At 40.6% G+C, this 118,847-nt stretch overlaps 3 protein-coding genes and 1 pseudogene across 6 annotated transcripts in view; all 4 read right to left on the bottom strand.

Moving 5' to 3' along the window:
- Nucleotides 1-22,461: 22,461 nt before the first annotated feature.
- Nucleotides 22,462-31,600, bottom strand: C2H3orf52 (chromosome 2 C3orf52 homolog). Of its 3 annotated transcripts, XR_008436009.1 has the most exons (8): nucleotides 31,343-31,600; nucleotides 29,698-29,775; nucleotides 28,336-28,459; nucleotides 27,642-27,775; nucleotides 26,815-26,885; nucleotides 25,195-25,385; nucleotides 24,162-24,255; nucleotides 22,462-23,608 (listed from the first exon to the last, which is right to left on the bottom strand). XR_008436009.1 is itself a non-coding variant. In XM_053971989.1 (7 exons), coding segments are annotated over exons 1-7 (780 nt in total). In that variant the 5' UTR covers nucleotides 31,523-31,600; the 3' UTR covers nucleotides 22,462-24,253. The 3 variants fall into 3 exon arrangements, 2 of the variants coding, with proteins under 2 accessions (XP_053827964.1, XP_053827965.1); XM_053971989.1 differs by having other exon boundaries at nucleotides 22,462-24,255; XM_053971990.1 differs by lacking the exon at nucleotides 29,698-29,775 and having other exon boundaries at nucleotides 22,462-24,255.
- A 1,158-nt stretch (nucleotides 31,601-32,758) lies between these two features.
- On the bottom strand, nucleotides 32,759-56,322 carry LOC128803136 (suppressor of tumorigenicity 14 protein-like; annotated as a pseudogene).
- A 1,699-nt stretch (nucleotides 56,323-58,021) lies between these two features.
- On the bottom strand, nucleotides 58,022-91,815 carry TMPRSS7 (transmembrane serine protease 7). Its single transcript, XM_053971984.1, has 18 exons — nucleotides 91,765-91,815; nucleotides 87,881-88,076; nucleotides 87,027-87,157; nucleotides 84,732-84,799; nucleotides 83,540-83,733; nucleotides 82,661-82,699; nucleotides 78,829-79,057; nucleotides 77,367-77,497; nucleotides 76,067-76,179; nucleotides 74,387-74,493; nucleotides 68,272-68,408; nucleotides 66,404-66,511; nucleotides 65,691-65,801; nucleotides 64,218-64,334; nucleotides 62,073-62,250; nucleotides 61,631-61,899; nucleotides 60,362-60,498; nucleotides 58,022-58,216 (listed from the first exon to the last, which is right to left on the bottom strand). The coding sequence occupies exons 1-18, from the start codon at nucleotides 91,813-91,815 to the stop codon at nucleotides 58,046-58,048; spliced, it is 2,487 nt and encodes an 828-aa protein (XP_053827959.1). The 3' UTR covers nucleotides 58,022-58,045.
- Nucleotides 91,816-113,243: 21,428 nt separating this feature from the next.
- TAGLN3 (transgelin 3) overlaps nucleotides 113,244-118,847 on the bottom strand; it is an 11,828-nt gene continuing 6,224 nt past the window's right edge. For both annotated transcript variants that reach the window (XM_053970001.1, XM_053970000.1), the window contains 2 exons: nucleotides 117,319-117,421; nucleotides 113,244-113,797 (listed from right to left, as the gene is read on the bottom strand). In XM_053970001.1, the coding sequence (XP_053825976.1) occupies nucleotides 113,656-113,797; nucleotides 117,319-117,421 (245 nt within the window). In that variant the 3' untranslated portion in view covers nucleotides 113,244-113,655. The remainder of the gene's footprint in view (nucleotides 113,798-117,318; nucleotides 117,422-118,847) is intronic.

The following is a 118,847-nucleotide window of genomic DNA, read 5'->3' on the forward strand; positions in this document are numbered from 1 at the left end:
TGTGCCTTTTTGCTTTGTTATTGTTATGCCTGTGTTCCTCTTTCTGTGTGGGTTGTGGTCACTGCTGAAACCAGCCAAGCGCTCAGCCCATGGGTGCCTCTCCTGTGGAACAGTGGGGCAGCCATACTATGAGACCTCATTTGCTAATCAAACTCCTACTGGTAAAGTGTGTTTCAAGTTTTGTTGCCTTCTGCTGAGAAGGCAGGCGACCTGGTTTCAAGACACAGCATGGTAACCTGGCTTCGCCCGGGTCACTCAGGCCATCGACATGCACAGACACCAGTGTGGTGGATGGTCAAAATAGTGTTTATTACCTTATTTCGTGTGGTTAAATAGTCAAAGGGCCCTACTACGTCAAAAGGGGGACGGTGGGTCCGGCTAGGGTTAGTAGGGAGTGGAGGACTACTGGTGTTAGGAGGTGCTACATGTCTCAGGGGAAGGGTCTTACTTTCCGTTACATCCCGAAATCTTCTGTTCGCCTGTCCCTATCTACCACATCTCCCCCCATCCTTTTCACTAATAAATGAGGTAGCTATAAACCTAGGCACTAAGGTGAAGTACAAAGCTATAACTTGATAAGGGAAAAGGGGTTTTGGTAAACTTGAGTAATCTTCGCAAGGCAAGTTTGGAACATTTTTGCGACTGGCAGTGTTCCCCGTTTTTGGTTTACAGCATTTGTTGCTGGCTTATAAACAGAATGTTGGCTCGTTCCAGGCGGGCCTGAACGAATGAGACCAGCTTGTTTAGCAGGCATGGTCCGAAAGTAAGAGCTAAAAGTAGTATTGCCAGTGGACCTATCAGGGTGGAAATTAAAGTGGTGAGCCATGGTGATCGATTGAACCAGGATTCGAACCAGCTCTGTTGGGTCTCCCTGTCTTTCTTTCTCTGAGTCAATCTATCTCGGAGTTCTGCCATGGAGTCTTTAACGAGTCCCGTGTGGTCTGCATAGCAGCAGCATTCTTCCTTCAAGGCAGCACACAGTCCTCCTTGTTGCATGAACAAGAGGTCCAGTCCTCGCCTGTTCTGCAAGACCACTTCCGAAAGCGAGAAGACTGATTTCTCTAGAAAGGAGATGGATTTCTCGATTCTCTGCAAGTCCTCATTGATGGTCATTTGCAGCTGAGCAAGCCTTTGGTGTCGGGTCGCAAGGGCTGAGACACCCGTGGCTGTGCCAGCTGCTCCCAGGCTGAGTAGCATTGCGATAGTTGCACCTGTTATTATTTCTCTTTTGTGGAGTTGGCTGGGTTCCTCAAAAAGGTGGTATACCTCTTCATCTGAGTGGTACAGGACCCTAGGAGCAATCAGAACTTGGACACAGAAGTTGATAGCGTCATTGAATTTGGCAAGGAACACACAAGGACTCACCCCAGATCGCTGACAAACCCACATCCCAGATGCGGATGGGACCACCCACTTATGGATCTTTCTGTTGGGCTTGACAACTTTGGTGCAGAAGTTGCCTTTCTGCTTTGCTAAGGCTGCATTGCCAAAACATTTGCCCTGGCCTATGACTTGACTCAGGGTGATTCCTCTGCGGGGAGTGTCCCATCTGCACTGGTGGGGGGCATTGGCTGTGGAGTAACTGAAGGGGGTGTTTAAAGCAGCTCCTTCATAGAAAGGAGGTTTAATATCGTAACAAAGCCAGCAGGAATCAGTTAGGTTCGGGTTAGATTTGTTCAAGGATAGAAAGGTAGCTTCTAGCATGCGAAAGATTGGGTTTGAGTCTGACTTGGCTAAGCGGCCTATCTGGAAGGCATCCGCATGGTCGGTCGGGATATCAGTGGCCTTTGTGGGTAAGGTTTTGGGATGGGTTATGTTTTCCCCTTTCAGCACGTCTTTAATAACTTTATTGGGTCCTACTGGTCGGGGTGCTGGCGGTTGGAGCCTGATAATTCGTACATTCACCCACTCTTTTGGCCCTTTGAGGACTACTGTCCATGTTCTGCCTGTGGCCCAACTAGGGTGATCTGGCTGCAAAACTGTTATGTTATTGTCCTGGTTTAGGACAAATTAGGGGAAAACATCTCCAAAGGAGCCCCTTATAGGAAACCAAACCCTCTGCAACTTCCCCCCACCACCGGGTTCGGGAGGAATTTCTTCAGAGGGGAAGTGGAAAAAACTTGTTTATTAAGGAACAACAAAAAACACTCCCCAGCACAAGAGAAATAGCCCGAGATGACCACAGATGTTTTCACCAGTCCAAGGGGGTTGAGCTGTATCTCTCTTCGCCGCAGAGGGTACGAAGCTTCTCTCGCAGACCCCGGGGGAGCTCCTGCCCGGAGTAGATCCGATATCTTCGGGGGGGGGGAGGGGGAAAGGGAACAACGGAAACCGGGGAAAAAGGAAAAAAATGGCAAAAAAGCAAGCGAGCGAAAAGCAAAGAAAAAAAGAGAGGAAAACAGAGCCAGCAAAGCAGGCAGCCAGCAGCAAGCAAAAGCAGCAAGCAAGCCAAGCAGCAAGCCAGCAGCCAGCAGCCAGCCGGGGGGGGGGAAGGAAGACAAAACAAATTGAGAACAGGGAACAGAAACCACGATTGGGATAATGAGCATGAAAATGTCCTGTCCCCACGACAGTTATAGTCTGTGCATTTCCAATATTTGGGCTGTGTATAAAAGTTCCTATAGACCCCTTCCGCAATGGCGGGTTTTTTACAGCTGGTAGGTGCCCAGGTGAACTGTAAAAATTTATCGGGCTCCTGCGGTTGCCACCCTTCTCCTGATGGCCTGGCATCTGTAACAATGGTTTCACAGCCCCAGTATCCGCAATATCCCCACCCCGGGTAATTGCAGTACTTTTTCCCTGGGTTGGAGGCTGGGCACCAGTAGGATAGGTACATGTACATGATGTGTGGGTGATGGGGTTGTAATTTTGGTCGTCCTGGTCGTCACTTGAAAGATGTTGCATGACCCACCTGAATGGTTGATGGGGGTAATGGTCCGGGTCGGCTCGCCCTCTGGCAACAAGCCCCAACAGCAAAATCATGCAAAAACACCGTTGATGTTTGGGTCTCAGCGGTGCGGGACTCTTGGGTGCTGTCTGGCGTTTTGGTGGTTCGTCGTTTTCTTCTGGAGCAGGGGTGTACGTGTTACGGGGACGCCCCACGAGCATGTCCTGCAAACAGAAACTCACAGTTTTCATTAGTCTCATTCTGAAGGTCAGGCTTGATTGACTTAAGTGGGCACCACTTGATTTTGCCCTCTTTTTTGACCGCCGCATACCCTCGCCCCGTGAACACTAGTCTCCAGCCCCGTTCCCATCTTTGACGTCCAGCACTGCGCATGGCTGCCCTTCGGGGATGGCTGAGGTCGTGGGCAGCAGTGTCTGAACTGGACCCATAGGTTGGATTGTCTTGTTCACTTCCCTCAGGTCGTGGACGAGACGATAACCTTCTCCAGACCTTTTGGGGATTACAAATACAGGGGTGTTCCACGGGCTGGTGGAGGGTTCTATGTGACCCTTTTGCAGCTTGCGGTTGACCAGTTCCAGCAAGGCTGCCATTTGAGGCTTTGACAGGGGCCACTGCTCGACCCATACGGGGTCTGATGATTTCCAAGTCAGTTTGATCGGCAGCGGTGGGTGTATGGCAGTGGCCCTCATGATAAATTTGTGATCCTGACTCCTAACATAGCAAGGATGTCCCTTCCTATCAAGGGTGGAGAGTTTTGCAAAATGTAGGGGTAGATTGCCACTGTCTGTTCCGGTCCCTTTTTCGTGTGAAGTGTTATAGCCACCAACTGGGTGCTTTTCCATGCCCAGGATGGCCCTCCCACTCCGTTCACCGGGAGGACTTCTTTACATTGACAATGCTGAGGCCAAAGTGCTTGGGGAAAAACCGAGGAGTCTGATCCCGTGTCCGCCCAAAACTGAAGCCCTATGACGTGGGGATCCTGACTGCTATAAAGGCGGCATCTCCCCCACACCATCAGGGGCTCCTTCCCTATTTTCATAGCCAGGGCCACCCAGGGGTCCCGCTCTGGGGCGTTCCCTGCTGGCCCTGTGGCACAGGCGTGGCTTGTGGCGGTGGTGGATACGAAGGTGCTGCTGGCGGTGCTGCGAAACTCTGCAATTGTGTCGCTGGTGGGGGTGCGAAGCTGGCTGCCTCCTGTGGGGACATGGGGTATGAGGGCCCCCTGCCCCACTGGGGGTTGACATAGATGGGCCAATTTGCATTCGTAGCGGGAGAAGGCTGAGTGTGGCCTGCATGCCCCCTCCCCTTCCCGTTTCCCTGGGGCCGGGACCTGCAGTCCTTAGCGAAGTGCCCCTTCTTCCCACAGCTCCAACAGGGCCCTCTTGGGCGTGCTTGGGGTGGGGGCACCGCCGCGGACTGTTGTGCCGGCTGGGGACAGCTCACTGCGATGTGGCCTGCCTGACCACATTTGAAGCATGCCATTGCACTGGTTAGGGTGTGGACGGCTGCTTGAATGGGTGTCAGGTGCTCTTCTCTTACGACATGTCTGATCATGTCGGCCAGGCTGGCTCCGGCTGGCAGGGAGTGCAAAATGTCCTTGGTGACGGAGTTGCATTGCTGGCGCAAGCAGTCTGCTACCACAGGGCCCTTTGGCTCTGCGGGCAGAGTAGAGGAGTCTACTGCTGTTTGCAGGCGGTCTACGAACTCATGAAGCTTTCACTCTCTGCCTGCCTTATGGTGGACCACGGTGATGGCTTGACCACTACTAGAGAGGCGGCACGAATAGCCTCCCTGGCGGTTCGAGTGGTGGCCCTGACTTCCTCGGCCCGCATTTGTGTGGCTTGTTGCTGAGGTGTAATCATCTCGTCATGTTTTCCCATCAGCCTGGATAAACTCGAGCTGTGCAGTGGTTGCCCCGCCCCAGAAGCTTGGGCTAGCTCTTTTGTACAATTATCTTCCCATTCCTGCTTAAACACCATCATTCCCACACCGCCAAGTATCATGCGACCTATTTGTTTGATATCAACGGGGAGCAAGTCGTCATTGCCAAAAAGGCTGTCCATGAGGGTGGAGACCATGGCTGAGTTAATCCCTTTCTCTGAAATCGCTTTGACAATTGCCTGTATGTCTTTGAGGTTTACCGGAGTATATATCCATTGTTGGTTCTCCTCTGACCCAGTGATCCTCACCGGGAAGGCTTGAACTGTGGCCGAGGGGGCCCATTCAGCACAAGCTATTTTTATTTTTCCCCAGTCGGTGAACTGGGCTGGTTCGTGTTGTGATTGCCTTTCGGTGTGGCTTAAGGCTTTATTTGTTTTTGTTTTTAACCACGTTAGCTCCGCTCTCTCAGTTTCTGAGTCCCAGTCGGCTTCCGTCAGCTCTCCCGAGCTGGCAGAGCTGCTGTTGCTGGACTCGGAGCCGGAAGTCGAATGCCAGCGCGCTTCCGGGCTTCGGTGCCTTTTTGTGCGGCTCCGGCCCTGCCCCTCCCTTCGGGGGTGGTGCTGCTCCCACAGCCTGGGCTTGCCCTGTCGCCCGCAGGGGGAGGTTTCTCCCTTAAATGGTAGCAGCATTGAGCGCGGCTCCCGATTGGGCATGGGCTCTCTGCGGCTCTCCTCCTCCTCTTTTCCCCGCGGATGTGCATTAGCAAAAACCCGCGACTCCGGGCTCTTCCCGCCGAAAGCATCTGCGCCCCGCCCATCTCCTTGGTCGCCGGCGCCATGTTCGGTTGGGTAGGGCGGGGGCGCTGCCCGTGTTTCCTCCCGAGCCGCGTTTTCTGCATCTCTGGCTTCCCTCGTCAGTTCCTCCCAAAAGGACTGTGTGCGCTGCCGCGCCCCCGGAGCCGAATCGCTGATTGGCGGTGAAGGGACGGATGGGGAACCCGCGGGTTTTTGGGAGGGTTCCGCGGGGGGGTTTGGACTCTGGCTCGGGGAGGGGGGGAACGTGCCCGGCCCCCCCGGATCCCCGCTCTCGGGCAAACCGCTTTCAGGGCCGGTTTGCGTTGCCGCCCCTATCCCCAATTTGGGTGTAGCTAATAAACATGTGCGCGCGGCGCTCCATGTTTCCTGTTCCTCAAGCGCTCTGCGTAGGGCCTGTTCAACTCTACCCCATGCCTTGAGGCTTTTGCGACTGCCTGAGGATTTGGTGTCCTCGGCCAGCGCAGCCGTGCATTTCTCCCACACCTCCGGATGTAATATTTCCACGGGACGTTCAATCGCCCCAAGCTCTAGGAGTCTTGCAATAGCAATATAAAAATCTTTGAGCCTGCACTTAATTCCCCACTGCTTATGAACTGAACTCACGACCTTCGCGATGGCCTCCATGATGATCGCTGGTCCGGGGACGTCTCCCCCGCCGAGAGTCGGTCCCGCCGCTCCGGCCGCTGTTTCTCATCCAGGCGATACTCGCTACCCGAGAGATTTTCTCTCCCGGGTTTTGGCACTACTTTGTTGCCTTCTGCTGAGAAGGCAGGCGACCTGGTTTCAAGACACGGTAATCTGGCTTTGCCCGGGTCACTCGGGCCATCGACATGCACAGACACCAGTGTGGTGGATGGTCAAAATGGCGTTTATTACCTTATCTCGTGTGGTTAAATAGTCAAGGGGCCTTACTACGTCAAAAGGGGGATGGTGGCTCCGGCTAGGGTTAGTAGGGAGTGGAGGACTACTGGTGTTAGGAGGTGCTACATGTCTCAGGGGTGATTGGTTACATATCGCAGGATGAGGGGGGAAGAGTCTTGCTTTCCGTTACATCCCGAAATCTTCCATTCACCTGTCCCTATCTACCACAAAGTTTCTGATTTCTGATGAGTGGCTTACATTTTTTGCAAATTCTTACTACTCCAAATGACTATGATTGCAAATAAAATGTTTTCTCTCAGTTGAATGGCTGCACAAATTATTATGCAAATCAGTTGCAAGCCAGCAGGCCCAAACCATAAAGTGACACAAAAAATTCTCAAGCATGCTTTCACATTTATGATTCCTTTTCTCCTTAGTCGTAACTAATCTGAAAACAGAAACAGCTCAAGTATCAGTATTACTCTAAAGAAACATTTTGGATGTGCTTTTATGTAGGTTCAAGAATTCATTCCCATAAGTCTGAAAAATGCATTTGCTTCATACTATTGTCTTTTTCCTTTCCTTGAGTTACTTGCATAGTTACACTTTCCTGCAAAGTTTCTGGAAGAGCATTCTGGTCTGATCAAAATGTGAGATCACTACTTAGCAATCAAAATCAAAAGGAACCGCACTTGATTTTAAGAAGAATTGCAACCCAACTGGTAAATATTCTTGTCAGATTTAACCAACTTATTTTCTCTCAGAAACACTCTGATCTTCCAGAACCCTTAAAAACTGTGTGCTGTTAGAGGAAACACTTTTCAATGAAGAGCAAACTTTCAGTCTTAGCAAAGGACAGAGGTGGCCCTGCCAGTGGGAAAAATGTGTTTGCTTTAATTTGTTATCCCTGGTGAGAAAGAGCTGTGTATGCTGGCTGCTCCCTCCAAGCTCTGCTTTTCCTCTGACAGCTCCTGGTGCCACAGGGAACCTAAGCCTCCCTAACAGCCTTCATAAGTCAGTGTTTGCATGCACATCCAACTGCTGTAGCATCTCTGTCGGACCACTCCCCTTTCTCCAGGGACCAGACAACATCAGCAGTTGATTAATTGCTTTAAACACATAATTTTACTCATAATGTGAGATCCATTAACCCAACCACTTATTTGAAATTTATGAATGTATCTTTAAGTGCATGAATGGCTGTTGTGTTCATCTTTGCATAGACTTTTGGTAGATTACAGACCTTCTCCTTCCTTGCCAGTCAGATGCCATGCTCTCCAGCTCCAGTCACACTATGTCCTCATTTCTGAGAACTGCACACCATGTCTGAGCTTCAGTCACATTCCAAAGACAGCGAAAGCTTGGGGATAAATTAGGCAGAAGTAGTTCTGCAGCTACTGCTTGAAAAGCACAGCAATTTTTATTATTTTCTTACTTTCTGTTTCACCAGGATGTTCTCTTTAGTTCTGACTAAATTAAAAAAGGGACATACAAGAATTGCACAGTCACGAAATGCTAGCATTTCCCCACAGACCAAGTGACTAATGCCATTTATAATTCACATAGTTGAACTTCCAGAAAATGTTGCCAAGGGAAGTCACTCAGGCACAATTATAGTTTAAAGCATAGATTTGTCAACTACCAGGCTAAACCACTGTTTTTTCAGCCATCCAAGCCCAGGTTAACAACTGGACATCTGCCTACCTTGTCAGAAGGATCCAGTACCACCTCTCAAGAAATTGTCTGTAAAGAGAACAAAACAGGTGGAGAGGGTTTCATCGATTTCTGAATCACAGTGACTTTTGGAGGTTGGTTCCTCAGCTCTAGTTGTAGGTTGGGAAACAGCTTGTCGAATGCAATTGAACAGATCTAGAATTTTATAACATGTTTCAGTAATGCCTGCATATGGCAAATAACTCTACATCTCAGGTGAGTTAGGAGAGCTGCAGTACACTGAGGTAAGGACAGTAGCAGCATCTACCAAAGTTTGCTCCAGCCTCTGGCATAGCATCAGGGCAGGCTGTGGCAGTTCAAAGCCAAGGGATGCTGCAGGACCTGTGGTGCTCATTTGGGCAGGGTTACAGACAAATTGTTGTGTTTGCGTACATGTTTCAGTTCAGAGCACACAAGGGTAGCTTGTACACAGACACAGCTGTTTATCCTTGTCATGTTTGAATTGGAGGTATGTGATTGCCCCAAACTGGACTCCCTTCGTCTTCTAATACCCTGCTGTCAGCTGCACGTTACAGCTTCTGTTGCTGAAATCTGGTGTTGGACTGCTTAGCAAAGTACAAAACAGAAACAAAGGAGAGGGCTGCTTAGCAGAGACCTAGCCTGTGGTGGTGTACCTCAATCTGCAAAATCACACGTTCCCAGGGGACAGCACTTGTTCTTAGAGTGTTCTGTTAACTGCCTGACACTTCTTGCCTCTGAGGTTTGATGAAATGGCTTCAGACACCTGAAGTCTTAAAGAGAATTTTTTTTTTCTGGAAATGTACAGCAATTACAATGTGTCAACTAAAACTTGCTTCCTCCCCAGTCAACAAGACCTGCAAATTATATTTCTGGTTCTTCTGTTTTTCTTCCTTGTAGTTTGGGAGAAAGAAAAAGGAATAAAAGTAAAATAATTTTTTTAACAAGGACAAAAAGGAGACAAAGAAGCACAAAAAGACTGCACTGGAAAGCTTCAGTAGCAAATGCTATGCTTCATTGTGGTTTGAAGTGTTTGGTTTTTACCATTTAGTTTGTCACAGCATTTCTCAGAAGAGCAAGATAGCTAAGCATGTGGTTTCCTCTTGTCAAAACCACCATAAATTGCTATTTCAGACTACAGAACCTAGAGGGAGTCCATTCTGCAATACTTCAGTCACTTTGTGGAGGCCACCAGCTCTTCCCAGCACCCCACAAAGATACATCACTCATCCATTCCACCTCTCTTCCTCTCCCACCCCCACTTGCTAATGTTTGCCTACAGTGGAGGCTTTGGGGTGGTTTTTGGTTTTTTTAGGTGCACAGCATCCGAGTGCTTCATCCACTTACAGTGAGATAACGAACTGCTTTGGTCACTGAGTTTCATTCTGTAAAACAGCCAGTACAAAAAACAATTCAGCCAGCAAGGAAACCACACCAAAACTGGCTACCAAAGGGTGCAGAGATCCAGTGGAAGGATGGGAAACTGTATACCAAAAATAAGGTAGGTCCAATACCATTTTACATTTATTTAAACAATAGAACTAAGAGAGTGATTCCAAAGCAAATGATACCTGCAATGAATCAGCCTCAAGGGATCATGCAAGGCACCATGGGGAGCTTCTTGATTAACAAAACATAATTTAGCAAGCAAATTAAAATAAACAATATAGTTCTTAGTATGTCAAAGAGTATTGCCTCAGGATGATGTTTACGGAGGTGACATCATCTGTAAGCTCCCAGCACTGAAAGTCTGCTGAAGGCAGGAAGGGAGTCCATCCTGGTGAGGAACAAAAGGAACAGAGAATACTTGTCATCTCCTCCAAGTTTCCAGGCAGGAAAACTACACTTAGAGGAGATTCTCCTTGCTATCTCTTATCCATTGGTACCATATCTCATAAAGACAAGCTTTTTTATACACTATATGGAAATAGACTAAATTGTACAATATATTTAAATGCTGTACATGAAATATGTGAGTATCCTATAGTTACATACAACAGTGGTTAGGAATAGATTGTCTCCTAAGGAATTATAAAGACAGAGGAGGATGATCAACAGGAACCACCTAGGACAGGTGGAAAATTCTTTTCCTTTGTCTTCTTGGTAGGTCAAAGAAAAGGTCATGCAACCTCTGAGTACTGCAGTCTGACTGCTTACTTGGTCTTAAGGAGTTCAGACAAGGCACTCCATTGCCAAAATTCAACATTCCTCTTGTTTGCAAAGAGAACACATCTCTCACATCTCTGCAGGTCTGTGGCCAGATGTCTAAGTTGTGACCACTATACCTGGCCGTAAGGAAAAGGGCAGAGGTCCCCAAAGCATGAAGCTCTGCTCTTCAGTAGCAGTTTGAGTAAAGGCAAACAAAATCTGTGTGAAACTGGTGGGTCCTCACCTGTGGCAGCAAGAAGCAGTGATGAGCTGGTGTGCCTTAAGGGCCTTGGGTCCAGGCTCTCAGCTCCCAGGTTTGCTGAATCCCCACTGCTTTAAGTGGTCCTGTCATCCTTACATGCAGGACTTGTGTTGCTTTTGAAATAATTCCTGACTGCTTTTTAGGAGCAGGAATAAGAACAGAATTCTTTATAAGAACATTGCAAGCAAGGTTTTTGTAAGGCAGATTTTTTTTCTGCTAGCTTGATGGGGCTGTGAAACCTATGTCCCCCATCAGAGGGCAGGGGGCACTGCCATAAAAGACATCACTGGCATGGTGCTGTGCCCCAGTCTGTGCTCATGCAGCTCCACACCCTGTTTTGTTCACTTTCAAAAACTCCAACAAGTCACTGTCAGGAGAAGTCATTCAGGGAGAGCATTGACCAGCTGCCCTTGCATGACTGAGAGCAGCTACAAATCACCTCGCTCTAGCTGCTGCCGACAAGCCGTGCCAGCTTGGGGTGATTTTTATGTAGCACATCTCTCCTCATTCGTAGCTGCCCCACTGCTGACAAAGCTGCAATTTTTGGTCCTTCAGAAAAATCATAGACCTCACAGAAGTTCAGAGGGATGGAGAGATGATGAGGTTTTTTTTTTTTTTTTTCTTTTTTTTTTTTTTCCAGAGAAACAGTCATTCCTATGCAGTGACTCTGGTGCTGCAGAGGTCAAGTCTTGGCCACTGCTGCTCTCCAGGCAGTGTGAGAGGCAGAGACTGAGGCTCAGCTAGGAAAGGCTCCTATGCTTCACAGCACAGGGCCAGCTCAGAGTCAGGCTAAAGGGAAAGCTCAAGTTACAACACAAAGTTTTTATTTATCTCATAACAGGCAGCCCATCCACATAAAATTCCTAAGGAATGAGGCTCATGCATTTATATAATCCAGCTGTCAGCATCTCTCCTGAGTCACTAACTACATGTGGAAAAAAATCAAAGTAAATGGGCACCTACAGGTGAGGGAGTATCTATAAGTCTTGGGAAAATTGGCAGCCAGTTGGAAGAAATATCCCAAAATTATCAGAGAGGCAGGCAAAGTTCATCAGATGAATTAGTCCACATGTAGGTGAGGACCAGCTGTGTCTGGTGGGGTCCAAGGGAAGAGGCCCCAGAGTCAAATACAGGGGTGGCAGGAATTAAAATGTACTGAAGTGATGGGGCATTGGGCTTTCTTTGCCAAGCAGCCACAGAGTAAGGATGGTGGTTTTAATTTGGTTGCATATGGGGAATTTTGAGAGTTTGGCAGTTTTGTGTCAGAGGTGGTGAGTTTAAAGTGTCAGGTAAGAATTGGATATTTTTCGAGGAAGGTCCAGCTCTTTCTGGACTAATAACCTCTTGTTGTGGGACACCAAGTTAGAGACAACAGCTGCAGCAGGTGCCCCCTGAAGCCCTCCCTCCTGAAGGCTGATGATATCATGCCCCACAGCAGGTCAGAGGAACTTCATATTTCTGGAATCAGCATCAGCTCTTATTAAGATGGTTCTGTGGGTGTCTGTATGACGTTACCAGCAGCATCCCACTACCTCTGCCCAGGAAGTGCCCCTTCAGGGATAGAAAGGGGTATCCACTGCCCTGTCTCTCGGCCCTTTGGCAGCTGGTTTGAAGTAAATTCAGACTGAAGGCAATCTTAGTTTCAGGTGTGCAAAGCAGGCAACACAAACTTGAGCTCTTAACAGCAGCTGCTGGGAGAAAATAATGCAGACCATTTATCTGTTACTCTGCTGCTTCCTCTGTAATTCATTTCTTGACTCTTTCCTTCTTCCTGTACATCCCCATGTCTGCCATTTCATCCCTTCTGTTTGAAGTGTTTGCTTTTTAGAGACATTTCTGTATTTGGTTTGACCACTTCCTGAGCACGACAGCCCTGTAATGTAGTTCATGCAGCTTCTCTGCAAAGAGCTAAGTGAAACTATGGAAAGAAAGAAAAGGAAATCTGCCTTTGTTCTCATTTTAATAACAGTCACATTTGTCCTCTCTCATGACTGCTGGTCAGAACTATTTCCCAGCATTTTTACTAATAAAGCTATACTTATAATTGCCCCAAAAAACCTCAGCCCAATAAGAGCCAACACTTCAGAATCCCTCTCCACCCACAGGCAAGCTGGGCTCCCTTTCTCTAACTGCTGGGGACCTGCCTCAAAGAGTCAGCACGTCTGTAGCATGAATGCTGAGAAAGGCTTTCAATTCTCAGACCATACAATGTATATTCCCTGCAGGATTACGCATGACTGACTAAATAAGAATTTATCTAAAGTTATGCATCAGTTTACAGATCTAATTTGCTATAGAAACATATGCTATTTATCTTCTGACAATCCAGGGGAAGAGCTAGCCAAACCAAACAGCTTTTTCATGTGAGCAAGGGACTAAAAAATCAGAAACCAACTGAATATAAACAAGAATAAGTGGAATAAATAGACAGCAGAAACAAAAATACTTATATCAAACTCACAATATCTGACAGCTACAACAGGCTTCTAATGTGAGTTATGTATGATAAATACACATATACATATTTTATTTTAAATGTAGCTCATAGGACTTCTATTGAATTGTATGAAATGGTCACACTGGTGTCTCCAACTTACCTAGAGAATTTTATATCCAGCATAGGCAAAACTCTATATATAATGCAAAGAAAACCAAGCAAGTAACCTGGAATGAGGTAGTATTATAGCTTTATTTTTATACCCAGCTGTAATGAAAGCTATCTATGTTCTCCAACTAAACAGAAAATTGGGAAGTTCACTGATATTTGCAAAACTTTCTGCTATTCTTATAAGAGCACCAGGGACATCTGCAGAAATAAATTATTCCAGGTGAGTTGCAGAACTTAGGTAGTTTATAAAAAGATGAGACCTAAGAGCACACATTTAGCAAGGAAGGTATCAATAGCAAAAAAGAATAGTGGCATTGCCTGTTTTCCTCAGTCCTGGAAAAGAAAAAAAAACACGCAGATAAGCAATTAGAGACTGATTCATAATGTACCTCCACCAGCATGCTGTGTGTAATCCCTAAATTCTTATGACTTAGCAGCTTTACATCCCTTAGCATATTCATATTATATACATAAATCTAGCATATAAATATTAGCACTACATTGCAAAATATTTGTTAATTATTGGCCTTTTACAAGGGTAAATTTGTAAACTATAAGCAACAGTGCACTCCCAAGAAAGCCTAGCTCTTATTACCAAGAAACTTTCTAACAGCAACCTGAACACAATGTAAAGGCTCCTAAATTTGCCAAATAATTTCAGTACTTAAACCTGCAAGTAAAGTCATCTGCTTGAACCAGCAAGGATTATTTCAACTACTAGAGGTCAGATCCACGAGCCTTGCACTCACCTCCATGTGTTTGCCCTGTTATACTGTCGTTATGTTTTTCTTCCTTTTGCTTTTTCCCAAGACATGCTAGAGGTCAGATTGATGTAGATCATTTGTGGGAGCATGAGACTGGTTCTTTCCTATCTCTTCACAGTATTTGCTGCTGATTCACCCACCTAGAGCTATTTAATATGGACAATCCCAGTGTAGTGGTTTTGGTTCATTAATGTGAGATTTCTCGGTTAATGCACTAGAGAGTGTGGTGGGATCAGTGTTGGCTAATCACCAGTGCACTCACTTCCTGTTGTGAGGTAGGATTAGGAGAAAGGCAAAGTAGGCTCAAAACTTTAAAAGGGTATAAAGAAAGATTTATTAACAGTAACTAAAGTAATAAGAATCAGAACAAAACTTTTAGAATACTTCCTCCCAAAACCTTTTCTTTCCCACTGACAATGTAAAGAAACAAAACCTAAAATTTCAGTCACTTTAGTACTTCTAGAATAGTCTTCAGTTCACTTAGGGAGAGAAGTCCTTCTTGTTAATGTTATGGAGACTTCTCCACAAGAAAAAAGCCAGTTCTCTCGTGGCTCTCAATTTCCTCATGAATAGCAGCTGCCCAGGGAAATCTGCAATCATGAAGTCCTTCCTATTTTCTACAAGCTTTTCCCACAGCTGTGTTTATGGGCCATGTCTAATTATGGGGTACTGTTTTAAAGATGAGCTGCTCAAAGGCCAAAGTTCTCATTATCTATCTCTAAAATCATCTTTATCTCTGGGAACAGAGATTTTCTTCTTCTGGGGGCACAGGACCACTCTTCCCTCCTTCTCTGTTTAAACTCAGAGGATCACAGCTACTTTAACATTTGCTTACTTTAGCACGGAGGCCTTTGCTCAATATCAAATTGAACCTTTCATCTTCCCATGGCTTTCATGTGTTACAGGGAAACAGAGTCTTTTCTCTATAGCTCTACAAGAGGAATTTAGCTTATTATCTTATTACCTATCCCCAGACCAGAAAGAAAAGAAAGCTTTCCCGGGATTTTTCATCTTTAACATATATTTTTCACAGAAGCGTATACAGCTTCTCTGTAGTTCTACAGACTATCACACAGAAGTTTTTACATCACTTCCAGAAATGCCTCCCATACAAAACCACCACACCCAGAAAGGCTGGTTGCTCATCCAATCCGCAAACTTTAGTGCTGCACTGCCAGGGTGCCCAGGGAACAAAGGCTGTCTTTCCCAGGAACAGCTAAATGCTGTAGCACCTGCCAACAGCTGCCATCCCTGGACCTATGATTTGTGCCTCTCCTACCTTGTGGCAGCCCCTACTTCTGCAACCCCCAGAGCAGGGCTGGGTGCCTGCCAGGGGCTTCCTCTTGGGGAGCAGAGAAGCTGCATAAAGTGCCTGGTCCAAACAGCTGGAGAAGGCATCTACCTACAGGTTTAGTGGGCCCCTGGCTGGCAGCGGGACGTGAGCCCATGAAGCCCCAGATCTGCCTGCTCACCTTTATTTCCATGCCCTAGGTGGAAAGTGCCCGTCTCCCTCCAGAGAGAAAGATACTCCCACAAGCAAAGTAAGTAAAGAAGTTGTTTCAGCCCCTTGGGGGTGGTGTGGCATGGCATGAATGGGGACATGGGGGAGCTCTGCATCACTGCAGAGGCAGCTGGCAGGCACAGCCATGGGAAGCAGTCACGGCAAGGCATTTTGCTTCCCAGCGGAGGGAAACCTCCTTGCATCCAGTGAGGGATATACCTGCCCTCTGATATCCCACTGTGCTGGGTTACTCGGGGGCTCTTTGATCTTTTTTGTTTCCAGAGAAGGCAGCAGGAGTGGGCAGCCATCCCCTCCAGCTATGGAGCCCCAGGTGCATTAGCCGCTGCCTTGCAGCTGCCTCCTGCAATGGGACCCTTGGCCCTTGGTCACTGCCAAACCTGCAGGCCTGCAAGCGCAGTGGGAGAACCTCTGCTGTGCCCCTGCTTCTTCCCTTGCAAAGGAGGTGGAGGCTGCTGCAGTCACTGGGGCTGCCAGCACAGCACAGCCTACATCTGCTCACAATCACAGCCCGTTCCCCATACACAAGCACTGCCTAGGACTTTCTCTGAACACGCGTCAGAGGTGTTTTCCTAACAAAATAGTTTCTTCATATTGAATTGGCAAATAGGGAAGACTATGATAGCCAGGATTACATGTGCTCATGTGAATCAGGAGGTCTTGGTTTAGATTCAGGCTGCTGCCTTTTCCCTTTTGTGAGTAAAGCCATTCATGTAGCAAAGGTATAATACTTTCACCAGTTTCACAAGTTGCAGTATTAGCAAAAACCCGCTTTTTGTTAGTCATCTACATTGGCAATTTCATAGTAGTGTTAAGGCAGCACAATAATGTTTGAAAACACCATAAATTCTCTAAGATGGCAGCATTAATGTAATGTTGAGAGATTGATGTCTCTCCTGTCAGGTTGCAAAACAAGTAGGCTTAAAAAGCCCTGTTATCTTAAGCAAAAGTGAAAGTTCAGCTCTGGAATTTTACAGGAGTAACGTGTTCAATACACCTCATATTAAGAATCAGCCAGACTGATAAAGACAAGGCTAGGAGAAAGCAGGATATAAAATGATAGACCTCTGCCACTTAGATGTTTATGGGACAGAGGGACAAATTTCCAGAAAAGCCCCAGACTTCCAAACCTGTGCACACAGACACACAGTGCATGTGGCACATCAGGCAGTGCCTCTGTGCCCCAGCACTAGTCAGCGATCCCAGAATTAAGGCTGCACGGGTCATAAAGCTAAAACACAGTCAGACAGCAAGAACTTTCATTTCTAAGACAGACATGTAAAACTGATTTCAATTACTTAAATGAAACAAAAAGAAAAACCCAAGAAGATTGCACATCTAGGTTTAATTCGGGTCAGTGAGCAGTGCTGTGTGACACAAGTGTGTATAAATTAGAAACAAGATAAATCTCAAAAAGCCATCAGATTTATTTAACCCTTTTCCCTACTATTGTCACGCAAGTTCATGCTTTTGCACAGCCTATGTTCAGTCTGCGACTGAGTAAATTCTGTGCTGATGAAAATGCTTGTCTAGTGCTGCTACACCAGAGAATGACAATCACATGTCTTTTCTTCCTCTTTCCTCAGCACAGACCTGCGGCTATCCACCAGGTACCATCAAGGTAAAGACTAAAACTGATTTTCCCTCCCTCCATCCCTACTCTCTGGGGCAACTGAGTCCAAAACATCCACATATTAGAAGGACAAAGTGTCCATCATGTTCCTGCAGAAGAAAGAAAAGCCCATAATCAGACTATTTGCTTAGGATGCAGAAAAACACCAGTTTAAGCCCAGGTACAAAATAAGTATATGCACATAAAACTGTAACACTGAGATGCAGCCCCACTCTTGAGCAGCCAGTGGCCAGACTGCAGCACACACTCATAATTTCTGAGGCTGAATGTAATGTTGTCTGGCCCAAATCAGACAATACAGGAGGCTGAACATTGTGATGGTGTCTCAGTGAATGTCCTCAGCCACTGCACAACTTACAGCTGAGGGGGTGCTTCTCTCTCCTCCTCCTTCCCATCTCCACTCAGCTTTTTCATGGCCAGTCTCTTGAATGTTTCCCAAAAGAGTTTCAGTTTTACTGGCATGTTTCCCAAAAGCGTTTCAGTTTCGGCGTGACATTTTCTAAAAGTCATTTAAATGGACTATTGCCAAGCAGGTTTAAGTAGTAAAGAAATCTTCAGTTGAAAAACAAAAGGAGATTTAATACTTTGAGGCTTAAACGGTTTTGGTTAATCTTTGCACTATAAAAAAATAGCAGATGTATCAACAAATGGCTAAGTCTCTGTTGGAAAAGAATAAGGTTTCCCCTTCCAGTGCCTCACTGCCTCTAGAAGGAAGAAAAAAAAAAGAGAAAAAACATCCACAAAACCAAACATGCCCTTTTCAGGCTGCACATTTGGTTTCTGATAAATCAGAATAGAGTGAATGGCTACATTGCAACGCAGGAAAGACTGGTAAGATAAACACATTGCCTGTTCATTTTACCTCCCTGCTTTGGGGTTAGCTTTAGGAATTCTGGCAATGCACCCCAGAATAATTTAAGAGGAAACTCTGTAACTTGGTGTGTGCCCTGCTTCTCTGCCCCAGGGATGGGGTAACAGCCACTTCTCAACTGTTGCACTTCAGAGTCTTGTGTGGTCTGTGTTTGTGTGTATTAATATGCTGAGCTCTGAGAGGCAGGAGCTGAGTATCTGTGGTTTGCTGCCTCTGCTTTGTAAATAGTGCATTTTAGCAGAAGGTATATGAAGTTTCCTCTTGAGTCGCTGATTATGAGCAATGACCAGAAGCCCTATGTACTGCAGAAAGAAGTGCTGCCATTTAGCAGCCTGGGTTGGCTTGGTTTAGTGGTTTGTGGTTTTTTGTTTTTGTGTTGTTTTGTTTTGTTTTTTTTTTTTTTTTTTTTTTTTTTTTTTTTTGTTGTTGTTGTTTTGTTTTTGTTGTTTTTTTTTTTTTTGTGGTTTTTTGTTTTTTTTTTTAACAAAGATGACATCAGTAAAGCAAAAGTTGGTGCCCAGCAGATAAGTGGGTGTTTAGCAGAAAATTTTGAAGAAAGTGGGCAAGATGACAGAAAAGGGTGTGATGAAGTGAGCTCATCATTTGTGCCTGTGAGCGTGGGATGGACTGTGGGGGAAGACGAGGGGGTGAAACTGTAATGGGGAACCTGCCAAGTAGCTGTCTCGTTTTGAGAATTTTTGGTGTCCCAAGGAAAAGCCCCAGGGCGTGGTTTGAAAACAGTCCTCCAAGGGATGTTAGTGTAATAGGAAAGAAGCCCCTTCTGAGTGTTAATCTTGGCCTGTGAATAATGAAAGTTTTCACACTTGCTCCATTGGTATGTGGGAAAAATCACTCCACCTCTGCACTTCAGCCTCCCTACTGATAAGAGAAGGCTGCTGAAAACAGCCTTTCAAAACATGATGACTGGAAGGATTCTGGAAAATGTGACTCAGAGCAAGTCGTGGTTAGGCCTATGTGTTTGAAGGGACAAGAGATGCTCCAGACTACGCTCAGTGGATTGAGAGCCACACACTCATGAAAATTAAGAGCCTACCTGCTCTCATTTCAGAGGTACATTAAGAGAAATACTGCTATCCTTCAATCTTTGCAATCATGTCTCGGGGAGGAGAGAGCCATGCTCTTGATGATAAGCAAGTCTATGCTGATTGTTCTGCTCCTTAAAATTTCTGGAGTTTCTACATCTCAAAACTTTAAAAACCTCGAATCAAAAATTAGAATTTATTTTCACTGAAGTGTTCTCAAGGTCAGGAGATATTCCACACAAAGCAGAATCTAAACAGATAATATAATTTGCATAAACTTGGAAAATCCAAGGCAAATTCTGCAGGAATTTTTTTTTACATTATCCTTCTCCTAGGCTTGAATAATAAAAGCTAACCCTTTGGAGTTTTTAACCCATGAAACAGAGACCTCTGTTCCACTTACAGAATGTGGAAGCTACAAATATCACCACAAACCCAGCAACACTCACTCAAAATACTGCCATTACTGCAGACAAGAGAGGAGACCACTATAAAGCCAGTAGTTAATCACTGGCTTCAGTACCCAGTGCACTCAAATCAAGAACATAAAGGCAAACAAATTTTTAACTTCTGGCTCCAAGTACCTAATCAGTACACATTGTCCCTTTAGATTTAATGAGTCATCCTGCTAACTATTTAATGCACAATCACCCACAACCCATTAGCAAACACCTTCAGGAGGCAAAAGGAAGGACAAGTCTAAACAGAGTTGGGAAGGCATTTGCCCACACAATCTTACCTCCTCCTTCACTAATCTTACCTCCTCCTTCACTTCTTTCTCTTCCCTCTCTTCTCAAGGACAACATCAGGTGAGGGATGCTGCAGAAGGGATTAGCCCTCACTTAATCTCTGAAGGCCAGGGCCCCTTCCAGGACAGTGCATCTCCTGGACAGCCACACACACACATGCACTTGGGGTCTTAACTACCTCCCATACCCTACAGTCTCTGCAGCTTTCTGTGACTCCTTTCTTCCTCTGTTTTATTATGCTTTTTATTCTGCAAGTCACCCTGACCCCCCCCCTTCCTTCAGTTCTTTCCCTAAACACCCCATATTAAGTCTTGTTCAAATCCCAAATGCTCTCGCTTCACATGCATCAATAAAATGTCCCATGAAGCTTTCCCTTCTTGCCCTTCAGCTCCCATTTCCTGCTTGGGTGGATGTCAGAGGGATGATCTGCCACAGGAATGATCTCTCTCGGGACAGCCCCGGCGCAGGCGGGGCTCGGGCTGATGCAGGCTGCCCGGCTCCATTGGCGCTGGTGTGCTCCCTCATGTGGTGATGAGCTTCCGCTGTGTCAGCACCGCTAAGCGGGGCCGTGGATTGTTGGGCTCTCTAGGTGTACAGCCACAGCCCGGACAACTGGGAAATGACTTTGGATTTACAAACCTAACACTGCATGTATTTGTCAACTGCACGACTACAGGCTATACCAGACCTGCTCACGTTTCCAAACTTCTTCAGGGTATAACCATACTGAAGCTTCGCTCTTTCTCTCTCTCCCCTTCTCCCCCTCAGGAACACGTTGTCAAAAAAGATTCTACGAATTCCAGCGAGCTGTGGTACTCGACTGTCAGCCATGATGTAAAACACGAAATCTCTGTTATTGACAGCAATAGTCAGACAGAATATGCACTTATCAGTATGCCTGAGAGGAAGGCAAATGTCACCAGCCCAGAAGAGCATAGTGAATATGATGATGTCCTGGTAACTTAGAAGGTATTCTTTTGCCTGAGTGTGTACAGCCATGATGACCATCCCACCTCTGCTGTTGGGTCTTCAAACAAATATCTCTCTCTTGTTACCAAGCTTACTCATTAGGCTATGTCTACCAGTCATTTACTATGAGACAAACCTGTCCATGAATAGCTGATCAGAGAAAGAAACATGGACTGGGCACAGGACTTGACAATTAAACCAGGGGAATCAGTAGCACCTGCCATCATACGACAGTGATCCTCCACAGAAAATTAGGAGCTACAATATTTGAAGCAACCGAGGCTGTACATTTTCCTGGACATTTAAAATACTTCTTTTTTTAAAGGGTCCTTAAAGAATGACTGCTATAAATCTCAAAAATGCAATAATAACATGGTCTTTCTGTTTGTTTGGGGAATGTTTCATGTTTTAAATGAAAGCATAAACCTTGTGTTAGATGCACTTACTCTTGTCCAAAATTTCTCTGACATGCTTGATTTGTACCATTATACAATGCACAATTTTTATAAAGAACTAATTTCTCAAATTCCCCTCTCCCCCTTCTACTGTAATTCTACTTAGTGTGAAGTCTTAAAGTTGAAATTAAATAAAAAGCCCCAAAACAATAAACTGCATGCAAAACAAATATTACACCCATGAGAATACAGTTGATACTGATGCTGCCCAGGTGATAACCACCTCTCAGTGGCAGAAGTCCAGGTGCTGCTTCCATGACACAATGCTTCCACAGCTCACTCCTTCTGGAGTCTCCAGTTTGGATTTCTGCAATGCTAGATTATCACCTCCTCGCAGCCCAGCACCCCCCTGCAAGCAGCATTTCTGGACATGTGCAAAGGACTGAAACGAGGTATTCAGCTGGTATTTACCAGAGCTCACAAAGTGGTTATGTGCCTGTGTTCTTGCTTAAGCATGTTTTTTCACTCCCTCCATTTTTGTAACAAAACAGTCTGGAAGAAAACACTGAACAGTTTTTTCAGATTTTAAGTTTTCCTTTGTATGTGATTGCTGGCTGCAGCCCTGGCTTTATGGTTCAGCGCCTTTGTGACTCCCACCTGCCATTTCCATGCTGGGGATAGTCCCATGGGCAAGTGCATGGAGCAGTGGATGGACACACTGCCAGCATGTGCACATATCACTGCTGTAGCAGGCAGCTGAATCTGCCCAAAACTCATACTGGCTGCTGTAGCTACACAGATGACACCTGCCATAGGATTTTAAAGGGCTGATTGTACACTCCACAAGCTGCTTTTTAACAATGTCTCAGTAGTCTCAGCCATTAAAGTATTATCCTTATTCCTTCTATTAAAATTGATATTGATCATTCACACAAAATATCTGACTTGATGTAATAATGTGTTTTCACACTGCTGTGTCCCTAAAGGACTGAGTCATAATTAATTCATTTTTTAATTTTCTTTTACATGATCGATTTACCTCACAGATATATAACCAGAAACCACTTTTTTTGGACACTTCCTTCAATGAGAGTTCAAAACCTGACTGGATGCAGTCAGGTTGAATATCTGCATCTTACTACAGCTCCACCTCGTTGAATATCACATCTTACTACAGCTCCACCTCGTTGTGAGGTTCTGGGGTAAAGGTACGGACACAGAGGAAGATGGCTGGGAAAAAAATGAATGCTTGACTCCTTTCTCAACTCTTAATGCCCATGTGGGTATCACCAGAAAGAAGTTTAATCATTACATTACTTTTCTGTTCCTAGAATCAAGATATGGAAGTGTTCAAGGAAAGGATCAGGTGTCTCGGTGAGAGCAGTAAGACTGAACAGCATCTCAACAGCAATTCAGTTCTTTGCTGCTGGTACTTTCATAGCCTGCTGCTTTTGGGACAAGCCATATAAACCATGAAGTTTATCCTTCCCCAGCGTAAGAATCAAAAGGAATCTCTCTTCTACCTGTATGCTGCATAGACTATTATAGCAAGAGAAATTATAGTTCCTGTATCTTACAAACCAAGAGGGAATCAGAATAAGCTGCAGACATGAGAGTCATACAAACTACTGATTTGGTCCAGAACCTTTCCCAAACTCAGTTTAAACACATGCAGCAACAACAACAACTATGGGTCTGAGCATACAGCTCTGTCAGACATGCTTCATATAGCTCAGCATTTAGAATTCCAATGGCTATTTTCCAACTCACATGGCTGAAAGACTAGAGCTGCTAAAGAATGAAAACAGTCATGTTAAGAGTAAAAATAAATAATTTAATGCACAATAACATCGTCAGATTACTCCTTAAATAAACTAGTAATATTAGAGAAAACAATTTTCCTTTACATATTTCTTACAATACAAAATGCTTCTTAAAATAAAAGGTCTATGCAACAGTACTAATATTTATAGGACTATAAATAAATGACAAGATACACTTCACTCACATGGTAGTGAATATGTTCAATTCTGCATAAAGTTAATTTTTATGCTATAGCTTAATTTTTATGCTATAGCTAGTTACTGTCTGTAACTTTTATGCCACACTGGCCTACATCTTCTGCTTCAGCACCTTCCTCTTGGCACTGATTCATCTCATCTGGTCTCTCATCAACAAGAACATCTATTTACTGCCTTATAAAGGCAAATACCTTACATCTGTTCATTTTTATCACCAGTGCTGGGCAGGAACTAAAATTAAGGATATTGACTAGTCTTCAGTTTTACAAAAACAGATCAAGTATCTGTCTATTCACTAGTAGTAGTAGCTAACTGTAAAAGCACACTGATAATTCGACCCTTTAAATCTTCCTGTGACATTCAGCTGTGTTAGTGAACAAGACATGTCTCTTCATGCTGTTGCTTTCTTCTTTCATATTTCACATTGAAGAAGAGAAAAACAGAGCAAAGAACACCTTATCCAAGGAGACTGTAGGAAGAATAAGGAAATTATGAGAGCTAAAGCATTCTTAAGAAGCTAGTGCAAAGGCCTTGCATGTAATTAAAGAATACAAACACATTATACACAGACATATACATAAATATTTTTAGGTTTTCAGGCTAAATATTTTTAGGCTGTTTTACAAGGAAAGAGCAACAAGTAAGTGTGGCATATGAAGTTTGGAGGGAAAAAAATAACAGATATGAGTTTGAGTAGAAGTGAGCATTGAGGATGAAGCTGTACAGATAATTTTGCATAAGCCAAGAGAAAAAGAAAGGAGCCATGTGCAAGACTGCTTTTAAAGCTCATGCAGAGCATTCAGATTTAATCATAAGGCAAGACAAAGCCGAGCTTTCAAAGCCAGCAGAGCATGCATAAAATACATTATTTTCTCAAGGGTGAAATGGATTATTGAGATATAGAAGAAGGAGGTTGTGGTGCTATAGCAATACAACCCTGTCATAAATATACCACATTTTCCATTTACAGTATTTCACCAAAGGCAGTATTTCTAGGACAACAATTTTAGAAGCGTTTCTACCTAATGAATAGTTCCTGCCATGGGATTACTTATAGATAGGGAATCCCATCTCTTCTAGGTGGTGATGAAGATGAGGAATCTTTCCATAATTTCTCTGAAAGTTAAAGCAGTACAACATTAATATTAAAATGAAGCTTTAAATAGTTATTTCAACATATTCTTTCCTGTCTCCTTTTACACTACTTTTTCTGAGAATCCTGTCAATATATAAGGAAAAAAAATGCTTCTAAAAATTGAAACTCATGAGCCGTTGATCTCTTGTCCCTTGGTAAGCGTCCCAAGAAAAACCAATATAAGTTAATTGCAAACCTTACTTACCTACACTGCAATGCTGAATTGTTAGCCTAGGATTATTCTAAAAGCACATAGGTGTGACTCAATAAATTGGCGCTGGGGGGAGGCAACTCCATGCATTGTTTTCAGTATAGCTTCAAAGCTCATGGGACTTTTATATGGGCATTTCTATCAGGACAAATATAAATGCATTGGAATCACTACCTAGTTGCTGGTAGTCATTGGAATCACTGCCTAGAAAACCTGGAAGAATGAACATTTGTTTCCTTTAAAGGTATTTTCTGTGCATAATAAACTTTCCAAAAATCTACAGAAAGACAAAAATCAGGAGTCTTTTTCATCCCTTGGATTAAAATGTGTTTTGTTAGCATTCAAAACCAAATGTACAATAAGGAGAAACATTTTAAATCATTTGTGCACATTATGGTGCACATATATATGAGGAGAATTTTTCTGTATAGATAAAATGCAGTATTAGATCAGAAAAGTTTGGTTAGAGTCCACAGCTAACCAGTCTCATCACTATTTCCTTTCTCATCAGAGGACCAAACAGTGAGTCCCAGGTTTTAAGTTAAGCATATCAAGACTTTCTGAAAGCTATTTTGAAATTGTCTTAATACTGTTATGCAAATTGTGTATACTAATGAATCTCAATATCTTTCTAGAAGTATTTCCCTCCTTTCCCACAGATACTTCTGCTTTTTGTAAAGAAACAGTTTCTTTAATGTACAGCACTTACATGTGAGAGAAGTTGGGTAGAGCTTTAACCTGTCACATTCAGGTGTCCCAGGATTAAGAGTATCTTCATCATAAATATTTTGACGTAAAATGTTCCTTATAAAATCTGGGTTCATACTGTTTTTCATAAATTCCTCTGTTGATGGTGGTACAGAAAACACTAGCTGATAAATTACAGTGGAGCTTTCATTACTGAAAAACAAAGTCAAGGATGAATGTCTTCAAGTTTCAACAGGATCTTTTTTTTTTTTGAAAGACTGACTTTTCATATCAGTGTTGGAATGAAATTTTTAAAACAAACCATTTCCCCAAGAAAAGCATTATGAAAGAAAACTGCCAAAGATGCCAGTTTCTGCCTCCCCCTCCCTTCTCAGAACAGCTCTTGAAACTGGGTACATACTTAAAGCCAGCCAGAGACACATTTTCAAATGCACGTGGGGCAATTGGACACGTGTTCTGATGGGATGTGGTTTTCAGCACTGATGCTTCACAAGGAGCTACTGATAAGAGGTGTTGAAGAGGTGTTGAAAGAGGTGTTGCAATATGCTGCGCGGCATAGTTTCGCTAGGAATCTGTAGGAAGGTTTATTTTCCTGCCAGCAGTACCCGGGACCACGCAGCTGTGCTCCTGACTCAGGTCTGGAGTGGATTACACAAACCAGTGAGCTGGAGACCATCTCTGGAGATTTCATTTTTTGTCGTCTACCGAAACTGACTACAATTCAACAGCTACCTTTTGTACTCAGAGAATTCAAAACATTTTCAAAAAATATTGAATGGGGAAAAATAAAAGGAAAGAAAGAGAGGAAGACAGCAAGAGAGAGACATCAAAGAGGCAGAGAGAGAGTGTTATTAGCTGATCAATATATGTGCAGAACTACAGCTTTGTACTTGATGGTCTAAATCATAGTTAGTACCCACAAGGCCAAGGAGCTACAGTTCACTGTTGAACAAAGCTGGCATGCCCAACGCTGGCAGGGCAAGGGAGAGTATTCCTCGAGGGTGCAAAGTACCCTCATGACTGCCCCTTGCCACGTGTATATTCCTCTGTCATTGCTATCTCAAAGGACCTGGGACTTTGCAAAACTACTTCCCTTGATTTTGTCCTGTCTTTCTAATTTCTTTTGTAAAAGTTCTTTTTCAGAAGTCCTTGGGAAAGCTCTCTGTCTTCCCTTGTCTTCCTGCTATTTCTTCATGACAGGGGACTTGTATATTCCTCTTGCCTTTATCTCTTTTTGGAACAAAATTATTCTCTCCTCCCCATGAACCTTGTTTTATTTATTTAAGATTATTTAAACTACATCAATCTGAAGCGTCTCCAGCAATTAATTTTCCTTTTAATAAATATCCTTGAATATGTTTATTAAGGGCTGCAATTGGAACCAAAGATAACAGAGATGATACTTCACAGCAACAATATGTTCTTGTCATTATAGAATTTTAGCAGCATTTACCATTTACACCAGATGATCCTTTGACCAGTTTTCACTGCCTATACACATAATTTTCCCTAACAACCTGTTTTTCACAGATTTAAATATTGTACGTACTTACATAAGCACATGTATGTCTCATCAAACGCCTGTAATTTTCAGAAAACTCTGGTGACAAAAATTGCTTACCTGAAAGAAATCACCTGAGCTGACCTAAAGTAACGTCCTAAAGCTGGAGATGAGCTGTAGACCTCTGTTAGCTGAGAGAGAAAAAAAAAAGCACAGCAAATCTTTCTTTCAAAGTGCTTTAAGGAGCACAAAAACAGGTGCTGAAGGTCAAATAAGAGCAAATATCTGCCCTGGAAAAGGTAGAGAGTCATTTAAATTTGACAGACAAGTTAATTGTACATTTAAGTGATTGCTACTCAAGGTGAACTAAAAGCATGTGCTCATGTTGCCATGTGCAACTAATGCTGTTAGGTTTGAGATCTAATTAATACCAAAAGGCTCTTCTAACTCTTACTTTGTGGGGGGGGAGGGTTTCTGTCCTGATATTGCCTTCCCACTATGTCCAAATGATCACTGCCATGTATGCTGAGCATATTTCAGCTGTAAGTCAGAGCTGTGCTGGCTCAGCAGAAATCACAGCTATAAACCCAGGCTGTAATAATGTACTCATAAGAGAATGCAGCACATAGGATGTTTAGCCCTTATTATGCTTAGATGACTTTCACAGGCCTCTCCTAAATTATTCAATGATTCTACAAAAAAGAAGACAGTGTCTTAACAAATGGTCAAATTTATGGGAAAAAAATCAATACTTTCTTGTGCTTAAAAGCAGACAATTCTTTTTTTTTTTTCCTAGATTGCAACTTTAAAAAGTACAACACATTTTATTTGTGGACTTGCAAATGACTGAGTTGCTACGCAGAGAAACAGAAACTTCTTAAAAGGCAAAACACTGAAACTATGTTCTAAACAGAATCAACTTTGCCAAGAATCAGATAAACACTTACCCTCTTGGTAATGTCCTTGGAGGAGAAGTGTGGGAGAACACACATTAACTCCAATGTTCCTGAAAAACTGTGAAAATTTCCATTGCTTAGTAATTCATTAGGATCCCAGTAGTCATCCTCATCTGTGTAAACATCTAATAATCAAAAGGAGATAGGGGAGAAAAAAGTTTCAGATAGCTGAAGTATTGAAAAACAACCCTCTTGGCTTTCTCCAGGGTGGCTTTCTGATAGATTTCTTAGGTAAGGACTGACTGGGAAAGACAGAAAGAAAGTGCAAGTCATCTGAAAAAAGTGACAGCACCTGGAGGTCAATCAACCACCTCCATTTGCAAAAGTCATCTGCTCTGGGAGTCTGACAGGCAATGACACCATGGGACCTAAGTCATCCACGGCACTTGTTCCAACATTAAAAACATTATTTCCATCCTCATATTGAAATCTCTTCTTGTGATATTTTCTCACTTAGCTACAAAATTGAATTGCCACCTGATCAGGATACAAGTTGCTTGCTGCCTGCTAAGATAAAAGCATTCACAACAACTACTGAACTACAACACCACCCTCTGCAGTCAGTATCCCCATTCCTTCAGCAGTTTACTGAAGGACATTAAAGGATATTACTGTTGCATTTGTGTTCTATTAGAGTGTACGTATTGCATGTTTGTATTACTATAATCAAGAGCGAGATACTTACTAGAATAAAGAATTAGGCTGATGAGAATGACCAGGAAGATCACTAGAAATATCATAGATATAACCATCCATAGTTTACACTTCCAGAAAATTACATTCCTGCATGATTTCCAGGGATATCTCTCCTAGGTATAAAAGAGAAGGGCATATTGATTAATCAAATAAGGCAGGAAAAAAACACTGAAGCATGTCTCTACTGTCACATTTAGAAACAATAATCCCACAAAGATGGGAGAGCCTCATTGGTAAGCAATGCCCTACATCAGGGGTTCCCAGCCTTGACTACTGCTGCAGGAGAAAATGCAGACCTAGAGAAGGTAAAGGACATTCATTTGAGAGAGATCATTCCCCTTTGTACAGAATTTCCAACTTCTGAGTGGCCCATAAAGCTAAAGTACTGCAAAGGTGATTTCTTGGCTCCACTTTTTTTTTTTTTTTTTTTTTTTTTTAACTACGTGAATTAAATTTGCATATTTCACAAGCTCTCCTTATAATGTTTGTTATCTCTCCCAGCTAAAAGGGCATCTCTGGAGGAATTTCCAAAATCGTTCACCTCTGCAGCATTGATGATGTCAACCTGCAAAGCTTCTGGGTACCAGCATCCAATGCAAAGGCAATGCTATTCAATAGATACTATTGTGTTAAACCCTCAGTAAAATAATTGAGACTTTTATAGCCGACTTACTTTTTCTTCAGAAGATTGCAAACTTGAAGGCTATTGAGTTAATTTAACAGAGATTTTAATGCAAATCTCACCTGTTCTATGAGGTCAAAAGAAAACTTCACTCAAAGCAATTGTGCATGTATGTACATTCTTATGGGAGAGAAAGGACAATACCTTGCCTGTGATTTAATTTTTAATAAGATTGAAAACCATGACAGAAATTAGTCTTTTAATGAGTTAATCCAGTAGGATGAATATAAAAAAAAAAAAAGGGGGGGGGGGGGGAAGAAGAAGCAAGCTTAGGTAATGGCAAAACAGATAACTTTATCTGTTTTGTTCCACAGCCAGAAGAATCAGAAGACTAAAGCAAGGCTTGAATTCATAAGCAGACCATGCTGTCTTTTTAATTACTCCTCTCCCTCCCTCTCCAGCCACCATAAAGGTAGTAGTAAACTCTATGTCCTTTTTGTCATCAGTGCTGTAGGTTGTCTGGGCCACACACGTGCAGACTGGCAGGAACCAGCTGCTGATGGAGGCACTAATCCAGGTTTCCGTCTTTTACTTTTTGAACTTTCTAAGAACACAGAACAAGAGAAAGGCTTTCACTGAATTTAACTGAATTGAGCAGCCGGCTAAAAGCTTTTATGTGGGTGGCAGGAGAACAGGGAGAGAAAACAGACACACAGAGAAAGAGCTTACAAGAGAGATTCCTCCAGGAGCACAAGCAGAAAAAGGAAAACACTCTCTGTAGACACCTCTGCACAGACCTTTGCTCTGCTGGAGAATGAAAGGCAAACACTGAGTATGGTTTTGTTTACAACATGCTTTCAGCTGTGATCACACTTTTTTTTAGTAAGATTTAAAAAATATTTTAGAAATATGATTTTCAATTTAATACTTTACACTAGCATATCTTTTGTATTTTAAAAAAATTTTAAAGCCAGTAACTACTGCCTAGAGTGCAACTATGAAATCAGCCATAGCCTCATCAGATGAGACAGGCAGCTGTCAAGCCCAAGTTTTGATTGAGCCACCACATGTTTAGACTATCACAAAACACAACTCTTAATCACACATAGCAAACTGGCTTGATCCCAAGAAAACATTCAGCTCCACAACTAGTCCAACACCTTCCGAACTTTGCCCATAGGCCGTGTGGAAGCAACAGCAGCCGAGGAAGTCTCTCCCCGATAGGCAGGGCAGCTCTGATTAACCTGCCAGCTGAGCAGAAAGCAGAGCATGGTGACTTCCAGCAGTCTGTGCTGGACGGGAAGCCACTTGCTATAATCAGCATAGAGCTCAAATGAAAACTCGGTTCTGGAAAGGAGAAGGATAAGCCCAAGGGTGAGGTTTCTCGAGATAGTCCAGCAGATATAGCTGACCCCTGCCTCTCCTCCCCTCTCTGCTGTTCTTCTTTGCACTTCCTGGAATGTGTCTGGCCCTGCAGCGAGCTGATTCAGCTTTCCAGACCACGGGAGAAGTAACTGACCCCGACACAAGCAAACAAAGCAGGCTTTTGCCTATCAGCGGAATGGATCAGTCCCAGAGGTGAGCAGCGGGGTCCCCCAAGGAAGCAGTGCCGTTCCCCGGAGCGGGAAGGGACGGGCGGTGCCTCAGGCAGCCAGCTCCCGGGGGGGTCAGCCGTGCTCGCAGAAAAGCGGGAAACACCTTCGCTCCGCAGAAGGTGGACAAATACTCCTGCAGTAAATCGTGTAATTGATATTAAATATTAAATATTAAATATTAAATATTAAATATTGATAGTAAATCGTGTGAAATTGATATTCCTCTGCCAGAATTAGTCTGTTCCGTAGCTTTAAACTAGGGACTAGGAGCTACCTCCTGTAGGATTCACGTGCTGATCTTAACTGAGGTTTTGGAGCATTCTATTAATACAAATTCATAATAGTTAGCAACTGAAAATGACTCAGAGATAAAGAGAATCCAGCATGCTCTGTTCGAGGACATCTTATTTTTGTTTGGCAGCACTGTTTCCTGGTTAATTTCTATAGAAATAAAGCATGGTTTTAAAACTTATTTCAATTTTTCTCTTTTCTGGTTTTGAGACCAATCCCACTGATTAGAAGAGAAAACAAAACTCAGAGAACCAATTACAGTTTCACTTCCTAAATTAAAGCTTAAAATCCCACTCTCATATTAGAACACTTCATTGGTAAGAAAAAAAAATACATTTAACGGTTTTTAGTCTCTTTCCCTCTACCTCAAACAAAAAATTAAATCACCCCTACAAAATGTTCCTTCAAGCGTCATTTCTCTTGCTGTGTAGTATTTGGGAAAATACATCCCCCACCGGAAGGATCAAATGACCAAATGAAATTCCTACCTTTCTCGTCTGAGCATTTAGAGGCTTGTCATGATCAGTCTCCCTTTCATCCACATTATGTTCCTGTAATTCAATAATCTCATGCTCCTGAGCAGAGCTCTGCCTTTTCATTGCTTCTGTCTCTGAAGAGGGTCTTCTGTGAGGACCTCTGTCTCTGAAGTGTGCACGGAGCCAACTCATTTCCTTCTTGTTTCAGCTGCAGTTATGGTCAGTAGTAGCTCTGACACGAGGCTGGAAACAGGAAGAGTGGGGATAGTTTTCATAGGAGAGGTCTCAAAATACTGTTAAATTAGGGGAATTCCTTGGAAGAACAATTAAAGTCAGCTGCCCTAACTGCAGAGAAAGGGAAGACGGAGGAAGTATCGATTTGCATAGCCGTGAGAACTCTGACTCTCAGCTGTGCAATACTAGGTTTTCCAGTTTGCCTACCTGCCTGTACCAGCCCTTGGCAAGCAAGTGACTAAACCTTCAGCAATGCTGGGACAATTTTGAAAGGAACCAGAGTGTTTTCTCTGCTGCTGTCAGCCAAAACAATAAAATGTTATTACTGTTATCCGTTCAGCTGAACAGATGTGGTGCTGAACAGCACAAATGGAGTAGAAGTTCATAGAGCATGTTGTTTGCTTGGGCTGGGACTCTGTCAACACTTGTGATTCTAGTCTCCCTCTATAGTCAATAAAAAAAATGAACACTACTGACCTTTGTGCTGTAAATTGTTCTCCCGCTAGGTATTATACTGCCTAAAATCATATCTAGTATTAAAGAACCATTTATGTCCTTTAACATTATCCAACCTAAACCTGAGAAGCTGCTTTCAGGTAAAAAAACCCCAAAAAAACACAGATAAAGAGAAGAGAAAGATGGCCTTCAGTTTCAACCTGTGCTCTACAGGACATGAAACAACTGTGGTGATTTGGTCTGCACTAGCTTCCTACACAAACTCTCATGTGCACTTGGAGTCACTCACAACAGCTTACTGTAGCCAGGGGCTGATTATGACCCCAGCCTCCTCAATACCCTTGATCCTACCTCCTCTTATTTCTCCTGTTCACACTCCATCCCCATGTTTCTCCTTCCTTCCCACAGAGCATCTCTCTCCCCTCTGACTCAAAAGGCCCGAGCAGACAGCAGGTAACCACACCCTTCCTCACTCTTGTCCCAGCACAGGGAGTATCATGCATTAGGAACCAAACACAGACTCTCTCCCGGACCCCCTTTCCTGCTACCACTCACAGCATCGCTCCTTTTTCTTGCCAAAGCTCAGGGTCCTCTTCCCTCACCCCACCACTCCAATTTTCTCTTTGTGCCACTCACCTCGGTTCTGTTGCCTGAAGCACACCCAGGGTTTGCATTCCTGATGTCACGTCACACCCATCCAGGCAAAGGCACTCCATGAAAGTGAGCATGTCTTAGGTTTATTCCACAATTATAAAGAAATACAAATTGTATACCCCACACCTTTTGGCTCTCAGAATCTTTAAAACTCTGGAGGACTGAAGGTGAAACTGAGCAGTTATCAAGATCTGAATATGTATCTGGATCCACAAAATCTTATGTAGGACATCTTACACTAAAAAAGTCTTTATCTTGTTCTCACTACTCCTGCTGGATATCAGGTTCATTTATTTAATTTCTACTCACAACAGACCTTCCTACTGGATTATCTGAAACCAAAACTGTTCCTCTAAGACAAAGAGTTAATGATTATACAGATCTCACCATGCTAAGGCCAAAGTCCTTATTTTATTTTATATATTTATGAAGAAGCTGCTTGAAGGCTTTCTTTCATCTGGGGAATCTAACTTCCACACTTGGTGCATTTCTTCCATGTGAAATTCTGACCCTTCAGCTTTTCAAAAACAGGAAAGTCCAAGGCACCAATTCAGTTCTGATTACACCTGGAGTTTAGAGTTTCAGAGGCACATCCAAAAAAATAAAACATAGCTCCTTGCAGTTTTAGCACATGTTTATTAAAAAGGAAGATGTGAATAACTGAGTAGCCACTAAAGAAACAACCCTCCTAACATACAGGCTTTGAATATAGTGCTGTGCTGCAAGTGCTGTGCTTTGAATATAGTGCTTGTGCTGTATGAGCTGGGGCAAGATGCCCAACAGGAGAGAGGAAGGAAACACAATTGCAGTGTTAGAAAGAGGAATCTCACTGCATGCAGATTACAGTGTTTTCAATGTTTCACCCACACGCTGCCAAGGTAGGTCTTACATGAAAAAAAGATCACATACTTACATACTGCAGAGTAAGTGTGCTGTGTGGACAGCAAGAAAAGGTGTACAAACTGCCAGCTTCATTTTTAAATATATATATTAAAGGTTAAAGCTAAACACTTCCAAATACTGAGCACAGCTTAAAGACCATCTAAATGGTCTTAAGGCCATCTAGACAATTATTTTATTAAGCTAAGTACTGGTATTCTGAAGTCTCATAAACAGCTTTGGAAACCTTAAATTGGCTAGATTTGGAGTAATAACTTCATCGGGAGATTAAAATTATAAAACCTAGATTTACTACCAGGGTTAAAGGAATGTTGCTGTCATTTCTTATTTTACTTTCTTTGAGCCCAAGGATGCATCCAACCACATAAATCCATTTTCCTTCTATGTCCACTTCAATTTAGTGTGGCCTTGTGGGCACAGCCCAGAAAGATACACCAAAAAAAAAAAAATTTCCTGAGCCTGAAACTCTGCTTACTGTGGACCAAGGACAGGATGAAAACCAATCCTAACATACCAGGAACATGCTAAAAAGTCACAATGGATGCAAGAGCCAGAGCTGGAGAAATACACCTGTAACATATTGCAAATATTAAACCCTACAGTTAGTTCAAATTCTAAAGAGAATTTAAGAAAGCATTATAGTTTCCTTTTGTTTAATGAATTACAACTCATTCATTCATTCCTTCCTTTTATTTAGACATCATCCCAAAGAACCTAAATTATACTTACCCAGTTATTTAATGAAAATTTCTTGCATCCTAGCATTTTTGAATTATATATCTGGTATTTTTAAGAAAACACAGTAGAGATTCCAAAAGTTACAGCCCAGAAAGCAAAAGTCATGCAGTTGTGCATAGCTAGAAAGAATTAATCTCAACTTTGTACACAATACACTATTTATATTTTTGAGAACTATGAAATAATTATTTATGTTTATAATCCTGTAACATCCCTAAAGAGTTGAATATATATGGCATGTGGCCATTTTTATCCAGATATGCATATGTGGGAACAAATATAGATAACAAAGGACAAGGAAGGAGAGGAGAAGGGTTACGAATGAGCTATGGCTGGATTTTTGTTACAAGTTATAATCCATTTTATTTTGTTTTTAAGGCAGTGCTGTTTCTGCAAATAGGCATAAGAAAGATGAATGCATAAGGAATCTGAAGTTCCTCTGAGGCTGAACAGTTATTGCTAGATGAACCACAAATGATAGTTTCTTAATTAAAAAAGTGTATTCTTTCACCAAGGAACAGTCAATGGCGTTTTCATGTTGTATCATCAAATTGACTACAGCAGGAAGCAGCTTTCACAAAGAGGTGATCTGCATTTTCTCCTTGGCTCATCAGTTTGTATTCTGACTGATCCAGTCATACAGTGCTGTCACCTTGGTGTACACACCAGGACGATTGCGCCGAGCACACCCTTCACCCCAGCTCACGATGCCAGCAAGGTACCATCTATTGCCCTTCTCTGTGCAGGCCAAGGGACCTCCAGAATCTCCCTAAGATGAAGGAAGTCCAGCCATTAGTGCACACACACAGAGCACTGTAACAAAAAACCAGGTTATTTAAGAACAGTAAACACCTGCTCCTCTTTTTCTCAAGTTAAAACTTAATATTAATTAAAACTAACGTCTGGATATAATGTACCCAGCCAGATGTCATATTTATTCAATTATTTTAGCTTATGGATGTAGCGCACTTATCAGTATCAAGCCAATGGCAAGAAGCAGTTTATAAAATTACTCCTTGATAATGTCCCATTACAGGATTCATACAATAATTCACCACAGCCCAAATAGGGAGAGAAGAAGACAGGGATGGAAATAGGGAATTCTACGACAATTTGAAATCTACTATAAATTGTTCACAGGTTGAAGGCAGATCTCTTCTACTGTGTGTTAAATAGGAACAGAAAGATATCACACACACCAAATCAAAAAAAGCCAACAAATCAAAACAAACCCAAAACCCACAAACAAACCAGGCACAATTAAGTATTATCAGCAGTTTTATAATCAAGACTGAGTTTACAGTAGACTACTTTGTAGAGGCAGAAGAAGGAACAAAGACTAAGGAATGTGCAAATAAGAACTGGCTTCTCAAATGCAACATGCAGGTTTGCCCAGCAATGCAGAAAAATAAAAATTCCCATTCAATTCAGTTCACAGGATCAAAGTGCATTTGGGCTCATCAATGGTTTTTTTGCCTTTCATTACTTTAACCTTCCGTGAGCTAGTCTGTTGACAGAGCTCTGGGCAACTACAATGCAGCTCCTCTCTGCAGCTGTTCCTAATGCACACAAGGCAGTCAGCTGTGGGTACTCTCCGCTCAGTCAGAGAGAAAGAGAAAGGTTTTCTAACCAGGCAACAGCCTGGGAAACAGTTGGGAAAGAATGTAAATAATTCTCTAATCTACCTTGTTATTCACATTGTTTATAGGTATGTTCTGCCACTGTGCGTTATTCACTGCCCACCAATGGTGTGGGATGTTTTTACTCTAAGACCAATGAAATTAGTCTTCTCAATGTTCTCTCTGTATAGAGCGGTACATTTGAAATAAAGGGGAGAGTTCATTTTCTTAGCCTTCTGATCTGGAGTTCTTTGCTCCCGTCCTGCTCAACAGCATCAGTCAGCAGCCTCCAAATTGACCCTGGGGTTTGTTTGAGGCCCCAGCTGGAGCCAAAACATGTAAGAGGTCAGAGAAAGCCACATACTGAGAAAAGAGTAATAACAGAAAACTTTCATCACTCAGCCAAACCAAATTATCTATTATGGTGGTACAAAATTATCTACAGATAAGAGAAGAAGTCAGAGTTCTTCCTTTCTCTCAGGCTGCTGTCATATTAGAAATGTTGATAATCCAGGAGACTGATGTCAAAGTGACTTCAGAAAGGAGGCTGTATAGTCCAGCCAATTACTTAGCCAGTTCTGAAAGACCAAAGGGTACGTTGTATACCAGTGGGGAGAGGAAGGATCCTAAACAGAGGGACCAAGATCAAAGAACATCCTAGAGTGATAAGAAAACAGTCTGAAAGGGTAAATATTTTATTTCTCATGTATCAGGTCCTCTAAAGATGAAAGGTATTTGGAAGCTTCACGTAACTTGTGCAACATATGCACTGCTTACATATACACTAAGGAGTAAAACAGAAAAGGACCCTCACAAGTCTGAAAGCATAGTAAAGGGGGTTTAGGGTGCTATGGGGCTTTCCTGAACTCCCAGTGTCATTCTTCTCTAGCACTGTACAGGAAACACATACTATATACTACATCATATACTAGTGATACATTGCATAATATATATACTAGTGACAGATGCTACCCAGACTAAGAACTTAAAGACCCAAAGGGCCAACATGCTAGAACTCAGACACAGCGTATCATGCTGGCCAGTATAATATACAGCTGAATTGGTTAAAAATGCCCATCTGAAAATTCAAGGGCTTTACTTAAGCAACATATTTTTTGGAGGAACACCACTCCTCTAACATATTTTAGCAAAACAATTCCAAGGTCAAAGTTTGCAGACAAACTCTACAGAATAATAATAATAATAATAATAAAAAATTTAATTAGGTCCTTGACACTGCAAGAAAATTCTACAAATAGTCTATTGTGTTAAAGAATTTTGACCCATCATGAGCTACAATGTTGCAAAAATTATCCTATTGCATTAAAAAAATAAAATACTACACAAAAATTGTACCAAATTGCCTCTAATTTGGTCTAATACTCAGTAACAAATTTCTATCCCCTTTACATGGTAACTGGTATTAAAAACATGTTTGTAAAGTTGATATTCATCATCAGAAGTTTGAATACCAATGAAGTACACAACTAGTGTACTACGAGAAAGATGGCAGAGTCAGGACAGGTGAAGCATGACCAAAAAGCAGTTTCTGATTGTGGGTAAACAAGCTGGGGTTTATAATTTATACTACTGTGATGTAGTCACAACTTGTAATTATACACATGAATAAATGTTTGAAATGAAAAAGCACCATTGCAGCTGCAGTTCCAAAACCTTTTCCTTTCATGTTTTTTTGCAACTGTAACAATACATTACTTGTCATACTTTTACAGTATTTTAGCAATTCCACACCCAGCTATTAAGAAAAGATAAAAAGAAATTAATACAAATAGCATAATTCACAGGTGGACCTTTTATCACAGATGATTCCTTTTATCTTTATATTTTTGTTCTCTTGTATGAAATATAACTGTTGAAGATAAGAAAGAATTCTTCTCGACACATTTTACCCCTTGCGTTTGCAAAATTATATTGAGAGAGAGAGTCAGATTATGATGAATTTTATTCCTTATTTTGGTGGGCTTTTAGTTGCCATGTTAAATTAACCATAAACTCACGCTCACTAAAAAAAAAACAACAAACCCAAAACCAAAAACTAAACAACAACAACAACAACAACAACAAAACCCAAACAAACAAACAAACAAACAACAACAAAAAAAACCCGCACTACAGAAACAACCTAAAACTCTGAAGAGTTTTCAATGAAAGTAAACATTCCTTTGTAGTTTTCCCACCCATTCCAGATTACCTGGCATGCATCGACACCACCATTACGGTTCCCAGCACACAGCATACGTGAAGTAATAAGATCATCATAGAGCTTGTTGCAAACAGTTTGGTTAATCATTCTCACTCGAGCTTCCTGCAGTGTTTTGGCAAGATGACCCTAGGAAAAAATAAAAAGGGTATTGCAGAGGTTAAGGTGGCACAAATTTCTTATAGAGATACCAATTATCAAAAGATAATTGCTTCTCACTCAAAATCTACCCAGCTAATGACAGCAGAGTAATTCTCTTCCCTTCAAATGGTGTTTGCTGTTTTTCAAATTTTTGAAAGCTGTTGCTCACACTACCCTATAGACATAGATGTTCCAATGGACCACCTTTCCATTTCCCTAGCCTTTATCCTTATGACCTTATTCTGCCAGAAAGTTGTAAAAATGCCATGCAAATTGTAAGATAAGACTGCACACAGGGGGACTAAATTTGAAAACCATTTCAAATTATGCCTGAAGCTTTTTGTTATTATTTAAACCACAGCTGTGCTCCAAACAACATCCAAGTCCTACAAAATGCAATTTCTATATTTTTTTCCACCCTCTCAGTTCTAGGGAAGAAACTGAGGAGTAAAGCTGAGTGTGGAAAAACATATTTTTTTAAAAACCCCAAAGAACAGTCTGTAACTCACAAATGATGCTAAGACTTTAATTCTGTACTATGGTATTGACATAAGGTGCCCTTGTGAGCTAAATATCCTGACACCTCTGATGTGCTGAAATGTTGCCCAAGCCCAGGTTTCAAGCTGTTTAATGCTGAAAAAGGGCAAGGATCCCACAGGCTCCCCTGCCACCCCTCTTTGAATGTGTTTTTTTTCTGCTTTCCCACTGCAGCTCGCTGCTCCAAGCTACACAGAGGCAGAACTCTTTATAAGGCCTTTGATTAAGACAGAGAAAATGAAAGATCCTCCACAATCTTTGCAATTGCAATTATTGCTGCTTATGGCTCCATGCTGGCAATCAGAAACAAATTCTTTCTCTGCAATAGTTGCAATAGTTACTGACCTCTTTTCTTGCAAGGTTCTATTAATCAGATTAAATGAGTCATGAACATAAAAATGGGCACATTTTTGTAAATCTATAATAATTTGCTTTTCAGTGATCTGTGATACCTGAGTATGCATTTTGTCACTTATCACCTGCTATCCAAGCAACCATTCAGAATTCACAGCCTGTAGCTAAGGAGATCTTTTCTGTCTTTTTATAGACACACTGAGTAAACTACATAGGGGTTTTTTTTTGCTTACAAGTACAAAAAATTCCATTGTTAAGAGTTTAAAACTAAGCCAAACTTGCAAAAAGCATATGCAGGAAATGAACATACTATTTTCTTTTATGGCTCCCCAGCCAGTTATGTAGCAGACAGTTCCATAAAGAAACACTCTAGAGGTGCTGGGTAAACAAATGGGCTGTACCAGCTCACTGAAGAGCACAGGTGTCTCCATTTCCAACAGGGCAATGTCATAGTCTGAGATAGATTGGTCATACTGTGGGTGGACAATAATCCTTATGATTGATCTCATAGCTATGCGATTGCTCTTTCCATTATAGTATGTGAGCCCATATATGCTCTCCATCCCATTGGAAGAGAGTATCTGTAAAGTGGTTTTAGAACATCCCATTGGAAAGCAATGCAATGTTAGCTCACTCCGTTTAACTACTTTTCAGTATTTGAGGACATTCATCAAAACTAAAGTACATGGAGTAGAATATGACTTCAGAAGATAGATGCACTCTAGTCTCTGTCTGCTAAAACACTAAGCAATGTTTTTACTTGCTATTATGAAATGAATTAATTTCCTGGATCTATAAGACCAATTCCTTGCTATGCATCATGCTTGTGACAGAGAGACTTGTGCTGTACTCTCTGACCTTGGGTTACCTTCTGGTCACTGTTTCTGGCATCTTTTGGATGTTCCATATCTTCTCTGACATGCAGTGCCTAATTTAGGTACAGCACTCTAGCTGGTACTAGAGTACTATAGATCACCCACTGGTGATTTTCAAATTCTTGTATCACATCCTAGTGTGACACCAGACACACTTAAAAAAAAAAAACCCAAAAAACAAAACCCAGAACAAAGACAACCAACCAAGAAAACATCAAATACAGACAAAACTCACAAAGAGTATTTTGTGACTTTGACTCACAAGTCAGCTTTTGAGCAACAATTATCCTCCCAGCCATTTTTTTGCAAAAAAAGCAATTTAGGCAGTCCACATGTCTGTTTAATTATCTCCATTCAGATCTTCACAGAATCACAGAATATTCTGAGTTGAAAGGGACCCACAACAATCAGCTTCACAGTTCAACTCCTGGCCCTGCACAGCACCACCCCCAAGAGTCACACCCTGTGCCTGAGATCATTATCCAAACGCTTCTTGAGCCCTAGCAGCCTTGGGGGTGTGACCACTTCCCTGGGAAGCCTGTTCCAGTGACCAACCACCCTCTGGGTGAAGAAACTTTTCCTAATATCAAACCTAATCTTCCCCAGACACAACTTCAGACCATTCCCTTGGGAATGTCACTGGTCACCAGAGAGCAGAAATCAGAGAGCTGCCCCTCCTGCTCCCCTCACCAGGAAGCTGTACCTGCAATGAGGTCTCCCCTCAGTCGCCTCTCCTCCAGGCTGAACAGAGCACGTGACATCAGCTGCTCCTCCTACAGCTTCCCCTCAAGGCCCTTCACCAACTTTGTTACCCCCTGTGGACACTTTCTAATAGTTTATTTTTTATATTGTGGTGCCCAAAACTGCCCCCAGGACTCGAGGTGAGGCTGCTCCAGTGCAGAGCCGAGCAGAGCAGGACAATCCCCTCCCTTGCCTGACTGGCAATGCTGGGCCTGATGCCCCCAAGTACATGGATGTCCTCCTGGCTGTCAGGGCACTGCTGACTCATATTCTTGTTTTGATTTTTCTCTCTATATATTCTACAGCCTTTCAGGACCACTTACAAATACATTCCTCTTAAATACATCCACCTTTCTATTGTGTAACACTTTTCCTATTTTGTAAGCATCTACCCCAATCCATAATTTAGATAATGAACAAAAATTATGTGACATTCCGTAACAATATTGGCAGAATGACATTAAAAATATCCTTCCTCTTTGGCAATGAGTCTTGACCAGTCATTCTATGGAAACAGTTTCCTGTATTTTTTTCTCCCCACATTTTCTTTCTGATAAGCTTGTCACATAAAACAGTGTCAAAGTACAATTTATCTATTTATCCTCTCACAGCAGGGAACTAAAGCAAAATTTTAAATTCCATGCTGGTTTTAATACTCTTTTCACTATTTACAAATAGCTTACTTTGGCTACTTCTTGTGTATTTTTTTCCCTTGGTTAACTTATAAAGATTGGTATAAAATTCCCTCTTGATTTTTCTGTTCTCCCACTCTTTAAAGAGACACATTACACAGCCTCTTTTCCACACTTTTACATCTTCACCCACATGCTTCATGTGATCTTAAAGAATGCCAGCAGTAGTTTAGAGATAATTTCAACTAATCTCTCAACTTTGTGGAAGAAACTCTTTATAGAAAACAACAAAGAAGAAATAATTGCTCTACCCCAATCCAATTCATCACTACCATGTGGGCAGCCTTTCCAGCATTCAAACTGATTTCTTGAAGGAATGCACATTCTCTCTGCATATCTAAGAACAAGCTAGAAAAATAAGAAATCAATGACACTGGCAATATTGATACACGCTAAATGAAATAATGCAGGACTCTAACATGAAACAATATTAAAATTATTAAAAATCAAAGTTTGTGTCATTTGTAAAATAATTTTAATATTAAAAAATAAATATCTTACTTGGCACAATCTGTCAAAGATTTTTATCAAGCAGTCTGAATTAAATGAGTCACCTAAATAGCCTTAGTAAATTGAATTCACATTAATTGCCTCTACTCTAAGGGTTGAAAGTCATTCACCACAGATACATAACTACTGATAGGAAGCATTTCTTTAATTTGTTAAGGGAATGTATTTATTACAGGACCATCTAAGGAAAAAGAAAATAAAAACAAAACTAGGCATTCTTTTTAGTATTACAAATACATATTTCCTGATATTAAAATTTTGTAGAAATTAATCTCTGTGTTACTACACTCAATGTCTGATGTGAATAAGTGCTTTATCAAACACTTCCCAAAACTCGCAGTATCATATGCAACAGCCCTTGACGAAGAATTTCTTTCACATTCAAATAAACTACTAGTATAGATGGTAAGTTGTTTCTTTATAATATATAAAAAATCTTTGTTCTCTTTGACTCTTTTAGATGTGCAAGAAAAAAAAAGTCTCCGAAAGACTAAGTAGCTCAAACCACTCCTCTTTCTGCCCAAGTGAAGTAAAATGAAATTTTCTCCCATTTAGCACCATGGGCAAATTAAGAGCTACATCAGATAGAAGGACCAAATCCATTTGTCCCACAGTTGTCTGATCAGTTCCAATCTGGAGTAAATTAGTCCTCTTCACTGCCTTGCATGTGATGTCAGTGGGAGGAAAGCACACACCACCCAGCCAGCACAAGCTCAAAGGAGCAGTGTCTACATTTTCTTGTCACCTCTCTGAAGTTATCTAACTGATGGCCGGCATTTGCTTTCCAGGTTACCTCAGAGCAGAGCCTGTGATATTTAATAGCTGTGCTTTGATATGCACCCAACAATGGGGGAAAAACTAACCTCAGGTGGGTGACTGCAGGCACTTAAGATGTGGGAAAACATGAATTTAGTTTTTTCCTTCTCCTATTACTACTGCTGCAGGCAAGGTTGATATAGGCCAGCACTCCCAATCCATGCTGGTATCTCAGACAGCATTCCCCAAACTACTGCATCAACTTGATACTGACGCATGACAGCCATTCCACTCCTCCTGATGAGTCTTTATACAGAGCCTCCTGATTGTGACTAAGAACTGATTAAATAACTTTGAGCCATCTTCCTTCTGCCTCAGTGCTAGGAACAGAGCACACAGATACACGCAATAAAGACTGGATTTTCTCTGTTAAAAAAGGTGTTCCTAGGCTTAGACTCTTAACTATTTTTGAGGCAGAAACCAGAGTAACCACAGAACTAAGAACAGTTGGTAACTTTTTCTGGTAGAAAGAGACCCACATTGGTGGAAGAAGAAGTCCTTGAAAATTTGTGTCTTATAGAATGACTGACCACAAAACATGCCACTTATTTAGAGTGAAAGGCATGAAACAAAAATCTTTACCAGAAACCTTGATACTTAAATGCTTCTATGTCAACAATGAACAGAACTACATTCTGACAAGCAAGCTGAGGTTTTGAAAAGGCTTCTCAAAATGAACTGATCTTGTGAAATCATAGAGAACTTTAGCTAGCTAGATATTAATTGGGTAAAATACCCCAGGTTTAAAAAATCCGAGATTGCATCTTTTCTAAGAAATGTCACAAGTAAATATGTGTATCTCCTGAAAATTCCTGTTCCACCATCTGGAAGACCCTCAGAATCTAACATTGACCTAGAGGTACATAGACCGGGGAGTTAGGAAATGCCCATAAAAAACCCAGACATATTTCTGCAACATCTTCTAGCAAGTGGTCCTCTTTGACTGCCAGTAAAACTTCAATAGTTTGTCTAAACCTGGAAACTGATCTAGATCACATTGAGTTGTGATTTTAAAGAGAAGATTAAGTATTCATGGCTAACTTTGGTTGGCAAAAGAGTCATGCTTAGAGGCCCTCTGCAATTCTATTTTCATGTTGCAACTTGGCTATTTTAAGGTGTCAGCAAAGTGCCATATAATAGATCTACAGAAACTGAGAAATTTTACTCCCCATTTTACAGAATTGTTGATAAAAGTTAGAAAATAAGTACTAGCTTCTAAATCCATCTTATATCTAAATTTGTACCTCTATTTGGTCAACCAAAGACATAACATTTTACATGTTGACCTCCTGCAATAAGGTCAAGAAAATAAGTAGGTTCAGTTGTATACGATTGGTCTGTCAAGCAGGGTTTCTCAAAGGTTTCTCCTTAAAAATTAAATTATGTACTTAACAACTTACGGTCTGTGTGACTGAAAGCCTTGTATTCAATATAAAACCTTCTGTGGGTGACCAGCTCATCAGAATGGAAGTTGATTGCAACAGAATAGCCATATTCTCTGTTTCTGTTGTTTTCTGAAAGAGCTTTACAGTACCTAGCAAGGCAAAAGTGAGAAATATTAATTTCTAACCAAACTGACCACTACTATCCAGCTATGTCTCCTTTTACTGGGTGGTAGCGATGTCAAAAAGCTTTAAGATCAGCTGTATTTTGGTGTTAAAAACTGCCCAACAGAAGTTTTAGAAAGCCTATTTATGAATTTCTCCCACTCAGTAACTTTTTTGGGATTAGAAGTCTTTGAAACAAAATACAGCAAGATGATCAATATCAGGGTCTACCTTCTAAACACAAACTGCTTCAAGCATGCTTGATTTCAGATTGCCCATTTAGGTTTGCAAACCCAAACGTTCCATATCTAGGAAAGGATTAAGTCATTCAGCCAAATCCAACAGCTGTTGCTTGTTTCAATACGCTCCTTCCAAGAGACAAATTTCTCTGAACAGTGTTATTTTTAGTGTTTGTGTAACAATTGCAATGACTGAAGAGCAAGTGGTAAAGAAAATGAAACTTCTGATTACACAGACTCTTCACCCACATCAAGACCACAGCCAGGAATTTACAGTTCAGCTGCAGCTGCATAAAATCCTGTCATTTTCTACGTTACTGCTCTAAGGGGAACAAGGGAAAAAGTAAATACCTGTAAGTAAAAACCAGGAGGCTTAAATGTGCAGAACTTCAAACTGCAAATCAATATGCCAGAAAAGAATGTATTTACTCACCTAACTCCATCAATTTCTACCCAGTCTTTATCACATTTACTGGACCCTGGAGACTTCTCTTGAATTTGTATTACAAGAATTTTTATTGAGAGTTTGTATCCAGGCAATGGTGCCTAAAAATCAAAAGAGAAAAACCCTGACATGCATTAACAAAATGAAAACAGCCTTTGCTTCCAAGTTGTTCTACCTATTACTGGATTGAAAGTACTGCATTTTTATTATTGAAATTAGCACCTCTGAAGAACCAAAAACCGTTGCTAATTTAAACATCTATAGGAGTCTTTTTAGACCCAAATTTGGCTAGACTGTGCCTGATGAAGGAGTGTAAGCCTTTCTGCAGCCAGCATAAAGCACTATATCTGAGGTTCATGCTAGGTTTGTAATGCTATGTGTTCCTCTTCTGCACAGAGGTGAGAGTTTTGTGCTATAAGCTGCTAATAATACTGTGAAAGGTAAAGAATTATCAAGTTATATACATGAAAAGTCTTCTTTACCAGGGAAACTAAAAGAGTAGTTAAATGCTGAATGGAACAATAGACTGACACATTAGGTGTGGGAGGGGTTCCTGCTCTCCCTTGGGAGGCAGCAACAGTTTAGAAAAGGTTGCCAATTACCTGCTGCCCTCCACCCCAGAAGAGCTGTCCGTCAATGCTTGGCACTCTCCCCAGTTCCAGAAAGTTCAGTTATTCTGTTACCCCCATTGGCTCCTGTTAGAATACCACTCCTCCTCTGTACCCCGATTAGTTCTCTGTATGTCACCCCACTCTGTCTCCCCCCCCTTTACCCGTTACCCATTGGTTGCTTTGTACCCTAACCACTCCTACTCCTTTGCCCTTAATACCTAGCCCCGCTTTCCCTCGGGGCTCCCGGGGCTGGCTCCCTTCCAGAGAGCTTGTGTCCCCTCGTCTTCCCCCTCCTGTTCCTGCGACTCTCCTGCGAAATAAAGCCTCTAGGAACAAAGTTACTCCGGAGCCCTCTCGTCCTTACGGTGGAGCTATCCAAGTTCCCGCCACATCCTCCCCGCGGACCGGTCCTCCGAGGGTTTTCCCCCGGACTGGCTGGGCACCCAGGTGAAGCCCGGAGGACTTGTAATTTAATACAATTAGGCAGTTGGCAGAAATCATGAGCAGATTTCAAGTCTTGCCAAAGGACTTGCTTGAAATTCAGAGGTGAATTTCTGAGCCAGAGAAGGTCCCGGCTCTGCAGAATTCAGGGAAATACACTGTGGTATCCATCATGTGAGGCATGATTTACGTGACCATTTTTTTCTTTTTGACATAGAAAAAAAGCTCTGATTATTATTAGTTTTATCTGGCTGCTGGGATTTGTCATCTTACACATTAATTTGTTACTGTCACAAATAATGCTTGAACTTCCAGAAGTTGGCAATATTTCCCTCCCATAGTTGGCACCTGTACATAGAACAGGAAGGAAATGCATGCCTGAGAAGAAGTCAGGCTCAGTGGTCTCACTAGGTTTTCTCTGTTTCATTCACATCAAAAGCCATTTCTCCCAATTTTGTGTCTACATAAGATAAAGAAAAGTCATCAGTACTCAGAAGCGTTCCCAGCACATACCTTGATGATCCAGGTGCAGTCAATGTTTGGTGGGTAGTAACTTGGGTAATAAGGGGAACTCAGTGTACCATTCCAGGAAATGTAATGACCACCACATACTAGGAGAGAAATACATCAGCAAGGAACACAATTATCTCAACTGCACGAAAGTGCAGAGTCTACTTCACTTGCTAGGACCCTTCTCTATGTACAGAGTTAGAAAAATACACTGTGACAGTATTCAACTCACATTTTTCCTGTATTAACTGAAAATCACTTAACTTCCACCTCCACATAAAACTGAATTTCTCTCTTTTTTGGATCAAATTACAACTAAGTGTAAGTACAAAGAAACCTCTGACTGAAGTTTTTCTTTTTTAAAAAAGCATTTTTTCATGGTAAGTGAAAGAAGCAACCAGATGTGGATGCAACAAACCTCCCCCTTCCAATTTATTTCTGACTTTTCTGTAGGCATTTTCAAAATTAAAAAGCAATTAGCCTAGTGAAGTGAAAACTGATTAATTTCATGTAAACAAGGAAGTTTGTGTATCAGTTCTCAGTTTGAAAATGCTGTATTTGAACAGTTCCTTTGAAGTTTTATTTTCTACCAAGGACTCTCTTAGATATCCAGTCCTTAGTGCTTTTGGTTCCCTTTAGGTAACATGAATGCAAATATGAATATAACAGAAAATAAGATAATTTTAAAATTTAAAAAATCTTGTAGCAAAACCTGGGTTAAATGTAATTTGAAATGCCCATCTTCAGAACAATAAAGCCATTTTAATTAGTAATGTGCATGGATACGTATTTGGATAAGCAGCATGCAGAAAGACATAAGCTGAAATGTGGCAGCTTTAGAGGAGTTTGTCCTCAGTGATTTGGTCCACAAGTTAAAAATTAGTCACTTGCTTCATTGTCAAAACTCTTTCACTTATACCTTATCAAATAACTGTAGCTAAACTTGACCCTGTGAAGCCCCTTTATCTCTTCTAAAATTAATACTACAGTTTAGCATTACTCAAAATATTTCACTACACAGCAGTCATATAAAACCCATAGTACCTCATGGGTTTGGAATGTACGTCTTAGGTTTGGAACACACTTTTGTTATTCATTTAACTACACTGAATAATATATTCAGAAAAAGAACAAAGATAAATTAGAAGTGTTTGCTCTTGTTTTCCATGTTCTTTAAACACATGTTCTACGATCTGTGGATACATTGCCAAAACTGACAAAAGTAGCTGCTCTGTCACTGGGGCTATCTAGCTTTGCCCAGACAGATAGTACATGTAGCTGTCTGTCTGTCTGTTCCCCTGCCACTGCTTGGTGTTACCCATGCAGTGACTGGCAAGTAAGGCTTGAGTAGTTATCAGGAAGACAAAGTCTCCCAGACCAAAGGATGTTCTGTCTTTGTTCAGTTGTCAGTCTTTTGTAAAGTGGATCAGAATGATAATCCCTGCTTAATCCCATGCCAACATTCACTCCCCCAGATATACTCAAGGCAATATGAACTTTTTTAGAGGCAAAACCAGTAATAAGTGTGCTTCCATCAGATGCTACATACTGATTTTAGGAACAGCTTGAAAGTGAGCTTTTAATATGTTGCTTTCTCCTTGTTGGTCCAGAGAGAAGGTAAGCAACATCACATTACTTGATGAAGTCAAATGCACAACAGAAGGAGTCCAGGCCCCAGGCCCACACCATCTGGACGATTACAAAAAAAAAAAGAGTTAAAAAAAGTAATCCCAAAACATTTCCCAGATTCCTGTCATCTTTGCTGGGAAACTGGGCAGAAGTAACACTGATCTGGGCATCTGTGTTCCAGAAGCATTCCCTTGGCTACCACTTCCCTTTTATTTCTCCACCCAGCTGATAGTACATGGGATGCTAGGGCTTCCCAGCATTGAGGCTAGTCACTCTGCATATACATCACCATTTTCTTGCTTAACAAGTGCCCTGGAGTTTTCATACCTATAGAAGCATCAGAAAGGCAGTGCCAGATTATGTTACTTCAGTGGTGATAGTGGCACTGAGAAGCAGAGGTTAGGAATGAAAAGGCAGCAAGTGCCAGTGCAGCAGTGTTGAGCAGCATCTGTGCAACAGATAAACCCAAAACATTTTCAATCTATCCATGTTCAGCCTGGTTTTGTGTCACAAAAGATATCACACCCCATGCTTGGCAACTATTACTTCCTGTTGTTCTTTTAGTTGTAATGTGAGATGCTCTTTCTGGCATCTGTAATTCACTCTTAAGCTTATTCCGTTTTGCAACCCACATCATATTTGGGACATTTTTCATTTATGTATAGTTCGATGATCCTTGTGGGTCACTTCCAACTCAGAATATTCTGTCATATATGTGGACCTATACGTTAAAAATTTCCAACAGGTTTCTCTTTTTCTATGCACAGCAAATTAAAGCAATTAAGATTAGACCTCACAGTAACAGATTATTTCCATCACAGTCCTGCATCAAGTTCTTTGATGTCACTGAGATCCAGATTGGCAGAATCAAAATCAATTTTTTTAACCTTGAATTGAAAGTAGTTGTCTTCTGCTTTAGCAGGCTATTCCTTTCATGTGTTTGAAGTGAGGCTGATTTATTAAAGAAATATGGATATTGGTCTAGCACCGATATCCAACTGTGATAGACAAAAACTCTCTAACAGTTTAAAGTTAGAAAGTGTATGTTTATTGCGACGCCGGGCAGTGTGCGGGGTAGCTCCCAAATACACACCACACCTTTCAAATGATTCCAGTCCTTTTATCCACACAAGAATTGAATACCCAAAATACAAATACATATTCATCATTTTGGTACATCCCATTCCTTGCTTCGTATGCTAATCATTTCAAAAGCTATTAAGCATGCGTAGTTTGTTCCTTGAAATGGGTCAGTGGTCCCTTTCATGAGGAGGGGTCCCAAAATGAGGAAGTAAATGAAGTCTTCCTCATTTTGACCTTTCTACCTTTTCAATGCAAATATGACAAATGAACCTTGGTAGAACTCCCATTCCTTGTTTTCAATCGGTTTCAGAACAGAGGAGGCCCACAATTGTCTTATGTTCCTAAAAGCTATTTGTCAGTTTCTATATTCTTCATTATAAACCCCGCTAACTAATCATTGTGTTGACAAGCAATCATTTATTAGTTAACTACTAACTCTTAACTTCATCAAGCCCTACTTACAAAATCCCTTTATTTTAATTAACTCTAGTAAGGCTTATCTCTTAACTAAAATCTTAGCTCCTCTAAAATCTCTAAATCTCTTAAATTTTATGTTTCAAGGCACTAGTGAATGAATCTCTGTTTTGCCTCTCCTGCAGAAATTATTAAATCCTTTTTATCATAATAGCTGACAAAACATTTATAAAATAACAATATAAGTCCTTTCCACATTGCTATGTGGAAATATTTCAGCATCTTCCTCAACCCAGTTGACAGCCTGGCTTATCTTCTCTCTGTGCCTTCTGTCACGGTATCATCAGAAAAGCAAGGCAAGCTATGAGAAGAGTTGTCCACGTGAGATGCTTACTCTCACACCACACCTCACCATCTCAGCTTGAACAGGCTTTAGGATTTTTCACTGAACAGATGTGTTACTGCAGTTTACAGAAACTGGAGAGAATCAGTTTAGTTACCATATGTGACCCTAGACCTCAACATCAGGGAATAATGGCTACCATAGTTACTGGCTGTCACAGATATTGGACATACTGTTATTATTAGTTCTACTGTGTGGGTCTTAAGTATGTCACTAGGCTGCTTTTGACCCAAGCACAAAACTAATGGACATATGCAAAGCAACGCATTTTCTAGGGTGGCAGTAAAAGTAACCAAAAAAGTCAGTTATTTTTGAGGTACCATCAGGCTTTTAACATAATTTCAGTTATCAAATTCTGTTTTGGTTCTTTAATAGACAGACATCAATGAACATTCTTGAATTTCATCTTACAGTTTACTGCATCAATGTTCTCTGAATATGTTATATCAGACACCTGTGTTGATCTTGCTGTCTTCCAGGTGTTTTCATACTCATGGCCAGCTCTACATTTATGGCTCCTAAAAAGCTGAGCCAGTGGTAATAATGCACAATGGAGTAACAGTCACAGCAATAATCCATAATAAGTAGCAGAACAGATGTAGACCCACATCAGAAATGGGATTCTCTTGAATGTTAAGCTACAGTTTGAGTGTAACTCCATACAAAACTTCTTACTAAACTGTTAAGCTACAGCCTGAGAGTAACTCCTGACAAAAACCTTGTGTCCATTCCGTGCCAACAATGGCAATCTGTTATGTCTTGTTGCATAGAGAGCAATTAGTACATTAATAGAGCTGAAGAGGACTACCTACTCAATTAAGTTAAAGCACTCCTAAACAAGAGCATTTCAGATTCCTAGCTGAATCTTCATGCCCACCTAACCCCTTCCTGAACGTTCCTAAAAATTAAGTAAAGTTCCCCTCTTGAAACCATCCATCCTCAGATCCTACAGCTTGTTTATTTATTTGGTTAAGGAAGACAGATTCCTTGTGCGCAGACATGAAATTTGACTCTGAAAAGTAGGAGCAGTTTAGCCACTAAAATACCATCTGAACTCACTTATTCAAATAGACTACACAATGACGCTGAGGATGGAGCCTTCCAGCCTCCCATTATGAACAGGAATTCAGCTGTGACTGGACTGCCATAAATCATACATTTTCTGAAAGTAATAGAATATAATACTCTAAAATAAAGTCTCTATATTTTTGAGTTGTGAGAGTAATTTTATGGAAAGGAACCCATTAGAATTAGTCATAGTGCAGAATAAAACCCACAGAAATTTGTAACAGGTTTCCCAGGGAAGGGGTCATGGCACCAAGCCTGTCAGAGTTCAAGGAACATCTGCACAATGCTCTTAATCAGATGGTTTGGTTTTAGGTAGTCCTCTGAGGAACAGGGAGTTGGACTTGAAAACCCTTATCAGTCCCTTTCAACTGTTTTAGAAGATCTTTTTATTATGCTATCCAAGACTTTTAATTAAGTTGTATTTCAAATCTCACATTTTGTCTATGTGGTACAATTTCAAAGAGCTTCTGTACAGCTCAGTAAAGCATCTTTGCTCTGTATCTTACCTGTTAATGATCTTGTTCTGCAGTGGAAGAAGGAAATCATATGCTGACAAGTGGTGTGATGCACAGCTCTCTGGAGTGACACCACTCTAAGTGATAACTACCAGTCTCACCACGTAATTAGAAGGAACTCTCAGTCTCCATTGATAAAAAGACTTTTTGGGATTCATCAGAGTTAGAGTTCTGTTGTTACCTGGCTTGGCATACAGGTCAAAGGATACTGCTACAAAAAAGAGTGTAGATCAGTATGGAGAAACTGTTAGATTGAAAGATAAGTTCTTGGGTAAGATTTCAGTCAAGGTAGAAACAATCACCCACCCACATTTCTTGACTCCTATATTCTCTTTTTTGTTCTTAATTTACAGCTCTGTTCCCTTTTCCCTATCAGACTGCATCACCTTCTCCTGCTCTGGCCAAGGGAATACAAAGCCTCACCATCACGAGCAGGAGTTGATTCAGCTGCAATTACTACAATATCTGCCTCACACCTACTGCTTCCTTTGCCATTTTCTCTTCCTTCTCTGTGCAATGAGAACACAAAGTACATGAAGACAAATCTCGAGATGCACTTGATATGAAGAAATCAGGGAAAGTGAATTAAAGCTCTACATTATCTGACTGATCACTAACAACATATAACCAATATTGTCTAATCGCAAGCCAAATTATGTACATTTTTTAGAGGTTTTGTTGGGTGTTTTTTTGCTTGCTTGTTTTTTTTTTTTTTTTTAATTTTTTTTTAAGAAATGGCAAAAATAGGAGCCACAGCTCATTGCAATTCGATGGGAACTATTAAATTTCAACCATTCTAGTTGGAACATCAGAATAAAAGCCGTAAGGTATTTTCATCCAGCCTTCATTTGAAACACAAGACATGGAGATTCCATAGCCTAGTTTAGTTCATAAGCCCTACAGATATAAGAATAACTCAAAAAATGCCATTTTTCTATCACAGGATTTCACTCCCTGTCAAAGTGGTATCACTTAGGATTGAAACACAATTACCTGATCTTAGCATCATATCATATTCTGTGGAATCTGAAACTGAAATGTAATAATTATCAGCTACACAAGGCAAAGACACGAAGTGGAGAAAGAAAAATAGACAGAATAGGTATTAAATGACAGGTACATTGTTACCAAAAAGCTCCATTGTAACAAGATAAAAATCTTCCTCCCCAGAACTGAACAAGGGGACTGCTTGTTTACTACAGATTTCTTTTTGTTCCACTGGGGTTAATTTTTTAAGAGAAGCAACCATATCTTGTGGTGCCCAGAATGTATTCCAGAAGTAAGCTTGTAGCCCAGATTCTCCTTCACTATGAAAGCAAAAAAAAAATCACTATAAATACAGTCTAATTACTATTTTGGACATGGTTTTCACTGGTCTGCATTTTTAGCTGGCACAGTTTCATAGCCAGCTGAACTTCTGTGCCCCAATAGTTGCTGCTAAACATGGTGACAAAAAGATCTCTTGTTTAACAATTATTTTTGTTGTATTTTTATACAGTAGAACTATTTTTGACATATGCAGCTTAACCAACTACACACTGAGACTGAAAACCACACCTTGAAATCCTTCAATAGTTTCTATGAAATTGGATGTTACCATCCCTGCTGTATAATTATACACTTTTAAGATCATATAACAGCTCCAGACACATTGCAATTAACTTTTTAATGGAAGCTAGAACCATACAACAGCACAATTTTATGCTGGTACTTTGATACATCATTTCACACAATTTTTGTTGAAATAAAAAATCCTTGATTCTTTATCACGGATAAAGAATACAAGTTATTACTTGTATTCATACAAGTTTTTACTTCAGTGATTCCACCACAATCCTTTTGAAATTGCCTGTGCACTGACCCTTCAGGGTTTTCAGAAACTACCAGGATTGTAATAACCTGCTGCTCAATGGATTTACATTTCTTACAAGGAGCTCAAATAGTGTTTTGCCCCAAATTACACATTTAAGGATTTGTTTTCAGACGTTAAAAAAGAACTTCATTTGAATGGACAAAACCAAAATAAGATCCTGCTGAATTGTTATTTCAAAAATTAAAAGTAGATTAGTAGACAACAAAACAACCCATATACTCAGGAACAATTAATCAGACTTCATTTCTCTCACCAATTCTACAGGGCAGGACAGAAGTCACACTATTAGCTTAGATCATATACTTAAATGCATTTCTGCATTTTTAATTATCTTACAGAGCTGTGCATTTTTTTTTCTAGATTGCAAATTTAAAATGCATTAAAGAAAAAGAGGAAAACACAGCTGAATATCTCAAATTTCTACCATATGCTGAAACAGCACCTACCTGAAAGCAGCCACTACAGACTTCAAGTAGTACTTCCCCAAGAAGGAAGATTCATATGTTTCTGCCAACTGACAATGAAATAGTAGTAAAAGAAAATATAAAATTATATTTTAATGCCAACATAATCTCTAATACTATAACGTGCTTGTCTTTTCATTCTTTCCTCTTCCTCACCTTCCTCTCCCACATTACAAGCACAGTCCATAATTTTCACAAAATGTATCAAATAAGGATAATAAATGTGCATTAAATACCACTAAAAATTTGCTTTATCACATCACATTTCAAGGCCATTGAGACAGTTCTTGAAAATTAGTTGTGAAGAAAGTCTTTATGAATACATTTATGTTTTTGTTTCAGTCTTTAAACTTCCAGTGTTATCAACTTGCATTGGCTGTTCACAAAGCACCTTTGAGACACCAGATTAGTTCTTTTGGGAAATACAAGCTAACAGAGAACAGCTTTGTCTTCAAAACTGCTGTCCACACGTACCTAGGAAACAGTACTGATCTCACAAATAGAAACTCATAAGAAGGGCAAGAAAGCAAGCACTGTTGTGAGTGATAAGGAAAATTTAAAAAGTGAAGTATTGAATTGGAAGTAAAATTAAAAAGAAAAAGGAAAATGTAGAAGGAAGAGAGTTTGAATAAACTAAAATAAAACCCACTCTCCTATTTCCTTCAAGACAAGTAATTTGTCCATAATCCTGAAACTTTATTACCTAGAAAATATTGACCTTACTCTAAGACACACAGCTCCATCTGTCTAGCTGCACTTCTAAATCTGAAAACTGCCAAGGCTTTTCCTAGCTTTAAACTTACTATTTCCATGGGAAATAAAAAATTGCTAACCTGAGTCCTCTCCTCATTCCCAACTGCTTCTATATAAATACTTACAAAATATTGGTCTACTTATGTGGAAACTTACATAATTTTGTATTGCCTTTGCTTGCAGGATGAACTTCTGTGATGTTGGATCATTGAGGTCATTTGTATAAGTCAAATTAGGAATTTCTACACTTCCACCAATATAAATAAAGGAAAAAGCTGGAGCTGAGAGAAAAAAAGAAAAAAAAAGATAAAAAATTAACACACATAATAATGTTACAGAGCAAGACACTTGCAGAAGTATGTGCTTGTCCTTGGCATTTGCAGGTATTAGCTCTTATGAGAAACATGCAGTAATAACTAGAGCACCGAGTCAGTCCCATTGACAGAGTAATGCCCAGCAGGAAAAGAAAGGAAGGAGAATAAAGACTTAGGCAGGTGTTCCTACTAGGAAGCTTTCATTGTTAAGCTTCCAATTTTTTTGCAGTACTCTCCTCCTGAAGAGGCATGGCTTTAATGGCTGTGTGTTGACATTTGGGAAAGTACATAAACAATTTAGGTACCCATTCTGTTTTTAAAAAAAGTGAAGAGAAAATAGACAAATAATTCCTATAGGTTCCTGCAAAAGATAACACTTAATACCAGTAATTATGGTATTCAGGAGCAGTGACAAAAAATTAATTAGTGATAAGATACATACTTTCAATATTCTCGTACAACTACTCACTGCTAATTACTGTGCATTTTGTTGCTTTAGCAAAGACATCAAGGAGAAGGGAAAGTCAGTGGTTTATATACACACATGATGTACTCAGCTGCTTAGTGCAGAGCTTTTCACAGTGCGAAGCATCCATCCCACCCACACCATGCTGGGGAGTAACACTTACAGAGTGAGTAGTGCACGAGTAGCACAATTACTGCAACTGTTTAAGAAACTGTAGGTAATATTCCTAGAAAATATCTCCTCCAGAAACACGACTTCATCCGTTTGAAGAAACGATCCATCCTACCTTCTTGGTAGGATGGGCAGTCGCAAACACACAGACTTTCCTAGAGAAAGACCATGGATGGCATCAGTTAGTAAGAAAAAAAAGAAGAGCTGTTGTATATTTTGGTGTATTTACTCTCATAGTTTTAAAGAGATTAAAACTGAGATCTTTCATTTTATCAGCTATGTCACACATGAAACCCTCATCTCTCTGGGCTATTTCCTTCTTGTATGTGTTTCAAACTGTGAAAGTGGGGTGTGGGGGGGGAGCTTTTATCATTTCTGTTAAAAGCAATTTATGAAGAACGGGGGTCAGTGCACACAGGAGTAGACAGAGACAATTTATTTACTGTGTTCCTACTACAAAGCTTAGCTGGTGGCTCTTACCGGCCCTGCAGCCCGTTCAGAATCCGGAGCTGGAATGCTGTACACAGAAATCCGTCCGGGGTTAAAAGCCGGCAGCATGATGCTGTGACAAATGCCTTTTGACAAAGCTAGCAACAACACCCTAAATGAACCCTGTTTCTAAAACAGAATAGGTGCTCTCCCCACTGCACACACCGGGCTTCTCTTATTTCACCTTTACCATACTGCCAGAATCGGGAGCCAGCTGATCTGCAGTCAAAGAAGATGGGCAGGAAAATTACGATCACTGTAACTCTTTGTTCACCTGACTGGCTAAGTAAGATATGAATCCCATCATTTGAAAGTAGATCACTTCTTTCAGAAATACAACAGTAGGGAAATAATTTCTGACACAATGCAAAGGGTATGCAACAAATTTACAGATAAAAGGTCCCAGGACAATACAAATGAGGCAACTTCTAATAAACACCCTGGGGGATTTATAGAAATATCTGTAAGAAAGAAGTGCTCAGTTCCACATATCACCTTAGTTTTCCAGCTTCAAGACAGTACCACAGAATAATTGTGGCAAATAAATTGCAAACCAATTTATGTTCACATTTCCCGTTTGAAAGGAAAAGCAGCTTTAAATCAGCAAACCATCAAGTTCAGCATATTCTGCATGCAAAATAAGAAAATCAAGGATGCGTGTGGGAAAATAACATATTTGTTACATGTTGAAAGAGAGAGAGAGCACAAATAACAGAATCTTGAAAAGCAAAAGGAGATGAAGAAATCTCAGCCTCAGAAAAATAATACAAAGGGAACAAACAAATCCGAACAGTTCACACAGAGATTGCAAAAGGGATGAACTGGAAGGCAATCCTCACAGCTCAGAAATTCAAACTACAGCTGCAGACAGATGGCTTTGTTCAAGTCCTCTGTTTTTCAACAGCCTGTCTCTGCTACATATACAGAACCTGCTGACTGACACTTTGCTCCTTCTTTAATGGAAAATAGAAAAAAAAACACAGAAAAAAGCCTAGAGGAAACAAACCCACTTTTGCATAAAAATTATATCATGACCTTTTAGAAATACCAGTTTTATTTTGTCAAGGACAAGATCACTGCAATAACACACATCACCATGTTTATTCATTTTGATAAGGTTGCCTGAAGCTCAAGAATTCAAATTCTTAGGTGGATGAACTTGAAAATAAAGAAATGAAAGCAAGAAATAAAAGTTAGTAGCTCCATATCATGCAGTTAATTAAAATGAAAGCAGAAGGAATAAGCATGCAACAAATCACTTATAGCAGCAGAATTTCTGATCTTCAAAAATTAGGGCCCTATGGATTTGAAAGGATCGAGTTAACTTTTTACAGTGTCTCCTCTCCCTTTCTCCCTGTCAGCTATCATTGGTGGAAGAGGCAGGGAAAGTAGTATTTGCCAGAGTGCAAACAGCTCACTGCTACTTCTGTATTGGCTGCAGACATCTCAGAAGAAATGATGAGTAAGCCTTAAGCTCTCTGTTTACACAATCAATTGTATCTTCAGCTTCCTGACAGGTGAGTGCACCTGCGCTTAGTTGGTGCCTTGAAAATTAAGTTTATTATTGCACCTCCCCCCATGTCTCCAGACATCTGTGTGGAACAACCACCACAAGGAACAGCCTCCTCCTTTTTCACCAAAGCTTGAAACACTGGTATTTATTACCCCCATATGTGAATTCCAGAATCAGCAAGAGACTTGCAAAGAAATTCCACAACTGAACAGTTTCTCCAAATATGATTTTAATGAAGATGACCAGGACATGTTTCATTCCAAGAAAACAGCTTTCAAGTTACAAGACTGAAGGCACATATTTGTGTATCCATGGTGCAAAATTTGACACTCTTGTGTAGACACCTGGGAAATTTGGTCTTCCACATCCATATCCCCAGCTCACAATGCCAGTCAAAAACCATTTTCCATCTCCATTGCTTTGACATGACAGTGGTCCACCAGAATCACCCTAAAAATAATGCATCGAGTTATATGTGTTTACAGTATGAATTATGGAAGCTGGGGAAAATTCCACAGGAGATATTTTACGTAATTCCAGTGGTTATATTTTCATATTCACATAGTTCAAACAATTGATAGGGTTTTTTTTTTCAAGTAGATGGCATTGCACAATTTTACCAAGGTTTGCTTTTTCACAAGAGAGAAGGTAATTCTCACTCTTTAAAGATGCTAATAAAGATAATACTTTGCATGGACTATATTTGAAATTAACTTTTTTTTCGTAACTTCACACTTACAGCTAAACCCCAAATCTGCTACTTAACATGTATGTACATTCATAGGTTACACACTAAAACTCAAAAATAGTAAGCTTTTAAAAATATTTAAAAATAAAATAAGATAAATACAATAAAGTATTTAATAATTGCATGATGTATTTCAAATTTAAGGTGAATAGAAACAGATGGAATCCCTTAATTGTTTTGTGTTGGGGTTTTTCTTGATTTTTTTTTAAGAAGGAAAAAGAGCCTAAGGATTGTCCTCTAGTAGATACTAGTCAGCTTATAATATTTAGGGGCCCATAATGTCTTTGTAATTAGAGCAGTTAAAATGAAGTCTGTTCTAGACTTCAGAATTTATTACAGGATCTCATAATGCTGTAATACAGGACAAAGGAACTAGGACTCTTCCTTTACAGGGTGTTCTTTTAGAAATACATTGGCAGAGCATTAGGTATTTGCACCATATATTTCAAATGGTGATTTGCCACCAAATGCAAATTTTCCATTTGGGGAAACCAAGCTGATACTTCCCTGTAAGGCTCTGCTGTACACACAGCATCTCTGAAAAAGACACCCAGTGGCAAATTAAACTTTATGAAAATATTGGGTGCAAGAAACAACTTCTAAAAGCAAAAGGTGCATTTGGCAAAATTCAGATGTTTTGCAAGAGAAGTGCCTTCTTTCTAGACAAATATTTTGTTAGAGCTAGAAAACTATTTTGCCTTCACTTTATAGGTTCTTGGGATATGCAGGTTGGAAGAGACCTCTTCCAAGGTGTTTAGGTGCCACCCACTCCTCAAAGTAGGATTATAATGAATTGACTCAAAAAAGGTTAAGAATTTAGAAGACTTTTTTTCCTTCTATGACAAATAAGACTTCATATTTAGAGAGTAAAATTTGCAAGTCTTTTCTTTCATTCCTAGGATAAAAGTGGAACACCAGCACTTTTCACAAAACAGGAATACCACAATTTGATTAGCTCTAACAACTGCCAGACACAGAAACAAATCACTTGCCTCTACAAAAATGAAGCCAAAATGATGTATTTCCCTGGCTATATCTTGAGCAGCCATAAACAAACAAATTTTCCAGTTACTGAAAATTATACTTAATATCAGTGGCCTCACTAACCTCTAAAAAACAGCTGGAGCATTATACTCCCTCAGCCATTGAAGGCTCACTCATTTTTATGTACATCAGTGAAAGCTAGAATATCTTGAAGATTCCAGATCCCCATAATAAAAAAATGGTTTTATTATTATTTCAGCAGTAAATGTACTACTGTTTTAGCAGTAAATGTGTATGGTTTATGTAAGTTCAATATAATATAATATGGCATATAAGATCTGTAATATTCAGTGTCATATAGATAGATGCTGCATATCATGGGGTTTTACTACTATTCACTAGAAGTAAATTCAGCACTTTACATTTTTCTTTCAGCTTTTCCAGATCAGAAATATCGTACATTTGCAAATTTATGCCTAATTGTCTGCATCTCATCACACAGTCCTGTAGTTCCAAGTTGGAGGGGAGGAATCTTGAAAAGACACAAGCTAGTTTCTTAGTTTTTCTCTTCAGCTGAGAGCTTATTATGATGAAAATTGCCTGATTTCAACTTGTTATTGGGGCTTGCAATTTGATTGGCTCTTGACCTGCAACTGAAATTTAGTGATGTTATTCATGCACATAAAGCAGCAGAACTCTGAAATCACCCACAGAAGCGATTTGCTGACAGACAATTCTTATATTGCTCTATTTCAGAACTGAAACATATTGACCACAAAGTGGTCTGCCAGTCAACTTTATACCTCCTCATGCAGCAATGAAAGACCAGATAAGCTCTTTGCAAAGTTTGCTGAGGTACATACTTTACACCCATCTCTTTCCCCAGACAATAGTCCAGCACAAAACATCCTGGCCGTGATAATCCCGTATGTGGAATGACATAGTGTCTGGTCAATAATTTCTACCTCTGCTTTCTGAAGTACTGCTGAACCTTCATTGTCTGGAAAACAAATTCAGAGCAGGGTGATTCAACAGACCTTAGCATTTTACTCATCTATTGAAATATAAAATAAGAAGTCTTCAGAAAATATCCACAGATACTTTAGACCATTGAGTTATTCCAGATTCCAAAAAACTAACTGCAACAGAGCAGGAAGCCTCTTCGAACTATCAGGCAATTGTGTGATTTGATCTGGGTCCTTCAGCCACACCAAATACAATGGCATAATCACTAGGATTGGCCAAAAAGTTTTTTTTTTTTTTTCTAAAACATCTCAAGACTTCTTAATTTGCTCTCTTTTTATTTCAAAAAGGAAACAGAATTTTACAAAGATATTTAGATCATCACATGATAGATTTGCAGTGAGGGCAGCATATCTGAAGAAGTGAAATTCAAGATTAAGATTATGAGTCAGTTTCAGAATGCGAATTCTCACAGCATAAAGAACCAATTTCCACATTTGCTTGTTTCTGTCTGTAAAATTTGGTGAAACACCTCTTTTTCATAAGATATATATTTTTATAATAATCAAATTAACCTAAAGTTTACCCTCCTTTCAATACAGCAGGCCCAATCTCATCACCAGGTGATCCTTTCAAAATCTGGTTATAGCCAAAAAGCCCTCACCCACATATTCAAACATGCCAGCACTGGTTTACATCATGAAACTTTATTTTAGGATTTGATAAAGCTAGTGTGTAATAAAGTATGAAATCACTTTGAAATGAAAAGATTGATTTGGCACTTGTATTATAGAAGATGACAAAGGGAATAGAGGGAAACAGGAAAAAAATACAGCTCCCTGTAGGTTTTTGGTTTTTTTTTTTTTTTTGAGGCATTACATTTATCTTTCAAATAACCAGCATTTTAATTTTACATATGACTAACCAGCAGCCCAAAGAGAGAAACCACACCATGTGTCCCACACCTCCAAGGGGAACAGAGGGGAAAGACAACACTGTGATATTTTGGGGTAAGTGTAGCTCCCTACACTAACAACACAATATGGAAGACATTCAGATCCATGGGACCAGCAGCCAAGTTTCCTGATTATTTGAAGGTACATGCACACTCCCCCAGCTGTGAAGGCTCCTGGGAATAAAATCAGCTCAATGAAAGGGATAAAACTCACCTGCTTCCTGCTTTTGGCCCCAACCTGTTATCCAGCACTTGTCCCCACTGTGGACTTTATGGGAAGAGGGAGGGAGGCAGATGGGCTGGATGAGGTGGCCCATGGTGTCTGGCCAGGGCATGCTCAGCTGCAGCAGCGCAATGTCGTAGTCGTAGTTCCTGCTGTTGTAGTACTCGTGCACTATGATCCGCCGCACCGCAGACACAAACTTGGCATGGCCCTGCATCTGCATGCCCAGGTGGGCACGCCATGCTCTGGGGTCAGCCAGCCTGGGTGGGAGCAAACAAAGAGTTGTATCTTAAAAAAGTACCTCAAAACACCCACTGACAGCAGGGCTGGGAAAGCAGAGCACAGCACCTCCATGCAGTTCAAACTCTGGAACCTAAAGGCACTTGTGGATTCTGGCCATGTTTGGGACAGATATAGAGGGAAGACTGCTTACTTGCTCCCTTGGAAGCAGTGGGCTGCAGACACAAGCCATTCTTTTGATATCACTGATGCTCCACAGTAAGCAGCTCCCACAAAATGAAGGCTGACCTGCCAGGGCCATTCACCTTCCTCAGTGTTTGAGCCACCCACAATCCGAGAGATGAGGTTGCTGATCTTGCTACTGCCACAGCCTGCAAGAGATATTTCAGGTTGTAATCCCCATCTCCAGTACTTTCCTTTAATGAGAGGGCTTCCCACATATGGCATGAAAGAATATTGCATTTTGAAATATTTTGAAATCTATTTCATTCCCCTGCTATAATCACAAAACTTCTCTCTTTGGCTACTCTATCGATTAAATCAGAGATGACTCCATAAAAAGGCACCAGTCTGGAAATTTTACTAAGTCCCTTTTCTAGCTCTGCTACAGAAATTAGCCTCTAAATATTTCTCATGTCAGAAATGTCAAAGGATCCATTGATTTAATAAGCATCACAATGAATATATACAAATAGGCACACCCTTATCTCTTTTTGGTACTGCCAACCCTGACCTGAAAGGATACCACGAACAAAGAAGTTCAATGTCATCAGAACACTTACTTCTTGCCAAAACAGTGGGAATGATACAAGAAAAATGTATGTGGAGATTGGACATTTATTTGACAAACAAGGTGGTACAATCATTATTTTGTATGGAAATAACTGACTGACAATATATATTACTAACAGGTGAAATAGTCATGTCTCAGCACAAAAATCTGAATTCTTAATTTGAAAAGCAAGGAAGAAAGATGCTTCTATAGATCCTCCTGTCCATCCCTAGTGCTTGCACATGAAGTTTCTGCTCAGGAGTTTTAGTCCCACACTCCCACACATAGGTGTTAGTATTTCTGGACCCTTTCCTAAACACATCCAGAAAGTCGAATACAGCTTTAATGTTTCCAAATAAAAACAGACATATGGCTAGTCTCTTAAGACATCCTACTGGATTCAAGGCAAATGCTGACAGTTTTGACATACAGGCAGCATGCCAGAGACAGCTGAGGGCCAGGCAAAATCCTAAAAAGGTTTGGTTTGGAAAGGGAGTTTAAAGATCATCTAGTTGCAACCCCCCCTGCCATGGGCAGGGACACCTTCCCATTAAATCAGGTTGCTCAGGGTTCTATGCAGCCTGGCCTTGAACAATTCCAGGGATGAGGCATTGACAGCTTCTCTGGGCAACCTCTGCCAGGGCCTCACCACTCTCACAGTGGAGAATTTCTTCCTTTTACCTAATTTAAATCTACCCTTTTTTATTATAAAGCCATTCCTCCTTGTTCTATCATTACATGCCATTGTTAAAAGTCCCTCTCCAGTTCTCCTGTAGGCCCCTTTAGGTACTGGAAGGTGCTAAGAGCCTTCTTCCTAAAGCTGTCTCTTCTCCAGGCTAAACAACCCCAGCTGTCTCAGCCTGTCTTCACAGGAGAGGTGCTCCAGCCTGCAGATATCTTCCTGAACGTCCTTTGGACTTGTTCCAACACATCCATGTTATGAACTATACTGGGGACTGTTGAGTTTAAGCAACTAATCCTAACCTCACTTTTATTTCTACTGCAGTGACAATCATCTATTTGCTTTACACCAAAACAAACTGAAAAGGTTGTACAGAGATTACTTTAGGAAGATTTAAGGCTAGACCCCAACTTGGTACTATGAAGTATTGGGGGTCTTCACCATCTAGAAGAGTCAGAGAAGTGAAAAGTTCGTGGTGTTTTTCTCATTGCAGCTATATCACTCCTGAAGTCCAAATATGGTCTGACTTCAATGAAGTGCCTGACATTGCTGCAGACAACAAAGTTGCTGCCTCCCCAGCTAACCAAGTTCACTCTGTAATTAACCTTGCTGCCCTAATCCTCAGCACAGCTGCAATAAGCAGTACAGCTTTCTAAGGCCCCCCATAACTGTAAGCCCACCCTCCCACAGGAACTTGGCAAGTTCTGCAACCAGATCTGAGGTAAACTGATAGCTGATCATTACCCAACTATCACAGGGAGAATGCAATAAAAATTCAGTACCTGCAGCCCGACTTGTACCCACTCCAAAACAGGAAGAAATAAAGGTCTTTATTGTGCAAAAAGTTCAAAGTTCAGAAAGATGAATATTTGAGAGAAACTTACTGCAGCTGCTTTCATCACTTCCATCAACACAGTCCACAGTCCCATCACACCTTGCATATTGTTTCCTAATGCAAATGTCATTCCTGCACTTGAATGTGCGGTTGGTACAGGGAATACCTGAAATAGTTGCGAGGAAAAAAAACCCAAAACATTGGCTCAGCTTAGCACATGAAGACATGTCTGAACAGATAGATGTACATGTATTAATAGATAGGAAGTAATATGACAAAAAAAGCACTTTGGTGGGAACGGCTTAACCTCTAAACAGAATGAACTATTCAAATAGAACTGCATCTGTACTTGGGTGTGCATTTACCTGGCCAAGTCCCAACAAAGATTTCTTCCCATCCTTTCCCACAGCACTAACACACAGATATAACAGTGAAAATTAGATGTAGAGAGTAAGGATAGCAAGAGAAAACATCCAGTACTCTGGAAAAGACCTCTCCTCTGTATTTCAGTATTAAATGTGAAATGAAAGATTGCAGTGAAAACAGCCTTATTAACTGTATCCAGTAGAACAGCAACCCCCAAAACTCAGCATTTTCCTGTTTCCCTGTTTTGCAGAAACAGATGTTCATGAGGTTATTAAAAAGAAATAGTTTAAAATCTGTAACTGCTTTGTCCTGGCTTGTAAGATAAGCATATATTCTATTTGCCATCTGTCAGAGGTGGGGCAGGTATCTTCTGTTAAGTTGGGCAGTTTTCTTATCTCTTCCAAGAACAATGTCTCCCTCCGGGTAGCTATCTCATGTTAATGGGCCATTGAATGGCTCACTGCATGACTGAGAAAGTTACATCATCCCGTTGTGAGATGCTCCACCCAGAGGGAGGAGCCAAGCATCCCTACCTGCATAAAATCAGCATTTTTTAGACATCAGAGCAGCCTCTTTGCTGGATTCCCAAAGGAGCAGCTGCTTCTCCACTGGATTCCCAGAGGAAGACCAGGCCCATCTACTCTATCACCAGACCTTCAGAGAAAACTACACCCTTCTATGGGATCATCGCTTCAGCAGCATTTCATCTGCCATTCCAGGAGGAGCACCCACCATTTAACTGGACTATCACCAACACCCTGACTCCTCAGGGTGTCAGGTTTCTGACTCTATCAGTAGTTTTGTTTGTACTAATTACATTTTTTTTAAATTTTGTTTTTTCCTAGTAAAGAACTGTTATTCCCATTCCCATATCTTTGCCTGAGAGTCTTTTTATTTTGAAATGGTGGTAATTCAGAGGGAGGGGGTTTACCTTTTCCATTTCACGGGAGGCTCTTGCCTTCCTTCACAGACTCCTGTCTTTTCAAACCAAGACAGGCTTGTTTATGAGTGTATCAGAAGAATTGAACTCAATTATATAGCCTAAGCGAGATTTGACAGTGCCTCTTAACCTTTTGAATGCAGCATCCAGAATTCAAGTCAGGAATAAACACATGACAAAAGAGAGGACAAAAGTTATTCAGGAGAGCAGCCTTACTGTGGGTGCAGTTCTGCTCATCTTTTCCGTTCTCACAATCACTTACTCCGTTGCAGGCAAGCAAGTTGCCCTGTATTGCAAAGCTGGAGTTACAGTTCCACTCAGGGACAACTTTAAAAATATAAGCCAAATCAGGTACAGAAACATTCGTTTAAATGCTAACACATCCCTTTCTGATTATGTCTGGATACAACATTCATTCCTTCAAGGATGGGCAATACAAGGCAATACATTCCAATACAAGGATGGGCATCAGTGTCACGTTAGGCATGGAGAAAATAGAGCACAAAGGAGTTCAGTGAGCACCCCAGGTGGAGATCCTTAGTATCCCTCTCATCTACTCTATGAATCCCTCCTTTGTCATTTCCCCACAAAAACAAAATAACTCAAGTCAAAATGGGACAGAACTTCATTAATAATTGCCAGCTTTTATCACATACTTAAATATATCCTACTACAGATATTATTGCGCATCTAAATTTCTTCCTCATGATCTCCAGTGCCATACCTTCTTTATTCTTGGTTTTGTCCCTTGCCAATTAACTAAGAATTAAGCATTCCAGAGACTGACATAGTCTGTACCCAGATGTACAAAGGAAGCTGAAAATATCTTTTGTTATTCCCATTAAAAAATTTCACCTTGTTTCAGCTGCCTTCTAGAGAATATATTCACTGTGTTTTCCAGTCAAGATCTCTAATAAGTGAATACAAACCACAAGAAAGTTCATCACTTTCATCAAAGCAGTTGTTTATGCCATCACAGCGCTGCATCTGCTGGATGCATAAGCCGGTAGAACACTTGAAATGTCCAGGTGGACATGCTGGAGGTTAAAAAGGAAAAAAAACAAAAAACAAAACAACAAAAAAACTGTTATATATGTAATTCGTGCAGTTGGGGGGTGCATGTAATAAACTGTAGTTATAAATGTTATACACTGTAGCCATAAAATGTTTTAGAGTTGCTGGAAAAACCAGGGCGAAGGGAATTCGCAGATTAAGTTGCTGGGCACCTAATTAACATTCAAAAAGCCCTAGCAGCAATAACAAGCGGGCCATCAAGTCACACCCAAGCTAAACCCAGACAGATGGTGCCAAAGCTGAGACCCAGACCCAACCCCAGGAGCAGAGACAAAGAGATGAAGTCCCAGAGATAAGCAACTATTGTCCCCTTCTGGACAATATCCGTGAGTAGATGAGCAGCTGCCAGGAAGACATCAGTGGCGGCGTCTCCTCCATGAGAGAGGACTGCATGAATATGCAGTAGCTTATTGCCAAGGGCAAAATAAAACGTATAAAAACCCTCTGCCGAAATGCAATGGTGCACAAACTCGAAGGAGGCGCTGACTCTGTCGGTTTGCACCCAGAGCTGCTCTGTAGACTGTGGGCGAATCCCGACCGAGCTGTGGTAGGGGCGAATTAGAACTATAAATTATTACGTGATCACAAATAAATTTAGTTATTAATTATTAATTCAGATTGGCTTGTCTCTATTTACAACAAAACCAAGCAACCAAACCTCAAAATTTCCTTTTCACAAATATTGCCAGCTTGTTTCAATTCATAGTCACTAAGCTGCTCCAAGGAACGATAACATTGATCTAAATTTAATAGTCTGTATACATTGCCAGCACTTAAATTGAATTCAAATGGGAATTAAAGAAGAGGAAAAAATGTCTCTAAATTTCCAATTCAGCTGTTCCTGGAATATGTACCACAGGCTCTCTAGGGCTGTAACAAATAAGCCAGTGTTTTATGGCAAAACACAAGACTGCTTAGAAGGCCATCTTTATTTTAAAGAATAATCTCACTTCCAATAACCAAAATTTGCAGTACTTTGCAACTTTGGTAAATAACCTGCATTGAAGTGGTGTATGAACTACATAATTCTACCTTATAAACAAATAATCAAATTTCTCCTCTTTTTACATACTCTACATATATACACTGAATAAAGTATCTCTAATGTGACAAGTAACTATGTCTAGAAACTACTGCTTCTCTACTACCTTAAAAAGAATATATAAAGACTAACACAGGTGAAAAAGTACCAGTAAACAAGTTGTATGTTTCAGGACTGGAAAAAAAAAACTCAGGCTCTCAGAGTTTATAAATATTTTGAGCTATTTCTTCAGCTCAGATTTCAGATTTGCACACACTATATATAAATACATGGAAACACTGGAATAAGCAGGTGGTTATTTGGTACTCTTTTCATTATCTGTAAGCCTTATAGCAATAGAAACATTGCAGACAAAATGCTGAGGATTAAAACAAACAGGAACAGCAGACTTAACTGACTGCACCATGGTTATAGCCACGCAGGAAGCTTTGAGGACTGTACAGAAGAGAACAGTGTGCATGCAGGAAAGCAGAGCACATGCCCACAAACCTTAGATGCACAGCCTAGAAAAGGTTCTTTGTTTGCTAGTCATCTGACTTAGTGAGATTAGAAAAGAAAATGAACTGAAACCCAACAGGTAATTTCCTGCATAAACTTAATTAAGTCCTACTGGACCCAAAAAATGCTGCTTCACAGATCTGAAATGCAAAGAAGGGTTGAAAGAGATAAAATCCATCTTACGCTGGCCAATGTCATAGCTGCCGTACTCCACCAGCAGGGGCTTCTCAGAGACCTTCGAACTGCACTGCAGCTCCACACTGACAGCAGAACTTGTAATGTGGAACACTGTTTGGTGATCGATGTAGTAACCACAGTACCTGAAAGTGTCCAGGAGAGTTCTAGAGCAGCCTTGACAGGAAAACTGCCTTACATACAGTTTAAATGTCAACATCACTGAAATTCAGAAATACAGTCAGCTGCCATACTTTAATTAAGAACCAAAACCAAAAATATTTCTCAGTAGTTACCCAGCCTTCACCCACCATTAACATTGTGGAAATTTACTTCTGAATGTCACACCTTCAAATAAATAGTCCTAAAAAGAATGCCTTGGGTGCACATCTACTTTAAATTGCTATTTTGGCAGACAGGTTCCTTGGACTTCTGCCTAGGTACAACTTGATTCAGAGAAACCTAAATGCTTCCTGATGCCAGCAAATATTTAATCCATCCATTGTTAATGAATTTCCAATGTTCCTTTCATCAAATATGCCAGTCTCTACCGGGGGGTTGGGGGTGGGCAACAAAAAACCTAGATTAAAAAAAAACAAAGTAGAAAAAACAAACCCCAAAGCAAAAAAACCCCACAACCAAACAAAGCCTCTTTGACAAGGGAAAGGTTGCTGGATCATTATTTAAAAAATGGAGACAGTTTTAAATGTAGTAAATCAGTGAACATCAACAGTACAGGTTGTTCTAGAAGTGGAAATAAATACTCTCTCCTCTGCTCAACAAAAATGCAACACTTAAAAGAAAAACATCTGGCTTTAATATTCCTGCCAAAATCAAAGTACATACGAATCTTTAGATTTAAGAGCACAGGTGGCTGTATTGATTTTTAGCAGACTTGGCACACACACTTGTTTGACAGCAGTATAAGGTCACTCACTGACAACAGAATGAACACAAAGAACAGAAGAAAAAAATGGATTGTTGTATTGTTAAATGCAGCAGTAGACTATCAGCCAGAAGTAAATATTTCCCTTGTATGTTTTTCCACATCAAGCATTGCACCAGGACTACTCTTCATGTCAGTGAATGGAGAAAAATTGGTCAGTGATTTCCATGTGAACAGATGTTGCCTCAGTGTCCTGAGCATCCCAGTGAGGTCTGCCGAAGGGAATGCACACACTCATTCATATGTTTTCATGTACGCCCTATTTCACTGTACTAAAATCTAACATCCTGTTAACAGATCTAGGAGATTCTGTCCGAGCAATGTGAAAAATAAAGGAAGAAAACAATTTAAAAAAACAAGACTTCTCTTTGACATCTTGAAAGCAGATGCAAAAATCTGAGTTAATTTTACGGCTTCTTACTATAGGAAAATTAATTGTAAAAGAAGTCCCAAACAAAGAAGCAAACAAACAAACCCTCAAAACAAAAACAAACAAAAAAACTCCAAAAAACCAAAACAAAATCAAAAAACAAACCCACCAAAAAACAACAAAAAAGAACACCACCAAACAACAACAAAAACCACAAAAAAAAAAAAAAAAAAAAAACAAAAAACAAAACCTCAAAAAAACCCCCACAAACTACTGTCTTGGGTTAAAATGTAAGGTGTAACCAAAACTATGTATTTCTACTACCACCCACATGAACTGTTAAAATGAGAGGAGCAGCATTTCTTTACCTTCTCCATGACTCAGCCCTGATAACTCCCTCGGGGATGCAGTCTCTGAGGGGGCCATCTCTGCTAATGGACCATCAAGGACTCTCCAGAATGACTCACAGAATTACATTATCCCATTATGGAATTCCCTGCCCTGGGGGATGTACCAAACAGTCCTGGCTGTATATAATTTGGGGTTTGAGACACCACAATGATACCCAGAGGACAAGAGCTCTTGACAACCACCGCTGGATCTCCAGAGAAAGATGAGACCTTTTCACAGGATCACTGCTTTGACAAGACCGTAGCCATCCTCCAATGGGACTGCAGCCACCATTTAATCGGACTGCTACTGCCACCCTGACCAACAGGGTGTCAGGTCATATTCTGACTTTCTCTGTTTAAGACAGTGTTTCTATACTATTGCCTTTATTGTAATTTTCCTATGATATTGTAGCTCTGACTTGGAAGCTCTTGCAAAATATTTGTGTGGAGTTAATTCCTCCTGCTGGTTTGCCTTCAAACCAGTACACCCACCAAATCTATCAGTGTTGAGTGCAGTCTTCCTACAACAGGAAGTCTAATTGTCACTAATTTTAGTGTTTGTCACCAATGCTCCCAACCTAAACCAGCCTGTTAAAGTGCACAGCAAAATGCTGTTTACCAATCTGATTCCCTTCAACTAGCTCACAGACATTTTCTACATTTCTTCTTCTGTCAATAACTTACACAGTCTTCCTTCCAACAAAACGTAGCAATATAAAAAAACCCAAACAAATAAAAAACCACAAACAAACAAATAAAAGTTGAAGTCTGCATTGACCCCTTCTCAGACATATAAAACAAACTCATCTCACCAGAAACAGAGGAAATTACTGCCCATCTGTGGTGTTGTGGTTTGACATGGAAGTGAATTTTTTTCCCAGGAAGTTGGGTCAAACCAATCAGTGGTCAGGTTTGGATATTGGCACCTGGAGTGACCACTGAAAGTATGGACACGCCTCTGAGAACACAGGGGGTTAAAAGCAAGAACTCCCAGGAGAACTGTCTCTTTGGTTCCGGTCGTCAGAGAGTGCAGACTCTCCCCTGCCCAGCCGTGGGCTGGGTGGGGGAGGGGAAGCCATGCGGCCTTGTCCAGGTAGGCCGAGGGGCGGAAGGTCTGGAAGCGAGCCAGCTCCTGCAGACGGAAGGGTGGAGAGAAGTGGAGATGCCTTTGTCCCCTCCCCCCACAGAGAGAAAGAGACAGAGAGCCTGATGGCACCTGGAGATTTGCCGGCAGAGGAGATGCAGAAAGGCGGGGGATGATGCCCAGCATGGGAGACGGGAATGCTGAGCAGAGATTTCAGCCGTCCAGGGAGTCTGAACTTTTAACCCTTTCCAGGAAATGAGGGCTTTGTAAAATATTACTCCTCCTTGATTTGTAGTGGAAGAGAGACAGTCCAGGACCTGAGATGTTAGAAGAAGAATTATTTAGGTGGGAGGAGATGATGAAGTAGCTTTTGACTGGACTTTTCTTGTTAGCCATAGACTGAACCAAATTCTCCTGCAATAGAGACTGCATTTTAGGGGGATGCAGTGGTGACCCAAGGAGACCTGCTTCAGCAACTAACAGCAACTAACAGGAATGGCAAGAACAGAGGAAAGCTGAGGAGGGAATGGTGATGCCCTCTGTCTTCAGGAAGAAGATGATCTCTGTTCCTGGACTCTTGGCCCCAGGGGAAAATGGGGGGGACTGTAGTCCCAAGATAAGAAGCTGAACTGTTGTATCTTTGGGTCCGTGGCAAAGCATCCTTAAAGGAGCCCTATGAGCAGTCTGTCCATGCACGGTGGTGAGAGCACTGTGACATGGAAAGGCGAGTGTCACACTGGCAGATTTTCTCGGGCAGTTGCCATGTGTAACATGGAAACACAGGAGGTGGCAACTGTGTTTCCTAGGGGGTCTGTGGTGCAAGAGAGACTTCTCTCTCCCTTGATAGATTGAGTATTGATTATCTGAAGGGTGGTAATTTGATCAGGAATCCCAGGTGATGTTTCATGGTGGGTGTTTTTGAAAATGGGAGGAGGAGGGGTGTGTTTTAAAAGGTCTTCATCCTGGATTGAGTCCGTGTGTCTTCTGTAGTAGTAGTTTAATAAAGTTTTTTTTTTCCTTTGTTATTAAGCTTGGGCCTGTTCTGCTCTGTTCCTGATAACATCACACAGCATTTATTTGGGCAGGTGTATTTTCATGGGGGCGCTGGCATTGCGCCAGTGTCAAACCATGACATGTGGAAAAGCTGAAACAGGTACACAGTGAGAAATGCCATATGCTCATGAGATTTGTATAACAAAGCTACAGGCCCTCAGGAGCCTTTTGCTGGTGTTTTACTGGTCATATATCCAGGTCCAGGGCAAATGGAAGTTGCAAAGCAGCATCTATAACTCTGTGCCATTGCTCCAGAGAGAAACTGATTAAGGGGATCCTGTCCCATATGATGAAGTGAGTAGGATAGTTTTTCAGAGGTTGAGCGGATACATGCATGCTGTAGCAGAAACAATGGGATATTGCACTAACAGTTTTAAGACAAATAAAGCACCTCTGTGTTCACATAAACCTCTAGTGGTCTGCTCATAGGACACTCATTGGTATTCCTGCCTCTGAGAAACTCTGAGAAGTTCATCAGCTGTAACTTCTTTGACAAGGCAGTGAAGCATTGTATGTCCACTGGAAGAAAGACAAGGAAGAACTGCATGGTTGTGTTCAGTATCTCTGGTTAGAGAAAGCTTCTTATAGGTCTGATGGAGCCTTATCTGCACCACCTGCTTAATTGCAGTGTTTACTGATATCAGGATCCCAAAAGTTCTTCAACTATTTTTACCTAAGATAACAGAATAAACATCCCATAGGCTGCAACTGCAAGAAGTTGAAAAATGGGGGTCCCCTGCCTGTACAGGCAGGGGACCATTAAAAATTAATTTTCATTAATTTCATTAAAAATTAAATTTTCATTAAAAATTTAATTAATTTCATTAAAAATTAAAATTTGGAAAAACAAAAAAAGAAAATAAAACATCACCATGTTTCATGCTTGAAGTAATATTTTTTCCCCTTCAAAAGTAAATGTAGAACAGAAAACCAGAAGTTCAAAAGCCTTATTTTCAATGAAAAACACACTCTTTCAAAGGAAAGTTTGTCTTGGTCTACTACTATAGCCAACAACTTGCAACAGAGAGCAGGAGCATGCGCTCTTGTGCAATACTTCAAAAGTAACCTTGAGTGCACTTCAAAGAATCATTCCATGGACATTTGATTCTGTGGAACGCATAATGGACAGATTTATCAAAAAACTGCTCATATTCTTTCAGGATTCTCTGTCAGAGAATTCCTTAGTATGATCCTAGTATCATTTTTTCCTCCAGATTTTGCCCTTGTTTTTTATCTCAGCCATCCCAAATATCACAAATCTTTCAATTTCTGTCATAAAAAAAAACACCAAAAAACGACACAAACACACTACATATAGTGTGTTTTGACTGGTGTTTTTATGCACTCCTCTAGTCCAGCAACCAATTCCCATCAAGGCACAGTTGTAGGAGATTCAAACTGAATTTTCACTCTATAAATAGAACGTGCTATTGAAGAACAGATGAAGTTTTTTCTTCTCTCTGTAATTCTTTCAGTTGTACTCTTAAGGGCCTAATTCACTTAGTTCCAGTAGTGAGTTCAGAAACTCAGTTTCAAGACTAATCTTACTGAGGTTTCCATTTGAACGAAATTTTAGGAAAAAAAATGGGATGTTTTAAATCTAGCCTTGCCTCATCAGCCAGCATTCCAAAGATGACTTCAAAACTGAGGAAAGCATGGACGGACAATATGCTGGGAAAGCACCAGTATCTTAATTTAAAAACAGCAGCAATATTTTAATAAAAAATACTTCAGAGAGAGAGTGGTTCCTTGAAAGCCACTTTGTGCAGTTTCTCTATCAAGAGACTGGAATGAGGAAGCAGTTACAGTTCTATTCCCAGTCATCTCATTGCAATGGCTTTCACCAAGAAGTTAATTCGATTTCACTGTTCTCTTGAGCAACCATAGAATTAAGTTACACTTAAAAGGGCTTTAAACAGACCTTGCTTAATGGCCCCAGAAAACACAGAATTATTTTAGGGTTCACAGGACATCAATCTTCATCCAACTCTTTCCATTTCTCTCTCTCTCTCTCTCTCCAGAGAGTACCAAAGACTCTTGTCTTCATCTTTCTGGTACTTTTCAGTAGGAAAAAAAAAAAAAAAATAAACCCACAAAAAAACCACACACACACACACATATTTTATAAGGATTGTTACATCATCAGCTAAAATGAAAGAATGGTAGGACACCCCAGTGAATTATTTCTGTTCTTGTGGAAGCTTTCTGAGTGAGCTGCAGTAGTAATGGGATGGTTTATTTTGGTACCATTACATTAATAATCCATGCAGAGTACTTACATGCGTTCATTAATTTTCCACCATCCTCGCTCACAGCCTTTAATATTCTTTTCACTAATGGTATAGTTATGGAACTTCAGAGCTATACCAAGGCCTTTCTGTGGAGTCTGTTGTGAGCAAGAAAGACAGTGCAAGCAGTCTTCTTTTTCCTTTTGTGGGTACAGAACACAAAAGTCTATGAACATATTTCAGGAATTACAGAGCTTGGCATTGCCACACCCTGGGAGCTGTGCTGGCTTCACCAGCTCAACAGCCAGCACTTTACACACTTGCCAGCTATTCAGTCCTGAGTCAAGGGTTGGCACAGCCCCACCACAGCTGCAGGCTTTCTCCTCCTCTAGCCAATAGCCTTCTCATCTTCAGAGACCACTGGCCATAGAAAGGAGCTTTTGTATCACACTCGAACACATCCAAATGTACTGGTGTAGGGACACAGAGCCCCAGAAGATTTTTAGAGTTAAGATACTGCCTGAAATACTTGTGTCACCTTTGTAATGCTAGGAGTTTCTAACACATTATTATAGTCTTCTGCTAGCACCTGCTCAGCCATGCATTCTTTAGTATTTTAGACAACATTTCTAGACCCAGCAAAATCACGAGTGTTCATACTTTATTGGAAACTCCTTCCATAAAAGGAACAGAACCTTTTTTGCAAGGAAAGGCAGGGTTCATTTAAAAATAAGGGCTGGTTCAGGGCAAAAAAAACAGAAATGAGAAGTTTTCTCCCTCTCTCTTACAGAAGATATAACTTGGGAAATGAGCAAAGTTTCAATATTGCACAAAATTACAATATTGAAAATGAAACTGGTTTGAGCAATAAACCTTTCTATCAGAAGTCCAGAGTGAACTGAAGACAGTAAATTTAGCCCCCCCCCAAAATTGCCTTATCATTCTAGAAGAGGAAGAGGCTGCAGGTTATGGCTAGCTGGACTTAATTTATTATTGCTGTGATTCATTGGGAGCAGTCACTAGCTTAACAAGTCATGAGTACCATAAGCAGAAAGATGGGTAAAAAGTGGACTTTATAATATCCATTGCTACATTCTATAGAGAGGAAAACACTAAAGGGCAAACCCTGAGACCTTATTTCAGCAGCACTAATAAGGAAGCACTCAAGTCAGAGAAAACAGAAGTACTTTAAAACAATGTCAACTTTCAGCAATTTGCTTCCAGGAGAGTACATGAAAAGATGCAGAAAAAGTATACCAAATAAAAAACCAGCACAGGATTGTGCTGATAGGACAGACCATTCTGAAGACAAATTAAATGTATTAGGCATATGAAAAGATACCACAGAAGTGGCAGTAATAACTAGATTAGGTTTTTTGTGCATACTTTTCATCCAGATTTTTGGGGGTGGGAAGAGAAGAGTTAAAAACAGTCAAGTCTTACATTGCCTGCCATGAAGTAATTCTGCAGGCTAAACATCAAAACGTATCTTAACTCTTCACCTTTGTAATAGGACAGCTTAGGTATGATGTTCTCTTCCTTAAAAACAAGTGCACAGAAAGAGAAAAAACTGATACAAAACATCTGAGCCAGCTATTCAGCAATGCCATTTCTATAAACTACTACATCTGTGAGGATGCAGGTTACTGCCAACTCAATAACTTCTGCCTTACTTAAGCTCTATGTGGCCAAAACACACAACAGTGCCTAAGAGAGAAAGAATCATGCTACCTGGAAGTTCCATGCACACAGGCATTTTGGAGGATAATAGCTTGGGTAATATGGACTTGTGATTCTCCCTTCATAGCCCGTTACCTCTTTTGTCACTATTGCTTTTCCACACCCTAGGGAAAAAAAAAAAGGCAACAATTGGCAAACCTTGTTCTGTAAAGCTATTCAGTGGGCTAAAGCATCCAAATTTATCAGAAGTCTGTCACTGTGAAGCTGGGCAGGTCAGGAATTATATTTAGCTGGATTCGAGTTGTAAATGTGATGCACACAGAAGACAAAGGATGTAAAGATCCAGGGATGAGTGCTGGTCTCTGCAGGACCAGAAAACACTGTGAAGTTTATCTATGTTATTTCACTGAAGACAGTTTTTCAAACAAGAATATCAATACATCTACACTGCAGTACTACACAGGGACCTCTAGTCTTAGAATGCAGCCAGTTAGAAGTTAAATGGACAACATACTAAACTAATCAGCCTCCTGGAAACCAAAACTTTCTTGGATGATGGATCAATGGTTTTACAGAATTCATTAAAGACAAACTCACACATACAGAGAAACAAACAAAGAAAACCCAGACTTGAACTTAAGAAAACAAACCAACCAACCCACAAAGAATAGAACCTGAAGTTAATTATTATGGAGAATTTATCACATGCTTTCATGATGGCATATTAATGCTTAATTACTGTTGACATGAAAAGTATGCAGCATCTTTTTGAGCAGCTTGAATTTCCTTGCACTGAGTTGTGTGAGATCTTTCTCCCCGTGCCACTAGCATGATATTCCTTGCACTGTTTGTTATTATGATCTCACCATTTCTTAAAGATTAAAGCAATAAAATCATGAACTTGATGCACAAAGGTTACGGACTCTTTTGTGTTCCTGAGGAGGCAGGGACCGATAGCAAATGCAGACAAAGCAACTGAACCTTTATCTTCTGAAAGCAGTTTTTAGTGCTAACATCCTTGCACTTTTAACATCATCCCGGAGTCCCAAGGCAGAAGGGAGATCACTGCTACGCCTGAAATAACAGCCCCATCTATTGGCACACTGCAGTCCTTGCCAATTGAATTCAGGGCTGCTTTCAGCCTTTTCCCTTCATAGTGCACAACTAGTCTGATGAGATTACATTGCTCATTAGGAGTAATGCAGAGGAGATGAGGGGGAGACAGGCAGCTGTAAAAAGAAGAAAATAAAATACAGGAATCATTTTTCCATAGTCAGAAACATGACAGACACTTCAGGATCTTAGAAGAAACAATATAATAAACACACTTCCAAACACAGAACAAACCTACTTTCTTGTGTAATGACCTCAAAATAGCCATGGAATTCCTTTTGCTCCTTTACTTGTGCTGCCTTAAATATTACCAGCATGAGATTATTTGTGGACACAAGTGACACCAATGAATCAGGTGGTTCACAGGCTCTGAGGGGGAAGAAAGAAGAGCAAATACATAAGCAATCTCTTAAAAAGCAAAAAGCTTAACACATTACTCTGATCTATGCATAAATTTTCCACTGGTTCACATCTTACCTATTTCAAACTCCAGTCAAATCTCCATGCTCTTGAGCAAGAAAGTACCTGTTACAAGGCCATTTAGAAACTCAATACTGGAAATTTTTCTTACAAAAATGAAGGAAATTGCATGAAAATGAATATGGAATGTTTCACTCTATGAGATGACTTTCAGCCTTCACTCCCAGTAAAAATGAATGAAGGCAAAATTAACAAAAAGCTGGAAGAAAGAGAAATCTTATTTTATTAGACCAACAGTTTTATCTACTTGTTGGGGAGTGGGAAAGACAAGAAAGTTATTCTTCAAGTCAGAAATTAAGAACCTGAGCCAATCAAGTAGTCTCATAAAAAAAATTACTTTCCATATGCATTACCTAGCAGACATCTTCAGTTCTCTACAGATACTAATATTTAAGTGAACACCATCCAAGTCAATTGGAGATATAGATTAGTACAGGACAGCTCTCAAAAAGGACTGAAAAGCCTTTCTGTCTGATGCTGGTTTTGAGGCTTATACAGATACTGAAATACCAGAGAAAAAGGTTTCAGGGGTGAAAACACTGAGCTTTTGTCTACTTCACGGAGGTGCTGTTGTTTCCTTTTGATTTACCTATCGAGTACCTATGGAGAATCCTATGGCATTAATTTTCAGGGATTTTAAAGAAAAAGTCCCTAAACAAACATAATGGATCATTAAAGAGAGAGAAGAAAAAGAAAAAATGTAATAGTCTACATCCCTCAACCCATCACAGCTTCAAGTCAAGATTTTTATAACCCTCTAAATGAATAGAGCAGATAAAAAAAAGCACTGAACTAGCGAATGCCAGTAAGTGAAAATCACAAGACTTAGTTTCAGAACTTCAGTCTTTATCTGAAAAGCACTAATCTTAATACAGAATAGCTTGCTTAAGGGAGGAAATTTTAACATTTTTTTTCAGTCAGCATGTGTTTCCTGATAAGAAACAGAAAATTTTGCCAAGTAACACGTGAATTTTTCATAGTTCTGTAGCTAGGTGAAGATGTACTCCAGTTGAAAAAAAGAGAAAAAATTGAAGAAAATTTTCCCTTTTATTAGCAAGATAACTTATCCAAGAAATTTTAATTTGTCAGGTGTTTTGTGAGTAATACATGAAGATCAGAGCAATTTTAACAAAACCAAACTAACCAAAAAATGAAGATGACATGTCTTCAGAAAATACCCAGAATTTGTCAATTAATTCGTAATAGAAATTTATACTCACCTGTAGAGTATCTTATCTTTGATTGGCATCAGAGAGTCATAAATGGTGAGCGAGTCAGTGATGCAGTTATCTGCTTCAATCTGAAGGGATACTATGGAAAGGCGGACAATGTGGCCCACAGATGCAATAAGCTTAAAATAGCAGATTGTTCTCTCTGAGGTAGCTTGAGTATCCAGAGGAAAGTGCTCATGTAGTCGGTCAGCATAGAGATCATACATGCAATTTGTTCCTGTGAAAATGTCACATTTTCAACACTGGATGCAATACTCCAAAACTCCTAAATCCACATGGCATTAAAACAAAAAATCCTAAAGCTTGTGTTAAACTAAAGCAAAATATGAAGGCATATCTAACTTGGAAAACAAAGTAATAATAAAATTATAGAGTGGTTTGGGTTGTAAGAGATCATCTAATTCCAAACTCTCTGCCATGATGGGGATACCTTCCACTTGACCAGGTTGCCCAGACTCCCATCCACCCAGCCTCAGACACTTCCAAAGGGCATCTACAGCTTTTCTGGGCAACCACCCTTACAGTAAAGAACGTTTTCCTACCCTAAACCCAAACCTACCCTTTTTCAGATTAAAGCTATTCCCCCTTGACCTTGTGAAGTCTCCCTTTCTGGCTGTGTCACTCACTGTTTTCATCTTAGTTACAATTCCGTGGTCCAAGAACAGCCTATTTATAAAAAGTACAGAACATGGCCAACAGTGCTGTAATTCAGTTCTTGCAAGGTATTTTTACTAAAGTAGTGCCATTTTGTACAATTTGCAGTTAAAGTTCTGCAGAGTCTCTAGAGGATAAATTACTTGATTCTTCACTGGGACATACTCATCTACTTTCAAAGCATAAATATACTGCTTGCCCCTATGGACATTAGGATATTTAAAATACATAAAATAAAATCAAAGCAAAAATGCAGTTGCATGTCTGTATTCCCCCAGCTTTTTTATTGATCAAATGTCAAAGTTCTCAATGTTTTATCATGACATGAACTAGAAGTGCTAGCAACAAATTCAGATTCACCAAGTCCTTCAGTTTGGAAGGGATGCTAGGAGTTTTCTAGCTCAATATTCTGCTCAAAGCAGGATCAAAATGAATTCAGACCAGGACTTTGTTCTGCCCAGTCTTGAAAATCACCATTAGAAATGCAAACACTGTGAAATAAAAATTATGCAACCTACCCTACACAACATTTATTAAAAAAGGGTAAAAATTTGTGTCATAATTTAGACAAGGATAAGAAGAATATTAGCCTACTTGTATCTAATTTTCCAATTAAGCTGAAACAACTGCAATTTCCAAATAAAATATATAGAGGTCTTTATTTCAATTCAATATTCCAGTTAGCAGTCAGCAAAAATCTTAAGAGAATTTTTGTTTGTCATGTCTAAATCTCTTAACATAGCTCTTTGAAAGGTGAGAAGGAAGAAAAATTCAAATTAGGGAGAATAAGATCCAAAGTGAATATTTACCTTAATTTCTGCCTATTACAAACATAAGTCTCTGAAATAGTTACCATCATGGAACACCAATTAGAGCACTGTGAAAGTTTACTACCAATTGTTGACTCAAATTAAATGTTGACCTTTTAACCAGTAGTTAATCAAGACAGGCAGGCTTTGTCCAACTTCCACTTCTAAACTACAATCTTGAAACTAATGCTATGAATGTTTATGAACAATGAGTAAGGGTCACATTCCATTTAAATGAATTACAGTTAAAACTATTAAAAACTTTGTTTAAATAATTGTTATTCCTTCTTCCTTGTTCTTATCTCTTCCCAACAACATTATTTTTATAATAGTTATTTGTGCTTATCTAGTCACCCTTAGCAGAGCCAATTTTGATCATAATCTGTAAAATTATATGCAACTACCATTATTTACACTAAGTATTAATAATGGGACAAGCTCGCTGCTGCTATGGAGCACAGTCAAGAGAATACAGAGCTGACTCTAGAACTACAAGTAGTTCAAGCATGCTGGCTTGAAACCAAAGCTGGATAAAGCCTTTACCCAAGCAAACCCAGCACAACCAGATATTATGGCAATGCAAGAACCTCACATCAGTTGGATGCCCACAAGTCCCTTCTCCAGCACTACTCTTCAATAAATCTGCACTCCAGTCTGTGCCTGAACCAACCACTGGGTTCATCTCCATACCCAAAGTTAACTCCATTGCTCTCAAAATACAGTCTGCCAATGCTCATTCGTTTTGTGCTGCTGCATGCTCACTTTTACCTCTGCATCATATTCCACAGTCCTAAACAGACACAGCCAAAGAACCCCAACAAATAAAATTGCACCAGTATCAGATTCTCAACTACTGTGGCCATCCATGCTGTTTATCCCCAGGAACTTCATTACATAACCACTCCATGGGTTTGTGGGCTTCCCACAAATACCAGCTGACACCTGTGGGTGCCTATACAAAGTCTCTGAAAGATGTCTAGAATATGGCAGGTCATCCTTCTCCCTTTGTGTGAAAGATACCATGTATGTCCTAAAAACCCTTAGCAACAATATTTGTGTTGCACTCTTCTTAATTTCTTCTGTTTTAAGGGCTGCATTCTGGAATAAACTGGAACCAGGTTCCAACTGGGCTAACTTCTCCACCCTGGAACACTGAACTGGGAAATGAAATCGCTATGCAAGTAAACACCAATACATAAAACTCATTATAGAAATAAAATGAACATTAATGAGATGGGATAGAAGCCAATATTGTAATGCTTTGCAGTTTAAGTCAGGAGGCTTTTAACGAATGAATGCTGTAGCAAACTCGACTTGAGTTTTGAGAAATTATGGGCTGTTAGCAATATAAACATTGCAAACCCTGGACCATGCTCTGTGACCTGAACTCCACCTGTGGACCTCAGAACTAGGAGAGCTTGATTTGGCTGCATGGCAAAAGTAGTTGTTGGATTCCAAAAAAAATATGCAAGCTAAAATCTCTGCAAGGTAACAGAAGTAAAAAATCACAGGTAGAAGTGCAACAAAATGTCTCAGGAAAGAAAAATATGATCATGGAAAGCCATAAAGCCCTTGAAAAACCAAAACAGTGCAACTTCTCAAGAAGAATCAGTCTGTGTTAAGTAGCAAGGGAGGCCAACACATCCCCAGCTGATTGATAACTGCTGGCCCAGCAGAGTCTTAGCAGGTGTCTCCATTAGAGGTGCAGCACTATTGCTCAGCCTAGTAGCACATTTTTTCTAGGTACCTACTCTATGTGCTAGTGAAGATAGATGTACTGTACTTTTGACCTGCTTGTTCAGTGCTTTGCACACTGGCAAAGAACCCTTCTGGGCAGTTTACAACATGAAACCAAGCAGGTGTACAAATAGTGTCTCCCACAACCCTGGCAAAACTCAACTGCCTAAAGTAATTACTGTTAGGGAATTCATTCAAAAGAATAACTCACCATTAACCTTGGAGAAAAGGGAGTTAAGGTTGATAAAAGATGGACAAAAGCATGGAGAACACATGCTCTTGTTCAGCATATTAAATTCATTACTGTCCCATTTAGAAAAGGTTAATCTGCTGGTGAACACAATTAGTAGCAAACACCTTAGTTTGTTTCCTACTGTGTCACTAGGTATATCTAAAAATTTACCAGGCAGATCAAAGGTAGATAGCTCCTGTATTTTTTACATGCAAGATTCTAGGTCACTCTTTTAGTAAGAAATGCCAGATGAATTGGCATTCTTAAATGCCAAGTCTGAATTTAGCCCTCTTAAATTAACACTGAACAGTATCTAAGTCCAAGTAATGAAATAAAAGCTTTGCTCTCCACCTCTCCTCTGCAGGAAGCTGCCAAAAGGGTGAATTACCTGTTCCCGTTGTTGACCAGTAATCTGACCGAAGACCTGCTGCATAGAAAAAGAGTTGTGTGAGTCTTCTTGTTTGCCTGAAATCCAGAATTCAGGGTTTAATTCAATCACACCTCAGTCCTAACCCTGAACACGCAGGAAAAAACACTTTTCTCAGTGAAGGGGGTTGCCCTAGCCCCCTTCATTTCTGAAAATTCTGCAAGCAGCTTTGGAAATGAGGCAAGAAGAGACTGCATGGCAATTAAGCAGTCAAAGTCAATTGAAGGACTGAGACAGAGGTACCCAGGAGGTCATTTTCTCATCCTTGGCCACAAAGCCTCTCTCAACTTTCAATTCAACAGAATTGTTCTGTCTGATGTCCTTAGAATGGAAAATCATTAAACATTTTGTAGCTAAATACATTAAACATGATTGAATCACACGTGAGTTTGTTTCCCAGACAGGAATGGCACAGGAGTTATTTAACAAATGGGTACCTTTATAATCCGTTTTTGAATCTTTAATAAAGGAGTGATAAGAGTCTCATTTTCAGTGAAGTGATCCACCTTAACCCTTCATGTTTTTATGCTTTTAAAATCACAGACTAACCCAAATCTGCCTACAAAGGTATCCATTTTACCTCCTGACTATGAACATAACCACTCCCAATGCAGGAAGTTTTGCAATCAGTGTTTACAAGGATAATTTGTACCTTGATTTGACCTCAAATCTCATTTTTATTTTCCTTCTCAGTTTTTTTCTTCTATTACAATTTTAATAATAGAAGCTAGAGATGTAGGCTCAAAATTTTAGTTTATTTATAGAATTTGCTACTCCAAGGTAAAAATGTTTGCTTAATGAAGTGTTTCCTCAAGGATATGGATATGTTCTATTACTAACCACTTAGGACAATGGAATCCATGTCAACTGCAAGGCCCTGAAGGCTTCCCACTGAAGTCCGGTTAATGATACTTGTCTGAATGGAATCCTTTAAAATGGCAGCCACACAATCCTCACACAGCACTTTCCCCTTCGCCCGTGGTACCACAAATACGATCCAGAAATGAACAAGAAGGCCTCCATTGTTGTTGTTACTGAAATAAAGAGCTCAGGTTATCATCCTATTGGAAGTTCTCTGAAGATTAGAATCTTAGCCTAAGCTTCTGAAGCACAAATTCAGAAGTGTGTGGCTCATTTCCATATTTTATAATTACTTTAACCCAGTGAATGTATATTTTCCCCTTAAAAACAAACAAACAAGACAAATCCCAAAACACACTCTTCACATCCAGTTGGGAATATGCAGTAAGCTAATTTCCTGAGAGCTCCTAACTTCAGAGATCTATCACATTGTCTACACATGAATTAGAGCTGGACTATTTCCTAAAGATCAAAACAGAAATAGTAGAAAAGAAACAACAGAATTAACATCTCCAGAAATGCAGAGCTCTGCAGTGGTATGTATCTCACCCTGCACTGTGTGTTGCACTATGTAGGAAATGATTCCTAGACTATTTAGGTAACACATTAGAGGCCATGTATGATCACACTAATCTCTACCTCCTTAGTGGGGAGAAAGACCTTGAAATTAAACACAGCCTAAAAACTTCCAGTTTCTGAACCAAAACTGTATTTGTTTCTAGAGGATTGAAATAACTAAACTTCTAACATTAGCTGCAAACATTAATATTAGAGTAAGAATACTTTATTACATAGATTTCCAGCTTCTTAAGTAGAAAATGCTTTTATTCCAATAACATTACTCACAAAATATGTGCAATTTAGTCAACAACAGAGTTGTGCTCCAACAGCACGTTTAAGTGGTTAAACTTCTACATGACCCAAAGGATCACAAAACCTCTTTATTGACATTATTTCTGTTCATCTTGCATTGTATTTCTGGCAGACAAGAAACTGCTTATATTACTTTAGTTTGCCCTTACTTTTTTTAAGTGAATTGGTGTAGGTTATAAACCTATTTTGCTATCAGTTCAAGTACATAGCAAAGACATTGAACTATAACTATTAAAAATAAGCTTGTTTTGTGGGCTTATTACATTATCTACTGCCTAGCAGAAAACCACAGTTTTACCTGACTTCTGAGACGGTGGAATGCTTGTAAAATTTGGAGAGAGAAGAAGTTGTGTAGACCAAGTTCATCTGAAAGACAAAGTATAAAAATATAGCATTCTGAAAACCAGTCACACATAGAGATGCTATATGCCTAGGCTTTTCTAGGAACAATCTATTTTCCACCAAGATTATGCAACATGCATACTTCCAGACATACATCAGCCAAGATAGGGAGGAGATGAATAGACCAGCTCTTCAATGCACCTGTAACAAATCCAATTTTCTCAGGAAACATCAAATCCTCTGCCCATGGCCAGCTAGCATAAACAATAATGCTCTTTCCATAAAAATGAATTTTGACAACAGTGCACATCCTTCACCCAGAAAATCCCAAACACAAAGGGCTTCCCTGTCCTGATGCTAAAACTTAAGGGCAAAGTTGTTACTAAGGTGCAGTGAACAGCACATACCAAAGCTTTTCCCACAGAATCACAGAAAGACTGGGATAGGAAAGGGCCTCTGGAGAGAATCTAGTCCAATCCCACTGCTCAAAGCAGGGTCAAATATACCACATATAGTATTGCTCAGGGCCATTTCCAGTTGATTACCTTCAAGAATGGAGACCCCACACCTTCTCTGGATGAGAACCCCAGTGCTGGATTCCCCTCACAGCTAAGGAATTATTTTTTTAATGTGTCCATGGAATTGTTTGTACTTTGATTCCTTTGTGTCTATTTTCTTCATCAACAGCTTAGTGTTAACATATTTCTTTCCAATACACATTTCTTTCTTTACACAGTGTAAAACGCGGGGAAGCAAAATCTCTGCCTGTTCCCTGCCGAAGGACTGCCTTTGGGCAAAGTAAGCTCCTGATTCTCCCTGTTGCTGGGCTGTGATAATACTGGTGTGACAATAACCTTCCTCTCCCCATCCTGTTCAAAGCCACAAGGTGGCATGTACCTCAAGCCATTCGGACCTCACTCTGCTGCTTTACGATTAAAACTAGTGTGCAAAGGACTATGACACAGAATATTGCAAAGGCTGTAAAAATCTCATCCATATTGATCCCTAACTTTCATAATTTGAAACAGGAAGTTTAAACAATAATTTTAAGGGCCTAAATAAGGTGGGTAGAGCTCAATCTTGCTCTAGATTAAGGTACAAGGGATTTTATGTATTACTGTTACTATCAAATGGAAAGAACCTATCTTGAGAGGTTTTTCTACTACCACTACACAGCCAGTAGCAAAAGGGTTTTGAGGAGAATAAACAAAATCCCATATCCCCCACTTCCCTACTAACAATTTTAGTTTACAGTTACGGTTGCCAGTTTCAGCAATGCAAAATTGATTGATGAGTTCAGGCAAACTTCACAGATAAAAAATAAATTCCAAGTAATGTTCAAGTAGGAGGTGATGACACTGGCAGCCCAACACCTTCTGTCTGTTGCCTCTCTCCACTATGTATGGCAAGGGCAGGGTGCTCTGAGACAAGAGCAAGACATGGGGCATACAGGACATTAGAGCTGCTCCATGGAGAGCAGGGAAAGGTGATGCCCTGCACTGGTTATCTGAAAGAACTTCAATGATTAATATGCAGAACTTGGAAAGAGCTGGAAAACAGTAACATTAGTTCACATTATAAGGTGACAAAAACTTAGTAATTATTGAAAAATTTCTTGGCTGCATCTAACTTTTTTTTTTTTAGCAGTTGTCATACAGTTGCTTGAATCCTTATGTGGACAGTAATGCAGTTCCTGACAAAAAATATATTGTTACTCTCTACACCAAATGTCTTTAAAGTCAAATTCCCTTTTAACCAAGATTCCCCCCCACTTTCTTCCCACTGTAGAGCAGCTATTGATCCAGAGTTCTGTTTTTGCTTTGACTGATGCAAAGTATTTGGGAAGTATAATGGTCTTTAAAATACCTAGTATCAGAAGGAAATGTAAATTTCCTTCTGAAATATGTTTGTGATCCCTAGGGTAATTATATATTCTTTAAGGCAGAAAATACCAGTGTAAATGCAAAAGATTTCGTCTGCTTGATGTTTCAAAAGTGGCAATTGAGTTTAAGGATTTCTGTAGAACTTTAGTCACAGATTGTAATTTATGGGTGAAAGTACATAAAATTTTAAGTCAAATGTAAAAACCAGATCCATTCAAAACTCAATCTGTGATTAACAAGCTGAAAGCAGTCAGTTCCTTTCTACCTCCAGACAGTCACTGCTTGCACATTATGCCTCAATGGCATCTAAACATCACTTGTTCACAGCTCTGATCTTTTTTGCTAACCAAGCAGCCCACCCATCTTACCACATGCTGCACAGTCTGTGCCATAGAGAGGAATTCCTTTGACTCTTTCTGCCTATATTCTGGAAGAAACTCTATGTTGGCAACACGGAACAGTCCAACAAAATACAATGCAACTTTGTTTTCTGCCTGAACTGCAAGAAACAAAGACAGTTAGCCTTTTTTTAATAACAATGAAGGTTTTTTATTAAATTTGAATCCAAATTAATCTATTTGGCTTAACCTACTTTCTAGTGTGAAACAACTACCCAAAGATCACTACACTTTTATAGCCAAACTGTTCTAAATGTGTACCAAATTATGGTTAACTGAGCTCCTGTTAACCTACACACAAGATAAGATACCACCATACAAACAAGCCAGCATAACTGAAGGCAGTATCAACATCCAGATTTGGGAGCATCCTTAAGGTATCTTAGGCAGTATTTGCATCAGGGGCCTAAAGAGGAAAACAGTTTTTGATGCTTAATTACACACCTATTTATTTTATTCCCCTTTTACTTCCCTAAATCTATTCTGAAAAATAATGTACTTACCTGAACTTCAGAAGGTCAAGAAACACTGTGGAAGGCAAAATTTCTGAGGAATCAAGCTCATAAAAACCTTTCAGGTCTGTGCAAATCAGCTTGCGTGTTAAAATGCTTTTCATACCTCTGAAATAATGTCCCGCTCCCTAAAGCCAGCTTTTTTAATTACTTGTTAAGTCTTAGCAAAACCAAAAGTTTTTCAGACCCCATTTTAAAATTTCCATGTTTACTTTAGAAGTAGCCTTCAGGACAACTGAGATCCTAAAGTCATCTGAAAGTACTACTAGTGATAATGATATATGGAGTTGGCATGAACTTTCAGCAACTTACCAATGAAGAGCCACAGTAATGTCCAGGTTACAACTCCTAAAATTAATAGAATGAGGGTAAAGAGAATTATTTTGTTTTGAAAATTCCATAGCAACTTATCTTTTTTCTTCAATTTGTCATGCTTTTTCCTTGCCAGAATCCTCTTTTCCAACTTGTCTTCTGCAGATACCATTTGGACTGAAAGGCATTTGGCTGCCTAAAATAAGGTGAAAGACAACAAAAATAGTGGAATGTTTCTAGCAGGAATTGACTGATCAACAAGTCTCAACCAATTAGTTCCTCAGAGAAAAGTCTCCACTTCCTTCAGGTTGTGGAGCAGTGACTATGGACAGGCTCTTCCTGCATATCTGGCTCCCTCTGAGAAGTTACCTCCAGTGAAAAGGAGAGCACAGCACAGGTCTTGCTGAGATGGGACCTGCACAAAATCATCACCTGGATATCAAAACACTTGGCAGTTTATTTTGAACTACAGTCTTAGATTTTCTAAGCTGGATCCAAAATATGCCCTGACCATCTCATCTAGATAAAAAAGACTACATGACTATTTCTATTTTTGCAGTAGTTTCCACTTCCTATAAAGTATCTACAGCTTGTCTGTTCTGGAAAGCCCATTTGTACCAGACACCACACCATGCCTCAGGCATATTCCTCTGCAGAAGATAATCAACACATTTAAGCAGACAAAAAATGTTTATCAGTTGCTGCAGGAACAGCAAGAGCTGCCTGAAGAAGTCTCTGGCACTTCATAAAAGTCTCTCTTTAGGGTATCTCCTGTCACAGTCAAATCGTTTGTTGTGAGATCAGCTAGAGGTTCAATTACATTTCTCAAGTCAATTCATTGTCTTATCTCTTCAGAGTTTAGCTGGCAAATTCCTGGACCACTCAGAGTATTATTGACCACATGTACTAGATATGAATACTGTTTTAGCTGTTACACCCAGCTGCACCAGAATTAAATTACAAGAAAAAAACAAAAAACCCCACAACAAAACCTCAACAAACCAAAACCTTTCTCATTTCCTCCTTACATAAAAATTATAGCGTAAGATAGATAATATTGCTACATAAAGGAGAATTCAGGAAAAATACTCTAAAAGTGAGAGGGAAGTTCTCAAGGAGTGGCTTTAGGAAGCTGTGGGTTGTCCATGATGGGAGGTGTTGACAAATACCAGTCAGCAATCAGCAGCAAGGGTTTTAGTGCAGTCTTCTATGAAGCACTACACAGTCTTATACAAAATGATGTGACTCAGGAGTTCATATATATGAGGATTAAACTGAACTTCATTTTAAAGATGAGGACCAAAACAAATAGGCATTTTTCCTTTTTTTTGGAACAGCTAGATTCACTTTAATGGCATCTTCAAAGCAGGTCTCCCTCACCTCACAGCTGAATTTGTGCCACTCAGAGGCCTCTCTAAGTGGTACATCATTTCTAAGCAGTGCAAATCAAAAAGCTCTGACAACAACCAGTGATAACTGGTCTATGAGTTGCTCAAGATGCCAGCAGCCTCACTCTGAGGGACAAACCGCTGTCCTATCACCTATCCTTTTCTGTGCCCACACAGAAATACACTGAGTTGTTCACAATCACACTAGAAGAGACACACTAAACAGCAGAGCCCTCAACTTGGGCAGATCTAGCTGTTCCCTGTGCTCAATAGACCTCTGCAGAGCTACAGCAGGTAGTCAATGAGGAGAAAGGGTGCAACCAGATGCTCACCTATTTACCAGCATTGCATTGTTTGAAGCCTCGCAGAAGGTACCTTGCAAAGAGTCCAATAGTTGCCTATTGTAGACTAAAATGTGTGGACACAACTGTCATTTTTCATCCATACTAATTATATTACACTTGATGAGAAAGAAGACCATGAAAGTCAAGAAGCAACCAGCTGAGAATTTCACTCTTGAGTTTTCAGTGTGGGATGCCAAGTTTCATACAGTGGCTACAAAAGCTCTGTGCTGATGAAGCTTGACACTCAGGAAATGACAAGCACAACTGCCAGCCATTTGCAAAAGTGGTGTTGTGAAATAACCTACAATAAGTGCTTCTTTCCTTTTGCTCAATAGTAGGAGACGCCCATCTGTGTTTTGGGCCAATCAGGGTAAGAGATATGTTGATTATCCAGAGTGATTCCCCGGGAAGGTCACAGAGGTAGGGAGCTGGAGGATATGATGTACAGCAAAAAGCTGAGAGCCTTAGGGTTGTTCAGAAGGAAACAAGAATGCAAAGACAGTGTGAGTAAATCTAATTCTAGATTTCCATATCTAAAGTGGGCTATGGAGAAGACAGAGCCACACTTTCCTCACAGGTACACAGTGAAGAGAGAGCCACAGCAGTCACACGCAGCAGCAGGGGACATTCCAGCTGCACTGTGGGAGGGGGAAGAATGTATTTCACCACAAAGGCTATGCACCTGGGCCATGCCCAGAGAGGTCAGGGAACCCCCATGCCTGGAGTTATTCAAACCTCAGAGGATCAATGTTCCAAGAAATCTGTTTCTAGTTTTGATGTTACTTTCTTAAAAAAAAGTAAAAACCTGTCAAAGTCTTCACCAACACATTTTTTGATATGTTTCTCTGATATTATGCACTATCCTATTGGTCCCATAGTCAAATGCAACAGATAGCAATCTTTGATCTCAGAGTGGAGGATGTTCTAAAAGGAGAAAAAAATTTGGTAATAATTAATAACAAGTAGAGTTAAAAGACTAAGTATGACCCTCTACAATTTCCTCAAACAAAATCTTTAAGTACAGGATTGGAACATTTCAGATTCATGTGTTCTATCTAGGTAATGAACTGCACTTGTTTTGTGTGCTCCCCACATGATTTACCCATCTTCTGTATTTTTTACAAACCTTACTGAGTCTCTTTAAGGATGAAAATGAACGTTTTTTTGTTTAAAACTCTGGATTGTCACAAAGTTCCTTTATACACTCAGGGTTCAGTAGGCCAGCTTGAGGCAGCTCAATGAATGCTGAGTTCTGACATGAAATTTTGGTCACTTTCATCAAGATTCCCACAACAATATTTTATATTAATGTTTTCCCATGTAACTCCTTTTTGTGGCTCTAGACCTAAACAGACAGATTTATTATTAAAAATTAAATGCTATCAAGTATTGTTAAAAATTACTCGAAATTGACACCACTGGATATATAAGGGGGCACTTGAAACAACTGATCTCTACATTGCATCTACTGTAATCCTCATCTTTTTTTATTTTTTAAAGCAATTAATGTATCAAGCTTTCCATGACAAAGTTCTCTGTTACATGGGATTCATAGGAATATTGAATGCTGTGTGCTGCATTATCAATATTTCTATAGGTTTTATTAATTTACCATCAACATTTTATAGTAAGGAAAGCAAAGTTAAGCTGCTTCCTTCCCTCAATAAGGACCATAATTCTCAATTCAGCTTTCCTCTACTGCAGCTTAGTTCTTGTGTTCTAGAACTGGTTTCCAGCTAACATTGCAATTTGACTATCACCATACACTAAATTATTTAATTACATCTTTGTCATGAGTCAGCACTCATACCACAATACCCTTCTCAATCTTCTCTGGGAAAAGCAAAATACATTGCCTCCATTAATGTTGCCTTTCTTGCCGAGAAGTTAACTTTTTTTGGAAAAAAATGCTGCATGACACCAATATAAGCTTTTATGTTGTCACATGTCCATTATTTCGAATGTCTGAAAATAGATAATATTAGCAATCCAGGGTTAAACACATGTTGACATTTTCAGACTGAGCAATAAACCAGCAAAATATACCAAATCTAACCATCATATTAAGTTTAACACTTGAGAATTAGATCACAAGGCATCTAATAACGTCCAGAAGTATAGAAAATCAAGAATGTTTAAGTCACCTACTTACATTTACTTCATCTTCAGGTTTAGCTGTTGGGGGATCATTTTTTTCATCCATTTCAGCAGAATTAATTTTATGACTTGTCCATGCTGAGAAAGAGCCTTACACCTTTTCTCAGGCACCCCTTCTGCTTGTGAAGCTGAAGACAGCTAATTGCAATGTCCAGAAGCAAAAGAGGCATCAATTTACTTTGATGAGTTTCCAATTGTAATCTCATCTGCCTTACTACACCTTTGAAAATGTTAGAAGACTGCTATCATGTAACTTCAGACTAGATAAAATAGGCTTTTCATGGTCTTTACAAAGTTGTAATATTAAAATACAATACTGCAGCGCTAAAATCTATACATCACTGATTCTCATGGGTCCTTCCCAATTCAGCATATTCTATGATTCTGTGAAAATGTCACAACATTAGTTACATGAACAAGAAAAGTGGCAAGCAAAATGTAAAAGTGAGAGCAAAAATATGCTAAAATAAGGAAAAGAAATGTAAGCACCCTAAGTAAGAGTGTCGAAAATCGCAGATAACAACAGCAAATCAAGACGAGCATTTGGACTCTTGTCTAAAATTGTGTAATGTACACTGTTGAACACTTAAATTTGGTTCTTTTATTATAACTGAAAAATAAAATGCTCCAGGCAACTTACTTCATATTATTAAAATAGATCAGGCTTCAAACTGAGAATCCTTTTTGTAATCAGATGCAAGAAGTCACTTGTATTATAACAGTTTCATCCTATTTTCTTTGTTAATTAAATATTTATAGAGGATGCAAACCAGTACTTTCCTACTTTCCTCAATGGATGCTAAGTATAGAGCTGTCTTTCCTTTTAAGTGATTAACAATCTCAATGCCTTCCTTGAGTCAACTGCAGAAATGGTACTGGAGATATACAAATATTATTTAAAAAATAACCCTTCTATTAATATGTCTTTGAAGACATAAAACCTAGACTAGAAATGAAAATAAATAAATAAATAAATAAATAAAAAGGCACTACAATAGAGGTATAGAATAGAAAAGATGTATTTGGAACTCATAGCAAGTGAGCTCCAGTTGTTATTGTGCTCTGTCCATGTAACATCAATAAATTACTTCAACTACAAGGCAAAAGTTCCTACAGTTAGATAATGTACTATCAAACTAAACATTTCTTATCAGGAATCATCCTTGGCTTATGCCCTGAGGCACAGTAATTACTGTCCTTAGTCCTTGCTGCTTGATCTAGAACTGCAAGGTATTTTAAGCATACAACGTGATATGTTAAGCTCTGGGCCATATTAAAGCTTAGCAACATAGGAAAGTCTATCCATGTACTCATATTACTATGTTTAATTGAAGTCCCTATTTTTGTTTTGTTTTGTTTTTATTTAATTATGCTTAACTTTTAGGGACTACTCTGGTCTCTTAAAAGTGTTAATGTAACTCCCCAAAGTCTCCCACTGCCCCATGCACAGGGAGTTACTATGCTGTAAGTGCTATTTCAGAAGCTAGTCCATAGATTGAAAGAGCACTAAGGTAAATCCCCATGCCCCTGCACTACTCAGGGTTTGGGAGGTGAAAGGGTGTGGGTAAGTAGAAGAGCAGCAAGCAAAGAAGTGGGCCTGGGAAAGCAGGGAGGAACAATGTTGTTTCAATGTTTACCTTCCAGTCTCACATTAATACTTCAATTTCTATTTGAATTTGCAATAAATTAAGTAAATTTTCCCCAAACTGAGTTTATTTTGCCTGTGACAGTATTTGACAAATAATCTCCCTGTCTGCATCAGAAAACATTTTTCCCTCCTTCCTGTTCCTCCCATTTTCTCCCCTGATCCTGCTGAGGAGAGGAGGTAGGGGCTGAGCAGCTGGGTGGGAGTTTGGCTGATAGCCATGGCTAAACCAAGACACTATTACAGTACATAGTACATACTTTCCCCTCTTCTCCTTTTAAAAAGCATGAGTTTGAGTTTTGTTCATGATATCTTTACTTTGAAAGAGAATGCGCTCAATATAAAGAGACAGACAAACTGAAATGAAACATGAAACACATTAGAAATAAAACTATCTTAGGAAAGCAAACATTGTTTTCTTCTATTTAATTGCATATTCCCTATATATATAAAAAAAAGAAGTCTGAAGATTAAAAAAACTCAAACTTCAGACTTCTCAGATCAGTCACACACTGACAATAATACTTGCTTTTATTCACATCATTCTCACTTAGAGAGTAACTTCCTCATGCACATCTGTTTGGCAGCCTGACTTTCTTTTTCCCATCTCATCAAGACCCTCACACAACCAGGGCAGCTTGACAGTCTAATCTGTGACCTCCCATGATGGTGCCAAAAAGAAAGATAGTGAAGAAAACATAGTTGGATCTTTGGTGCATCCTTCCTTACACACACAGACACCTCTTTCCCTTTCCACTCTGATGGACAATGTGGTTTGTCCTAAGATGAAAACACCAGACAGGTATTTGCAGGAGGAAGCTCATGTAATGAATGCATTCCAGAGATGGGAGAGCTTGGATGTTTGGATTGATATTGGTGCACACTGGCTTGCAAAAGGGTATATAAAATGCCACTGGAGACCAGGCAATCTGGGCAAACTGATGTCTCACACAGACACACAATCACTAGATTGGAACAGACCTTCAAGATCATCGAGTCCAACCCATGCCCTAACACCTCAACTAAACCATGGCACCGAGTGCCATATCCAGTCTTTTTTTAAAAACCTCCAGGGACAGTGACTCCACCACCTCCCCTGGCAGACCAGTACTTATCACTACCAGTACTTATTCCAGTACTTATCACTCTTTCTGTAAAAAACTTTTTCCTAATATCCAACCTGTATTTCCCTTGACATAGCATAAGACTGTGTCCTCTAGTTCTGTGGATTGCTGCCTGGAGAAAGAGACCAACCCCCACCTCACTACAACCACCTTCCAGGAAGTTGCAGAGAATGATATGGTCACCCCAGAGTCTCCTTTTCTACAGGCTAAACAACCCCAGCTCCCTCAGTCATTTCTCTCAGGGCTTGTGTTCCAAGCCCCTCACCAGCCCTGTTGCCCTCCTCTGGACGCGCTCAAGTGTCTCAACGTCTTTCCCAAACTGAGGGGCCTAGAACTGGCCCAGCACTCAAGGTGTGGCCTCACCAGTGCCAAGTACAGGGGAAGAATGACCTCCCTGCTCCTGCTGGCCACACTATTCCTGATACAGGCCAGGATGCTGTTGGCCTTCTTGGCCACCAGGGCACACTGCTGGCTCATGTTCAGTCAGCTGTCAACCAGTACCCCCAGGTCCCTTTCTGCCTGAGCACAGTCTAGCCACACCGTCTCCAGCCTGTAACATTGCAGGGGATTATTGTGGTCAAAATGCAGGACTCGGCACTTGGACTTATTAAACTTCATCTTATTGGACTCTGCCCATCCATCCAACCATTCCAGGTTTCTCTGCAGAGCCCTCCTACCTTCCAGCAGATTGACACATGCTCCCAGCTTAGTGTCATCTGCAAATTTACTAATGAAAGACTTGATACCCTCACCCATGTCATCAATAAAAATATTGAACAGAACTGGCCCCAGCACAGAACCTTGAGGAACACCACTGGTGAGCAGCCACCAGCTGGATGCAGCACTGTTCACCACCACTCTCTGGGCCCAGCCATCCAGCCAGTTCCTAACCCAGCAAAGAGTGCTCATGTCCAAGCCGTGGGCTGCCAGCTTTTCCAGGCATGTGCTGTGGGAGACAGTGTCAAAGGCCTTGCTGAAGTCCAGGTACACAACATCCACAGCCTTTCCTGCATCCACCAGGCAGGTGACCTGGTCACAAAAGGAGACCAGGTTGGTCAAACACGACCTCCCCCTCCTAAACCCATGCCAACTGGGTCTGATACACCAGCCATCCTGTAAGTGCTGTGTGATGATGCTCAGTATAAACTGTTTCATAACCTTACTGGGTACTGAGGTCAGGCTAACCGGCCTATAATTACCAGGATCCTCATTCCCACCCTTTTTGTGAATGGGTGTCACATTGGCCAGCTTCCAGTCATCTGGAACCTCACCAGTGAGCCAGGACTGTTGGTAAATGATGGAGAGCGGCTTTGCAGGCTCATCTGCCAGCTCCCCCATCACCCTGGGATGGATCCCATCTGGTCCCATAGATTTATGAACATCCAAGTGGTTCAGCAGTTCTCTGCCTCCTCCTGGATAGCAGGGGGACCATTCTGCTCCCTGACACCGTCTACAACCCAGGAAGACAGTTGTCCTGAGGACAAGCAGTCCTGAAGCTGCCAGCACTTCAGGGTGGATTCCTTTAGCAGGGAAGACAGGGAACACTCACTTTTGGATGTGTGACTAAAAGTGCTAAGACCCTAGTAAATAGAGAGATATAATCTTGAATTAGCTACATAGGTGTTTTCTTGCCTTATAACTGAGAATTCTGCAGGGCCAAAGACTGTAAATGTACACATTTCTAGACAAACCTTCTTATATTAATAATCCTTTAGATACTATAATCCATTGTAACGGATCATAAAGCTTTTCTTTATATGCTGCATTGGTAATATTTATATACTGTACTAGCAATAAATCTAATCACAATCATGCACACATTGTGTCCTGCTTCTCACACCTGGCTGAGAACACTCCCTCAACTTCTCTGCTACACCCCCCAGCCCACTGAGTCCCTGATTAAGGGAGAGGTTACAGAGGATCCACGCAACAGCCTCAAGCCACAGCAGAAATGTCTGTCTGTATTACACAGATGTATCCTGGAGGAAGCTGGGATACCTGCAATTCAGCCTTCTAGGACAAAAAGCTTGTCTTATGCAGCACGCTGTGCTGGGGGAGATAGGGTTCATCTCACCTGTCTAGAAGTTAGGCGTGTAAATCCAAGTTTATTTTCTAGACTGAGTCTATACATGATGGTGACAGAGAAGCATTTGAAACAGAGAAGATGAATCACACTTTCACCACTGAGTACAGACAGAAAAGAGGCAATTATCTTCCCAAACCTATCTTCTACAAAATCATCTCTGTGTAACAGAAATGTTTCTCTTCTGACCAAAGCTGTCTTCATGCTCAGCTCAGAGGCCTTCTTGCTCCTTTAACTGATGGGAGCCCAGAACCAGCCTGACAGCATCAGCCCACTAACACAGCAGGGAGCTCCACAGAGCTACTAACCTCAGTGTGACATTTTTTCCAAACTATACATCTGAAGTGACAGAGTTTGCTTGTATTGCAAGATCTTCCATTGCTTACCAGAAATGTCTAACAAGCTGCATGAAATAATGGAGGAAAGTCCCTGCACAAAGCAAAGTTAATTCTGCTACAACCTGGTTTTATTACCTATAAGAATTCTCTTGCATACTGCTTGTATCTGTTTTTCTTTAATCAAAACTCAGGTAAAGCACAGATTTTAATATGTCTGTGAAAACTAAACAAGTTTTCAGGAGGCATTCATGAACATTCTTAAATCAATCAATTTTCATTGGTACACAATCACACTGTCTGATTTCATACTTTGTCACTCCAATAATTACTTCAAATTACAGCCAAGATTACTTCCAACAGAGAAAGGAAAGGTTTTAGCTGTCCTTCCTAATAAGCCAGCTGAATTTGTTATTCAGCTTCATTCTGAATGCAGAGAAAGTAAAATACCTATACCTTCTAAATACCTATACTAACAACTACTGTGGTACTAGTAGTCTCTGAAAATCTGCATACACACAGGCAAGTGTGTATTAACATTTTGAATACATCCCTTCCACCACTGAAGACAGAATCAGCACTCAATAGATGCTATTTCAAATTTTTGAAAGCTGAAACTGCAAGCAAGATGAAGTGATACTTTTATAAAAGTATGGAAGTGGGTGACAATTGATTACTAAATACTAAATTATTAATAACTGTCTAGTAACACATGTTCCAGTATCAACTTTGAACCTCTTTTCCCCTCCTCCACTGAATGAGTACCATGTTGCTTGCTCTCCAGGTCTTTGTCATCTAGAGATGCAACTTGGAATCACAGTACTTGTATTTATTTTTCTTCTCCTTGACCTCTTACTCAGTTTTGGATTACTGACAATGCTTGACTATGCACTAGAGGTCTCTGATGTAAGAAAACATTTTCCAACAGACAAAATCACCTTGGAAATTACAGGCAATTGAGCTGTCTTCAAGGATCCAGAAACAATACATAACTGCCATTGGCAGAGTACATCACCTGAAATGAAGCAGCTTGCATAGCAGCACTAATAGAGCTATTTAATCTCAAACATGTACTGAGAATAGCTTAGTGATTTGCATCACATCAATTTAAATTAAATTTAAAACGCTAAGTGAGCACATCTTTTAGACGCAACATCCATTCATCTGTCTGTGCCATTTTAAGGACAGCCAGCCCTTCTATTGCATCAGTTAATGGTCTTGCACTATTCAATGCTCCTTGGTGCCACTAGCTAATTTTACTCTCCATTTCTGTCTTGCTTATATGAAATTGCTCTGTGTAGCAGGGCAAGGAAAAAATCAAGCAATACTGACATAGCATACATGGAGCAATACTGCTGTATTACTGACAGGGCAGTCAATATTTCATAGATTAAATATGACTTATTAAAACAATCACAGTGATATGAAACCTGCTGTGTTTAAAATAAAATAAATACTATATAAAATAGAGTTTCTGCTATAATGATGTTGACCGAGCTGAAGTAGTGCTGAAACCAATGGTAACACCCTCTACAGAGGCCAAGTCAGGGCAGCTCTTCAGCCAAGCAAAAGCCACATTTGTAGCTTTTCAGGTGATTTCCTGATGTGCAAACTCCCATTTTTCAGAATGCTTAGTGACATGAGCTTGGATAGGTCAGGCCTGAGCAGGGTCTGACAAGCCAAGTTAAAGCACTTTTACTGGTGAAAGTCTCTGTGCCTGTCCCTGCAAGTCACACTTCAGTTGGTGACTTGGCCCTTAATTGGTTAAAAGTGAACAAAGATGAGATTTATAAGGTCATGGCTTCAGCTCGTAGGCAGTGCTGTACAAAATCACTGGTCCATGAGGCTAAGACCTCCAGAAACTTTTCTGGTTAATGGATACCCTGTTCTCTATCACCAAACCATGTGTGCCACATGGAAAGCAAAGAGGAAAACATCCCTTCTCTCACTTTCCTAGCAGTCATATCTGTTGACACAACAGATGCCAGCTGATGTGAGTCTAATGTTTAGTGTAAGCAAACCACAAAAATCTTACTCATGCTTATCTCCCGAGAAAGCCCCATGCCAGCCTAACCTCACTGTTTGCCACAAACAAATGCCTCTACAAAATGCTAATGTATTCTACTTGTTCTGCCTTTCCACAGTTGCATTTTCCTTGCAATTAGGCAGAGAAGATCTGGGATACCCTGATAGAAGACCAGCACTGGAAGTTTAACTCCTTGTCTTCCTTCCTCTTTTTCAAAAACCTACCCATGCCATTTCTTTTCACATCTTGATTATTTCTATTACTCTGATCCCTTTCTAAGTAGTAGGATAGACCAAAAAAGCCTGGGGATAAAAACCCCAACAAATCCAAACAAAGCTCAATCCCTCGAGTTTCTTCTGGCTGTATTACTTTTACCTAAAAAAACTTCAGGAGGGCACTGATGCCACCTGTGATACTTTTATTTCTATTCTATCAGTCCTTCTGCGTTGTGATCCAAGCAGGGAAAATATGGCAAGCACATACAACTTCAAACTGTTAAGGAATAATACAGATTTTTTCTTTCTTTTTAAAGCAAGTAACTCAAACTAATCTACTAATAAACAGTTAGATTATTTGCACTTTCAACTATTAAACAAGCTATTTCACTAAGTCTGGTGAGTTTGGGGCTTCAGTTTCTTTGTTCAAGAGTTATGGAGCAGCTCGATATTTCATCCCTAGAAGTGACTGACACTGCTGTTGTAATCCCTCACCCACTAAAGATTTTGATATGCAGAGTACCCAGAAGCCCTAAAGAGATTAATTCAAGAACTGAAAAGGCCTACTTGACAGGAAGGGGCACCAGGAAGTTAATCAGCCTAATCTGACAAAGAAAAGTTTACTCAAAAGTATTTTTAGTGTTTGAGTAACATAGCTCCGCTATTCCCAGATAGCTTACAAGAAAAATCTGGTTTTCAGAATAAAAACCACATGGAAGCTCAGACAAGTCTGCCAAGATGAACTGCTCATGAGGGCTGTTAACCATGAATATAATTGACCAAGATTTGCACTGGGTCCAACTGACCAAACTGCCCTATTCAAATTTTATTATTTTTTTCCAGAGATGCTCTTGATGTTCTACCTAGGTCACTGCAGTTTTCTTTGACCTTGACATCTTTGGGTACTGGCAGGCAATTTCTTTATCTCAGCTTATCTTCATTAGGAGTTGATCACCACTGAGCTGAATACCTGCTCGTGCTCTTGGGCTGAGTGCTAGGAAATAACAGACAGAAGTTAAGAGGATCTGGACTGATGGAAACAAATGAAAATCTAAATATAAAACTTGTTACTGTGATCCACAAAAGCTGTTTTCTTCCCTTGCCTGCTTCTAGGTTCTGCATTACAGAGATTGCTGTTGGTATGTTGGTTAGAGAAGCAGGACTTCAAGGGTTGGATATGGGCATGTTCTGCATATGACAGTGTCCTTACATATTCACTGCCCTGTGAAGAAATTGTAAGAACTAAGGAACTCTAAACAGGAGGAAGCTACAGCCCTGTCTGCTTCATTTACAGTATAATCACTTGAAAAAAAAATTAAAATCTAAGTGTAGTTTGAACTACAGCTGAAAGGATTTGGTTTTGTTTTTATGTTTTGTGTCTGCCATGCAGAAGGTCAGCAGAGAGAAACACCATTTCCAGCTGCTGTGTCTCCATACAGCCTCAACACAAAGAGCTTCTGAGCCTTTCTTCAGCACCATCCTGTTACCAAGCTCCATCAGTCAACATCTCACAGTAACCGCACTTGAGCCAGCTTTTTGGACAAAAGCTTTACCTGGGATTTAAATACTGTATTTTCCCATAAGCAGGTCCTAGCCCATATTCTTTCAAGAAGCTTCAACTCTCCCAACGTTAGAGCCAATCACCCTGTGAAAGGTAAAATGAAGCTAATCAAGATCATTGGGGAAATCAGTCTTATCAGCAATTTGCCAAATCAGGCAAGCCACCTGAGATTTGTTTAAGGCTCAGGTGGATATCACAGCATGCAAGCTGTACACGTGTACAAGCACAGTGCCTAGTAAGGGCAACTGGTCACGTAAGCCACACCAGCCTACTGCAGCGAAATTTCAGCAGCCTTTGTTGTCTGGAAAGCATGGGATAAGATTCCCCACACTAAATCCTTCGTGTACAGTAATGTCAGAACCTGCAAAGACTGCGCTTCCTGCACGTAACACAGTAGTGCTGAATGTCTGTGTCTCTTGACCTTCAAACACAGGGAGCTCCCTAGATTCACTTCCGTGTTGGCTACCTACCTTTTGCTTGTCCAGACTTGTAATGGATTTATTTTAACAGGCCAGATGGATTCCTCATGGTGTTTTGATGAGTCAAAAGCAGCAGAGAGCTAATTTAGGATCATCTGAGGTGCTGGCAGAACCACCTTTTTTACTGCCATGGCCACGAAACAATATAAATGAGACAAAAACCATGTACACTTCTATAAGGACAGCCTGGACCCTTCCTCACACAGCTCAGAATTTTGTGCACCCTCACATTGTGTCCACTCTTAATTTTGCAAGTGATATGCAGGGCAGTCAATATTTCTCCTCCAGAGTACTCATTACACACTAAACCCATCACTAAACCCATGGTTGGGATCCTATTCAACACATCAAATCTTGGAGCTTGCCTCTGCCTCTTCATTTCTCAAATTTCTTTTTCATAATATTTTAAAGAATATATTTAACTCCAATTTCCCTTTGAGGGTGGACGTGGGGAGGTGAGGACATGACACGTAACTGGATGTACATGATTTCAAATTGGTTAGAGATACTGTATTTTTCAATAAGTCTTCATAAAACCCTGCATTTTCAGTGCAGCCCACCTCATGGTGATTATAAAGAACTCCCAGACACAATAATAAGTCTGAGAAGTGCTTTGCATTTGTAATGAATCCTAAGGGGGGAAACATGATTCATTCTGTAAAACACTGAGCACACGGCAATAGCCACATCCTCAATCCCAAAGGACAAAGTGGAGTTAGAAGCACCCAGCTCATAAGTGATGTTCTTTACAGAACTATTTTTGGAATTTTTCCTCATTCCAAGGAGCAAAACAGTGTTCTTAAAAATCAAATTTTAAATAAAATGTTCTTTCAGAGGTCCTGGTTGTCTTTTGATGGATAGATACTCATCTATATTGGAATAAAAACACCTTAGTCAGAGCACTGTCTTTTATTTCTTTGTTTTTTGAGTAGCTCCTGCTGGACACAGGAACAGTTTTTTCCAGCACAGCAGCTCTGCCTGCACAGAGGGGAGGATCTGGAGACAGCATGTGCATTTAGTCTTATTTTAAGACAGCCAAGTAAACAAGCAAATGCCAGTTCTCTTTAAGCAACGTACATTACTGGTCTCCGCTATGAACAACTTCCCACTAATGGGAAGCCAAGGTGAGAGGACTTGCACCTTCACTTGCTATATATAGATTTAAATTAGAAGTATTAACTGAGTCTATCCAAACATTGACCAAAGGAACAACTAAAATTCAAGGCTCCTGGTGACCTTTGATGACAGAATGGGTGGTATTGATGACATTAAATATGACTGGTGTATGTTTCCATTTATAGAGGTCATTCATCTCCCTCTTCTCCCAAATGTTTCTAAAGGAACAGCTGGTTACACTCCACTGTAGTCTTTTGTTCCCAAGAATTTTATTCTGTCCATATTTTCCTGTGCTTTATGGGTTACATTTTCCCGCATTTCATTGGTTATTTCAAGTCTGCTCACAAGAAAGACAGCTTTAAAACCATTTATTCTTCAAATTTTTTTCTTTCTAATTTGCATTTTTCCCTAAAGACCTACCAACATGTATAAAACAGGCAGGTTAGCAGGTAGGAAATGTTTGCATTTAGTTTTTATTTACTATCAGACTGCACCTGCTCCTCTTTTCAGAGTTAAGCAAGGTGCCCAGGAGTAGTAAGAAAACCAACAGCAACAAAAAAGCCATCTCTTGTTTGCTCTGCCCATTAGAGGGTGTTGTATTCCTCAGCCCCAGCTAGGCCAGCCATGACCACAGCAGTTCAGTTCCCTGCAGGCTTTGCTGACCACACAGCACTCTGTAAGGGCTCACATCTCACCACCATGACACAGCAAGCAAGCAAATAAGTCCAGCTGTTTCCATCCCACATCTTCTCATACCCTAAAAATACCACTGTAAGGTTTTGAAGTTTAAAACATGCTAACTGTTCTCTGCTGGCCTTGATCACATGTGTTATGCCTACAATATAATTAAACTATCATTTTACAGTTGTTCTCCTCAACACAAAGTTAAAATGCCCCTTTTATTTTAAAATAATTGTAAAGAATGTAACATTTTCCTGAAATTCATTGTATTCAAAACTAAAGATTCATTCTAGATGAATGTTAAGGTTTATGATTCATTCCATTACAACTCGTACAGAGCCTCTCATAGGAAGAGGACAATGTTCAGAACTAAAACCTTTTACCTTTATCCCTTCTGCTTTTGTAAGAGCCAGCTTTTACACTTAGCTAAAGGGCAAGAGCATAATTGCTCCTGCAGTTAAGTGCTCCCTGGGCCCATTTATCTCCAGCTAATAATCCAATTTGCCTGGATATACTTGACTCCAATAGGAGCGCAATTCACAGAGCAGCTGCAGAAGATAGTTCTTAAGGGACTCATCATATTACTCAGAGACAGGCATTTTAAATAGAGAACATATTCTACCAGAGTGAGGTACACTCATGCAGTCTGCTTCAGTGACATGGTAGTACTATGGCTTGCTTTATCTCACAACTCCCACTTAAAAAGCAAGCAGCACAAAAACTGTTCAATCATTCATTGATTCATTTTACAGAATGCAGAGGCTGTAAACAATAATTTTGCTTTTGATTCTCATCCTACGCCAAGTATAAAGAAAGTGAAGAAGACAGAGGTATTAAAGAAAAAAGAAAAATAGGTACTTACTGTAAAAGCATTCTCCTTTTTCCTACTTACTTTGATTCAATGGGTTACAGGAATCTCACATCCAGAAAACACAGAAATATACCACAACAATCACTTTCACATAATACTTCTCTTCATATTCTTTCTTGAAAGGTTATGGAAAAGTATGACTTACTAATGCAAAACCCTCCCCACCACCACCACAAAAACAAGCAAAAAAAATCTCTCTGTCCTAACCATTGTATTTGACACCTCATGATCCAGTTCACATTATGACAATGCATCAGGGGGAAGGATTTACATAATTAAACATATCATAACGCAAAAAGATTTCTACTTTTAAGCAAGACCTCAAGAGCCAAGTCAATTTCTTACAAAACACAGTATGATTTCAGTGGATTTTTGGGACCCGAGAAGAAATGCTTTGTAATTGCAGTAAGAAGCCCTAAAGAGAAGATTATCAAGAAAAAAAGGTAGAGAATGAAACTGAATGCATAGGAGCATCAAGAAAAAAGAAATTCCCAGTACTCAGAAGCTGCAGGTCTGTTCCCTAAAACTCATTGCACTGACCTTCACTTTGGCAGGCCAGCACTGTGAGTGGGCTGGGCTGGTGCAAGGGAGCCAGCTTGGCCCTTGGGACTAACCCCTGGCACAGCCACCTGCAGGGCTCATCTTCAGGCGTGCCACTGCCTTGGTTAACAACAGCTCCACCAACATCCAGCAACAAAATACACTTGGTAACAAACAGCCAGGGAGGATTAGCAGCTGCTTTCCACAGTCCCAGCAGCCGCTGCTGAGCCCTTCTAGGGACGTTCCCTAGAGCAAAATCCCCCACAAAGTTCACTCCACCTTACACACATGAGACTGAGTGTTGTTTACCTCACCTTCTCTCTGCTCAGGAAGGCCTGAACCTTCCACTATAAGTCCTTCATGCACTCCAGCTACCAAATTCACCTGGCTACAGCTCAAGCTCTTGCTTTTCAGTAGCAAAACCTTCTTCAGCTGCTACTTGTGTGGGCACCCAGCTGTAGCTCATCTTCAAAGAATCATACAATCATTTAGGTTGGAAAATACCCTAATATTGAGAACTTTAATTGAGTCTGACTGTGGTGGTTTGTTGTTTTACAATTGTTTTTTGTTAATGAGTTTATAATGGTTTGTTCCATGTAGCCGGTTCTGTTCCCCTAATGGTTTAGCCCTAAGTTGTTTACCGCAACATTTTCCCGCCAAGTGCCTGTCAGTCCCTATGTCAGTCTCCCCAGTCCCTCCTTTGTACCTCCCCTGTCTCCTTATATGTCCACGTCAATCCCCAGTTCACTGCCCCCTACCTCTGCCTGTCAAGTTAGACACACCCTGTTTGTGCTGGAAAGTTCCTTGTCTGTTACCCCTTGCACAGTTTCCCATTGGACTGTTAAGCCTGCTCCCTCCCCTGTGCTGTCTCTATTGGATTACCCCAGTTGTGTTCTCCTCCCCTAATGTCCCCTCATTGGATGTGAGTTGTTTCCACCCCTTGTACCCTCCCCTCTTTAAAACGTGATGTCCCCTTCATTTTTGTGCCTACTTGTCCCTGAACCCTTCTTGGGAATAAAGTACCTTGGAATTCACACAGATGGCCCCTTCCCGTTTCTTTGCCTCAGCCCTTTGTTTCTGCTTCGGAGCTGTGCTACCCACGCCACAGCCAGCCACAGGGAGCAGCAACTCCCTGTGAACACTGCCACCTGAGAGATCTCGGAAGAGATCTGGGGGCAGCCCCTCCTGTTGCGCCCTCCGGCCATAGGGAGTGTGCTAGCCGGGAGATGTCCATACTGTGGCCGCAACCGGGCAGTAATAGTTGGCGCCCAACATAGAGCTTTTCTGATGCTTCTCCGTGTTTGTTGCCGTGGGGGGACGCCGTCACCTTCACGGAGAGAAGCCCTCCAGCTGGACTGTTCCTGTGACATCGGCCTTTGGATTTTACAGTCTTGGCAGCACCAACGCCTCCGTGTGAGCACACCACTGCAAGTCCTTCACGCACTCTAGCTAGCAAGTTCACCTGGCTACAGCTCAAGCTCTTGCTTTCCAGTAGCAAAACCTTCTTCAGCTGCTACTTGTGTGGGGACCCAGCTGTAGCTCATCTTTAAAGAATCATACAGTCATTTAGGTTGGAAAATACCCTAATATTGAGAACTTTAATTGAGTCTGACCATTATCCATATTCCAAAATACACTTCTGAGGCAGGGGAATTTAAGAAATACTGCTTTGATATAACACCACTGTCAGAGCTGTTGTGGCAGATCCATGGAATTGGTATTTTGAAGAATGCCAGAAGATGATGAACATTTGTGACACATGCACAGAGTCCCTTGATTTCCCACTTGCACCTTCCAAACCTGAATTACTGATTTTTCCCCCTTGAATCAAAAGGTTTTCCTGTTCTCTTGGAAAACTAATGTTGCCATAGTATCTCAGCACTTTAGAGCCAGACCTGAATTTATGTGACTTTTTCTGAAGATGAGGAAGGGGATTTGTCCCCTTTAACCAAGAATGACACCAACAAAGAACACGTCCAGTGCTCAGCAGCCCTGGGAGTGATGGGGCATATGCATGGGTGCAAGCACTCCTCCAGTACATTTGAGAACCTGGTCAAAACAGTGCTTGGGCTGACTGCTGGAAGGAGCTGGAAGCAGCAGAGTTACCCTTACATTTACATGATGTGTGGGAGGTAATACAAAGAAACATAGAATGAAGCGTTGACTCATAATGACACTAATGCAAAATGTGCTCCTAAATACAAACCCTGTTGATTTTTGCTGGCCTTTCCATGTCTTGACAAGAAATGAGAGAAACAGAGCATTTAGTTGACTCTTGTGCAAACAAAAAAGCTTTCATCCACCTCACATCTTTCCTGACAGGATGACAATGCATACCCTTTCTTAAAATTCAGTTTGGAAGTACCCAGCAGTGATGCCTCAACATTTTTGCTTTTCATATATTCTTCATATACTTGTAGTTTTGTAGACCATTAATACATAGTTATATAGCTTCTAGTACTTTTCCTGCCTTTTGTCTCACATTTTAGAAAACTAACACATTCCTGAAATTCTGTTTAGTCTTATTTTCAATAAGAGGAATTCTAACAAGGACACTGTTTGCACTAGAACTTAGAAGACATAACAAGAAAAAGGGCAAAGATGTCCCTGGAACAACTCCAAGGTGCAGATCCCAGGGGTGGGTTGTTGGGGGAACTGGTCTCTTACTAGATGTATCTGCTAGATATACTATTTAATTAACTTTATAAAATTTGCCATATTTGTGCATCTGAAAGATTTCATTAAAGATCTGCTTTTAATATAAGCACTCAATATTATTTGGAAAGTTTCTGTCTTTGATTCTAGGCAACAGCAGTCACCAGTCCATCTCAGACATGTGCTGCTTCCAGCCCCCAAAAGCCACGTGCCTGGGGCTGCCTGCTCCTTCCCTCTAGCACTGCCTCTCCCCTCACCAGCCAGCTGGGCCCTGCAGATCTCAGGAAAGTAGAACTCTCTCCTGAGTTTCTGGACATCACTTCTTCTGAACCTAGACATAAATATTGAAGCTGACATATGGTCTGCAGAGCACTGGCTCACTGGAGCATAAGATTTACTGCTGCCCAATAATAGAGTAACATTTCTACCTAAGTGAGCCCTTTAACAGAAATTTCATTAGGGAGGAAGGTCACCTTTCTAATATCCCCTATAAATCCAGTAGTACCACAGACAAATCTATTTCTACATCTGAGGAATGGCATTATAACTTCACTTGAATGTCACAGCAACACACACTGTGTGGTTGTGCAAACAATGCAGGTGAAAGCAGAAGAATTTCATTCCATCCAAGGCAGTGATTTTCCCTCTGTGGTAACAGTTAAATTTTTTTTCCCCCTCTGCCATTTTATCTCATGGTTTTGTACTGCTCAGCCTTAGTTGTAGAACTGTGGTGGTTTTATTTTGGAGATTCATGTGGGCAGAACAACCTCAGCAAAGTTAAAATAGATACATCAGTTTTTTAGGGTGTTGGAGTAGCGGCTGCTTCTGAATGTTTTCCTGCTAGTGGCTTGTTCTGTCTTCTCTCCTGCCCTTCCTGCAGGATGACAAGCCCCGTAGAAGAGGAAAATAGTTTGTTTCCCATCAAGAGCATACTGTGCACAAAACTCATGCTGACAAAATTGCCTGTTACTTTGTTTGGTGACAGCCTTAAATTTAGGGTGTTGCAGATTGTTTCCTTTGGTAGCTTATGCATGGATTAGAACTATCAGCTTTTATGTAACACTTATAGTTTATAGAAGACAAAATAGCTGTTGGAAGTCTGTGTACACAGGCTTATCTGCAGCCTTGGTAACCTCTCGCTTGCTTGCTCAGGACCTACCATGGCAATTGCACAGAACAAGCTTAGAGTAAATGGATTAATTTCTTTCCTCTAAAGGTGCTCACTTCCCTTCTCAACATATTTAAAGCTTATTTCTACTTAGGAGACATTACCATATCAGGGATGCTATTAATATCTGAGCTGTTCAAACCACCACTATTGTTAGCATTTCCCATTAGAGGAATGGAGGTAGCCAATCTCAACAATGCAGCCAGAGCCAAATGCAATCAATTACAGACATAGAAATGAAATTTTTATGTCCTGAGTCCTTATCCTTGCTCCTTGGGGGCTTTGTTTTGATGTAAGAGGTCAGTAAAACAAGAAAGCTTGGTCTGAATGCACTGTGGCCAGTGAACAGCCCACACAGCTCCCAGGTGAAAGGGACAGGGCTGCTGCTGCCTATTGCTGCAAGGAGCACCTTCCTTCTCCTCTCATCCCTGCTTAATGTGGGAGATGCTGTTTAGCACAGGCATCTTAGAAAGTGGTGCTGCAGGCCGATTTACTGGAGAGCTCTTCATGCTGTTCACCCTCATAGTTTTTATTTTAAACAGATCTTGTTATGTTAGCCTGACAGTCCTCAAACTCCAGCTTAATTGAACTGGCTGAACTTAATACTGGCTTTTTATTCACTGCATTTTCTTTCTGCTCTTCTTATACATGGAGATAAACTTGGATCCCATACTCATGTATGCAGTTCTTCCTCCCTCACACAGCTGTTGAGCATCCTTTCAGAAGGGCATTAGATGCCAACTTAATGTTAAAAAGAAGTTATTTAGCAATTGTCCATAATGAGGTCACAGTCTCAAAACCTCTATAAAGGCAGATAAATGTCATTTACTTGTCTACAAATATGGCAAACTGAAGCTCAATTGTGACAATATTTAAGGTGTTTCTGGTCCAGCCTGCTCTGATGGGGCTTTCTGTTGGACAATTGTTGAAGGAGGATGATATTACAATGTTTTTTATTTTTAATCACAAAAATATTCTATTCTATTCTATTCTATTCTATTCTATTCTATTCTATTCTATTCTATTCCATTCCATTCCATTCTATTCTATTCTATTCTATTCTATTCTATTCTATTCTATTCTATTCTATTCTATTCTATTCCTGAGATAGCTCATCAAGTTACAACCAGGCTTCAAACAGGATTATAGGCAGCATGTAGGGAATCTTGTTTTAGCTCACCCTTGCTGTCAAACTGAGTCCAAAGCCTTCAGTGAGATGCTGTTCATCATCTGCAGGGGAACCCTGCCCTAAGCATTAGAGAGCTAGGAGAGGGAACACATAAACCCCTCTTCCCAAACACACAATCTACCCCTCAGTGTTCAAAGCTCCTGTATGTCTTTATTCTAATGTATATCAAGGCTTTTAACTAGTAACAATATACAAGGATGTCACATAAATTAATTAGCATTCTGGGAAACCAGCATAGGTGCTTTTGATGCAGTAGAAGCAAATTTACAATGCCTTATTGCTAATATAAGAGAAGTGAAGATGTTTTCTATTAACTTGGTTGCAACTAACATGGTACTGTATTAATTTACTTCTTGGCTTAGGATGTTTGTAAACTTAATAGTAAGGGTATTTTAATAGAAGAATATTAGTAGGCCAGGGCATATTAGCATTTAATTAACAATAATATTAATATTTCTATATCTGTTGTATGGGAATATAAAAGGATAAAGTGAACTCCCAGAATAAAGTATACGTTGCAGCATTGACTGCCAGATACTAACAGCTAGATTAGTTTGATGGATTAAGGTAATGAAAGAATATGTTATGATCTTGGGGATTGGTTGCCAAAAATAAGATCCTGGGTAATCGGTATTTTTGGCCATTATTCCCACACCAACCAGGTTCTGTGTCTGGAGCTACATGGTATAGATTTTCTTTCCTGGACCACTTAGCTGGTTTTCCCTAATACAGTTGGTTGCATTTTTTTTTTGCTTTTTTTTTTAATATGCAAGCACACAGTGTTTCTATAATGTCAACTATAATGTCAATGAGGCTGTTAGCATCAGAAACAGAGTAAAGTAATATACTCTGGTAATTTGTCATGTAGCTCTTAATTTTTTTTTTTTTCAGAGAGCACATATGAATGGAAAGTGGAATGAAAATTCTGCAGCTAGAGAGGGAAGGCCAAGGTCACCAAATTCCAGATGGAGCCTACAGGCTCTGTCCCCTGTGAGGGTGGTGTGGGGCAGAGGGTCAGGTTAGGACCTCTCAGACCTCTTATCTACCTGCAAGGCAGTCTTCCAGCTCCTCCCATCCAGCCATTTTTCCCACTGTGGCTATGACTGTAGTTTCTATTAGAGGACAGTGGCTGCTGTTCACATTCACCAATGTGAAAATTCTGGTGGCAGGTATTTGTCTTGCCATCAGCCCAGATTTCTTTAATCAGCTTATTTGTTTTTAGTAAGAAAACTTGCTAGTCTCTTCATGCTACAGCTAATGTCATATTTAGGGGGGAAGTTACTTTGCACTGAGCTACTGCCCTACCACAGCTAAAATGTGAGCTCCCCTATCTGAGGTGCACCATCTGGAGTTGTCATCTGCTCCTCTGCTGAGCTAATTCACCTAAGTAACAGAAGAATAGCCTTGAACAGGTAGTAAACACAAAGCAGTGTGACAGCAGGACAGTGGAGGAGCCAAGATGCCGTGGTGAAACAGAGATTTTTAGAGTTAGGTTAACAAAATGAATTAAGCATTTATAATTTAGCTTGTAGAGTTATGTGTTGAATTTTAACCTTTTACTTAAGAAACCTCTGCCTGGTACAAAGGGCATAGGAAAATGCAAATTTCTAGAGCTTCTTGCATAAAGAACAATACCAGAAGAGGCAAAGAACCCAGATAAAGAAGCTCCTCAGTCTCCAAGCCTATCAAGACTGACAGACCTACTCAGATAAGCACCAAAGGACCAAAAGCGCACGCGCAGAGAGGAAAAGTTCAAAAGTTCAGTCATGAGGAAGACCACAATCTTCAGCCTCAGGACCACCGAGAGACCCCCGTGCGACCACCACAGCAAACCACGCGTGCCTAGAAGGGCGTGGACTTATTTAGCATGAGAGGCGAGGACAGGCGGGGCCAGGGGTTGAATATGCATGAAAATGTTGTGCAATGTATTACATATGGAACATCTTTGAGAATAAAGGTGTGGGTCAGACTGAAGTTCGGGGCACAAGTTTTGGAGAGCTATCTCACTTGTGCCGGGCCCTGACATACATACCCACTTCATAACTACCCCAAGTTATGGAGTCTATTTATTCCGCGTATCGCTTCACTGGCAGCTGTTAGAGGAGGTACAAGTGGGGACAGGACCTTTTGAGTGGCAGCTATCGCAGATCCACTCAGAGCCAATGATATAACCATGACCTTCACATCACTTTCCCTGCACTGCTTTGCTGAAGTGGGGAGATGTTATTCTCTTTTCCTGACAGGGAAGATAGAGCTTCCCATGGGCTGAAGGAACCATCCTTTCAGTTTACTTGGTGGTATAAACTTTTGAAGCCACATGAACCTGTGTGTGGCTTGCCCTAGGGCTACTTAGTAAACACCTAGCTGTCAGCATGTGTTTCTAGGTTCAAAGCCAGATAGAAATCACACCATCTATGTATGTAGGCACTCAGAGAGCTGTCAGAACAGACTAATCTTTGTTACCTGCCTAGATAGTATGTTTTCAGGCTTTCTTGGAACACTGTCATGAATTAAAAAGAAAAAACCCACAGAGTTCAATTGTCATGTTTTCCTTCCCTCTTGTTTGTGGGGAAGAGGTGAATGTGCTTTGTGAGTGAAAGCCCAGAGACAGTCAATAGCAAGGAAACCTGTATACAAAATAGTGTGCATGCCTCAAGTGTGTGTGGGGCACAGCCCCAAGGCAGTTGTGCCGACTGGCAAGTCAAGTACTCAGAGAATGCTTTGGTAGCCTTTGGTGGCCAGATGACTGTGTCAGCCACTTCTTCTATTGACGCCCCAGCAAACGGTCTCCAAATGAACCACTAGCCACATCTTCATAAATGAGTGTAACAGATTATTTGAATTTGAACTGTGGGTGTTTTTCAGGTCAGAAGCATTCTGGTACTTTTGTTCTATTTCTTGCTTTGCATGTGAAACACAACTTTTTTTGTGCTTTGCTTGGTATAGTAGCAACTATCACAAGATGAAGCCTGTTCTCACCTCTGTCTGACAGACTGTTCATTCACAGTGGAGAATTCCCTAAGTTTGGAGACTCACCTGCTGCTGGGTGTACTGAGTCTGGCTGGGTGCTGTGCTTTGGACTGGGGACAAAAGAAATTGATAACTGACCAGTAGTGGCTACTGCTAAACTGCCTGCACAGTGCCAAGGTCTTTTCTCTTTCTTATTCTGTCCCCACAGCTCTGAGTGGGCAAGAAGATGGGAGATGCACAGCTGGGACAGCTGACCCTACCTGCCCAAAGGATATTGTACAACATACAAATTGTGTCATGGTCAGCAGCAAAAGCTCAGGGAAGAGGAGGAAGGGAATAACTGTGGTGACATGTAACCATCATGCATGCTGAGGCCATGTTTTCCAGGAAGCGGCCAAATGCCTACTTGCTGATGAGAAATAGTGAATTAATCCTTATTTTGCTTTGTTTTCACACACAGCTTTTGCTTTCCCTATAAAACTGATTTTAGCTTGCTTCACAAGTTTGTGGGCTGCAGATGACTCAGCACACTAGGTCAAGAAAAATCTGAACTAAATTGGCTGGGACTACATGAATCAGACTCTGTGGATAATAAATCTTTTCTTCTTTTTAGGAAAATACTTTAGGTGTGCCTTTAGACAGACACTAAATTGAACATGTAATGCAGACTGTAAACATTATAGCGGGGAGTCACTCAGAGAGTGCTCTGGGTTAGAGATAAGAGAGACTGACCATTGAAAATATTTAACTCATCTGCACTGTACCATGTGGTTATTGGTTTCGGCTTTTACCTCTTTTAAATAATGAGTCTTTGAGACATCTTTATTTTGTCTTTATTCTTCAGTCAAACAATGTCATCACTGAATTGAAGAACGAGGTTACTGGTTGAAATGCAAGTGCAGTGTGAGACAAATATGGAAGATAACACTTTGCAAATAAATACAGAATAATTGTCTTTGCATAGTTCAGAAGTGAAAAGTAGGAGGCAGCAGTGCGCACGTGCTGTGATCTGACACACACCACCACAAAAACCCAAGTTCCTAGGCAAACTCTTGCAGCTGCAAAGAAAAGAAACCAAACCAAAAATACCCCAAACCTTAGAGAGCACTAACTATTAAAAACCAGGCAGAAAGGGAACTAGTAAGCATTTTTTCTTTTTTCTTTTTTTTTTTTTTTCTTAACAGACCATGCTGCAGAAAGAGTGTTTTCTCCACAGACAGAGATGCTTTTAGATAATCTGCCTTGGCATCCCATAGCCTGTCATACCCGACTGTGATGCTCCTTTGTTGCTGCCCATCTGAAGGCCTATTACGTTCTGTCCCTGCCGAAGCTGCTCTTCTGAAAATCCTCGTCGATTCTGCTGTGCTTTCCTGTCCAGATACACAAAAAATAAACAACATTCTATGTATGATCATGAAATCACACAGGGATCATGATAATGAAAATCAATCTGAAATTGGCTCATATCCCTTGTAATGCAATAAGTCATTTGCACCATCCCATGTGCTGGACAATACTGGCTGGGCTAATTGCTTTCCTGCAGATAGAAGTGATGCTCTAGTCAAACCTACAATACTTTAGACTTTCAATGTCCCTGTTATTGCAGAACCCCAGGGGACTTCCCCAGAACCTGTGAGAGGTAAACTATTTGCAGCGTTGCATATAAAACACAAAAAAGGGTTAATTTGTGTTGACCCCTATAGCTCTTAACAGCTGCAATCCCTGGGATCTGATCCATGAGACACTTACCTGTGCTGTACTACAAGTTGATACCCATCTAGAGCAGTCTACCCATCTAGAGCAACAGTAAAACCCAGTATAATTTAATTCAGTGGAGTAAATAAAAGCTGAGTGTACCCAGAGCAGCAGTGGGTCAGAGAAGAGACTTGCTCATTTTTGCAGAGGGGACATTGGTTGTCTGCAGGACAGAATGTTTGCTTTGTTGCCAGATCTCTCACCTCTAAGCAATAGGCTTTGTCTTTTGCACCTGTGTCTTAACTGTATGACAGTCCTTTATCTTCTGTCAAAACATACTGATCACTTTTGTTCAGTGTCTCCGGTCTCAAAAGCCCTTTGGATCAATGAACCTTTGTTGGAGCATAAAAGGAGCCTTTTTCTCCCTGAAAATAGCACTGAAGGCCAAAGTGGCAGCTAAGAAGAAGGAGAAAAGTTTGCGATCTGCTGCCTCACAGGAAACTGTTCATCTTGGATTCATCTTTCATTTCTTCTAGGTGGGGAAAACAAGCAATTTACGATGGAGAAGGATCAGTCTGTTGTCATCAAATGAGCCACATGAATTGGCAGAGTCCCAGACTGAGGGAGGCTTTCCATCTACCAGACCCTACTCCCATGTGGGTAGAATCTATTTCCCTGCTGTGTCTGTTTGTCCTGTGATCAGGTTACAGGTTACACAGCAATGTAACATCGAGTTACAGTTCCCCTTTTCTTCCCCTCCACTAGATGAGAATACTAGGTTAGGTACCTGCTGTGATTGAAAACCATCAACATGATTCTCTCTGTGAGGGTCAGATCCTGCACTGTGCTGACAACCCTGGCTCAAGTCCAAAAAAGCACTTAAATGCTCTGCTAAGCTCAGGGTGTTCAGGAAATTGCAGGAGACTAACTCATGTCCATGTGAAAGTCCAGCGAGGTGGAAGGGGGAGAAAGATCCACAGAACACCAGGACTGACCAGTCATTTTCCAGAATGAGTCCTCAAGTGGTGAAGTATAGACTAGTAAGAGAGCTTATAGAGGCCCACCACAGGCTCTCAGATCCCACAACTCTTGCCAGAAAACTCACTGTCTTGGGGGAGGCACACAGGACTGCAGTGCCTCAGAAAGCAGGCCCCTCTCACCACTGCTTAATTTCTTTTCCAGAACACTTACACAGGCAGCAAACTACTGCCAGGATCTCCATGAGAGGAAGTTTTTAGAACAAATCCTATTACCTAATTGAATCTCAGGTTCACTGTGTCTGCCTCTATTTTAATTTAAAAAACAGGAAAGCATTCTACTGTCCTTTTCTCTTTCCTCCTAGAATTTTTTGCTATGTTGATGAGTACTTCCACAGAAAGTAAAAAAGTAGTTAAACAGGGAAAAAAATAGAACTGCAAAGAAGAAATAAGAGGAGAGACCAAAGGATAGCCTGGATAGGCTAATAGAAATTGATTACATATATGGCTTGGCTCATATAGTATTATCTTTACCATCACAAGCCCCACATTTAGTATATAATGGTCTTAGAGATAATATGTACAAGATTTGTTTTTAGGTGAGTGGAAACAGCCTTAACTGAGGCTAAGAAAAGAGATGAAGGCAAGTCTACTCACCTGCCATGTCTCACACTATGTCAAGTTCTGTTTGGCCTGTCTGGCATCACTCTTACCCAAAACTGAGCCCACCAGATCTGTCTAATTTTTGTGCCAACTTTACACTAGTGCTTGTGCTTGCCAAGCCACAGGATAAGAAACAGCTCTGGATCCATGAATCTTGCTACGCAAGGACAAGGACATCAGTCTGATGGCGCTGGGAATGTAAGACACTGGCAATGGCTTAGCTCAAGTGTGGCATTATCCTAATCACTGTAGATCCCTGCATGGATACTCTTACGCTGTTTGATACTGGTCTCTCAGTTCAAATTAAGGCAATTAAGAATCAGCCTGAAAGCCCTGAATTATGAGTAACACTGGGTGGCAGTGAGAGGGTTTGGTCTGCCTGAAGGGATAGGGAAGCTACTCAGAAAACAGCTCCTGACTGGCAACATGCCGTAACACCAGCTTTCCTTAAGGCAGCGACTGCAACATGGTATTTCACAGGGACTGCAATGGATATGGGTTGGCTATCCAAGTAGTATGAGCTGGACAGACAGCTAGAAGAAAAGGGAGGTGATCACATCTTCATCCATGCCGACAAAAACTGTTTCCACCCACAATTAAGAGTCCAGATGAAAACTAATTTTTCCATGTGGGACTTTGTTTTAGTTACCTAAAACATGTAAGTCTGTCTGGGCCATAGTGATTTCATGTCTGGTTTATATTAAAGAATGTAACTGGATTTGAAATCAATTTTAAACCTAATTATATTCCATAAATATAAATCTATTTGTGCAGCGTATTAAGTTAATGTAACCTGATTTCATAAAAACAATGCATAGGAGTTTGCATTTATTCATCTAAAATTCAAATCTCAGATTCAGTTTAACCAGCTCAGGGTTTAAGACAAACAAATTGAAGTTTGCTTTATTTTTGCTGAGCCTCACCTAGACATCAGAAAATTCAAGCAAAGAAAAGACAAGGAGTCAGAACTCTTTTTGCTAAACTGCCTTTGACATTTCTCTGTAAGAAATACTCTTGGATGGCAGAAACTCATGTCAATAATATGCCTCCAGGGCAGGAGAGTAACTGTGGGAGGATTTTCTTTTCTTCCTGTCCCTGCTTTACAGCCTCCCTAGCCAAAACAAATGGAATTTCAGAACAAATAAACAGCTTCACCAAGACAGAGAATTCTTCACAGATAAGTGGTGCTCCCCAAGAATAAAGAAGCCTAGGAAATTAAATAATTTTTGCTTTGGTGAGAAAAGTAAAGAGACTTCATGCCTTCTCTTTGCTCCATGAAGGGGTTGCTACTTGGGGGTTCACAGACTCCTTAACAGCCTTGTCTTCCTTAGTCTTTCTGTCTGCTATCTGATGTGAGAGAGCAAACCTGATGACAAATGTATACTTTTCCTGCTTCCCTTCTCTAGCCTCCAGAGAGAAAAACCTCCCAATTACAAGGAAACTTGGGAAATATTCTTCCCTTCCTTTCCCAATAAATTTCCTTAAAGCCTAAAGGCAGTTGATATTACCAGCTTCCCAGGAAAGACAGCTCTGAGCAGCTGAGCTCTGGCCTTTACCTGTGGAACCAGGATGGATCTCCTTTGTAGCAGCCATCATCCTTGGTGACTGCCAAACTGCCCAGAGCCATTAAGGTTCTCTGCACTGCTGCCATGTCCTTCCCTAGAAAGCCAGACAGTGAAATTAATGTAGGAAATCCTTGCACAACAAATAGCTTGGCACACTGAAAACCAGTTTTATCTCATGTATTAACTAACTCCACCAGGTCCCTGAAGATGTGCATTAATAGAATTATAAATGCTATTTTACCATTGCTGAAATGGAAGTACGGACATGCAAGAGCTTATTAAAAGTCAACAAAGGGATAGAGTTAAAACAAAACTTAATTTTTCAGACATTTCTAGGTTTCCAGGCCTTTGATTATTTTAATGCCTTCTTCCATACCATTTTAAGTCTATAGAATCCCTTTGACAAAATTTTCTCCTAAGAAGAGATTATTTTGGTATACACATAATGGTAATATACTCAATAAAACATGGCTGAAAGAGAATAGTATGTTAAATAACAATGCTGTGTCTCAGTTTATCCAGAGTCAGTTTGATCCCTGTTCTAACAGAGCTCACAGCAGTTCTGGGAGCTCCTGTGCAGATAAATTCTATCAGTCCTGCCCAAATTAACCATCAAAGCACCTTCCTAAACCTTCCTATTTACCGTGATGTTATTCAGTTTCATACCTTTAATTTCTCTCATTTGGTCCACTATTTTTCCATGTTCTCCCTATGCTATGTTACTTCATTCCTCAGTTCAGAAAGTCAGGGCTTGTCTCAGCTTTAACCAACTAAAAGTTGCATAACTCATTACCCAATCCAGACATGCTACCTTTTGGAATACTTTCTATCAAAAATAAGTTGCAGCAGGTATTTCCAATTGTGCGAGGTGGTAAGTTATTGTAAATCTGCCTTTTGATTCTCCCTTATGGAATCCTTCCATAAGCATTTCTATTACTTCCCTCTCCTCTTTCACTGCAGTTCTTCCTCTTTCCTAAAGTTAACAGATCTGATTCTGGCTCTTCACACGTGAAAACAAGGAATTCAGAAAAAAGGAGACACCAGAGGCACGATGGTAACAGAATTCAGAAATACCTCCAGTAGACCAATATTAATGAGCATCACTGTAGATAAGCTGGAGTGCAGAGGGAAGGGAGCACTGCACACTCTGTGTTTATGTAGTGCATCACCCTGATTACAGGCAGATGCAGTCCAGGGCTCTGTAACACAGTGGCTGAAGTGAGGACAGCATACTAAACCTGAAAACATCTATCAGCTTCCAACTGTGGCTGTCATACAGACTACTAAATTTTATAAAAATCCTATCTGCAGGGGACCATTTGCTCATGAAATGAATTGTCAGCTCTCCAGAATGGATGTATTTTACTGTATTTAAGGTGAACTGCATGAGAGGGGTCCTTGCTGGGGAGGGCGGCTGCAGAGCCGACATCCCCCCGCGCACATCTGCAGGAGCAACATGAGGCAGGAGCCCTGAGAGCTCCCGGGGCAGCAGATGTACCATATGCTGGAACAGATGCCAC

The sequence above is a fragment of the Vidua macroura genome, chromosome 2, assembly GCF_024509145.1.
Source record: "Vidua macroura isolate BioBank_ID:100142 chromosome 2, ASM2450914v1, whole genome shotgun sequence".
Lineage (NCBI taxonomy): Eukaryota > Metazoa > Chordata > Aves > Passeriformes > Viduidae > Vidua > Vidua macroura.

What these genes read in the sequence shown, in the direction of transcription:
- TMPRSS7 (XM_053971984.1), bottom strand. Translation starts at nt 91,815, where the DNA reads ATGGATGAAAAAAATGATCCCCCAACAGCTAAACCTGAAGATGAAGTA. An exon ending in AACCTGAAGATGAAGTAAAT is followed by an intron (nt 88,077 to 91,764) that starts GTAAGTAGGTGA and finishes ACCTTATTTTAG; the next exon opens with GCAGCCAAATGCCTTTCAGT. An exon ending in TGTGTGCATGGAACTTCCAG is followed by an intron (nt 74,494 to 76,066) that starts GTAGCATGATTC and finishes TGCTCACAACAG; the next exon opens with ACTCCACAGAAAGGCCTTGG.
- C2H3orf52 (XM_053971989.1), bottom strand. Translation starts at nt 31,522, where the DNA reads ATGAGTTGGCTCCGTGCACACTTCAGAGACAGAGGTCCTCACAGAAGA. An exon ending in CTCCTGGAGGAATCTCTCTT is followed by an intron (nt 28,460 to 29,697) that starts GTAAGCTCTTTC and finishes TTTTATACCTAG; the next exon opens with GAGAGATATCCCTGGAAATC. An exon ending in GCTCAGGTGATTTCTTTCAG is followed by an intron (nt 25,386 to 26,814) that starts GTAAGCAATTTT and finishes TTTGTTTTTCAG; the next exon opens with TAATGAAAGCTCCACTGTAA.